Source organism: Leucopleurus acutus (genome assembly GCF_964270905.1).
Source record: "Leucopleurus acutus genome assembly, chromosome: 3".
NCBI lineage: Eukaryota > Metazoa > Chordata > Mammalia > Artiodactyla > Delphinidae > Leucopleurus > Leucopleurus acutus.
This window is the reverse complement of record NC_139145.1, coordinates 119,929,246-120,073,424: the sequence shown is the minus strand read 5'-3', so window position 1 is coordinate 120,073,424 and position 144,179 is coordinate 119,929,246. Positions and strand designations below refer to the sequence as shown.

General features: G+C 43.9%; 1 protein-coding gene across 1 annotated transcript; it reads left to right on the top strand.

Moving 5' to 3' along the window:
• Nucleotides 1–54,102: 54,102 nt before the first annotated feature.
• On the top strand, nt 54,103–143,845 carry MAP1B (microtubule associated protein 1B; the record flags this gene model as incomplete). The annotated part of the gene is made up of 7 exons (XM_082835908.1): nt 54,103–54,286; nt 62,915–63,016; nt 123,327–123,409; nt 125,869–126,009; nt 132,965–139,490; nt 142,330–142,568; nt 143,690–143,845. The coding sequence occupies 7 exons, from the start codon at nt 54,103–54,105 to the stop codon at nt 143,843–143,845; spliced, it is 7,431 nt and encodes a 2,476-aa protein (XP_082692034.1).
• Between the last annotated feature and the right edge of the window lie 334 nt (nt 143,846–144,179).

The window sequence follows — 144,179 nt, the reverse complement described above, 5'->3', positions numbered from 1 at the left end:
ATAGGACCCCTAATGAGCCATGACTACCAAAACAGTTACGGTGTGTTCTGAGAACCACTCAATTTGGACTGAATTATGGCATGGTCACCTCAGACTGAGGCAGAAAACCCTGGACATGGATTTGGCATTCAAAAGTAAATTTTAAAGGACTTATTCACACAGGGCTCTGTGGAGGGGTTCAGGTCATTATATGGGTCATATCATTAAAAAGTTACTGGGTGAGACCTTTTAAGAGACACATAGGTTAGACACATCTTTGTGCAGGTGCTACATTTGGCTTGACTAACAGATGCTCAGAATCCAGACTGGAGATTTTCTGGGAGGAAAAGCTTTTGCTCTACCCTCTTAGGTTCTGAAATTAGACGCCTGTGAATTAAACTAACAGGAGACAGGTTAATGACAACAAAAAAGGCATACAATTTTTATTAATATTTTACATGCATGGGAGTTCACAGAAAAGAAGGGAAACTCAAAGAAGTGGCTAGACTTGGGGGCTTATATATCATTTTAACAAAGGTAAGGGAATTTGGGATTTAAGGGAGAATAGATTATGGGGAAGTGACTAGGAAATATTTGGGAGAATTAATGGAAGATAGGGGTTATTTTAGTAAGGTCTGTTTGCACAAACTTGTTTTGGTGTTGAGCTTTTGTCTCCAGTGATATGAGGGCTTTCCTCTTCCTGGGAAGTGGGGGACACCTTCACAAGGGGAAATTTATGCCCTGCTTTTAGGCAAAAAAAGAGGAAGGCAAAGAACTCTTCTTGCATCTGTTGATTCCTCATCACTTTCAGCTGAAAATAATCCTTACACCAAAATGGCATATTTTGGGATGGCATATCCTGCTCTCCTTCACAGCATCCTCTGGGTTGTAATACAGGAAGGTTAAAGTCCTCTAGTAAACTATCTTTTGAAAATGAGTAAAGGGATAAATCTCTCTTGCCACAAAGGGGGAGCAGGATCAGATGGAAAAATTAGGCTTTGTTCCCTCCGTTGGCAGTACTTATGAAAGTCTCTACCCCTAGAAATGTTGGAAAGGAGAAACTGACTGTTACTAACCAGCCTCATTCCTTGAATGAACTAATTAAAGAAAAAAGGGCCTTGGGACACCACAATTTTTTGATGGGAGGGACTGGGCTCTAGAGAGTTGCTGGAAAACTCACCTTCCAGAACATACCTGCTGACTACTGGAAACGGAAATCTAAAGGGGACAAGGATGACCTGGGAGAAAATGTCCTGGGATCAGACCAGGCTTGGGGCTTGTACATGGACTTTTAATTCCTTAAGTTTTGCAGCTCTGTCTACAAATGTGTCCAAACTTTTCCTTTAATATGTAGGTGGTAAACCTGAAAAATTGTCCTTGAGGTTGTAGGCTGTATTGGTTGTTAGGGTTAGAGAACTTTAAGGAATCCTTCCCTAAGAAAAAAGGTCAGTAATTATACGCATCTTGAGGAATTTTAATAGTTTTTGGGTTTGTGTACGTGTTCATGCCAAGGCATGAAATTAAAAATCCATCCCTCTAGCTATTGGAGTCCAATTTCCTAAAATGCCAAGGTTATGAAGTTTACCAATTGGATATCATAAACTAAGTGTTCATTAGAATAAGTGGAAATCTTACCTTTCTTTGTAGGAAATACAGGTATGACTATGTACTATATTGTGAGATCTGAATAAAAAGGGTAACATTTTTACACGATTTTAATAGAAGCATTGCTCTGTTTTAAACTAATTCCAAGTTTAAATGGGTGAGTTTTTTCCTTTCTAAAGTGGAATTAAATCTTCTGCTCCCAATAATCAGTGCTGGGATAATTCAAGTTACTTACTTAGTTAAAAGGCAAACTGTTAGAGAAGATGTGGTTGGTTTTACCTAATGCCTGACCCTATCTGGAATCTAATTTTTGCACCTAAAAATCACCAAGAACCAGGCCCTTATTTATGTCACCATGTCCTGAAAGCATCCATTATACCATGCCTCACAAAACCGGGATGGGGGTTGTTTGGGGATCTTAGGATAGAATGAAAGGAAATTGATTAGAACATTCTGATAGTTGGAATGCAGTCGGAAATAAGATATTTTAAATAGATATGTTGGTGGAATCTACAAAGCCTTCTGGAGAATGAGCAAGCAGTTTGGTACTGGATGCCATTACAAAAGAGTGGGCAAGGGCAGACATAAAGAAAGATGTGGAGAAGCAAACAGGTGCAAATAGTGGCACTCAGATGGAAGAACCTGAATATTTAGAACAATTTTTAGCCAACTGAAAAGTAGAGATAGGATGAGATTTTACATAAATCCTTAAAATTCAAAATTATTGTACATGAATGTTCATAGGAGCATTTATTCACAATAGGCTAAAAGTGGAAACAGCCCAAGTGTCCCTCAACTGATGAATGGATAAACAAATACGGTATATCCATACAGTGGGATATTATTTGGCAATTAAAAGGAATGAAGTGATGACATATGCTACAATGTGGATGAACCTCAAAAAGTGTATGCTCAGTGAAAGCAGTCAGATCAAAGAACACATATTGCATGATTCCGTTTGTATGAAATGTCCAAATAGGCAAACTCACAGACATAGGAGGTAGATTAGAGGTAGCCTAGGACTGAGGGTGGAAATGAGGAGTAACTATGAAGACATAGGAGATTTCTTTGGGGGATGATGGAAATAATATAAAATTAGGCTGTGCAGATGGTTGCACAGTTCTGTAACCTTACTGAGAATCATAGAATTGTAGATTTAAAATGGGTGACTTTATGGTATGAAAATTATTTTTTTCAGATAGTATTTTTTTTATTGAAGTGTAGCTGATTTACAATGTTGTGTTAGTTTCAGGTGTACAGCAAACTGATTCAGTTATACATACATATATTCTTTTTCATATTCTTTTCCCTTGTAGGTTATTACAAAACATTGAGCACAGTTCCCTGTGCTGTACAGTACAGGGAACTATGCTAGTTCCTGTAACTATGTTAGTTATCTATTTTATATGTAACAGTGTGTATATGTTAATCCCAAACTCCTAATTTATCCCTCTCCCCCCTTTCCCCTTTGGTAACCATAAATTTGTTTTCTATGTCTGTGGGTATATTTCTATTTTATAAATAGATTCATTTGTATCTTTTTTTTTAGAATCCACATATAAGAAGTATCAGATGATATTTGTCTTTCTCTGGCTGACTTACTTCACTTAGTATGATAATCTCTAGGTCCACCCGTTTTGCTGCAAATGACATTATTTCATTCTTTTTTATGACTGAGTGATATTCCATTGTGTGTATATATACCACATCTTCTTTTATCCATTAATCTGTCGATGGACATTTAGGTAGCATCCATGTCTTGGCTACTGTAAATAGTGCTGCTGTGAACATTGGGGTGCATGTATCTCTTTGAATTATAGTTTTCTCTGGATATATGCCTAGGAATGGGATTGCTGGATCATATGGTAACTCTATTTTTAGTTTTTTAAGGAACCTCCATACCATTCTCCATAGTGGCTGTACCAGTTTACACTCCCACCAACAGTGTAGGAGGACTCCTTTTTCTCCACAATATGGTATTAAAATTATACCTCAGTAAGGCTGTTAATTTAAAAAATTGCTAGAAAAGAAAAAGAAAAAAGAAAAAAACATGCTATCTGACTACAGCCTCCTTTATTGTTATTGTTTTATCATTATTATTAAGTGTTCAAGGACTCTATGTATGAGGCTATGTTTTCTTTGGCTTTAAATAAATTTCTTGGCTTTCCCTTGAGGTGTGGTTTCACCTGGTTTATTTTTTTAGGCAGCGAGAGTTGTGCTCAGGTATTGCTAAGAGAGAAGAACAAGTGGCCTCCTGGTAATCTCAGGACACTTGGGCCAGAGGTCAGGAAGAGGGATCGCATCCCCCATCACTACCTCATCCTCATAAAAGTGCTGCCTCTTCTCTCATTGTGAGCCGATTACCATTCCTCTAAGCCCAGAGGGGCACTGGTGGGCTGATAGATGTCGGGGGTTTCAGTGTTTCAAGGATAAAGGATGCCAAGGAAAGAGTACCTTCTAGTAGGAGAGAAGATGTGCAGCAGTGTAGCGATAACCTCAATAATCATACAGGCCTGATGTTAATCGCAAGGAGGGATAATAACTCAGACTGGGGAAAACTTTCATATCCCCTCTACTGACATTATTTCTTCAAGGCAGGTGGTTTTGAATTGCCATGAATAACCTCATATTTACATAATGGTTTTCCTAGGTTTTTTTTTTTTTTTTTTTTCTATTACCCCCAACAAATTGCTTTAGAATAACAATATTTCCAGAAAACCCATTCCCCTAGGAACTGGTCCAACCATATATAGTATTTGGGTTTTTTGCTTCTTCAAAGCATAACACTGAGGCTCATGCTGATGTTGTATATCTTTGGTTGTCAGCGTTCTGAGATAGGGCCCCAGACAAGCTAGGATTAGAGATGTCTCCTGTCCCTTCTGTTACAGGTCACAGTGAGGAAGGGGGTGGGATTGTGAGCAGAGTTCAATTGGTAGCTTACAAGATGTTGGTGAAATCTTCATGGTCTGATTTGGGCTAGAACAAGGGTATGCCTGGTGTCCATGTCACTTGAATCTGCAAGCCAACAATGTCAACACTCCCTTATGTTAGCCCAGGATTCCTAAGATCCACACTGCCAAAGGACGTAGACATAAAAAATAATGTCTGTACTTCTCTTACTCATTGATCCTATTTCCATCCTCTGGGGACAGCACAAGTCAAAGCCTTCTTCAACATGACAGCCCTTCACAGAGTTGAACACATCTATCAAACGCTTTTCTTCTAAGGCTTCTTTAGTCCAGACTGAGCATTCTCGGTACATCAGCCATTCCTCTAAAGATGTGAATTTTCAGTCTCGGCTGGAAGAATTGTCTCTCTTACAGTGTGCTGCCCACTTTAAGTTAAGATCTGACTAGAGATGAACATGGTGTGACTATCACCCTCCTCATTTGTGACAATGACAATTATTCATAAGAAATATAAGCTGTGATGAGAGAGAATTCTGTCTGGGCAGGGAGAGAGAGCTATTATCTGTGGGTGTTTGCCATGGGCAGACTCTTTTATAAGCATTAGCCCTTTATGCCCATTAAGCGGGTAGAGGAGGAGGGGTGCTTCTGCTCCCCTACTGGGGCTCACTTTGGGGATGAGAATTTTGACTAAAATCACCAGTTGGGTCCATCCATTCCAGACATCACCCTGAAGGGTCTCTTTCACTTGAAAGTTTACAAAGGCGAAAAGATGACTGATTGTAAATTACCATAAGAAAGGAAGTGAATGTCATTTTGCTCAAAAGGTTACTAAGCATGATTATGTCTAATAGTAAGGAACTAGTCGTTCAGCTCTGATGATAACATCTAATCCTTCTTCACTGGGGAGTTGCCAAAAGCCTTCCCCAGGGGTGAGCTAGGAGGCAGCCTGTGTCCTAGTCCTTTCATCATCCTAGGTCTGCATCACCCAATCATTCCCTCCTGGGCCATGCAGTTCTGGGTGTGGAGCGCTAGTCTAAGGTGTCATGACGGCTTTAAACCAACTGCTGAGAACTCTCAGGCATTATATCTGTGATTGCTTCACGTTTACTCCCCAAGTGCAACCTTCAGGGATTGTGTTTCTGAGCATGTTTGGTCTCCTTTAATGAGCATCCCGCTACGGCTACACTCTGTGATCAGCATATTTACCCAAGGCTTTGAGCTGTAGCCATGGCGATGACTAAGTGGGAAGAGAGGGGCTTGCGGGGTCAGCCTTTTCCAATTCAGGAGCCTGCAGATGTTCACAGGTGGATCCTTGGAGGAAAGATCAATGCCAGCAGCAGGTGTTCTTCTAAAATGTATTTCGTATTGAACACAGATGAAAAATACTAGGTGTATTTATATAGTTGTTCCTATTGTAATGTGGTAGCAAGCCTTTTGGGAGTGACCTGTCATACCCAAGAATGTGGAGAAGTCACCAATGCAAGAGCATGTGCCTTTTCATCTCAACAGCACTGACCAAGCCATCACTGCATTGACCTGTGTCACTGGGGTACTTTGTCTCATATATTTAACATGTATTTGTGATGTATAATAGTTTAAAAGGTTTTCCTTTTTTTTTTGCAGTACGCGGGCCTCTCGCTGTTGGGGCCTCTCCCGTTGCGGAGCACAGGCTCCGGACGCGCAGGCTCAGCGGCCATGGCTCACGGGCCCAGCCGCTCCGCGGCATGTGGGATCTTCCCGGACCGGGGCACGAACCCGTGTCCCCTGCATCGGCAGGTGGACTCTCAACCACTGCGCCACCCGGGAAGCCCTACAAAGGTTTTTAATACCAAGAAATAGGAAACTTGGTGAACAGTGGCTTATACAATTAAAACTTTGGTATTCTCACCTTCTGAGTAGTTGGGAGGTAGGCAGTGGCAGGCTTGTTTCAGCTGCTCGGTAACCAGACAAAAGATCCAGGCCTTTCTAGTTTTCTGCTCAGGCATCTTCAGCATGTTACCTCATGGTCACAAAGGAGGTTGCCTTTCCAGGCAACATGTTCACATAGGAAGCAAGTTGAGTAAGCTTTTCCTCTTGTGTCTGTCCTTTTATCTGAAAATAAAATCTTTCCTAAAACATCCCCTAGCAGACTTCACTCGTATATCTCATTGGCAAAAATTGGATCCCAAGACTACGGCTGGCTGCAAGGAAGGTTGGGAAAGTGGGTGTCCGACAAAAGGGAACAGGATGACTAAAACTGGTTTAAAGAAATCGAGATCCATAGAGGCGAGCTAAGCATATTGTCTCTCCCAGGCAAAAAGATGCAGGGATGGAGACCCCTAGGTGAACAACGGTGATGGAGTGCAATGACCTGCTGTATATTGAATGTGTGGACCTCAAAAACTCACTTCCCATGGATCAGGTTCTAAGAAAAAAAAAAATCTTAAATGAAAAGTCAGCTTTTAAACTGTTTCTGATTCAGATCAACACAAAACTAGAATTCTAAAACGGAAAAGGAAACAACTGTGGATTCAGATGTCTAAAAAAATTGAGACTGAAGTATACAATATAAAGAAATTAATGATTTTTAAGAGAAAATTATATTGAATATCACTAAACACAGAGGTGCCACTTGTCATTACTTTTCTGTAATAAATCTTTGAAAAAAGAATTTCTCCTATTATGCTAAAAACAACAAACAAAAAGGATAGACTTGATGCTTCACCTGATGGGAATATATGACAATATTTTTCCTATAATATACAAATATCCAGTTGAAACATATTTCTCATTTTGAAAAGGTTGATGTTGTTCATGTTATTATTTATAAGAAGAAAAATTTTACTTGCAAGAGGCAATATTGTTTAATGAGTAAGCTCTGGAGCAAGGCAGACCTGGATTCATATTCTGACTTAGCACTTTCTAGCCTTGGTCAACACAGCGTCCTCCCTGCAAACTGGGGATAATAACAACATTGGCTTCAGAGACTGCTGAGAGTCTTAAAGGGGCCAGTGCATATTAAACACAGCATATTACCAGGCACATAGTAAACCCTCAATTTACCTAGCTCAATATTTTTGTTGGTTTTGTCCTGCATAAAATAAAATAATTTTGGATCTAATATTAATTGTTAATTATAACAAATAATTTATTTGTGAGCTCCTTTTTGTTATTGTTTACTTTAATCCAGGCATGCATTATACCTTTGACCTCTTCCTGCTGGTGTTCTGCAAAGAAAGTACAATTTAAAAAATATTCTGTGGTGTGTTTTGATAACAACCCTCTAATTGGACCGGGACTTAAAAAGTCTACAGTAGGGCCTCCCTACTGTGGCGCAGTGGTTGAGAGTCCGCCTGCCGATGCAGGGGACGCGGGTTCGTGGCCCGGTCCGGGAGGATCCCACATGCCGCGGAGCGGCTGGGCCCGTGAGCCATGGCCGCTGAGCCTGCGTGTCCGGAGCCTGTGCTCCGCAGCGGGAGAGGCCACAGCAGTGAGAGGCCCGCGTACCGCACAAAAAAAAAAAGAAGTCTACAGTAGTGGATCAGACCACACCTAATGGAGTCGCTGGTATTTCCTAGGTGACACTAGCCATCCCCCTGGACCACAGCGTCCCTGATCTGCTGTTAACCCTCCATGTCCTGTGCTGTAGGCTCCAGATGCAGCAGCTTTGGGCATCATGGAGAAGTGCTGAGTCATGCTGGCTTTTCTTTCCCACACTCTCCAGGTCTCTTCCAAGAAGTCTTCTCTTGTCCCACATGTCCTCAACTTTGTGCTTGAGCAACTAAATTTTTGGACCCAAGTATAAAATGGGACTGTTCTATCAGCCGGCTCACATTATTCCATTTTGCCTTCAAGATTATCAAGAGACACTTTGTCAAATACTTTGTTAAATCCATGCATAGCATGTTTGTCTAGACTAGTGGTCTGGCAAAGGCACTGAGGTAAGCTTGGAATGCTTGTTTGTGCTATTTTCTCTCAGCCTTATTGGACAGTAAGAGCCGATATGATAGAAAGCGTGTCTGTTTTTGTCACAATACTAGAGACAAAATAAATAATTTTCAGTTAACTCACAGACAGACTGATAAACTGAACCCACCTGACTCTGAATGATGACTAGTTGTTTTCTTTACATGCTCCCATGTCTGTCCTTTAATAATTATTTTCTAGAAAATCACCCATGATCAGTGTGAAAGGCACCATCACTGTGTGGAGCCCATCTCAGATTTCTCCAGCCTGACTCCTCCTTTCTAGTATCACGCTTAGAAGATCCAGACATATGTAACCTGTCTAACCACAACCAGGGCTAATGCAGAACAACATTCTTTCAATAAGGCAGTCTAAGCAAGGCTAATACCAGGTATGAATAAAGTTACCTTGGAACGAACTGGGGCTGAGCAGGCCATTTGTATAAGCCCCTCTTAGAACAATGGGTTGCTTTAGCTTTTTAAATTCCAGGCTCCAGCATCTCTGATGTGGTCCAGGTGGTATCAGATAAAGGCTGTATTCATTCTTCTGGAGAAAGTGTTTTTAAAATAAATTCTTTACCAAACATGAGGCAAGGGAAGGGTGGATAATGGGAACTTATGCCACTAGACTGAATGTGGTTCTTTGGCTTAGGCAGTCACCAGATATCTTCTTCACCCACAGACTTTGTTGCAGAACTGACTTTAAATTAGTGACTGGAAGGGATCAGGGTAGCCATTCATTGCAGTTGGCATTTCCATCCCACTCAGAGTATCAGGAAATGTGGTTAGAAACAAAGAATAAAAATGTTCTTGATGCTTAATCTGAGTATGAAGAAGGGAGGGGAATTTGTGCTTCTTGGCATCAAATGTGACCCAGGGCTGCTGCTGAAATGTCCAGTGGAGACTGCTTCCCAGAAACAACTTATAGCCCAGGACAGAGCTTGAAGCAATGGAAATGGAAGCTTGGAGCAGGCAGGAGACTTCCTCAAGGTCAACAGAGTGACATACTGTAGTGGCCATGGAAATGTACCACTCAGATCTCCTGCTATGGGAGATTGATATTCCCAGCTGCTGCCCTTCTGGACCTACCATGACACTCATGTTAAGGCCATGCTTACCCCCAGCTGCTCCTAGCCACCACAGCAAGGGCATTAAGGTGGGCTCCTTCTGTGAGATGCAGAACTCCTTCAAGGATAACTTTGTCTTAAGGACTCTCCATAGGCTTGAATCTTTCTTGAAACTTTGCTTTAGTCTGAGACCCTTCTTACCCAATCTTCCTTCCTTCTCCCTCTCCCTCTACAGGTGTTAGACCTCTACTGTGGTCTGAAGGTGCTCCTTGCCTTTCAGGCTCTTTCCTCCAGGAAATCTCTTGCACATCTAATCCCATCTTGGCATCTGTTCCTTGGCAGATCCAAACTAATGTATGTAGCATTTCTTTGGCCATTCAACTGAGCATTGTTATTGCTCCAAAAACAAAACAAATCATATGTAGAGATTAGCTCTCTTGATCGGGTTGAGAAGAAAGACCAGATATATTTCTAATTCCTTAGACAAGCCAGGAGTGAGAGTGTCTTCTTCCCCCTGTCCCCCATCTTGCCCTCTTTGGCCAACCATAAAATACTTGTGTCTCCTATAACTTGTTTATAAGATAAAGACATAATACCATATTATAAGTTAATATACTTATGAGCCATTTGGCATGTTGAAAGGGAAAAAAAAAAAGACCATCACCAAATCTGATGCTGGAACCTTCCTACTCTGGAATGTAACACATTCTCTCAACTCTCCAAAGATGCCATAGATACATAGGGGCTGGGAGCTGTCCATAGATAGAGGCAAAGGAGTGCGTTTTACTAGACTTAAAGGTTTCCCCACTTGCTCTGTCTCAACTATGTTCACTTATTCATCTGTCCGATGTAAGCTCCATGAGCTTAGGGCCTGTATTTATATTTCTCTTCTCTGCTTCCATATCCCAATTTCTTTTCAAGTTGCTGGCTCAATAAATATTTGCCAAATAAACAAACCCTTGCGTCCCACAGCCCTTTCTTTTGTACTGGGTGATATTTCCTGCTAGCCTATGGAAGTTGGGTGGGTAAGGCTAGGGAGCAGAGGGCATGAAGTATTTTTACCTTTCAGTTTCCCATAACTGAGAAGTAAATAACCAATAGCTGCTTGTCATTGAGTCTCTCTATGACAGTTTGTGTGGTTCTTCTTCTTCTTCTTTTTTTTTAATAAATCCCGAATTGTCTTTGAGTAGCAGAAGATAACATTGAAGTCTCTACATGAAGGTTGTGAAGGAGTTGTCAAGATAAGTAAAAATAATCTCAAAAAAATTGCTGAATTTTGTAATATATTTACATCATAATGATCACAATGTGAAAAATAAATCCAAAATCAGTGTGTAAAAACAACTGCAACAGCTCATTTCTCTTTTTAAAAATGAAACTGAGCACCTTATTTGGGGCTGTTTTTTATTTGCCTTAGATATTGCAGGTAAACATTCTGAATGATGGAAGAAAAGTTGCAATAATATTATAATTCATTTTCAGTTTTTGTGTATTAATTCATTAGTCATACCTTCAGTGAAACACAGTTTACAAGGTTGTATCCATTTGTTTGTGAGCACATTATGAATAACAGAGTTGCTTTAGTAATTTGATAATTACAAGCTGTTATTTGGCTGGAGAGAACCAATTAAGTAAGAAGAATTTAACTCTCTCTCTCTCTCTCTTTTTCTCAGAGAGAAAGACAGAAGCTGACCAAGCTTGGGGGAGCATAAAATAATTAAAATAACCATACTGTATTAGAACTGGTAGAAGACTTTGAGATGATCTGGTCCAGGACTCTTAACCTAGAAGCCATGAATACCTAGGGAATCAGTGAGTTGGCTTCATGGGAGGTAGGTGTATCTACCCTTTAAGTTACATGCAAAATGATATGGGAAGGTACATAAGCATATTTTTCTGGAGTGAGAATCCATAATCTCAAAAGGCCAAGAAATCAATGTGCTGTAGAAGTGATGGATGAAAACAATTATGCCGGGGCCTTGACAACACTGTTAGATGGTCCTGGAGATGCAGAACAGTTCAGTTGCCCTACCTGAGGATGACATGGACGCAGTGGCTCCCAGAACCCTCAAAGGCAGGATTACAAGGTGTAATCAGACCAGAGAAAGGAGCAATGGATTGTTCCTGATAAACTCAGTTGTCTGTGAGTATTCCCATGTCCTCCTGGGCTTTATTATCCCAGAACATGATGGTCCTATCATCCTGAAGGGTCAGCGCTACTGGGAGCACATGTTAGGCAAAGAAGAACAAGAGGTTGAAGACAAGGAGAATTGTGGTTACCTGGACAGAAGCAGAAAAATGATCAAATGTTGGTTTGGAAGGGTAGTCAAGGGTTTGACTTTCAACATATGACATTCGAGGAGTGGACAGAGCATCCAGGTTCAGGTGTCCCAAAAGCAGCTGGAAAGAGAGAAATAAAGCTGAAACCTCCCTGTTACTATAGCAAAATCCCTTCCGCAGGAGTTTTTCCTTCCTTTGGGGTTCTCCTGAAGCAACCCCAAGGCCACCATTGCACTCAGCCCCAAGACTATGCTGCATCCTCCTTCCTTCCTTTACCTGCAATAGTGTGCTGAGCTGGCTTGTACCAGATGATGAGAGTTGACTGTTAGCCTTTCCCAACTTGGCCTTCAGTAACTTCATATTGATAGCTTGAAGCTGACCATGGTGGAGTATTACATCATAGTATTACATGAGCAAATGTTACAAATCAGGGACACCCCCCTACACACCATGGGTTGTTAAACATTTACCAGCATTTACTAATTACTGCCTAAGAGTGAAATAGTGATAGAGAGTGTGTGAGGCTTTAAATAGGAGGTCAGGGAAGACTTCCATGTTAAGGTGGCATTTGGGAAAAGACTAGAAAGGCGTGTAAAAATATATCATGTAGATATCTGAGGCATGGGCATTCTTGTCACAGGAAACAGCAAATACAAAGCACCTGATGCAGGAGTGTGCTTGGAGTTCAAGGGGCAGCAAAAAAGGGTAGTGTGGCTGGAGCAGAGTGAGTGAAGCAGAGAGTCATAGGGGATGAGATCAGAGATGGATGAGGGCGTGAGAGGCAAATCATGAAAGACCTTTTAGATGATTATAAAGAACTTCACTTTTGCTTTGAGAAAAATGGTGAGCCATTGGAGGATATAAAGCAGTAAAGTGACATAAGTATAACTTAGATTTTTACAGGTTTACTCCTTTTAAAAGGGATGCTTTGTAGAGATAGACTGCCAAGGGCCAATATGGGTCAAGGCATCTATGGAAAGACCAATTAAGAGGCTATTGCAACAATCCAGATGAAACATGACGGTGACTAGGACTAGAGGGCTGGTGGTGGAGGGGTAAGAAGTAGTTGATATTCTGGAAATGAATGTGATAGAATTGTTATTAGCAGTCAGCTTTCAGCTTAATACAGATGGACCTTCCTAATAGAGATTGTATAATCTCCTGTGAAGTACCAAGCTTTCTGGGCCTGGAGATAATCAGGAAGAAACGTGATAGCTACCCATCAGAGATACTGTAGAAGAGTTTCCTATGCTGGGAGGAGCTTATACCCACTGACCTCTAATATTCTACAATGGCATAGGGGCTTAGTTACACAATAAAATGTTTCTGTTCTAATGTGGCAACTGACTTAAGGCTAAGGGAACAAATAGAGTTGGATATATCTATTAAATGGCTTCATTTCTGTTGATAGTTTTTCTTAGATTAATGTAACATAATATGACATATGATACATATAAAATATACATTAGGGCTTCCCTGGTGGTGCAGTGGTTGAGAGTCCGCCTGCCGATGCGGGGGACACGGGTTCGTGCCCCAGTCTGGGAGGATCCCACATGCCACAGAGCGGCTGGGCCCGTGAGCCATGGCCGCTGAGCCTGCGCGTCTGGAGCCTGTGCTCCGCAACGAGAGAGGCCACAGCAGTGAGAGGCCCGCGTACCGCAAAAAAAAAAAAAAAAAATATATATATATATAAAATTATATTATATATTTATATTGGATATAATATATTATATGTAATGTATAATATTATATATAACATAATATATTAGTACTTCTGAAGGGGGCTTAATATAATTGTGTGTATGTATATATATAAACCTATACATACATACATAAATATATACATATACATATGTGTGTATATATATATATATACACACACACATACATGCACATACACACATATACACACATACATACTTGACATAGGCATTTCACCTCAAAGGGTTTGAAGGTAATGGGTGGGGTTAGTTTACAGCATGTTGCTCTCCGTGGTGCTGAAACACCGAGGTTGAGGGATAGTGTTCTCTCAACTGGATGTCTCATCCTCCATGGAGGTGAGGCTACTGGGCTTGTGCAATCACATGAGGTACAGATGGGGTGGTTTGGGGAGGTTTGAGAACACATAAAAAGAAGGTGTCTTAGAATTCAGGATATAACAGCAGGAAAGAATTTTAGGAAGTATCTAGTCCAACACCTTAATTTGGCAACTGAGGAAACACAAATAGAGAGCAAGCCCATTGGTCCTAAGCAGCAGAGATCCAGGACCCACTGTGATCTGGGATGGGATACAACAAGAGAGGGCTAGTCCTGTGGATTGTTCTTAACAATTCTGATGGAGATTTCTACCAGTTGAATTCTCTCTTATCATGTGACCCCATTCACCATCCCAGTGAAAAAGCATCCTCAGAAATGTGAATTTGTGAATGAATTTTCCTGTGCAATGAGTTTATATCTGGCACCTCCAATCTGGACTTTATATCTGTAAGTGTAAAGGAGCTGCTGGTTGGTGTCACCCCAACTTCCTGGGCTTTTGCAAATGACCACTACTTTTTATTAATTTTCCAAGCTTCTGATTGGTCTGAATTGATTTCTGAAAGATTCAAAGAGCTTGGTATGCATTTTCATGTTATTTTTGTCCTGTGTGGCTGATTTTATGTTCATTGAGGTTATAGATCTGCCATTTGAGTAAATTAATGAGGTTGAAGGATAGGGGAAAGAACAGAGAGGTAAAGCACCCAGTGACCAGTCATGCAGACTTGCAGTAAGAGCTCCTGCCATAATCTATTAATTTTTACAAAAGAAGCGAAAGGACTAGAGTCTGCTGAGATGGGTAATCACACTGATTAAGCTGGTGGGAGTTTCCTTGCCTAAATTATCTAGGTAAACACAGACATGCCTGAAAGATTTATATATCTGAGGAAGCTACATTTAATCTTCACTTTAAAACTTTGTTCAGTTCTAATTAAGTGTGTGTTTTTTAACTGGGCTGACATTAATAACTACTGAACTAGTGAATTGCAAAATGCCATTGACTCCTGATCTGTAAATAGAACAAAGCCATCTGTGGCAGTGGAGAGCATAGAAGTTCCTGCTTCACCCTCCCAGAGGCTCATTGTAACCTTGGGTTGCAGATGGAGGTGGCTCAGCTGCCCTGAGCACCAACTTCATCTGGCCTCAGGGCCCCAGAGCCAAGAGCAGGTGTGGGCCACTTGCCTAGTCTCCCCAGGGGCTAGGAGGAGTGGCTCGGAGAACCACACTGCAAACAAAAGCCAGGAAGAGGGCTTTCCTAGCCGTTTCTGCCTGAGCCAGAAAGCAGGGCTCAGAGGGGAGGGGAAAATCAGCCTTATCCCAGCACCCCCTACCTGCCTGTGTCCAAGAGCACTTCAGATTCAGAAGGTGCTTTTACCAAAGTGTCTGTCTCCAAGCCTGAGTCCCGAGGTTCTCACCAATATGCTATTTAAAGTCTGCACAGCCGTCAGCTGAGACAAGAGAGGGTGTGTCTAAAGAACTGTCTGGATGGCTTGCCTTTCCCTACATCCCTCACTCCCAAAACCGACTCACTCACCTTGTGTGAAAAGGGTCTTCCTCTAAAGAAACACGTTTACCTTTGCTACTTGCCTTTCTTCCATAGTAGAAAATCTTTTATTTTTCTTTTCTCAATTTCCTTTTCTACTTGAGTGAATATATTATTTCCTTCTTGTTTGTAAGAAAATTAGCAAATGAAGAAAATGTCCTGTCAAGGACAGGGGGCTCCATCTTTCATTATGCAATCTGAAAAGGATCTTGTGAGCTGTGGTTTGCCCTTGAGAACTGTCTGGATGCAGAGGGTTAGAATGCAGCTAATGGTGGACCCCTGTCCAGATCTTCAGATTTCCATGGCTCAGGGTGTTTCTGACAGCAGGGAGGTTTGCATGGGGTTGGGGGAGGGGCCCGGGGACTTAATAAATTGTTGTAGATGGTCGAGGCTTGGGAAGGGCTGAGCCATATTCCTATAAGAGCCTCAGGAGGCCAGGGTTCCGGACCTGATCCTGCACTGCAGGCTGAAGCTGGCTTATTGCTGGTAATTATGGCAGGATCTACAGTTTCTGGGCATGCCTGGTGGGGGAGGGGCTGGATGTCTGGCCTTGGATGAGCTGCAGGAAAGCGAGTGTCTGCTCCACTGCACTTGCCGCTCCACCCCTCCCAGCAGGGCCTGTTGCTGAGCAGTTTTCAGCTCATGGAGTCTTTGCAAACCTGCTCTTCAAGGATGGAGGACTGTCTTTTCAAAGAAAACCAAGGCAGAATAGAAATAGTCTTTATCGAGAGTTTACTATAGGTTAGATATTGTGCTAAGCACATTTAATTCTGAAAACATCTCAATGAGGGAATTTTAAATTGATGATGATGGTAAAAGATCAAATAATTTATTCCAGGCCTACAGTTAGCACAGAATGCAAATTCAGTTCATTGGATCCTGAGTTTGTGCTTTCAGGGCCTATGCTATTTTGTAGAGGCTGCAAGCTGGTAGCCTATGAAGCTGGATCTGCTCTTCGACGGGTCTGGTCCCGACATTACTTTACAATATGGAAATGTCTAATAAAATTGAGGATTTCTGATTTTCTTGCAAAAAATAATAAGATCTGCCAACAATGGCCCAATTTTTTGCCTGGCAATAATGAAGTGGGGCTGAGTGAATGCTGCCCCTTTTAGAGAGGGAATCTCCAATTTCCCTGGAGATATTATTTTCGTTTACACCGCTCCCTCTTACCTAACTCCTAGCCCATTTCAATCATTTATGGAACTTGCCTGACCCTTGTTAGCATTTTGCGATTGTGACACTGTCTCCTATAATGCAGGCTAGAATAAAACATCAGATAAGAGGAAGAGCTGGAAGAGAGGAAGGAGGTGGTGAGGCCCTAGTACCTGAGCAAGCATCCTTGCACTCAGCCACACACGCAGAGAGCAAAAGCTCATCACTGAGGCCAGTTGGTCCCTAGTCTCATTTTCACGCTCACAGATAAGCAGAGAAAAGCCGGTTCAGGGTGGGGGAGAGATGCACAGAAATCTCAAGAAGCACTGTAGTCTGAGACAAGCAACTTTCCTTGTGTGCTTTTAGCAGATTGCTTTTCATAAAGCTTTGCCGTAGCTCTGCTTTATCATCCCTGTGTGAGCTTCCAGCTGGACAGAAGCCGAAAGCTAAAAGCCTGCAAACTTGCAGAGAAGGAGGGCATTTGGCTGCCATTACAGCTGGATGGCCACACCAGCCTGCCTGCTTCTGGGTAATCAGGTGGGAAATTTCATCTGAGTCTAGAATTTCCTGCTGTATCAGTCTTCCCCGGGCTCCTGCAGAGTTCAGACTCATGTATCCACACCAGCAATCCCACCCTTTAAGAGGCTGAGGTGTCTTTTGGAGAGGAGAGTATAATTAAAATTAAACGATTTATTGGTTTTCTTTAACCAGGAGAATCAGCCACACTGGTCAAGGCAAGAAGCATCATGAGGTGGTTCAATGTTGTGGTCTAGCTTTTGAAGTCCTTGGAGTGAGCCGAGAATGACCTCACATCTAATACCTCTAGAAAAACACTGTGATCTCCAAGCTGAGGCCATTAAGACCCCAGAGGGCTTTGTCTTAGAATGTGTCTTCTCTGCCTGAGTGACAACTAAGCTTAGGTGACTAACAATGAGGGTGACTAGGCTTCTCCCTAAGGACTTGTAGGGCAGCTGGTATTTTCCCACTTTCACAGGCCAAGAGATTCTGGCCCTATACGCATGTGCTCTAGTCTCTTTCTCCCAGACTAGCTCTTCCAAGATCCTTTACTAAGACATGTCAGTGAAGCCCGTTCTTTCCCAGACCTAAACCTCAGAGGTTCCCCACATTAGGGGTGAATTAGGATGACTTCAGTCCTGAGCAGAGGCAATGTAGCAGACCCATAAGAGCAGAGTGTAGACTTATACATCCCTGGGTTTGTGTCCCAGCTCTGCCGCTTGCTAGCTGGGTTAGCTTACTAGTCACCTAACCTTTCTGAGCTATGGTTTCCTCATTCAAGGAATACATAATGACCTTATCTCCCAGTTTTGGAATGAAAACTCTTTGAAAGAATGCAGCATATGAAAGAGCTTACTACTATAGGAAGTGTTTAATAAATGGTCTTGCCTGCTCTGTCCCCTGCCCATCTCTCTAATCATGTCTCCTCCCATCTCCCTCTCTTACTCTCAGTGATGCTTCTTCTGATAGGAACATTCTTTCCATCCTTCACGCCACACTTGCCGATCTCCCTTTTCCTCTGCCCTCAGATCACTGCCTTCCCTGGCCTTCCAGGCTGGATCAGGTCCCCTGGCTGAACTCTTTTCAGTGACCTTGTACTTTCCCTTCAGAGCCCTTACTGCTACTATCTGTCTCTCCCACTACATTTAGGACTGAGTAAGAGCAAGGTTCAACTGTTTTGCCCACTCTTGTATCCTAAGTACCTGGTACATAGTAGGCCCTCAATTAATACTTGTTGAATGATTGATCAATGATAAAGCTCAGCTTGAACTTTCATTCAATTATACAATAAATGGACAGTTAACAGTCATGTTAAGAGAACATTATAACCATATACAAAAATTAACTCAAAATGTATCAGAGATCTAAACGTAAGAGTTAAAACTAGGAAACTCCTAGGAGAAAACGTAAGTGTAAATCTTCATGACCTTGAATTTGGCAACGGAGTCTTACAATGTGACATCAAAAGTATACATGACAAAAGAAAAAATAGATTAATTGGGTGTCATCAAAATTTAAAATGTTTGTATTTCAAAGGACACTATCAAGAAAGTGAAAAGACAACCCACATAATGGGGAAAACACAAATCATATGTCTGACAAGGGATTTGTATATAGAATGTAAAAAGAACACTTACAACTCAATAATGAAAAGATATATAACCCAATTAAAAAATGGGCAAAGGATTTGAACAGACATTTCTCCAAAGAAAATACACAAATGGCCATCAAGCACACGAAAAGATGCTCAACGTCATTAGCCATCAGGAAAACGTAAAAACCACAGTGAGGTACTTCTTACACTCACTAGGATGATAGATTCGAAAAGTCAGATAATAGCAATTGTTGACAAGGATATGGAGAAATCAGAACTCTTATACACAGCTAGTGGGAGTGTAAGATGGGGTAGCCACTTTGAAAATAGTCTAACAGTTCCTCAAAAGGTTAAACATAGAGCTACTATTTGACAAGCAATTCCACTCCTGGCTGTATACTCAAGAGAAGTGAAAATATGTGCCTACACAAAGAGTTGCATGGAAATGTTCACAGCAGCATTATCCATAACAGCCAAAAAGTGAAAATTGCAAATGTGGCTCTGTCTCACAAGGAGTTATCAGACCAGTAGGGAAGACAAGCATATATGAAACAATAAGCAATGCCAGGTGGGCCAGAATCAGATGCTACTTTGAGAGTTAAGAGCTGCAGTCCTGAGAAGGCACATAGCCTGGGAAGGTGGGAACTCTTGCAGAGGAGATACTTTAAACTCCAAGTACAGAAATCACATCCTGTGACACTTGTGATGGCACTACTTATTTTCTAGTGCCATTGTCTGATTTTTCAGATGGTTTAGTCAGGTCTGCCCAGCCAGATTGACTGTTTCATCTTTGTTTCCCTCCCAACTGCAAACACAGAGCCTGAACCTCAGCTGGGGGTGATTGGATTTGGGGATGAGGATGGAGCCAGACTCAGGATTTAGAGCTTCCCATCTGAACTGACCTGTCTCTTCTAATCATGCCTGTGTCACTAAGGGCTTCCTTTTTGCTTTTGTTAGCCTACCCTGTAGCCAGGGAGGGCAGAAGAGCATGCTAATGTTACTGTCTGGGGAAGTAACTGGAGAACAGGAAGAGCAGGGAAGCTGGTCTTACTTCAAGGTCACCCAGAGGGCAAGCACCTGGCTGATCAGGGATTAGCATAGATGCTGCTGTCCTGCTAAGCCCACAGAGCTAGTTTGTTTATCTATTTCTAAGATATGTTTATAGTCATTTAAGGGAGAAAAAATCAGTCTGAACCTATCTTTACTAAAATAAGTGTGTGTTGGGGGGTGAAGAGAGGAGGGTACAAATTACATCTTTAAGAAGAAAAAAAAAAACACATGCAAATAATAAAGTTACCAGAAAAGTGTTGTTGATCCTGAATATTCCTGAGCCCCTCTAACGTCTGCATTCTGAGATGCGGAAGATTAGCTTAAGGCGGCCTCAGTGTTCCTTTGGCAAGTTTGTTCTATTTAATATATTGTTTAATGTATTTGTTCATTTAGGCCATGACTCATTGCTTCTCTAAATTCTATTTTTAGCTATTGCTTCTCAGTTGGATTTTTCCACATATCAGATGTTCAGCTATGTGTCTAAGGGGACAGTACCTGCCTTGGGGCTGAAAAACTGACCATAGAGTTTTATTATTTGTAAACTGTGGAAGGTTCTGGTAAAAATGTTTTTCATCTTCCCTAAAACTTGTTAAGATTGAAGCCTCACCCTATAGGGAGTATGTGATGAAATGCAAAGTGTTTTAAGTATGTTATAAGGTATAATTCTGAGACACCCAGAGGAGAATCGTGGCTACCTACCTGCACATTACTGTCTAGTACTTGAACGTCTGACTCCTGACCCACTCCTTAGAAAGGAATCTGGTAGCAACATGAACAGGGAAGGTCCATCAAATGTGCTGATATGGCAGAGGAGTGAGGTTGAGAGAAGCAGTGGCTTTGAAGGATGGAGAGTGGCCGGGAGAAGGGACCTGGAGGAGGGCAATCAGGCCCTGAGAAGGCAGTGTAGGAACTTGAACCAAGACAGAAGGAATCTCAGGATAAACAGATTATGATGGAGACTAACCAAGATGGTGGACCATGTGGCTGCTAAGAAATGACCCTTTGTTAACCTTCATTTTTTTTCTGGGTTTATTACTGATGTATGAATATATTTATAGGTAAAAGCATAGAAAAGTTTTGGAATGATACACACCCAACTGATAACAAATTCTGGAGAGGAAAAAATGAAATGGGGGTTGGGAGACGTGGAATGATTGCCTTTTACTCTAAATACCTCTAAGTTGTTAGATTTCTTTTTAGTAGCAAAAATGTATTCATATATTCCTTCTGTAACTAAAGAAAAAAATAAAAGACAACGGGGAGAGAGTGTAAGACAATATACGTCCACTGTTAAAAAATAAAATTAGACTCATGGAACAAAGAGAAAAGAAAAACCATTCGTAATTCTTCCACTCAGACATAACCTCCCTAGGGGAGCAATTCTCGCCCAAGCCCAGAACGGTGCATTTGCAGTCCAGGCAGAAAGTCTCCACTAGTAGAGAAAAGGGATGTTGCACCAATAGGATTGGGGACAAGTGGCCAGAATCAAGCTAAGGTCTGAGCAGACAAAACCATTGTTGGCCAAGTCAGGAGGAAGGTCACAGATCAGGGATTAGAGGGAACTGCACCAGCAAGAGGGACTTGGAGGCCTTGCTACTAGAGTCAGACATTCATCCTCAGTCCTGTTTTCATTATGTGCCTGTAAATGATGTCATCAGCAAGAGGTCAGGCGTTACAGTTGGGTCTTGCCCAAACTGGAAGCTGGGATTACACACAGAGTTAACGCTACCACACAGATAGCTTATCCTAGGTCTCTGGTAGACGTTGGGTGTGGAGGGAGCTTCTAAAAAGAGGGGTCAGTGGTCTTACAGTTTTGTCACAGATAAGGGAAGAGAGGCTTACAGTTGACACCAGAGTGCCTTAGAGTCTAGAAGAGCCTAGAAGCAATAATGAGGATTCTATGGGCTTTGGAACACCCCTTCATTGTATGGACTGTCCGTGCATTACAGGGAGTTGGGGCACCCCGGCCTTCTTTCACTAAAGGTGCCGTGGTCAGGAGATGACTGAAAACACCACTGCACATGCAAACGGCTCTGTGGCCTCAGTACACACCCTTGTTTAGGAAGCACCGGATCCAATGACTGACTAAAGGCACAGCAGGAGGTTGTAACACCCCCATTCTCCTGCTGCAGGGAAGTTGAACTGTGGCTTCAAAATGACTGTGTCCAGGCCACAGAGAATGGGGTAGACTGGAGGGTTTCTAAGTAACAAGAGAAGTAGGAGAAAGGCATGAAAGCAAGAGGCACAGTTGGTAGAGGGGAAACACCCTCCACTCTATCCTCTGAGGGAGAGAGCTAAATGCCTCCTACTCTGAGCAGAGGCGGGAGCCACAGGAAAGACCCTGCTTCGTGCCACCAGTTATGAAACAAGACATCCATGTGGGTCCTTTGGCCTTCAGGACTTTAGCTTTGGATTTCACGCATTTTTGGAGGAGGATGAAGACAGCCAGTTGTTGGATCTGCTGTGAACATTTAAAGAAATGTGCTCTTAATCTATCACAGCATCAAGCACCTCTTGAGATAGAGCCTGTCACATCAATAAGACACGAAACTCCTCTCTCTCAGCATATCTCCATATTTAACCATTTGGAGGGAAAGAAAACTTTCATGTTTATGTAGGATATAGATAGTAATCATCCAATAAGCCTCGGTTCTATTTTTAGACACTCGTCTCTAGCCTTCTGGATACTGGACAACAATGCAGTGTTTGCAATGTTAAATCAAGAAATCAGTTTCTCATTTTAAGTGGAAAAATGCACTGTGTTTCAGGGTTTGCTCATATCCACTTTCACAAGTTAATTGCTTGGGAATACATATGCATGCCTTTTTCCCCCTTAATGATGTCCTACACAAAACTGCTCAAAGAGCAAATCCTCAACTAAAAACACTGTTCAAAAAATTTTGTGAGACATAAAACAATAAAGCTGAACATGGCAGATTGCAAATGCAGGGCCTTGAAAAAACCAATAGACACTCCAGCCCTTGGAGGCTTCCAGTCTAATTGGAAGGAATCCCCACATTCTTCTGCTCCTGTGCAGAGAAACGGAGGCAAGTCAGCAAGACCGTCTGAGGAGATCGTATTTTCTCCATCCTTTGGGATCCCCATCAGCTCTGCATGTAGCCCTACAGCATCAGCTCAGAGAGCAAAGATAGTAGCAGCAGTAGCAGCACACATTTTATGAACGGTAGCCCTGTGCTGGGCAGTACGCTACATGCTTCATAGGCATTAGCTACTCTAATCATCACCACACTCGGTGAGGCGGGTACTATCCATTTTACAGGTGAGGAAATGGAGACACCAGTAGAGAAGTGGTAGAACAACATATAGAGGTCTCCAGAATGCCCACCTTCCATCACTTTCTGGCTGCAAGAGAACTTTCTGTAGGATTCCAGGGCAAGAGGAGGGGCCAGAGATAAATGCAGGGCCTGGGTCATGTTCTGATGCTGTGGGCCCCCAATGTGACCTCCAAGGCAGGATCAGTACTCTACCGAAGGCAGGTTGCATTGCAATTTTTGTTGTTGCTGCGATTGAGGGTCACATAAGCTGTCCCAAGTGGGGGCAGGAAAGGACTGGTCCCCTCCGCCTGTCCCCTCTTTCCTTTGCTTATTCAGCATCTTCTCCCTCATGTTGGGAGCAGCTGGGGTTAGTGAGGTGGAACCCAAGCAGATCAATACCACGTGCGCTTAAGGATGTTCTTAGCAGAGTACTAATGCTTGTCACGGATACATCACGATGTAGAGGTTAAGTAGACTTTGTCTAATGTCAGGAGGTTCATCCCACTGGAACATGGAACATTTTTCTGCCTCGCTCACCCATAACTTTAAAGAAGGTAAACTATGTGCTGTTTAAATACTTGTAATAATGCTTGGTATGTGGTGTTTGCATAAATAATAAAAATCCCATCTGTCAATACATACATAAAACATACATGTATAACACACACACATTCACTCTTAAAAATTGCATGCAGTTTTCACTGTGCTGTAAGGTACTCAGATGCCAGATTTTTTTGCAAAGTGAAAAATACAGTGGTAATGTACTCACATGTTTTGCAACACTTGTTTTCGTGTTTTTGTTTTTTTGGTCATCTTTTTTTTTAAATGAAGACATGGCACCATTGCAATGAATAATAACTTCCACACACTTGAATTCCTTTCCTGATGTGGCTGCCACCTCCCCATGCAGGAGGACCCTTCCTGGTGGCGAGCAGAGGTGCAGGTTCCACAAATGCCAGCTTCCCTCCAAACGGTGCATCCGTTCTCTAGGTTGTGTTGGGAGCCATGGTTCTCTGCTCAAGCCTCACATGTTCTGCAGCCCTTTAAGAGCTGTGAAGAAAACAGGAGACAAGCTCAGTAAAATGGAGGAAGGAAGTGCTACATTCTTCCTTCTTGCTAGAATATTTCCAGGAATGACTCTCCTCAAAATTAGGGATGTTTCACCGAATTTGGCTCACTGAGGCCATTCATACAAAAATGATAGCTATATATAATAGGCCATGGATTCTGTCTGTCCTAAAGGACATTGCATTTTCAAGAAAATTCCTGCATAAATGCAAATGCACAGAGAGATATTTTGTCAGATGTCCGGCCACACAGACAAAACTGCCCCATGTGTCATTTTTCTTACTAACACCCCTAATAGGGAAAGAGGAATCTTAAGTTCCTGTTGCCAGAGGCATTCCCTGGGCCCTGAAACACAATGCCAGAAGAAAGAAAAGAAAAGAAAATCCTTTTAAGCCAACAAATAATGATGTATCCCCAACCATTTGGAAAGATGGAACTAACTACCTGGCTCCCCCAGTACTAGAGACCTTTTATCCAAAGTCCCCAGTAAGCTGGAAAGCTGCAGTCAGGGGGATTGTACAGATATTAGCCCTTAAAAGGAGCCCACAGATCTGAACTCCTTGCTGAGCTATTCAACAAAAAGTGCTGTATAAAGCCACAGTGCTGAAGCAGCCCTGTGCGAGGCAGGAACAAGTGGGTAGAACTCACTCCAGTGTGAAATATTTATTTATGCAGCTGTTATCTTTCTGGAGCATAGCTGACCAGAGGTGGACTAGGGCCTGTTTATTTTGTTATATTGGCCTTCTGCTGTATTAATTTAGAGCAGCTTGTAAAATAAACTACAGGACTCTTTAGGCCCCTTTAAACCGGCTCTGCATATAAATGTTTAGGGGCAATAACAATGCAGACAGTGCAGTAATAGTTTTCTAACTACATGTGAAAGTGCTTGGTACACAATGAAAGACTAATAATAACATGTAAGATATAATATATATACTAATATAAGATATAATAAAATAAATAATGTACAATGTATATACCTTAAAAGATGTAATAAGAAAGAATAAGAAGAAGATATTATTCTCCACATTGCCGCTGTTTACAAATGAAAGGGACTGTGACATAACGGGAGATTATTAGGCTCAATCTTGTGAGAGAGATTGGGGTTGGAAGGAATTCTGAAGTAGATACACTCGTCCTAGGCAAGAGAAAGGTAAAGAAAGCCCTCCACCTGGATGACTCTGACTTAATCTGGAGTGTTTGAGGTAATTCAGACAGTCTAGGGAACTCACAAAGCACGTTAACCCTGTTGGAGCTGAACAGCTTGTCTTTATAGTCCAGGCAGCTCAGATCCCTGTAATATTTACCCCACGCTGTGTTTCTGTGTTCTGCACTGTCTGCAGGACATCACCCACATCAGCTCCAGGAGAGGCGGAGCGCTCAAAACATGAAGTAGTTGTGGAAGAGCTGCTGAACTTAAAATTACTACCAAGTTGTCTTAAGGACCTTTAAAAGTCCAGACATATCCTTCTCCTTTCTGGTCTAGTGCCTGTGGGCACAAGGACAAGAAGCCCATCCTCTGCCGTGTCATTGCGTTCCATCTTCACTTTTCTCAGGGGAAGAAACTTGCAGCCTAGACAACTGAGAGCAGCAATCTCCTGCCTTGAAGTGCCCTTTAAGAAATTATTTAACTGAAATCCACCTGTGTTCTCATTATACATGTTATGGGTCCCTAAATATTTTCCAGGAACAGCTCTCTCCGCTGTTGTTATGGAAGGGCAACAAAAGAGGATCCCTGCCTCAGACAAGTGAAGGCCACTGTGCCTCGAGGAAGGGAAGCAAGTCATCAGATCACACGGAAAGGTGATGTGTTGTTTGAGTTTATGTGTTTTCTTATAACCGTGTTTTTGTAAACCAAGATGATTTATTCATATTGTTTTCATTGAATGTAATAGATTTTTTAGCCCATCTTCACCTCCACGTGACCTTGGGTTTTACGGTGTGATAACTGTGTTGATTACCATTGCGTTGGATACAAATCAAGTCTAGAATAACCTGGATGACAGCATGGCAGGGAGCTGCTGATAAACAGGGAAGCTCTGGTTATTAGATGGGGGATGACGGGGAGTCGCACAGGAGTTATGGCCTGCATGTGGGGACAGTCTTCCCAAGAACCGGTGGGACGGGATGAGAGAAGCACAGCCATACTCTTGCCGACTTTTCCACGTGGTTTCCAGGCCTGCACTAGGGAAAACAAAACGTGATCCCGTCCCTGATCTAACTGGGCTGCTCCCAAGGCAAGGCTACTTGAAACTTTGCACTTGCTTCTTCCCCAACCTCCCCATGTTAATAATAGCTCCCAATTTTTGAGCATTTTCTCCGTGCCATGCAGTATCTATGTGTTTTATAGGCATTGATTATCTCATACTCACAACTACCCTGTGATGTGGGTTATTTTTATCTCCCTTTTACAAATGAGGAGTCTGAGGTGTCGAGATTAGATAATTTGCTCAAGAAGTGGCTGGGATACAAATGGAGGTTTGAAGCAGAATATTGGAGCTTTTCTTTCTTTTTCTTCTTTAACATTCTTTTCCTCCCCCAGGGCCCTTGCTTTGCTCTTCAACCCTCTCAGCTTCAACTTTTTAGCACTGGTGCTTAAACTCTTACTGAAAGAAATGACAAACGACTAATTGCCTTGAACTTCAGTTTCTAGGTTTGTGTCAACATCTGGGGGTCAGATGTCTTCTTAGCAGCTGATGCTGGGGTATTGGGAAGAGGGAGCAGGACTTTTTGTTTATTGCCCAACAAAGGCATCGTGTTTGAACTCCTGAGCCATGCTGAGATGCACAGAAAGAAAGGGGCATTTAGAAGAGCCCGAGGTCTGAGGGGGCCTCTTGAAAGAACAACTACCTCTGAGGAGTTTTCAGACATCAGCCAGAGAACCCATTTTCTCCCATAAGCATAGAACTTTGAGTACACATTTTAGCTGTGGCTTCTAAGTGCCTATTTTTATCACTGTCCAGTTTTTGGTGAACAGAAATGTCTTTTATTTTCCATCGACACTGTCATCTTTTGCTACGTATTTTAGGTAGATAAGATTCTGTGAGAACAAAACGTCACCACCACATCCACTCAACAGAATAGGAGCAATTAGAAAGCTCTTCGATTTATTCTCAAGGAGACCATTTTCTTAACTAATACAGATGGATGCAGTCCTGTTTCGATTTTTTTGGTGGGACTTTTCAATATTAAATATCTCAGATTTTTCAAAAAGAGTTTGTGGTTTGCATCTGCAGTGTAGAGGTTTACATCTTGGAACTATTCTGCTTAGCATCAGGGCTATGTGAGCTGCTGCAATTGTGTGTCCTCCTGTCCTGTCTCCTCCAGAGGACAAAGATTTCTGCCCAGAAGGGTTGACCAGCCACATTCACAGGTTCAGGTCCTATTAACTCCTCAGCCCCTACTGGAGGAAGTCATAGAGCAACTTCCTGAGGGCTGCTCTTCTCCCTGCCGTCCCTGGGGCAGTGGGGGCACTGCCAATCATGACAGCAGTTCACAAAGATGATTTGAGATCTGGCTGGACTTCTCTTGCCAGTACCTTATAGTAGCTGCCCAAGAAGCCTGCAGTCACCCTCTTCCCCTCTCCAGGGAAAACTGAATGAATGATCCAGAAAACAAAGGTCCTCTCTTCAAGGATCAAGACACCACACGCCCTAATTTCTCTTCCTGATAATTTTGCTATCAGAGAGAAACCTCTCAAAGATCGTATTTGTAAGGGGAAATCAAGATGGAACACTGCCCCATGGTCTGTTTGTCTAAGGGAAGGCACAGAAAACGTGGAGAAGCATCTGACTTTGAAGCCCAGAGACCAGATATGAATTATAGCATAAGAAATGTAGGTGTTCTGTAGGTGATGATTAATTAATTCAACTTTCAAATAGGTAATATAGTCACATGGGTCAAAACTCAAAAATGTATACAGCAAAAATTCCCCACTCCTCTGTGGCTTAGCCATTGGGTTTTCTCCTCTCTTGTGTATCTTTCCAGAGGTATTCTCTGCATAGACAGACATCCCTCGGTATCCATGGGGGACTGGTTCCAGGACCCCCAAGAATACCAAAATCCATGGATGCTCAAGGACCTTATAAGAAATGGCATAGTATTTGCACATAACCTACGCACATCCTCCTGTATACTTTAAATCACCTTTAGATTGCTTATAACACCTAATACAATGTAAACGCTTTGTAAATAGTTGCCCATGCATGGCAAATTCAAATTTTGCTTTTCGAAAATTTCTGGAATTTTTTTCAAGTGTTTTCCATCTGATGTTAGTTGAATCTACGTATGTGGAACCCACGGATACAGAGGGCCAACTGTACGAGCAAGACATGTATATATCTAGCTACTTTTCCCCCCAAATAATAATAACCTGTTATATTCAGCACCTTGGTTTATTTTTTTTTCATTTTACAATGTATTTTAAAGATCTTTCAATATCAGTACATAAAGAGCCTTCTCTTTTTCATGGCCACACAGTATTCCACGAAGTTAATGTACTATTTTTTTTTTTGTACTGTCCCCTAATGTTGACCAATAATTTCCTGTGTTTTGGCCATTAAAATCTGGACTAGTCACTGAGAGCATTGAAAATCTGCCTACTTAGAGGTATTTAAAAATAAGTTCGAGACTTCCCTGGTGGTCCAGTGGTTAAGAGTCCTCCTTCCAATGCAGGGGATGCAGGTTCAAGCCCTGGTCAGGGAACGAAGATCCCACATGCCACGGGGCAACGAAGCCTGCGTGCCACGACTACTGAGCCCGCGCACTCTGGAGCCCATACACCACAACTAGAGACCCTGCACACTGCAACTACTGAGCCTGGGCGCTCTGGAGACCATGCACCACAATTAGAGAGATGCCTGCGCACTGCAACGAAGAGCCCGTGCGCTGCAGTGAAAGATCCCTCATGCTGAAGCAAAGATCCCACGTGCCGCAACTAAGACCCAACCGAGCCAAATAAATAATAAATAAATAAATTTTTTAAAAATGAGGTAAGTTCTTATCACACAGCAATTTGAATAATGCCCATGAGACAGTTCCTTTTGAATAGTGTCAGCTGAGGATTCCTGAGAACTTGGACTCCCGAATCTTCCACAGCACGCCATAAGGCACTGGGTGGTTGCTAAGAAGGATTCACCCACTTTTACAGCATTTTAAAAAATGAAAGTGAAACATTAATAAATAATTTTGATAAAAACTTACATAAACGTCCATGTGTACTTAAATGAGGGTTATTCTAACATTTTCTTTTAAACCGCTATAATTAAAATATTAAAATAGAAAATATTTGACATCTGCTCTGTTCTGCCATTGCACTTAACTGGGGTAACACTCCCTTTGCCTTATGGTGTGCATTGCAAATACAGCAGAAAAGGATTAACTGCCTTCTAATTTGGAGCTTTAAAGATTCAAACTGAAGCTATAGTGATTAACTTTAAACAACATTTGAACTATATTTAATTATAGCCTTCAAATCCATTTTCCCCACTTTTAGAGCTACATTATTTATGTCACTGACATAATAACATCTATTTTTTAAAAATTTATTTATGTTATTTATTTGTTTTTGGCTGTGTTGGGTCTTCGTTGCTGCGCGCGGGCTTTCTCTAATTGCGGCGAGCGGGGGCTACTCTTCATTGAGATGCGTGAGCTTCTCATTGCTGTGGCTTCTCTTGTTGCGGAGCACAGGCTCTAGGTGCACAGGCTTCAGTAGTTGTGGCACGCGGGCTTAGTTGCTCCACGGCATGTGGGATCTTCCCAGACCAGGGCTCGAACCTGTGTCCTCTGCGTTGGCAGGCAGATTCTTAACCACTGCGCCACCAGAGAAGCCCCGTAACATCTATTTTTGATAGATCTCAGGACCAAGCTTCATCAGCCATACTGGGAGAACAAAGGCCCTCGGAACAGGTGCTGGAGGGGAAAAAAGACAATGTGACTGCAGGAACTGACAGCAGATGGGAGAACCTATCTTCCTGAAATCCAGTTTGGAGATCTCGACTTGAAATAAATTACCAGGATGAACTGTTGAGTTATAACTGAGAACAGGGTGAGTGGTGCTCCTTCCAGGACTCACTCTTAGGAGCCTGTGAATTAACTGAATTGTGCACGGGCCGTTCGGAGACTCAGCTAAGAGGCCTTGTTGCCCTGATTCCTTTATGGATGAGAGCTGAGGCCAGGCACCCAACTTCCTCTCATTGTAGTTCCCGTGCCAGGCACACACTTGGTGCTCAATATGTGCTTACTGAACTGAGCTGTTCCCAGTGGCCTCACTCTGGGCATGAGACAGTGAAGGAGTTTATATGTTTACCACGTATTGTCAAGTGGGGAACAAAACCAAACAAACCAAACAACCGACCAAACAGGGCATGAAGAGGGGGATTTACTGAAAAGCTAATGGAGCTTAAACTTCAGGACCCCTGATGTGCACAGCCCCTTCCAAGGCCCTGTACATATATTTGTATTCATCATTTTGATATGTTTTCTTAGAGAAGACCCCAAATTTCATAAGCTTCAGATCCACGAAGTCTATATCCTCTCTGGCACAAAATAGCATATAAACACGATTCCATTTTCAAAATGAAAAATTCTAATTTTCATTCTTAATGGAAAATTCTGTTCAAAAACAGAATAACAAATCTATATGCAACATACGCACAAACATACCCACAGGAAGGGCATATATCAAAAATGTTCAAACCGGTTTTCTCTGAAAGTGACTATTTATTTATTAATTTGCTATTTGCTATTTTACTGGAATAATCAAGTGAATTAGTGCCATGTTAAAACTTACATTTTTTTCCCATGTAAAGAAGTATTCCTTTGAACTCACTAACCTTTTCCCAAACTTTTACTTCCAGTCAATCAATACCATATTCCTCTTCATCCAGCACTAGGAATGAAGTTGTATTTTTAGGTTCCTCATAATCATAACTCCAACTTGGGGAAGTGAAATGAAAATATATGAGCTAAACTGTCTCCCTCTGGGTTAAAATCTTCATATTCACGGAAGGATGCACGGCGCTATTTGGCAGGTTTTTGCAGGAAGTTGATAAAAGAGTCAAGAGCTTCTATTTCCCACCCGCCTTGGTTCTGTCTCTAAGCCCCTCACCCACACGGGCATACTTTGCTTCAACACCAAGCGTCTTCAGCCCTGCTAACTCACGTCCCTCACCATCACCTGGTAATGAACTTGAAATCGGAAACTCTGGGGTTATAGAAGGGACAGCTGGCCTTCAGGTCTATGTTCACAAAACCCAGGACAGCAGAGGCTGCGTCCCCTGAGTTCAAGTCTCTGTTAAGATGTCTGAGAATTGCCTTCATCAACAAGAACTGGTGACAAGTCGTGTCAAGCACTGTTCTTTGTCTGTCTCCCATACCCTCACTCTCAGAGCCCAACCTGTCGAGTTTTTCACCTGTCCCTACATCCTGGGCCAGCAAACAGGAGTGGGCAGGAGGCAGTAACATTAACATTGTCCTGAGGTTACTACTCCTGTCCTGCTGCATTCTCTGTGACCCTTAAAGAAGACCACAGGGGAAAAGACCACACTGTGAGTACGTGGCTGTGGTCTTGGTGGGTTTGACTAGGAGAGAAAGAGGCAGAGCTGAGGGTTAGGAGTTGACTTGGGGACCATAGCGTATGTCTGTAGAATTTCACTAATTTATTAATTTGCTCACTCATCCAGGTTTTCAAGCATTCAACAAACATATATTATGTTCTTACTATGTGCCAGGAACTGTTTTATATGCTGTGGATACAGACAAATGGGGATGAAACAGATAATAACATTGCATTTAGGGATTCACAATAAGGTGAGGTCATTTCCTGGTCATTTTTAGTATAGTTGTAACTTTTATAAAAATAGGCAGACACAGAAACATACACCCAAAAATACAGACTAACAATCTTCTACCTTTCTAATGAAATTCAATTATAATGAAGTCTATGCCTCAAAAACATTAGCATGGCTGGAAACCCCAGTCTCAATTTAGTATTCCATAGTGGTACCAGCCCCCAATGGAAGATGAGAGAAGACATAGCACTAGTCCAAGAAATGAGGGTTCTTCTGGAAAAGAAAACACTTAGAACAGTGATAGGCACATAGCAAGCACCATGTAAGCGTCAGCTATCATCATCATCATCATCATTATTTTAGACAAAAGAGACAGCAAATGCACAGGTTTGGAGGGAAGAGAGACAGCATGGCAGGTCAAGGAGTTTAAAGGAACTTGTGATCAGCATAGGTGTGGTGAGATATTGGGCTGGAGAGACAGGTAGGGGACAAGCCATGGCCCTAGGGAGCCACTGATGGGTTTTTAGTGTCCTTCACGTCCCCCTTCCCTATGTCAGGCTCTTCTTACCATTTCCCTAGACTTCTGCTCAAGTGAAATATGACTTGGCATCTCTGCGTCCCGTTTATCTATTTTACCGTATCCTGGTCACAGCTGTCATAGTTTCCCATCATTCCTAAAACAAGGCTCCCCTTGGCTCACTCTCCAACTTAAAAACCTTCAGTGGCTGCCCGTTGTCCGTGGAGTTCAGCCAGCTGTCTCAGTGTGGCATGCAAGCGTTGCTGGGCTAGGGCTGCAGCTAACCGGTCCAGGGTTCTCTTTTCCCATCCCCTGTGTGACCTCTGTATTCAGCCACATGCGGCCTCTTGCTTCCAAATGCCCCCTTGCCATCAATATCCTCCCTTCTCAATCTTTTTTCTTTAAATTAATTTATTTATTTGTTCTTATTTTTGGCTGCTTTGGGTCTTCGTTGTTGCACACGGGCTTTCTCTAGTTGCAGCGAGCGGGGGCTACTCTTTGTTGTGGTGCGCGGGCTTCTCATTGTCGTGACTTCTCTTATTGCGGAGCACGGGCTCTAGGCACGTGGGCTTCAGTAGTTGTGGCACGTGGACTCAGTAGTTATGGCTTGTGGGCTCTAGAGCGCAGGCTCAGTAGTTGTGGTCCACGGGCTTACTTGCTCTGCGGCATGTGGGATCTTCCCAGACTAGGGCTCCAACCCGTGTCCCCTGCGTTGGCAGGTGGATTCTTAACAACTGCGCCACCAGGGAAGCCCCCCTTCTCAATCTTTTGAAATCTCTGCCCCTTTCAAAGCTCTTCCGAAGTCTGCCTCGTTTGTGAAGTCTTTTCTCAGCCTCCCAGTGGGTTGTGTCTCCTTCCATCTCTGAAGCCCCACTTTGTGTCTCCTCTGAGGTCCTTTTATGATGCTCTGCGCCAGTCTGTTTCCCAGCACAAGGTCGTAAGCTCTCTGAAGTCCTTCCTTGTCTGGAGAATCTTTTGGGATGAGCGTTCTGTAGAATACACTTTAGCAAACACAATGGGAAGGTCCGGAACCTGATCCCAGGGTGGGCTGTTCTGCATCCCCACTGCTCAGGTCTGCTTTGCTTTCTGATGGAGGGAGACTAGGGGTCCCCTAGAGAGTGAGGCAGAAAATTCGTGGCCAGAGCAGGATGGAGGCTACAGCCACGCTGCAGCCCATCAGGCTGATGACTGAGCCCAAGGAAATGGCCAGTCCGGGATGTCTTTCAATGTAAGAAAAGCTAATCCAGTCATTAAGGCCGTAGGTTGGAGATAAGATAGGTGAAAAGAGATTTACTGAAAGCACATCAAATTTTCCCCCCTCATTTCCTCCCTCCCTCCCTCCCTGCCTCCTTTCCTTCCTTCCTTCCTTCTTTCTGCTAACAAGTATCTCTGCCATGTGGTTAAAAGCCCTTGTCCCAAGGCCTCGCAGCTCACCCAGATGCTCCGGTTTGTCTTGTTTCCCCACTTAATTACTGTTATCAACTTTCCAGATTTTTGTAAACTCAACACACTGAATAATGAGGTTAATAAAACTGGTGAACTCCTTTGCCATGTACACAGACTATTTCTAAAAAATGTCAAAGGTATTATTAGCTCAGATTTAATCATCTTTTCTTGTATTTTATAAATTTATCCTAATGACCTATCGGCTTTCCAGTGGGGCCTTTACTTATTCGGTGTTAGATTTTTAATTTCTCTGGACTTGATTAGCCTCTGTATATTTATAGCTTCTAACACTTCTGCACCGAATAATTTCCCCAGTGAACACGCATCTGGAATTCAACGAATCCGACAGGCATGAAGCCCTCAGCAGAAACATTGACTATGTCTGGCCATCATGGACCTTCGGACAGCCAGTTCTTCTAAAAAAGCTTCCTATTGACTCTCGGTTCACAGGGTCGTCGGAAGATTGAATAATGCAAAATATTCAAGTAGACGGGCTTCCCTGGTGGCGCAGTGGTTGAGAGTCCGCCTGCCGATGCAGGGGACACGGGTTCGTGCCCCGGTCTGGGAAGATCCCACATGCCGCGGAGCGGCTGGGCCCGTGAGCCATGGCTGCTGAGCCTGCGCGTCCGGAGCCTGTGCTCCGCAGTGGGAGAGGCCACAACACAACAGTGAGAGGGCCGCGAACCGCAAAAAAAAAAAAAAAAAATTCTTTTTAATAGAAGAAGCAGTCTTTAAAGTTGCCTCACATTCATTCAACAAACACTTGAGAGCTTCCTATGGGTTATACTATACACCAAGCCCAATGGATACAAATTGAATCAGCCAGGTACTGTTCCCAGATGCCCCAGCCTCCTGAAGCTTATACACTCGCCGGGCAGACAGGCTTTTAAATGGCTTTTTTTTTTTTTTTTTTATAAATTAAGGCAAGTGTCTATTACAACTTTGCATATGATGAATTCAGGAAGGTTTGTGTTGGGCATAGGAGCAGTGGATTCAGGTTTTTTTTTTTTGGTCCTGATTTTTTTTGTTTGTTTGTTTAATTTATTTTTGGCTGCGTTGGGTCTTCGTTGTGGTGCGCGGGCTTCTCATTGCGGTGGCTTCTCTTGTTGCAGAGCACAGGCTCTAGGCGCCTGGGCTTCAGGAGTTGTGCCTCGCAGGCTCTGGAGCACAGGCTCAGTAGTTGTGGCACACAGGCATAGCTGCTCTGAGGCATGTGGGACCTTCCCGGACCAGGGCTCGAACCCGTGTCCCCTGCATTGGCAGGCGGATTCTTAACCACTGAGCCACCAGGAAAGCCCTTAAATGGCTTTTTAGGTTATTTTCAGGAGCATAGAAAAATTAGCCATAGGTAAGGGAATAAATAGGCTCAAGCCAAAAACATGTTCTAAAAAAATCGAGTTCTATTTAAAATGCAAATAAACCCTTGAGACAAAAGATACTTTCTGCTTTCCTTTGGGGTGCAAACTGTCCCTGAAAAATAGCAAATCCTTTGGACTGAATTCATGTACTATTTAGTAGCATGCGAAGAAAGTAAAAACAAACACTAAAGGTCAAAAATGGGGATATAGAAAAATGTGGCACAGTTAAGTAAGGGTTATTTCAGGGAGAAAGTCAGCAATGACCATGTGTGCTGGGTTTAACGAAGGATCCAAACATAGAACCCATGAACAACCTAAGATGGCTTGAAATTTATCAAACAGGTCAGGCTCTGTGACCAACAGAGAAGCCTGGAAATGTATACTTTGCTTACTCCTTCTTCAGCTGGCTGGGATACACCGTCTAGAAATAAATTCCAACTTTGGGCTAAGTGATGGAGAAACTCTAAAGCTACACTCATACTTCCATGATGACTCCATCATCAAGCTGTAGTGGGGACTCAGTCACATCAGGCACTGTACCCAGTCCAGTGAAAAAGAGGTGAGAGGAATAAGCCCTACTGCCTAAGGCTTGCAGGCGGTGCTGAGGTGAGAAGAGAAGAGATGCTCTCAGCAGTTCCCGTAACTATAGCTGACGCCTATTGAGTACCTAATATGTGCTTGATACTGTGCTAAGCACTTGGTTGTTTTTTAATGTCATTCAGTGCTCATTTGAAATAAGTACTGTCATCACCCCATTTTAGAGATAAGAAAATTAAGGCACAGAGAGGTTAAGCAACTTGCCCATGGCCATTTCTGCTGTTGGGTACAAGAACCAGAATGAACTCAGAGCCTCTGTTTGTAACCTCTGACCTGCTCCCTTTCAAAGACTACATTTTCCACCAGCATAAAAGAGACACTTCTTGCAACATTTACCCTGCTGTTCAATCTACCAGTGTGAACTTTTCTGTGATTAGGTCGTCAGTGTATTTGAAAGACAATGTAAAATAAAGTGAATCATTTCTCTCAGTCAAAATGGAGCTAGAGCTGGGAGCTGGGTAAGCGTAGGGTCAGGGTAAGTTTTATCAGAAGCCAAAAGAAATAAGGATAAAAACGTGGGCAGAGGCAGAATCCCTCAGAAAAGGGGTGATCAGGAATTGACAATGCAGCCATGTTTGATTGGCTTGGCCAGTTGGCTTAATTCCCAGTGTATTGGGGCCCAAGGGAGATTCAGAGGGGAGGGTGACACGGGCTCACTTCAGAATCACAGATTCACAGGGAACTGTTGAGAAAAGAGGTCATTTCAGAAAGGGCTCAAAGTTGGGAAGAAAGAGGTACAAAAGAACGTCAGGGACTCCTCCTGGATACAAAGGTGAAAGGAGTGGCATGACCAGTGCCCGAGAGAAATACGTCAGCCGGGACGGAGGCAGGCAGCCAGCCTTCCTGGGGCAGCTGCACCTGACAGCCTTTCTACGGACTGGCACGTCTGCCGACCCCACCGCCTGATTCAGGGAGAGTGGGGACCCTGCAGATAACTCGTGTCACCAGGAGGAGCTGGGATTTGAGTAAAAGGGCAGAAAATTCTCTCTTCTAGTCAAGACTCCGAATTGCTGGCAGTAGCCAGATCGCCCCCGAAGCACAAGCTTGGAGTCACGGAGTGTTTCACGGTGGGTAGAGGGAGGCGAGGCAGAAGGAGATGAAACCCCCATTCTGAGAAAAAAGATTTTAGTTTACTCAGTGTCTATAGCAAAACCTTTTCCTTGGAAAGCTCTGAGAGTGCAGGGAGGGGCCCAGACGGAGACAGGGACACAAAAGGTGGTTCCTCCAGCTTCCTTTGACTCATTCTCCTTAGCATATACGTATCAATACATCCCCAGGGCAACCCCACTTGCGGAGGCCAGATAGGGTAGGGGGGCTGCCGGGTGTCCTGCTTGTACCTGATGTTAATACCATGTGCACGAGTCATTGAATGAAGATTGGAGGGCTCCTGGCCTAGGACTGGAGACAACCAGATTCACAGTGGTCTTTCCTCCCACTTGGGGTTCCAGGTGCTGAGAAGGCCAGACTACCAATGAAGGACCCTGTTCAAGGTGAGAGACTGGACACCCAGGCCACCCCTCAGTCCTCCCCTGGGTAAGCCTGTATGGAAACCACAAACCTGGGTGTATTTCTGTTCTAACGTCCCCACGGGGCAACTGGACTGGCACGTAATGTTTGCTTACACACCTATTCTGTAGCCTGTAACTGTTTACTAGCTGTGTGCTGCCAGGATGGGGTGAGCACGTGTGGACAGTTATAAACATGAGCCTCAGAGCCAGTGGAATCCCAACACTGTCGACCTTGACGGTACCTCTCTGAGCCTTGTTTTCTTCATCTGGAAGATGGGCTAATGAGAGCATGCACTCCGTGCTGCCTCTTGCCCTGCGTTCATCACTCACGCTATGCTGCCTTCTTCTGTTTCTCACACACCCTGAACTCAATCCCATCTCAGACCTTCCGGAAGGCTCTCCCCACCGTTCTTCCCACGGCTGGTTCCTTTTCACCCTGCAGGCTTCACTCAACTATCACCCTTCGCCATACAATCATACCTTCCTTGGCCAGACAATCTCAAGTAGCTTCTCCCGCAAACTCAAGTTCGTTTTTTTATTCTGATCTACGGTCTTCACAAAATTTGCTACTCTTTGAAATTATCTTGTTTACTTGTTTACACACTGATTTCGCACTCACTCAGTAAGAACTCACCTTACTCCTTATGTAAAATTATACCCTATGTCTCCCCGATTTCCCTTCCCTGCTTTATTTTTCTTCTTGGCACTTACAGCATACCATTTAATTTACTTCCTCCTTTAGTTTACTGTCTGTCTTTTCTCCACTAGAATATAGCTCTGTGAAGGCAGACATTTTTGTTTGTTTGGGTCACTGCTGTATCCTGAGTGCTTAGCAGAACACTTGGCACACAGTAGGTCATCAGTAATGTTTACTGGTTGGAAGGATCCATTTGTTCATAGTCCGTCCCTCTCCACTGGAAAGTAAGCACTACTCGAGCAGGCACTTTATCACCCTGTTCACTGTTGCACATAACAACTCCGTAAGGGCACCCAAGAAATATATGTTCAATTCACGAGTGGCACCCATTTTCTAGGGATATCTGAAGGTTCAAAGGAGATAATCCCCATAAACTTGGCATGAGTGCCATGCACATTGTAAGAGTTCAGTAAAAATTAAGATGCAATTACTATTAAAAATTGAGCTTTTGGTACTGAACCTGTAGAAACTCTTGTGCTTTCTTTTTTTTGTTTGTTTTTTTTGTGGTACGTGGCCACTCACTGCTGTGGCCTCTCCCATTGCGGAGCACAGGCTCCGGGCGCGCAGGCTCAGCGGCCATGGCTCACGGGCCCAGCCGCTCCACGGCATGTAGGATCCTCCCGGACCGGGGCACGAACCCGTGTCCCCTGCATCGGCAGGCGGACTCTCAACCACTGCGCCACCAGGGGAGCCCTCTTGTGCTTTCTTGATTTGGGTTTCAGAACCCAGGACACCTCATATTTGTACGCTGAGACTTTGCATCTGCCTCTGGTTCACAGGGGGCCAGGCAGGATGGGGCCCCTAGAACTCGATCCTGGTCTAGGAAATACTCTCTTTATTACCCTTTCACGGTAAAACAAATCTTTTTGTTGAGTCGACTTGGAATATTGAAGCTCAACTGTTAACAAGTGCTATGTTAAATTACATTGAAGTCAAGGTTTGAGCATTTCACACCAGCTAATAGTCCCCCACCTCTTGGAAACCTGATTGGCTTTTAGGTCAAGGTGAGTCTAGAAGGAATCTATCCATGGTAGACACATCCTGGCTCTTCCAAAGTTTGCCATGTGTTTTCACTCCCGTGCTGTTTGATTTTTAGTGAACGGCTGTGTTTTCCTGTGCCCAGTGGAACTGCATTGAAGCAGAGGGGCTGTCTGGCAGAGAGGCCAGCAGTTTAGAGTAGTGTATCATTTTCTCAAAACAGAGAAGCCCAGACCCAGGCCTGCTATACACTGGGTTTCCACCATGAAGAGTATTTTTTTTTAGGAATGGAAGGCCATGTTTGAGCTTTCAGTCCCACATTTAGGGGACTCTTCTGATACAATAGACACATCCTCCCCCAAAAGGCATTTAACAGTTTGATGACCTGGTAAATCCCACTATTTGAGGCTTGAAAGTGGGCATGGAAGCCTTTGAGAACCCAGCTTTCAGCTGATTTTAAGTATTTGCTCTGACTTTAAGAGCACTGGGAACTTGGTGCGTATGGTACCTGAGGTTCACTGATTGTCTTTAGACAAATCGTAATCTCACAGGTGTAGCCTTGGAAGGAGAGAACTTGGGTGAGTTCCTGATCAGGCTAATGGTTTGCAATTGGCTGCCTAAAAACAAGACCTGCTACATCTCCAGACCTTTGGAAGTATGGTGGCAACCAAGATTTTTGTTTTTAATGCCATGTTCCTACAATAGCAGATGTCTGGAGAAGAACGGAATCTACCAGTATGTATCTAGAAGCCGTACCCGTGGACCCCCAAATTGACTGATGCTGCACCATCCCACTCTACCAGCTCCTCCACCCCTAGGTTGACCCAGGTTCACTGCAGATCTCAAGGCAAAGAGCTGGACCTTCACAACTCTCTTCACCCTCCCAGAGACCTCAAAGCTCAAGAAAAACGGAAATCAGCGAGCCCTCACCAGTGATGGGGGATCCCTCCCCTGGGAAAAGCAAAGGCTAGAGCCCAGCTGCCTTTTATTCTTTGTTAGACGAGCTAATTACAGCCTTAACTCAGAACTTTTCTCCTCATTCAAACCTGAAATCTGGACAATTCCCTTTTCTTGCATAATATCTTGGAGTTACCACTGCAAAGGAAGGTGTGTGACAGGTAAGTTGCTTTCTTTGTTTCTAGACTAACTAAGATAGATGTGAGAAGTGATGTAATCACTGACCATGAAAATGTTGTTAAATTATTTTATCTAAAAAAATGTCTGTTGCAGTTTGCTATCTGTACATTTAGAAGTCACAGTCAGTATTCTGTGAGCACATTTTTTAGGCCTGATACATTTCATATAACAACCTCCTCTTTGAAAATAGTTTTTAAAATGGAATTAGCACAAAGCATTGATATCACTTTTAAAAGTGGTATTTTAAAATGAGTTTAAAGTGCCATTAAGTTGTAACCACCTTACAAAACAATATGACTAAATATAAAGCAATACAGTACAAGCTGAGTTCACAAGTTTGAAATGAAATTTTTAGGGGGCTTCCCTGGTGGCACAGTGGTTGAGAGTCCGCCTGCCGATGCAGGGGACACGGGTTCGTGCCCCGGTCCAGGAAGATCCCACATGCCCCGGAGTGGCTGGGCCCGTGAGCCATGGCCGCTGAGCCTGCACGTCTGGAGCCTGTGCTCCGCCATGGGAGAGGCCACAACAGTGAGAGGCCCGCGTACCGAAAAAAAAAAAAAAAAAATGAAATTTTTAAAGATGAAGCAAGCAGTGAAGTTCACATTCTGTTTAAGCAGATCTTCTGGTACTCCCATTGTAGCTCCTTTTCCCCTATTCCAATAATTTGAATTTTTTTAAATTATGGCATTTGAAGAGTTCTCAAAATAACACCTACCTTCATCTCAGTAACAACAGACATATGGTTTTATTTACCTTGAATTATAAGTTGGTGTATTTTTTTCAATCACACATACAGCAAAACTTTATCTATACAAAACTCAGCTATCCTGAAATCTCAGGGAGACAGGGGTTGGCTCAGGACCACAAAAAAATTAAAATAAATAAGTAAAAGAGGCCTCTGGTTAACCAAATACATTTTGGAAAATCTATGCACTAAAGCTCATGCACTTGATTCAAGTGGCAGCTCAGAATCTGTTTTGGCCTAGTTGATTTACCATTGTAAACTTACAGATTAAACACTACATAGGGGCTTCCCTGGTGGCGCAGTGGTTGAGAGTCTGCCTGCCGATGCAGGGGACGCGGGTTCGTGCCCCGGACAGGGAGGATCCTACATGCCGCGGAGCGGCTGGGCCCGTGAGCCGGGGCCGCTGAGCCTGCGCGTCCGGAGCCTGTGCTCCGCGGTGGGAGGGGCCACAGCAGTGAGAGGCCCGCGTACGGCAAAAAAACCCAAAAACCAAAAACCAAAAAAACACTGCATAAAAAAGAGGGAGTTAGAGATATTTCTTCAAGGTTATAACATTATCATCATCAGTGATAGCTGAAAGCTCATCAGCAATGAAGGAGGTAAACAAACCAAGAACCAAGAACCAGCCAGTGAAATTACCTCTATGAAGTAGATATTTGACAATTTATTACAGGGAAAAAATCCCAAGAGCTGTCACTGTGTTTCAGCTAATGTTCACAGTGATAAACCTGAGTCATCAACGAAAGATAAGTTAGGTTCAGAACATTCTGTGTACAAATGGAGATAGATGTTTAGCCAAACAGAAAATTAAGCTGAGTTATTCATTCATTCAGCAAATCTTTATTGAATATATTTATTTATGTGCCAGGTACTGTGCTAGGCAGGTCTTGGGGACACACAGATACTGAGACAGCAGTTCCTGCTCTCAAGAAATTCACATTCTGGGACTTCCTTGGTGGTTAAGAATCTGCCTGCCAATGCAGGGGACACGGGGTCGAGCCCTTGTCTGGGAAGATCCCACATGCCACGGAGCAACTAAGTCCGTGTGCCACAACTACTGAGCCTGCACTCTAGAGCCCGCGAGCCACAACTACTGAGCCCGCGAGCCACAACTACTGAAGCCTGCGCACCTAGATCCTGTGCTCTGCAACAAGAGAAGCCACTGCAATGAGAAGCCCGCACACCGCAACGAAGAGTAGCCCCCTGTCGCTGCAACTAGAGAAAGCCCGCACGCAGCAACGAAGACTGAATGCAGCCAAAAATGAATAAATAAAAATAAATAAATTTATAAAAAAAGAAAACAACTCACATTTTAAGCCAGAGCTTTCAAAATATGGTCAGGGAACCCATAGGGGTCCACAAGATCCTTCCAGGCTATGTTCAAGATGAAAAGCTATTTTTATTAATAATACATACTAAGATGGCATTTGCTTTTTTCCCACTGCTTTGGCATTTTCACTTACAGTGCAAAAGTAATGGTGAGTAAAACTGCTGGTTCCTTAGCATGAATCAAGACAGTGGCACCACACATACTAGTAATCATTGTACCATTCACCCCCCCATGCACAGAAAAAAACAAAAACAAACAAAACACTCCTGCCACTTTCACTGCAGAATGTCCTTGACGTAGCAGGAAAACTGATTAATTTTATTAAATTTCAACCTGAAATATATATCTTTTTAATATTCTATGTAATGAAATGGGAGTTATGCATGAATCACTTTTGCTGCATGTTGAAGTATGATAGTTGTCTAGAGGAAAAACGCTTGTGTGATTGCTTGAATTACAAGCTGAACTAGCCACTTTTTTAATGGAACACAGTTTTCACTTGAAAGGATGATTGACATATAAACTGTGTTCAAACTCGGGTATTTGGCAGAAGTTTTGTCAAAAGTGAGCCAATCACTTCAAGAAAACAACCTGTATTATTGGTTGCCAATAATATAACTTGAGCTTTCAGATGACACTTTGAGTTTTGGAAAACTAGAGCTTGCAGCTTCCCAATAATGAAAGATGTGTTTGATGAGATTGATACTAAGAATTTTTTATTATATAATGAAATCATCAAATTAGAATGATGTGTATAATGCAGTGAACCAATCTTTTCCAGATTGCCAAAATGTATGTTACAAAATCACGCATGGATAAAAGATTTCACTCGAAGTGAAGAATAGACAAAATGGATTTTAATGTAACAAAATACAAAAAGTGCATTGATTCGCTTCCACATTACACATCGAACGTAAACTTTAAGAATCTACCACTTGTTGAGTTTTAGCGTAGTATCAAAGAAGCATATCCACAGTTACCTTAAAAGGTTATAAAAGTATCTTTCCCTTTTCCAGCTATCTGTGTGAAACTGGATTCTCCTCATATACTTCAACCCAAAAGAATTTATTGCAACACATTGAATGCAAAGGCAGACAGCAGAGTCCATGTACAAATGTATAACAATGCCATTTAAAAATGTATAACAATGCCATTTTCTCTCTGAAATTGTTGTTTTGAAAAATATAATTTTCATAAAAACATGTCCTTAGATGTTAACATGTAATAAGTTTATTACCATTATTTTTAAATGAATTGATAAAAATATTTTAAGAATTTCCCGATTTTAATTTCTAATACAATAAATATCGATAGTGACACCCACATTTACAAAAGCTCTTCAGGGTCCTTAATAATTTTTAAGAGTACCAAATATCCTGAGTCCAAAAACTTTAAGAACCACTGGTCTAGAAAGAAGACACAGACCTATAAGTCACTAATTCTAACCTATTTCTATATGGACTTTGATAAGAAGCAGCACAAGATAACATGGGAGACTAGGGGATCCAGCCCAGTCTTGGAGAGTCAGAGAAGGCTCCCTGGAGGAAGTTATCTCTATGCTAGGACTTGATGGATGAGAAGCTAGCATAGTAAGAGGGGTAAGATGTTTAGGATAGAAGGAGGAGCTGATGCAAAGGTCCAGAGGAAAAAGAGAGTACGGCTCATTTATGAAAATAAAAGTTACTTGGCAGAGCTAGAGACTAGTTCGTGATAACCTAGATTGTTCTGCTTATATGGTCATTTCAATAAAACGAGCATATATGTGCAGTGAAGCGTTAAAAATGGACTCTCTCTCAAGTATACATAATACTAATAAAGGGGGGAAGGTGGAAATAGTCTCTGGCATGCTGTAAATATTTATGGAAAGTTTAAAAGAACCACCTTAATAAGTTGGCACAAATATTTAATTAGAAGTTGTAGTCTACATTCCATAATATCTCTAAACTTAAGCCAAAATTCAGACTATCTTTAAAAGATTTTTTCATGTTTAAAAGAATTCTAATGAGATATTTAAAGTCTGATTTGAATTTGAAATATTACATGTTAAAGTTTAAAGCCTTATATTCTTTATAAATACTCTTTTCACCCCGATCAGTGATAGTTATCTCATGAATTCAGGTTATATCCAACAGTGATTTCCTCTAAGAGTGTCATAGATTGTAATGTCAACTTCTCCACATCTTGGTGGCTTCTTTGTCATGTTTGCCATATGGTCATGGTTTCCTGTTTTCTCATTTCCATTCTCTTTAATAGAGTCTTCACATCACACTAAAGAAAACCTTTCAATCAAATGCCCTGGAAAACTCCACCAGGAGTGAGATGTTGGCAGAGGCCAAGGTAGGCATGTGTCCTGAAGACCAGGTAACCAGCAACTCTAAGAGGCATGTTCATACTCAACGCCCCTGGTCTATCCCATGGGTATTCATGAGCTGGAACAGAGCTTCTGAGAGTGATTTTTTCTCTTTTTGGTGGGAGTTCAGAAGCAGCAGAAACAAATATTTCTGGCTCAGAGGTTGGGCTCTGTTTAATTGGTATCTTGGAACAGAAAGCCACCCGCAATCACGTGACTGCAATCTTTGGATGGCAGGCTGCTGTTACATATTATAGAATTAGGATTCACTATGAGGAAAATGCAGTGGCCAAGGCTGTATTGCTACACTTCACAAACCATCTGAAGGGCTCTATTTATTCATAAACACTTATAGGGCACCCCAGAGATTATTTAATCAGCTTCTGTTTGTAAGTCTGCCTGCATGTTGCTTTATCAGCATATCTTCTGCATTATATGTTGCATGTTGTTTTGCTTGTCTATATCTTTTGTGGTTCCTGAGACTCTGAAAGGACAAAATAATACAACCATGGGTGGATTATAGTGTGACATTTTTTATAGTCTATTGTACTTTAAGGTATTATCAAAAACAAACCAAAAAAGCAGCAAAAATATGTCAAACCAGTAAAACTAAGTAGTTTAAAAATAAGGTCAACTCTGGAACTGTGGACACCACCTGTGTCTCCTAAAAGATTTAAAAGGACATTAGACAGTTAACATACTGTATCCCCAGCAACTAGCACTGTGTCTGACACCCAGTGTGTGTGTAGTAAACGCTGAATGAGTAAATGACTGAATTCTATGATATAGAAATGATAGTTATGCACAGTTTTCAAATGAGGAGATTGAGACACAATGAGGTGAGGTAGCTTGTCTAATACACACGGCTAATAAAAGGTGGGACTGGGCTTGGAAGTCAGGCAACCTGACTATAAACTCACTTGATAAACCTCTATGCCACGCTTGAACGTAATGTTAGTGAAGTTTTCAGAGATCATTTATATTTAGGTAATGTGACATTTTTCCATCAAATATGATGATTGAATATTTAGTCATTATTAATATTTAATAATTATTTTTTAGGGTGAAAGGTCTAACTTCCTCGCTGTCAGTAATCACTTATTGGGGTCATCTCATTGGTGACAGTGAGGGGGGTGGTGGATGAAAATCTCAGGGGACGGCACGTGTGGCTCAAAGACTAGCATAGTGGCCTTCGTATTCACATGACCTAAGTAGCCCCCTCTTGCATGCTTCCCTGCTGTGTGCCCCTCCTTCATGCTGCTGTCATGATTAAGGTAAAATGCTTTTCCAGATCAAATCAGAACCTTCTTTTACAATTACCATTTGGTTTGTTTTGTTTGTAATCCTGATGATTAATACATTTTGGAGTTTCAAATACTTAAAAGGCAGTCGATTTTTATATTTGCCACAGGAGGGCATATGGTTTAAAAGGCTGAGAAACGACAATATAGTCATGTTGCCTCCAGGTTATAATAATACCTGTTAGTGATGGTCCTAATGACCTCCCTGTGCCGGTGTTGTGTCCTGGAAAATGGAAGCATGGGAATTGAGAGAGACAATGTTTCTGAAGCCTGCTACAAGCTGTGAAGGCAGTACAAATGCCCAGTTACATGGGGGCTGGTCTGAGTCTGGTCATCATCCCATGCCCCTTTAGTTCTGGCAGATTCTCCACACTTCTCACTGCCAGTTGGCTCTTTCTTCTGTCATGTCCACTAGCGGCCAGCTTCTCACTCCCTGGTGTGGATGGAGAAACGGTGTTTCAAGGGCATTCAAGATGCCATCTCATTCCACACTGAATCTGTGCCACTTCACAGTTCTTTCAGAGACATTTTGGCCAGTGAACCTTCCTTTATTGTCATCTGAAGAATGTTTAAGATGCCATTTCTCCCCTTTCCCTGGTTTTCTCTATCTGTACTTCTTCCCTTCTGGAAAGTAAGCTCTATGAGTGTAGGGACCCAGCTTGTTTTTCTCATCATTGCATCTTGAGGAACTACAATAGTATCTGGTACGTGGTAGGTGGTTATTAAAGACATGCTGACTGAACAAATGTATGAGTGACTTAATAAAGGACTATCCCTTTGTGCACTGATATCACATCTTGGAAAACTTTCTTTTATTCTGCTTGTCTGTATATGATTTCCCTTTTTTTTCCTATCACTTTTAAAAACTTCTCACACGTACACACAGAAGGAATCCATCTCTGAAGTAACTAATCCATAAGCAACTATGGAATTCTAAACAGAACCAAACTCTTTTCAGAAATGGCAAAACTTGAATACCATCTAATGGGAAATCGGATACTTGCTGACTATGGGATTCGAGATAGATGGCCCACAGTTTTCTAAAGGGCAACTTTGATTGTATCGCTATTTTAAATCCCAGTGGTTTTCAGATGTTTTTGCTCAGCTCCAACCTATTTAGAGGGTGAATACCTTGTACTCTGAATGTGCTCTATGAGAAGCACAAAGATGAGAGACGCTGCATCGGGCAGCTTCACAAACAGTCCCAATCCTTCATTCTCAGACCCATTCTCCCCATGACCCAGCCCACAATGGGTGGGACTGGGACATAGCCGTCCAGGATGCCAGGCTACATGAGAGCTTCCCAGAAGGCATGACACAAAGAATTAGGTTCCCAAAGTGTTACCTGGGTTAACAAATTACCACAAGTTTAGTGGCTTAAAACAACACAGATGGATTCGTTTACAGTTTTAGGGGTCGGAAGCCCTAAAATCAAGGTGTCAAGCAGAGGTTCGTTCCTTCTGGAACTTCAAGGGGGGAATCCATTTGCCTGTCTTTTCCAGCTTCTAGAGGCCACCCACGTTCCTTGGCTCATGGCCTTCTTCCTCCATCTTCAAAACCAGCGGAGTACCTTCAAATCTCAATCCCTCTGTCTCTGTCTTTCTCAGCTCATCACATCTCTCTTCCATCATCTCATCTCCTTCTCTAACTCAGAAACTCCTGTCTCCCTCTTATAAAGACCTTTGTGATTATACTGGGCCCACCCAAATAATTCAGGGTAATCTCCCCATCTCAAAATCCTGAGCTTAATTACATCTGCAAAGTCTTTTTTGCCAGGTAAAGTAACATATTCACCCATTCCAGGGATTAAGACATGAATGTTTTGTGGGGGGCATTATTCTGCCTATAACCCCACCCCCCTGCTTTCTTCCTAATAGCCTCACAAAGTGGCCTCAGGTCCTCCCCTCTCCCGAGGCTGAGCACACTCACAGGCTGCTGGAGGCCTCCTGCCATTTCCTCCTTCTGCGTTTTGCTGGTCCTCCCATCCGGATGCCACCTACTTCTTTCTCCACGTTCCTTGGAGCAAGCCGGACCCTCTCGGGGCATTCCTTTCTGCTGCCTTCCACCACATGTGTGTGTGCATGTGTTACTTTTCTGACTCACCTGAGCCCAGAGCCAACTCTCTGTGCCCTCCTGGGGCCTAGAGCACTGCGGCGGATTACAGGTGCTCAGCTGTAGCTGCCAGTGCTCAGCAGAGGACACGTGAGCCACTTCTCCCTGGGCCTGGGGCCATCCGGAGGTTTCCCCAAGAGTCCCCAGACAGCATCCCTCACCCCAACCCCGGAGCACCTCTGCCCGCGAGGGATGGCTTCCCTGACTGTAAGCTGGTTGGATCTTGCTGTTTAGACTACAGTTGTGCCTGGGGCAGGGGCCGTTTGCCTGTGGCCCGGGAAGGGAGTTTGCACTTACGTCTGCAGCTTCCCACCAAGCCGGCTTGTTATTGCTCTGCTGTTTGCTGTGGCCCCGGCAGTTTGTCTGCAGTGCCAGCTGAGGAGCTCCGTCTCCAAGCAGCCTTGGCTATTTCCACTATAATTCTCTTTCCCTCAGGATGCCATCCTCTACATGTGTTTGTATGACTCACTGGGCACTTGTACTTGGTAAGCGCCTGAGCTTAATGAGAAGGCTGGCCGAGAACTTCCCAGACCCGTTTCAGCCAATTCCTGGGCAGGTCTTACCTCAGCACAGGCAGAATCTTACCTCTAGCCATCAAGAAATGCAGAAGTAAGAACTGCTTAATTGCCAGACACTAGGTGAAGCTTGGGGCTGGAGTTGAAGTGGATGAAAGGGCAGGGCAGGTGAGGGAATAAAAACATGAAATCAAAGTTTCTGCTCTTACACATTCAAAATCGGCTGGGGAGAAAGATAGGTTACCAAGTCATTGCAAAATCTTCTCTCAGCAAAGTGCTGTGGAGCTGAGGCAAAATGAGTGGATTCATGTCTCCCAATCTTCATCTGGATAAATCCAAATCATTAAGAATAAAGTCTTAAAAGTACTAGAAAACCCCTGGGTGAATTTTTCTTACATAATCTCAGAATGGCAAAGGCCTTTCTAAATATAACATAGGACTCATAAACCGTAAATGAAAAAATAGTTAAATTTAACTACATAAAAAATATTCCCCATCGCAAAATCTACAATACATAGAGTCAAAAAAAAAAAAAAGCCAAAATGAGAAAAAATATTTGTAAATCTTACTACAGAAAAAAAGCAAAGTTCCCTAATGTATAAAAAATAGACACGGATCAATAAGAAAAACACTAACCATCCAATAAAAAAGTGGGCAAAGGATATAAGCAGACAGCTCACAGAAGATGAAATGCAGATCACCCTTAAAAGTATGAAAAGATGGTCCAGCTCACTTATAATAAGATAAAAAATTTTAAATCCATTCATAAAAACTGAGAACAAAATGTAACAAAGGAACCTATTTATGTATTGAGTTAGTGGCATAATATATAGAAAGGAGTTAAGTGACTTTAAAACTGCATCCCTGTGGGATATATCTAATAACAAAGAAAATTGCAAAAAACAAAAAATCCTAAATTGCTTTCAGTAATCCTATTGATATCAGTAGCATTTTTATTGCTATTCTGTTATTCTAAGAGGGTTGTATACGAATTGTAAAATAAAACAAAAAGAAAAATGACCATTTTGGTGTTTTTGGCAACTGGTTATTTTGGTTCTCTAGTGTGACACATTCTAAGATAAAAAGTAATTGCAAAAATTTTAAACTGCTTTTAGTAATTGTTGGCAAAAATATTTTGACCTGAGACTCCTGTGAGTACAATTTTTTTTGTGTGTGTGTGTGGTACGTGGGCCTCTCCCTGCTGTGGCCTCTCCCGTTGCGGAGCACAGGCTCTGGACGCGCAAGTTCAGCGGCCATGGCTCACGGGCCCAGCCACTCTGCGGCATGTGGGATCTTCCCAGACTGGGGCACGAACCCATGTCCCCTGCATCAGCAGGCGGACTCTCAACCACTGCGCCACCAGGGAAGCCCCGGTGAGTATAATTTGTATATATTTTCAGGTAAAGAAAATGAGAAATTATCTGCTCTTCTAATTCTTTCACCCTTGGTGACTTTGAGAACTGGAATTCTTGGCATAAGACAAAGGAAATACGTTGTAAAATTGAGGGGTAAGCAAAATCTCTGCAGTCCTGATCCTGAATTGGCAATTTCAGAATGAACTCATATTATCTTGAAAAAAAATTCACTTTCTATTTCTGTCCACTGAAAATATCTACAAACAATGACTAAGATAGTAGCAACAAGTCACTCCTAGTATTCAGACTATGGTCTCTAAATACAATTTCCCTCTTAAGGAACTAGGGTTCCTTAGAGAAATGGCTAATTCCATGTTCTGAGGCCAGGTATATTCAAGGTGAGCTGGGAATATGTTAGCATATCACTGCCCAAAGATTGAAAAATTAAAATATCAATATGAATAATGACTTAAGTTATATTCTTAATGATACAAACAATTATTAATCACCTTTGGAGGGATGTTATGGAATTCATTATTTTCAAAATTAGTAAATAAAGAGAATCATTTGTTTATCTTTCCCTTCCTGCATAAGTGTACCTCAGGCTAACCAAGTGACAGGGTGATATTTCTCTGAACAGAAGTCTCCCAGCTGTCAAATGAAGAAAGAATAATAAAATTAGAATATTATTATATTCCGACCTTTAATGAAATAAAGGATCTAGGTAATGATCATCAGTGGCTGCCAGGGCCTCAGGACAAGGTCAGCCAGTCTTTATGTGCTTCCTGATGGAAGAACACAGTATCACCCAAGAAGTATAATTGCAAAAACTATCAAACCTGAATGTGATCAAGCCTTTAGATTTAACTATCAGTATACAGATAATTCAGGAGTTGGACGAACATGTTAAATAACACAACAGAGATGCAATCAGCAAAACTCAGACTGTGAAATTCTGCAGAACAAATGTGCCTACTATTCAACAAGAAGTTTCAAAGGAAAAACAAAAGGGTAGGAACACATAAAGAGACTTAAAACATATCAATCAATCGAAATATATGGATCTCATTTGGATCTTGATTTAAATAAGCAAACTGTAAAAATCATTTGATTGGGGATAATGGGTACATGGAGGTTTCTTATACTATTCTCTCTCCTTTTATATACGTTTGAAATTTTCCATAGTAAAATGTTTAACAATAGCAGGAACAACTAACCCTTACTGAATGCTTATTATATATACGGCACTATTTTAAGCACTTTACGTATTTAAACTGTCCCCCTGTCTGTGAGGTGGGCACTCATCTCTACCATGCAAATGAGGAAACCAAGGCATAGAGTGGTTAAGCATCTTGCCCAAGGTCACACAGCTAATAAACCATGGTGCTGGGACTTGAAAGCAGGCGGTCTGACTCCAGAACCCAATTTCTAACCTGTACACTACTACCTCTCACGATGATGGTAGCTTGGACCAGGATGGGGACAGTGGAAAGAAGTAGAAGGATTGAAAAGATACTTAGGAGGTAACATTGACCAGACTCCATGCTAAATTGTACATGGGGCTGAGAGGAAGGAGTCCAAGATGTCTGTGAGGTTTTTGCTTGATCACAGGATAGGTGGTGATACCGTTCACTGAAATAGGAAAAGTGAGAGAGGATCAGGTTTGGAGGCCAAAGACAATTTGGGTTTGGAGCATGTTGAGCCTGAGGGGCCTTTGGGACACCCAGGGAATGTCAAGTGGCAGCAGGTAACACAGGTACTCTTATATGTTCGTTTTCCCCTTCTTCCTTAGGACTGTATCTTTTTTTCCTGAGATGGGGATGGGAGCAACTACTTTTCTAGTTTGTAGTGTCACTTAATATTCAATTCTTGTTTCAGAGGTGTTGGTAGTTGTGCCCAGCTTGATTTCACCTACACATTTTGTAAGGGTGCTTTTACTTCATTATCTGAAAAACTTGGTCAAAACAGGTCTATTCATCAGTCATGTCTTGAGTGCTTACTATGTTCCAATCACTGTATTAGGCATTTACATTTATATCATTTACTCTTCTCTTATGTTGTTACTCACGCAGTTGTAAATATACTCTGCCCAGTATATAGATGAAGAGACTGAAGATAAGAATAAGTCACTTTCCCAAAGTTACAAAGTTTTACAGTGGCAGTCAGCATCTCTGGTCTGTGTTCTTCCATTTTGTCTCTTTCTCAAAGTGTGGGTAATGACTTAGGTGGTTCATGGTCATGGCATTTAATTGCACGAACTCATACAGTAAAAAGGCTCTTCTGTTGTTTATGTTCATCCAACCTTCTGTTATGACAACGGAGAGTGACTCTGGTGCTAGTATGTCTTCAATACCTCTCTAACACTTGTTATCTCTGTGTTTAACTTAGGGTACACCTCAGGGTCAGAGTCTTCAGCAAATAACAACAGTGTATAGCAGGAATTTTATAATTTACTTATTTTCATTATGTTTATTCTTAAGGATACCTCCTAATTATAGTAATATTAGTGTTTCCATCTCTACAGCAATAAAGAATTTCATTTAAAATAAATTTAAGTAAAAGAAATAGAGCTAATGAAAACTATTACATAAATAGAAGTAATGGTGGTTCAGAGAAATGGAAGACAATCACTAGCTGACGCTAATTCCAAAGCCTGAAATTGGAAAACAGTGCCCTCGCCATTTCTCCTCCCCCCATCATGGGCTTTGGTGCTGGCCTCATCTGTCTAACAGCAATTGAATGCCTTCTCTTGACCAAAATGTGATCTGTTACCATCTCACTTGGAAACTCTTTGTCACTGCTCACTGGTGAGGGCAGCTCACCAGTAAGATTGTCACAGACCCCAAGTGCTGTGGGCCAGATGGTATCTTTAGTCCCCATTGACCAGACTGGCATTTAGGATGGGGCTAGGACCATGTCAGGGTTTCAGGAAGGAGCTAAGAGCAAAGAGTACATTACCAATAAGTCAGGGTGGTTAACAGCTAAGACCATGGGCTATTTTGGAAGTCTTAGTATATCCAGGTGATTTTTTTTAATATGCATTCTAGTATTAAAACTATATTGACTACTCTAGTTTCCATCCATTCCTCTTTCCTAAGCCTCTTATCCCCCAGTCTTTTATGACAGTACTGTGTTTGCACGTTTTGTTCCTTCTTCACCACCACCACCCCCTTCCTGGGACAGAAGCTATATTCAGTGTTTGTGAGAAATGGTTGTAGATGGGCTGCCTTTAAACAACATTTTTATGAGTTATTCTAAACATAGACAAAGACAATAAAAATTCCCAATGCTACATGTATTTTAAAAGACATCATTGTCACATGAAATAATTTTTCTTGTGTGTTCCCCAAGGAACTGAAAAGTATATTATAGTCACTATAATCCTGCTGGGTAGAGACAGTATCTTCTCTTTATTCTTTGTTATGCCTGATATCTGTTCAGCATATTATTAAGAAAAATCTGTATCTGGAATAATGCATCTGCATTCTTTTCATTTCCCACGAGCACCACAAAGCCAGTACTTTTTCATCAGTGGCTCCTGCAGAGTAAGGTCCAAAGCCTGAACAATGGTAAGCTTAGGTTTTGCATTTTTGATGTATTCTTTGCAGTGAAGGTGGTGAATACTGGTAAATATGTCTTCCTGAATTCACATCAAAGAAGAGACAGGTTCCATCTTCTCGGGCGGGGTACCCTCAGCCCCAGGTCCGCTGTGCTAACACAGCTCCTGAGAACCTGGCTTCAACGCAGACAGGACACAAGGCAGAGACCTGACTTGTGCATCTCGGACAAGGTAAAATATCCCGACTCTGAAAACGGAAACACATCCCATTCTCCTGCACCAGCGGGGTGAGGGTTTGCAGCAGGCGGTGGGTGTGGTGTGGGGTGTAGGTTGGGAGTGTTTTCCCCCCTTAGAGTCCTCCTGCCACTTGACTCGCGGCCCTGCCCTGACCATTGTCCGCACATCTCGTCCCTCCAGCTTCCGGGCCGCGGGCGAGATGATTTGCTGCAGATGACATCAGCTCTGGGCCAACGGCTGGAAGAGCGGAGGCAGCCACCCCGTGAGGATGTGCCGGGTGGTCCTTGCCTCCTCCTCTTCCTCCTCCTCCCCGGTTCCCTGCCTAGTCTCCATATAAGAGGCGCCGCCTCCCCGCCCTCTCTCACTCCCCACTCCTCTCCGCCGCGCGCTCTAGGAGAGGGCGGAGGGGGAGGTGGCGCGCAGCGCCAGGAGGAGGGGAGACGCAGGGGGCGGAGCGGAGACTGCACCTTCGGAGATAATCCTTTCTCCTGCCGCAGAGGAGAGGAGCGGCCGGAGCGCGGCACTTCGCCGAGGCATAGCAAGCCGGCAGGATGGCGACCGTGGTGGTGGAAGCCACCGAGCCTGAGCCGTCCGGCAGCATCGTCAGCCCGGCGGCGACCACCTCGCCCAGCCTGTCGCATCGCTTCCTCGACAGCAAGTTCTACCTGCTGGTGGTCGTCGGCGAGATTGTGACCGAGGAGCACCTGCGACGCGCCATCGGCAACATCGAACTCGGTAAGAGGCCCCTGCGCCCCAAGGGGACGCGTTTGGGGAGACGCGCAAACGCGACCCCACCCAGGGCGCGACGGCCACCTTTCTCCTCCGGCACACCCCGCGCCCATGTCTTTCCCCGCTACTTCCCGCACTCGGTCCAGACTCTTTTTTTCTGGGCTCATTTCGGAGAATAATTCGAATTATCAGATTTGAGACGCAGTGGGAGAGCCTCTCCTAATCTTGACGGATCCGTTACCAGGCTGGGTCGGCAGATCCCAGCTGGCTACCGCCTCTCCCGCTAAATGAGATGCAGGTGTCAAAGGGGCAGAGGCCACAATAAAGCCGCAACCGCAGGAAACCAAAGGTGGGGGGGACGCTGATGCGGCCACTCCTTTCAGCCCCCCTCTCACCCCCGCAAAATGCTGGGATTGCCCCTCGCCGGCAGACCCCAGGCTGAAGTACCATGTGCCAGGGCTCTCGTGGGAATCATTCCCACCACAAACACCTCAGCCCCCGAGAAGTGCCTTTGCTGGCTTAAAACCTCCCCATCTTTTCTTTCCTTGGAATGACTAGGCTAGTCCTAGGGCCACGCCCGCTCCCCCCCCACCCCCCGGGATGCGGAGATGGAGAACCGCCTGCGCCTCCTTCCCAGGAGGCGCCTGCCTCGCTACCGCCCCTGGGGCCTTGGTTGCAGCTTTTAGCAAGGACAATGGGACCCCCAAGTTGTGGGGTGGGGCTTCTTTTAAAAGTCTCGGCTTCGGGAGTGATGGCTTAGGGAGGGGGACGGCGGGAGGCCCGCGGGTAGGGCCGGCGCCTCGCCCGGTGCGCGCACTTACTGGCGCGCCCTGCAGAGGCCGAATAGCGGTTTGCCTGGAACCCTGGGCGGGGCCGTGAGGGTCCGGCGGGCGCAGCCTCGGACGAGCGGACCGACCCGCCCCGCAGCCCCACCCGGGCTGCCGCAGTGCCCCCGCCCGCCGCACCTGCCCCCCGCACTGCGGCGCCCCCAGTGGGCGCGGCTGGCCGGGAGTGCGCTCCGCCAGGGCTTGGGGGTGCTACCTGCCCCCACCTCTCCCCAGCCCGGCTTTGTTGCGCTCGAAGTCCCTGGGTAGGCAGTCTGTCCTCTGCCTTTCCCTTTACCCCCGGCGTCCCAGACCTCCCCTCGCCCTGAGAGAGGTCGCTACTCCCTCCCCAGGCCCAGCCAGCGCTCTATTCTCTCGGGGTGGTGCTGCAGCGGTTCTGCCCGGAGACACCGGCTGGTGGGCGTGGTGCAGTCCGCACTGCGGTCTCTACGGCAGCCCGAGGCGGACAAAGGGCGTTCACGCAGCCCTCGTTCCCCGCGCCCGCTCCCACCCCATAAATTTAAGAAGAGAGAAAAACCTTGTTTTAGATGAAAAAAAAAATAAACGCTAGTAGTCTGCCTCTGCATTTGGAAACGGTCGCCTGTCCCCAGAACAAAAGGCTGCAGGGTGGGGGCTGGAGTTGCAGACCTGGTTCTTTTGTTTAACTTTAAAAGCACTGATGTTCCCTTTCAGATTAAAAAAAAGAAAGAAAGAAAGAAAAAAGAAAAAGTGAGCAACAAGCAGTCTTGTTATTTTCTTCGGAAAACAATATTTAAGAATAGGATATGTCAATAGTGAAATGCCTCATTTGAGCATCTCAATAACGCTTCATTTTCAAACTACAGCCCTTTAATCTGATCTGTACTAATTTAGTTGATTTGCACATTTTCTCCTTGGAAGATTTCACACGTACTGATTTTGGGTGTGGCTACTGTATGAATCAATGACTTTGTATTTTTTTAAAAATATTATTTGTCAGCACCTTTGCTGGGAAGCAATAATACATCAGGAAGTGTTTTTCTATCTATAAAAGGTTCATAACCACCCGATGCAGTGCGAGGAGAGGGACCACCATCCCCATTTTGGAGATGGGGGGCCCAGAGAGGCAGGAAGGATAAAGGGACCAGCTCAAGGTGACACCACTCATAAGTGACAGAGGTGCCAGCACTGCAGCATCACTGGTTTTCTGGCCCTGTCATGATGTTAGTGCAGGACAAGCTAACATCAGGGAGATCAAACAGCAATTTTCAGAGCTTGCTTTTATACAAAGGCAATAGTCATCCACTTGTGGGCAGCGCCCCATGCAGGGAGGTGGTTCAGCAGTCACCTTCCATGTAATTATATTCCTGCTTTGTTACTCTGCTGATATCCTTTTAGTGCCCCGTTTCTCAGGGGGTTTATTCAAGCTGCTTCTGTTTGAGGATAAACTAGAGGCATTCAAGTATCGCTGTGAAGTGCTCTCTACTGTGTTTTACACTGCTAGCACGTAGTGATAATATTCAGATTTGTCTTCCTGTCTTTTAAAAAAAAATTTTTTATTGATGTATTATATAGAGAGGAAAAGTCACAAATCATAAATGAGGAGCTTGGTGAATTTTCACAAAACGACATACCTGTATGATCCTGATCAAGAAGCAGACATTACTGGAATCCCAGAAGCCCCCTCAGGTTTCCTTTTCAGTCAGCATGCCTTCCTGATTTTTTTTTTTTTCCTTTTTTGCGGTACACGGGCCTCTCACTGTTGTGGCCTCTCCCGTTGCGGAGCACAGGCTCCGGACGCGCAGGCTCAGCACCCATGGCTCACAGGCCCAGCCACTCCGCGGCATGTGGGATCTTCCCGGACCGGGGCACGAACCCGTGTCTCCTGCATCAGCAGGTGGACTCTCAACCACTGCGCCACCAGGGAAGCCCGTCTTCCTGATTTTGAATTTCCTGATTCAGTCAGGTTTTTGCAGGTACCTCTGAAATGGCAGTATTGATCCCATTAAGAATCAACCAAGTGAGTGAGCAGAGCCATTTCCTAACGCACAGTAACAGATGCTGCTTTTCCTCTGGAGATGACTCTCTTGGGTCCTGGGGTCTCGGATGCAGATCAAGCTGCAGGGCCTTCCAGTGCTAAGTGAAAATACTGCTCCCGTAGCTTTTCCGACAGTCTGAGATGACTTAGCAACAGGGCAGGCTGGCTGTTTCCCTGTGCCGGATATTCGCTGCCGCCTCAGCTTTCAGGTCCCAGCTGGACCTCCTCCAGAGGTCACTCTGATACCACGGCTGTAGTTGCTGGTGCCCATGGACCCCGTTGTGTGAAGCAAGATGGAGATGCTCCAGGGGGTTCGGCTCTGTTTGTGTGCTGCAGGCTGGGAAAGCCGTTCATCATCTGTTCCTCTTGCTTCCCATTTCCCCTCTTGCCTTAACAAAGGCTCTGTGGGTTTGGAGACCCTGGTGACTTGGATTTTTGCCATTTGATGACTTGGGCCTCTTTGGGAAGTCCAGCAAATAGGTCTATAGGAAGATGGTGGTAATGCAGTAAATCAAGAGGCCTGAAACACCCCAGCATGGATGCTTAGTAAATGCTTCATGAAACCAGGTGTTACTGAACCAAACTCAGGTCTGCTCACCCTCGCACAGTAAAGCCAATCTACTGACACCAGGTTGTGGTGAAGGAAAGTGCAGCTTTATTGTAAGGTGCCAATACAAGGAGAATGGGTAGTTTGTGCTCAAAACCCTGAACTCCCGGAAGGGTTTCAGCGAAGCCTTTTTAAAGGCAAGGTGAGGGAGGGCGTCCCAGGGTGTGTGATTAGCTCGTGCACAATTCTCTGGTTGACTGCTGATGAGGTAACAAGGCGGTAATGGGCACTGTGTGCTCATGGTCATCAAGTAGTTAATTCCTTCCATTTGGTGGTGGTTTTAGCATCTGAAAAACAAGTCAGGAAGTAATGCATCAGAAACTAATATCTAGGTACTTCAGAGAGGAGCTAAAGCAGAGGATGTAGGGGAGGGGTCTGTCCCAGGAAGGCCCCATAGGGTCCTGCTTGGTTACACAAGGAAGAGAGACCATCATTCATTTCTTCAGCTGTATTCAAAATGCATAATGGAGGGTCTGGTCATTTCTTCTCAAATTTGAAACAATAGACTTTCCTCAGACTGGTCTAGCTTTAGTTAGTTAGTTATGCAGGACTCAGTGCCAAACCATTGTTGCTCCACCAACTGCTCTTTGGCACCTCTGTTGCCCCCTTCCTAATTAGTCCCCAAGAAGGACTTAACAGTCATCCCTATTTTTAGCAGAGCCTCCACTCCTCCTGTTTATTTTAGGACATGGACTACATATATCCATGCCTTGCAAAACTAATTCTATAGCCTTGTGAAAAGTTTTCTTTGCTTTATTTTTTTAAAAGAAACTAAAACATATAAAGAATACTAAGTGTCCGTTTAATGTTTTCAATTACTGTTAAAGAGTTTAACTTTCCTCTAGTTAACATTGGGAATCAGCGGGATTTGTTCATAATAAGATAGATGTGTGTAACATCTAATGTCCTGGATTTTTCGATGTAAGTTTCGCTAACTACAGTGTTTCTGATGTCATTTATTGAATGTTTTTAGTCTAAGATGGTTAAGAGAATTAACCCAGGAAAGATTTGGGGTTTCATTTCCATTTTGTTTCAACAGGAAAACAACAACATGGTGGGAATTAAAAGAAATGTTGGGGACTGTTAAATTGATTATATTCATCTTCATACGTTTCAAAGTCAAAAGGCAGATGCCTTCTGCTTGCACTGCTTAATTGGTATTACCTACTAAGGGTTCTTTGATCCGTGCTGAAATATAAGCCAGACACTAAACTAAGGTCATTAAGTTGATGAGTCATTATTAACCTTCTCTAAAGGCTTACTTTTTAAATAAGTTCTCACTTTTAGGCCAATAAATAAATTATTATAAATCACTTCTTTTGCTTGCTTCTAATGTGAAGTGCTAGCCAAGACCTAACTTATTTATCATCAATGCTTTGAAACGATGAACTCTGTAAGATACTGTCTGCATTACACATAACATATAAATTATGAACGTCAAATTGTTGGCTTAAAACAAAAGGAAAAAAGCAAATTGAAGGTTAGGTCAAGGGAAAAAATAGGAAAACTTTTCTCTAGGAAAGAAAACCTTATGGAATTTAGCATTTCCTTTGTTTTAATTGTTTCTTTATGATTCAAATCTGACTTCAGATCACGTTTTAGCATAGTTTTGAAAATAGAATCTTATGGTTATAGTTTAGTAATAATTTAGGAACTTGGGCAAAAAATATTCAAAGTCTGTTTCTGAGAGGGAGCAACTGAAGCTCATGGAAGAAAACCAGCTTGCTCAAATAGCAGTCAGGTAGAATCCGCGTACCATTTCCGCACACAATGCATGGTCATTTCTTTCTGCTTTCTTCAATCTATTGTTTATTTCAGGAGATAGATTTTCGCCTTTAAATGAGAGGCGTTTTTAAAAAATTGTTGGTTTTATTAAATAATCCTGCAAAATGCTTGCATGATCAGTAAACCTGGCAAGATCTAACCTATGTAAAATAAAGCGACCTGGTTCTTCCTTATTGTTCACCCTGACTTGCCCTGTGATACCCACCCCCCAACAATACACACACACACACACACACACACACCCTTTTCTCCTTTTTTCATCTGTCAACTTTATGTGCACTTTAGCCTCCCCTTGTGCACTGCCACCCCTGGAATCAGAGAACCGAGATGGAAATCCATGATCCTTTGTTCCCGCCTGGTCATCAGGCTATACATAGACAGTGATGGTACTTGCTTCCAGGGCTGGAAGACAGTGCCAGGTTGGGTAGGGGTGTTCTCAGGATGCCTAGCCATAGGCCAGCTGCCCACGGGTGACAGATGTTCTCTGGGCCCAGTTTAAAAAGTGGAGGTTGATCTCCTCCAACTGGTGGGGTTGTTTTGTCCCCACCTGGGTAAGCCTGTAAGGGCACAGTCATGATAGAGTTTGCTGGAGAAGCAGAGGCCCAGGGAAGAGCTTGACCTGGCGTGGACTGGGGGATAGTCAGAGAAAGGGCCAGGAAATTCCATGGCTTTTCTACTGCCCACTGGAAACCAGGATGACCTGCTTCTGAAAGCCTCTTCAGACCTTCTTTACCAGCACCCCACTATCCCCTCCAGCCATGAACTCAGGGAGGGGACTATGTGAGAAGAGCCAAAGAAGACATTTTTTTGTCCCGTGAGCTTTAGAGAGGCCACTGCTGGCTTCCTCTTAGGCACAAAGGAGCGATATATAAACTAAGTGCAATATGGATCTTCATTGAGAAGTAGTATTTCCCTTTACTAACATTATCCAGTAGAAGGTACAAGGTAATTACACAGTATTTTCTTTCTAAAATTGGTATAGAAAGTGGCTTGGTTCCAAAATTTTCCTTTCCAACTAAAATTACTAGTAAATCCATTGTAACCTTTATTTTATAAGTGGTAGTAGTGATGATGCATCGTTAAGATGTAATTTGGCTGGAAATTGCTCCCTTGAAAAGAGAATCCTGAATTTTTAATTTCACTGGGAGTATAAGTTACATTATCAGCTGTTTGCTAATGTAACTTAAAAATTACTAAATGGTTTTTCTACTGTTTCATACTTTTTCCATTGCTGAATTACAAATCATACAACCAGGAGTTTATGAAATAAAAAGCAAATGTTTAACTGCATGTGTCATGACATTGAAGTTAATTGAAGCCAAGGGGAAAATGGCAAACAACAATCTAAGAACAAGTCTATGTATAACTCTAGATGAAGCCATTCAAATAATGTAGCAATTTAGACATTTCTTAGAACAAAGGCAGAAAAATTATGCAAATTTAATTTTAATACATATGTTCATTATTAACTTTATTGACCCTACTTGACAAGCCTGAAGGCAAAGTGGAGCTCAGACCTGGAGCACAGATAATCCAGTCACCAATTTCCGATTAAGCAGCTCAGACAGGAGCTCGATGATTTTCCATGCTAGCTGAATACATAGTATATATACGTGGAAGTAAAATACTCTGATGAATTCAGGCCTCTCGACCTGTCACGCTTTCTGTGAAACAAACAAAAACCCATTTATCATTTCTGCACGGAAAAGATCTGCAAAATCACAACATGCCTTTCTTGTTAAAATTTAAATACTCCATTAGCACAAATGCAAACTGAGGCTGTTAATGTTTCCAGGGAGACCCATAAAATTCTCCCTTGTAATTTAGCCTCTCTTTAGGAATGTTAACTCTTGCACACCTGAATTCTTCCCAAAGATTGTATGAGAAATTTCTGCCTCTATGTAGTAGATGTACATCTATTTGAAAATATTTCTCATATTCGTAAAGGTGTTTGGTGTGTCATCTGAAGATATTTTAGATGTGTAGTCAACTCAGTTTCCAGAATCTTTGTTGTGTGTGTGTGTGTATCTACCTTCATTCTTTGCAAGACAGGAAAACTGAACAAGATTTAAATGGGGGTAAATGCACGTATGCCTTAAGGATTTGAGAGGTGTGTTTAAATAACACACTGCCATTTATACTTCCAAGTCTGTATGCATGACTAATGACCAGCAAAAATGATTAAATGACCAAGTGTTTATTTAGAGATAGTTCACCTGTGTGGTACCCCTAGACGTTCAAGTCCCTGCCTTTAGTAGATAGGCAATAATGATAGTTGTTCCAGAGGTTTGTTTCCGGCAATGGAGGATGCTCCATGCAGGGGTGCAATCTAGGATGCTACCTACATAATGGCTCTACCATGAGCCGTCTATTTGGGAAGATATAAAAATACATGAAAAACAAACACACGCTCCCAGTTCTGTGGTTCCCCAATTTTGCCTGGCCTGCTTCCCAGGACTCCCACCTCTGCTGTACCCTTTAGCCATCTCTCTTGCAAGGTCAGGAGAGAGGAAGGAGGAAGAGATGAGGGAGGTAGGGTGTCAGCACTCCTTACCCTCGTATTCCCCTCACCCCAGCTTCCAGTCTTGTGAACAGAAGCCTGAACTTCTGTGGGAATAGACAGTTCATGGCCCTCAACTCTGTAGAAGTTTTATACAGTATAAAAAGTTGCCACATTTCTTTGCCTCTGGATAAGAAAATTCAGGACAACTAACAATTGTGAATGAAAGAGCTGTCTGCCAAGCCAGTCAGGTAAATGCCTGGGAGGACAGAGAGGCCACGTCTTTTAAGATTGAGATCCAGCTTTCTTAGCAAAGATCACACAAATTTTGATTGATATCTAGGGGTTGAGAAATCAAGGTCAAAAATGGGAGGGGTAAAGAAAAGTTACCAGATACACAAAAATGCATATGCACACTGCAAAAACCTTTAAAAACAGAGCCCTGGACTTGAATGCCAGCCTCCATATCTCTGCTTCCCCACCCTCATTCTACATTTTCTAGCCACGTACAAGTGGACCATGGGAAAGCTAGCAGTTGTCTGGTAGCCCCCTAACTGCTACAGGCTCACCATCTTCCTGTCCTTTCTACTCCCACCCTGGAGTAAAGCCTGTCATTTTCCTAATAACTGTTTTCCTTTACTCTTCCAGAAGAGCTGCATTTACATTTTATGAGGGGCAGGAGTTCAGTCCACACTGCTAGTTATCCTTCCCCTGTGGCCTGGTGGAGAGACTTCCCCGGCCCTCCCGTTTTGTGGGCATCCACTGCTGGTCACCACGCTCTTCAGGAAAGGAGTTTCCACATCCTTCCTTAAAGCTTGAGAAATGCTACCATGATGTTTTCCAAACCACTTCGAAATGAGTAACTGGAGATCTGTCATCTGTCTTTCCTTTCCTTCCTTAGGAATCCGATCATGGGACACAAACCTGATCGAATGCAACCTGGATCAAGAACTGAAACTTTTTGTATCCCGACACTCTGCAAGATTCTCTCCTGAAGTTCCAGGTGAGGCTTAGTTAAGTATTAGTCAAGGAAGAATTTGAAAGGACGAGATACAGGCCATTGGCTGGAAAGCTTTGCCTGGGGCATGGAAAAGATTTCCTCTTATTGCTAAAGGATTCTTTGTGTTTGTTATTATCAACTGGGTTAGCAAGAAGCCATATTTTAGGAAGGTCAGCTAACTCTTAAGTTGTCACTCTGTGGGTTTCCATTTTGTGGAGTCTTAAAAGCTTTTAAGTTCTAGGGTAAATTTAAAAAATTTTTTTCGTATTTATCTCACTGTACTCTGAGCTTAAGGGTTTGTAAACTATTTAAATGTTAATTTTACTCACATGAAGTTATGAATACAAATTGGATGCTCCCAGAATTTCATAACTGCCCTTCCCTCTCAAGAAAATGAAATATTTGCTTTACTGCATTTTCTATCTGAATGAAATACACATTATCATTTTCGTCATTGCATTATCACCTACTTTTCCTAGTGTGGGTAAAAGAGTCTGAAATTCCAAACTACTGTTAAAATAGCCTTTCTTTCAGAGATGAAAAGAATACTACAGAATAATTAAAGGTAAGGACACAAACATTTGTCATTTACGAAGATGCTGCCGCTAACTAGCCGCTTCACTGGGGATGTAGTCTACCTGTGCCTCTAGGCCTGGGGATGTAGGCAGACTCACCCACCTTGTCTTCCTCATGTGGGCTGTGACCCATACTTCTCCCACTTAGTCACATTTGAGGATTATGAACAGAGTTACTTGCTCATAAAGACTCTAAACCTGGGGTGTGTTTTTCAGTAGCTCTGCCATTGATCTATCACGTACTGTTTTGCATTTTATTTCTTAAATACCACCTAAATTTTATGTAAAAGAGAGAACACCCTTTTCTGTTTACATGATTTTGTTGTATGATTGCAAATTTTGTTGGCGTTGATAAAAAACCAGCAAGGAGGTTCAGCCTTTTTTTTTTTTAATCTTTTTTTTTTTTTTGCGGTACGCGGGCCTCTCACTGTTGTGGCCTCTCCCGTCGTGGAGCACAGTCTCCGGACGTGCAGGCTCAGCGGCCATGGCTCACGGGCCCGGCCGCTCCGCGGCATGTGGGATCTTCCCGGACCGGGGCACGAACCCGTGTCCCCTACATCGCAGGCGGACTCTCAACCACTGCGCCAGCAGGGAAGCCCGGTTCAGCCTTTTTGACTGATTACATCGTTGTACATACTTGTACGTAGCCTTGTACATACTGAGATTGGAAATCACTTACAGACCGTCAGTGCCTTTGTGCATCACACTTGGCTACAGCAGTATGCCCATGAGACTGGGATAGTTCTTCTCTTTGAGTTTGCTATTAGAATAAAATCCCTTACTTTTCAGTTATCAAATGAATTGTAGCTTTCAAGCATGGAGTTGAGTAAATGTGTTCAGAAAAACTTAGCAAGAACTTGTTCATTAAAAGTTAAACTTGCTGTAAAGCCATGTGAAAATCAGCTCTGTAACTTTGCGTTGAGCAAAAAGAATGATCCAGAGACTATCAGACAGCGCATGATTTGCTGAAGTAAAGGTACAGTATATGGTTGTTTCTCTCGTTGTTATGTTGCATTTGTATGTCTTGCACATTTCTGTGACTTTTGAATTCATCTCACGAAAAGAAAAATAAGGGAAGTACCCTTTTCGAACAAGTATGTTTCAAAATGTAAAATTCAAGCTTTTATCCTTTCTCTGTAGGTTGTTCTGGCTTTCTTGCTATGACTTTTTTTTTTTTTTTTTTGGTAAATGAATCCTGTGATTTGCATTGTGTTCCTTCATACTTGTATTTGACTTTATAGAATGACAGTATATTGTGAAATGAAAGGCTGCAAGAATTGCTAAAGAATTAACCATTTTTGAACCAGGGACCTAGTATGACTCTTGTGGACTAAGGAAGGTCAGGTCCCCCCACAAACCACTACCGTGGGCTCATGTGGCCCATTCTCCCTTCTTTTCCTGCTGTCACCCACAGTAAAGGTTGGTTACCGACCTAGCTGTAGCAGTGCTGTGCTAGGCTCTGTGTCTAGAGATTGGCGCCTGGACACACAGCACCCTCCCATTCTTGCCAGGTCCAGGAAGAGGTTATGAGCTTCCTTCCCCAGCCTAAGAGTGCAGCTGTGCAGGGCTGGGCCTGCGCTCTGAGAACCGAGCAACCAGAATGCCGCCATGGGGGTGAGGCCCTGTGTGGGAAGCGTTCAGAGCGGGGTGAAGGTTTCTAACCAAGACTACAGCAGAGGTTAAAAGCACACGTCAGATTCAGTTCAGGTAAGTAAGGGTGTTTTAGAGAGAAGAGATGTTACGTTAGAGGATGAGGGTGCCAGATTGGGGTAAGTGGAGATCGTAGGGTGATCGCTGGATTGGACCCAAAGAAGTCTTTAGCTTTTCCTGGACGAACTGAAGGGTTTTATGGGAAAATTTGAGATCTGTTTTTTAAGTGGCTCCAAATCTAGTGTGTCTTCCCCACTCCCTGATAGTCTGTAGAAGCTAATGCCTGCACCTCAGGCCCCTAAAATGGAGTCAGCTGAACCTCTGCATTTAGAGTTTCCAGAGTCTGAGTTAACTTAGAGGCAAGGAACGAGAGGAAGGTTGAATCCTCTAAAAAAATAAAGCTGTCCCTTCAGCCAATTAAAGAATACCTAAATAGCACCTACAGTGTGCCAGGCCGTGTGGGGTGGGGAACGTGAACACAGTGATGAACAAAAAAAACACTTTGCTTACTCTTGTCTTGCCACTTTGCCACTGCTTTGCTTACTCTTGTCTTCTTGTGAGAAGAGTAGGCGTTTAACAGTCATATACAGACTAGCATCAACTCTAGCACCTGCATCAAATCCAGACAGTTTTTTTGTTTTGCTTAGGCTGGCAGAGTTTTAATAAAATATTCATTGCCCTCCCTGATGACACAAGTATAGGGGCACTCAGAATCTGTAGAGATTTGGTCCAGGACTCCTGTGGGTACCAAATCCGATGAATTCTCAAGTCCCTTATATGAAATGGCATGATGTTTATGTATAACCTACGCACATCCTCTCATATACTTTAAATCATCTCTAGATTACTTATAATACAATGTATAATACCTAAAAGCCATGTAGATAGTTGCCAGCCTGTGGCAAATTCAAGTTTTGCTTCTTGGAACTTTCTGGAATTAAAAGTATTTTCAACCCTTGGTTGGTTGAACCTGCAGATGTGGGACCCGCAGATATGGAGGGCCAGCTGTAGGTGAGGAGCTAGGGTTGCCCATATATCTGTTTTGCATTCATGCCACTATACCCCTGTTGCTATTTTTAAGAATTGGAGAGTCCTTATAAAAGACTGGTGATAGCCTCAAACGCAGCTAATAGCTCATGCGAACAGCACAACCAGATTTGTCAGATTAGTTCCCTTGTACTAGTTTACGTCTTGTACTAGTTTTTAAACATGGTTTTGAGATTCAGTTGGCCTATTTCTTCAGGATTGCAGGTCTGATTGAATGGCTTAGTCATCTTGAACAAATATCCTTTGAGCAGGAAGCTGGAATATGTTGCCTTCTCTGCAGAGGTGGAGGTCATCTACTATGAATAATGAGGTGATGGGTCCCCCAGTTCCCCAGAATGTGAGCTCTGGGATCACCAAGTGCCGTCCAAGTCTGGCATGCTCGAATTCTTGGAATAGTCAGTCATCTAGGGTCATCTTACTCGCTCAAACCTGTTGCAGCATTGACTTCCTCAATATCCTTCAGCAGATGTCTCTGTTCCCAGGGCAGGTCTCTGCTGATTAGCCCTGGTGTAACACCACTCCTGGCCACATCTAAGCAGGGTTCAAGTGAGACCAGTTATCTTGAGAGAAAAGGTTATGTATTCTTTCATGAACACCCCCCAGTCTTTTCACTCAAGTCAAAGTTCAACAGTTGAGTCTTTTCAAAATAGAGGAATAGTCATATATTTCCTTATATGTACAAATTCAAATACTATTGTAAATTTTTGTTTATATATTACAGTATGTTTTTTGTACCTTAATTGTGTTGGATGAGAATCATTTTGATAAATCTTACCATGAGAGTAGAGCTAGGTTTACCATGCTGAATGGAATTTATTTCACTCTCCATTCCTGTTTGCTTCTTTCCCTAACTTAACTTTAGATCTGTCTGCCCCTAACAATAGAGAGGACTATATCCTAGGGTTCTAGAAAGTGTCCCATGGTTGCCTGTGTTAGACAAACATCATTTCAAAACAACAAACAAATACAGAGCATTCCTAGGACAAGGGACACCAGAATGAAAATGAATTTCAGTCCTTTTTTCATCATTTTGCTACTTCTGCCTAGAAAAATAATTCAACATTTTTGTTAACCCAGATCCTCACCAGCAACAGAGCACGATGCAGATTCTGGATCCTAGCTCTAAAAGTTATTTGCTGTGGGATCTCTTGACAGGTTACCTAAGCATTCTAAGCCTCAGTTTTGTTGTTTGTAAAGCAGAGATGATCACTTCTACCTCGTAGAGTTTTCATGAGGATCAAGTGAATTAATTTGTATAGAGATCTTGAAACAGTGCTTATCACATGGGAAAACAATAAACATAAGCTAGTATTAAAATTGTGGCCCTTGTTGAAAATCTATCAGATTTGTATATTTGGTGATTATTATTATCTAGGGGAAAGAGTGGCTTTAGATATTGGCTGGCTTCCTTTTTGTCATTAAAAAATTTGTATGAAAGGTGTTACTCGGAGAAGCAGTTGCCATCGACATTATCAGAAGGCACATAGTTGCTGGGTGTGTGCAGGAGACAGCAACATGCTTTGGCTGGGTTTAGGAAGGTCCTTTGGGTGTGAGAGCGAAATGGAGGTGATGCATTAAGGTGCTGCCACAGCAGGACCGTAGGGCAGGGTTGAAGACCATGTGCAAAGTGGTCCTGTTGCTGCCCCTCTGAGGATGCTGAGGTGGGTGAGATTGCTAGTCTGCTCTCTCGCTGTGATGATCTGTCCACGGGCGACGTCTTCTGATCCCTCCTACCCCTCGGTTCTCTCTTCTTTTCTCTCCAACCAACAAGTGACTATAGACTTTTCCAGTTTTAAGAAACTGAGATTTCTTATGGCTTATTTTCTTAGTCAACTGAATAAATAGTAGTAAGACTTTGGTACATTTACATTTTGTCACTCGTTTTGTAACTCCTAGATCGCATTCACAAAAAAGCTTCACGTGGTGTGATTGCCTTTGTAATGTGTATATGGGTGCTTCTGTTTTAGAATCCATGCCTTTTCTCTGGAAGGTAAATAAAACACAGATTTGTGCTGAGTGACTGCTCAAAATATCTTGCCTCAAGATTGGTTTTTGACGGAGAATTAAAATCAAGCCCTTTGCATTTAAGTCAGAGAATCCCTTTCACGTTGAAGAGTCAAGGATTTACAACATTTGCTGGTAGAATGATAAGAAAATACTAAAATGCTCTTAGAAAAGGTCTAAGAATGTTTGTACTCATCTTCTTTCTCTGTCTAGACTTGTATGTTTAGTCTGTCGTTGCACAGAATTATAGCCTAATTGTATGTGCCTAGAATACATCAACCCCTCTATAACAGCCAGTAATGAATGTGTTTTCAGCCCTGCTCCCAACCTTTAAAAGATAAAGCACACAAATACACGTTCACTTGCATTCGAGAGGCTGACTCGACCCTCAGGGATCCTGTGATTTCCGAGGGAAAGCAGATGCATTATCCCCTGTTCTCTCTCTCACGTGCACACGCACAGGTACAGGCACTTGCTCACATGCCCAGCGGGCTCATCTTTTCTCACTGCATCATCGTGTGAGGTTATAGCAGGAATCCTGGTCTTAGAAGAAAATGGCAAATAAAGAGCCTTAGTTTTGTTGAAGTAACCAGACCTCTGCTTAACATCCATTGAGGTCAATGCCGCCCGCCTGGGAAGGGGACTCCCATTTTAATGCAAATCACTCGCCTTTCTCCACTCGCCCCCTGCCCTCAGCCTTCCCGGCCCCTCCAGCTTCATGCTCCACCCAAGTGCTCCCATTCACACGCTGCCCCAAACTGCCTGCTTGCCCCTCGACCCCCCGCCCCGTCCGCATTCCTTTGAAACAGTGAGAGGGCCAGACTTTCCAAGGAGAAGATCCAGAATTTGGTAGTGTATGCAATACAGGCGTTAATTCCTGTGAGGTTTGCAGTTTGCTCAGCTTTGAAATTTGGCGATCCTTTATATCCATAGATCCTTACAGCGCATGTGATTTTTTTTTTTCTTTTTCTGGTGCAAGTGTGGCCAGAGGAATAAAACGGTGTTTCATTGGACTGTGCAGATGCCTTCATTCCCCAGGGTTGTTAATGATGGCTCATTCGGACCACCCTAGAAATACCTATTCATCTCACTTTTTTTTCAGAGTCGGAAGGATGCTTTACTCTGCCGGCTGTAATGGCTCTCAAGCAGTTCCTAATGGGCACTGCGGGACCACTCAACATGGGCAAGCATAGGCAGGAAGGTAGCAGAAAATTGGCTGCCTGGGCCCAGTAGCCATTTTGGGGACTGTCAGTAACCCCGCCATTAAATCTCACTCGGTGCATCCCAGAACAGCTGCTACCGTCGCCCACCAAGGACGGCATCTTACGCTGAATGTCAGTGCTTTTGTCTTCATTTCCAGAGACCAAAGAGAGCCCATGGTTTTTGCTAGATTTGTTGCTGGGGTGGGTGTGTATTTGTTTGTTTTTAAAGCACACCACACAGCAACCAGCAAGTACAGTCCCTTTACTTTTTACTGCCTGCTTTTTTTTTTTTTTTTGTAGGACGTTTTGTTCAGCATCTATGAAAACATGCTGGAAATGATGGTGGAAGATGAGGAATAAAGCATAAGCTAGTAGATTTCTTTTAAAAAAGTCAAGTAATATTTCTGAGTGTTTAGGAATAAGCAAGGAATTTGTAAAGGGATCTATGGAAGAATTAGGTATCCCCACTGCTTATAAGTTAGTTGGGAAAATATGTCATTCACAGCTTTAAAAGACACTAACAAAGAGTGTTTCCTTAATTTAAAAACCATGTGTGTGAGAGAGACAGACACGAGGAGGGGTGTGAGGTGGATTTAGTCGAATTCCTAAAGAAGACAAGGGGTGAGAAATGGACATCATAACAAGCATTGCATTTTGATTGTTCAACCACAGATTGAGTCACAGTGACAGAGGTTACCCAGGTACCAGCACCCCACCCCAGCCGCAACCCAAGCCTAATTAAACGCTACCCAGGCAACCATCAAGTATCTGCAAACATCATACTCCAGGGCTTACGCCTTTTGTTTTCTCCGCCACGGTCTAAGGGTAATTTCTATTGCATGTGAAGTCAGATTTCTTTGGTCCTAGAGAAATGTGAGAAAGTAAGAAGTGCCCCTGGGGACGTGCACTTAAAATTGGGCCACAGGGACTGGAGAAATTAACATAAACACAAGACGAAAATAATGTTGTTTTAATAAACTTTTCTAACCCATGTCGAAGACTTGCCTACAGTCAGGACTAGAGAGGTGACTGCTTGCAGAAAATGCAATATGAGAGTCTACATATGATTTAAAAATAAAATTATCTAATTAAAAATGAGCATTAAAAGCCTGGGGAAGGTGGCGTTCTATAAGACGTGGCTCCTTTCCGCAGTTACAGCGTCGCTCATTTTAAAGACGCAAACTGAATTGCCTCTAAAAATTGCCTTATGGAGTTAATTACCTGAGGGTTTGAGATAAAATATGAACATCCCTAGGATTGCCTTGATTTGGAAAGCCCTCCAAACCTGCCCTTTGCTGGCCCTTTCTTTCCTGATCAAACTGATTTTCATTGGAGGCTGTGAGTAAGTGAGGCACAGTGGAGCATTTTGGATGAAATTCATAGATTCCCTGTTTGCATCTCCCATGGAGAGTCTGGGGAAGGGACGGCTGCTCCCCTGAGGGAGCACCGCATCTTGGTGCACCTTGTCCCTAGGATACTGCTCCGTATAGACGTTGCTTTTTGGTTCCGGAAATGTCAGTCGGTGGAAATGTCACATTTGGGCAAGCTAACTTGATAGCCATAAAACTAAAGACGGAATAAATTCTGCATCTCAGGCTGACGGCACTCTCTTGGTACAGAGCTCCTCAGCCATTTGGGGCAGTTGTTTTCTGCATTCTAAATTCCCATCTGGAAGTGTAGACCTGTGTAAAGAAAAAGACCAGTGAAATAGGCATGAAGACTGATTGATGGAACTCTTCCCCTTTAATGTTTGTGTGCATCCACGACTGAGAGAGAGAGAGAGAGAGAGAGAGAGAGAGAGAGAGATGGAGGGAGGGATACCTTATCATATTTGGAAAGGAGATAATCTTTTCATATTATGTCTTTTGAGAAGGTGTCGTAGTATCAGCCAGTCATCAAATATTTACGTGGCAGTTCCTGGGAGTTGTTTACAATTGAGCCTGGAAATAAGATAACTGACAGAACAAGTCAGGGTATAATAATGTGTCAAATGAGAATTTGGCAGGAGAGAATCCTTCTGTAAATTTTTTTGTTCAAGCTATTTAAAAAAATACACAGGCATAAAAATACGCACTAAAATCTTATTATCTATACAAATTGAGGCATAAATACAACAGATCTAATGTACTGGATTCCCTCTGTGATCGAGAAATTTGGATTCACACTGAATTAATTATTCCCTAGTTTGGAGCTACATTGTAAGCCCTTAAATTTAATTATGAAAAGATTGAAAGTTTTAGGATTCCTTCCCCCCTGTCTCCTCCCATTCCCAAAAAAAAGAGCATGTGAGAACAGAACTGCCGAACTGAATGTAGAGACTTGATTTCAAAATTGTCTTCATCTTTGAGTGCTGGAAAATTATCCATTGGCAGACTCTGAAGACACTTGGGAGAGATTGTGGCAGTGAAAGGTTTGATGGAAATAAATCTAAAGTAATCGGTTCACTGCCCCGAGGCTAGAAGGGACACTTTGGTGAGAGCAGGGAGGGGACGTCTGTTGTGAGCTGCTTCCCAGGACCGCCCCCTTCCAGAGAGTCCTCGAAGCCTGACCTCTGGGCCACACCTGAAATTACTGTTGCCCACGTAGCCCCCTGAAAAGTTGCTATGAGGCCTTTCCCCTTCTTGCAAAACAAAGGGGCTGGACTAGATTGGGGTATCCGAAGCTTTGTTCTGCCAACTGTTAGTTCTCTAAAATATTAATAGATAGTCAGTGGGGAGGAATGCCATGGTGAAATAAATCTGGGAACTATGGCATACTAGATCTTATGTTTTGAGGAGCCATAAGGTATGTAACTGCGTGTAAATAAACTTGTTTAGTTTTGTATAACCGTAAATGTCCTTAACCTGTTTGACCTGTCACTTCCACCGCTGCTGTCTCCCAGGGATCTAAATTTCTCTAGAACACAATTTGGGAAAGGATGGACTAAATGATCTCTGAGTCCCTTCCAGTTTTTGTATTCCATGATTCATGGATTTTTACTGAATTGTCTCATCTGTGAAATGTAGAAGGGAATTTGTCCCGTTCTGTGTTTAGCTTACAATGGCTTTTAATCCAAGTTTTAAAATGTCAGTGAACAAATTTAGTTTAGAAAATCTGCCTGTCGCATCTGCTAGGATTATTAATTTTAGGGGAAGATGCACGGCTTTTTGACACTCAGACTGATTTCCCAGTTTGGTAATTCTTGGCCCTTGGCTTTTCCCATCTGTCTTTACCTTGCAGACAGACCAAACAAGACAAAACTTAATCGTGTTTGTACGATGCCAAACACCTGCATGGAAAGTATTTCAGATGTCAAGTTCTTGAGTGTTTGGTCTACATAATGCCAAATAGGAAATAGCTCCATTTTTTCCCATTAAAATTAGAATTTCCACGTTGATGTTTGGTGCTGCATTGGGCTTCAGATGAGTTACTTATTCACAGATCTTTGGAAGGAGGCTGAAGACTCAACCTCCTGAGTTCTGGGGATCATCTGTAGGTTGAGTGTATTAAAAGTGCCAGGGACCTCGTTTGTTCTGGATAATTGAGAATGGCCTGCGTTTTAATAAGCATGATCAGCTATGCATATCTTGTCCTGTGAACCATCAATTAGCACAACACAATTTAACAAGTCAGTACATGCAGATATGAACACCTTTGGGAAGCAGTGCTCAAATCAAATTATTACTGACAGTGTACAGCTTGCATGCAGGTAATCATTATCAGAAAGCCATGATTGTCCAGAAGGGAAAGTGATTTTTATGGTAATGTGTCATGTGATCGACTCTTGGTATCTAATAACCTTTGAGGTAACGATTTCAATCTGTCCTCTCCCTAATTTGATCATGTTTGCAAAAAATGTTTAATTCACTCCCTAAGACCTATGTGTAATATTTTTACAGCAAACCTTACAGAGTGTTCTAAAACCCAAATGAAATAATCTTTGTACCAAAGACATTACTGATAATATCTCTATGGATGAGAAGACTGGTGGGCTGGTTAATCAAATATTCTACGTAATAGAGAGTTGCCAGTAATTCCTTGTGGGATTATTATTCTTTGAAAGTTTTAGAATCTAGTTATACAGCCCTTTCTTTTATATATACCCTCAAATTTATCTAGAATTAGAATTCCTAAACCAAATTTATTTCTTTAGCTCAGGATATATTTAAACAACGTATAGAAAACATGCCCTTAGAAATCTGTTGTTCCTTTTTCCTTCCGATTATGGTGATATTTTCAAAGGGAGTTTTTAATAAATAACTATTGTACCTTTGGGGCAAATATTGGCATTTTATTGAAGCATGGGCCAAGAGAGATGCACTCACACAGGAGAACACACTTTGTTTGCCACCTACTTGGAACCCAAGCTCAGAACAATCTAAGTGAGTCTTCCTTAGATAATTCAGGAGGAAATTCCCCTGTGCTTTGGGTCCTCATTACAAACGCTAGCGGTAACTACACCGTCTATACAGGGGTGTGCCGATTAGAAGCAAGTTCTTGTTATTGAAATATTGGTGAGCAAACCATTTATGTTGAGCTAGCCAAATGGCCACCTCAATACTAATATGATTGTGTTTCTATATAAGACATCGGATATCCCCGGTAGTTATACTGCTTTCGAAGAAGAGTTATTGGATCTAAATATTGCAGTGGAACTCAGAACTGCTGTAGGGAAAGAAGGGGAGAGCGGAGAAAGAGACGACGGCAGTCTTCTAGGTAGCTTTACAAAATGTGACTTTGCAAAATATGTGTTAGCCCACTGCATTTACATTGTCCTGTTATATATACAACTACTACACCCCACTCCTAAGTCCTAGCCATTTTTCCTTTCTGCTTCCTATGTCTCTTGCACATGAAAACATGATTTTTTAAATAGAGAACCGTCTTCTCCATCACACCATCTCCCTCCTCATGAGCTAATAAACAGAAAAACCCAACCAAGTGGTAAAGGAAATGAGAAGTGAGATTATTTTTAAAGGTTTATGGCCTGTGCTTTTAGATGGTCTAGAATAGCTTTGGATCTGGGAATAGACAGGTTGTGTGGCTAAAATTGTGTAAACATTTCCATGCACATATGTAATTATACGTGTGTGTGCGTGAATGACTTTGCTTTTACATTATTTCAAAAACATCTTTCCTCTTTAAAGAAGCATTCCAACAGCCAAGTAGATATCCGTTGATGAAAAAGTGACATTTCACGTGGGTTTACCTCCTTTACTTCCATTGTTTTGTCATCTGTATCAATCACTCAAGCCTTTTTTTTCTAATCTAATGTCATCTATTTCCCCCGTTTCTCTTTTCTTTTTCTTACCCTTTTTCCTAATATGCCCCTCTCCACTCTCCAATCACAGTTTTCTTTTCTAGAAATAATGCCGGTTTGGGTTATTTTAAAACATCTGACAAGATCGTTGTCTGCTGTCTAAAGAAGCATTATATTATGTATTCGTTATACATATTATTATACTGTGTCTTATTTTCGTTGTATTGTTTTATACGTAGAACAGAGACTATGCGGAGCCTTTGGAATAACATTCCAGCATATAAATATAAATGAAATCATTTGGCAAATTGACTCACCCTGGGGTCATCTAGAAATATGATTCCATCATCAGATAGAAATTTCTGTTGTTGGGATCCTTTAGCCAGCAAATGGATTTTCTATGCTTGGTTAGCAGACTCATCAAAAATATGAAACTAGTTGTTAAAAAACAAAACAAAACAAAAAAACCCAGGCTCTAACTTACAACTTAAAAAGAAGGAAAAGAAAAAAACCAACTAACCAAACAAAAACCTATTTCGAATGAAAAAAATGGAGACCAAAGACCTTGAGTCAAGTAATTGTAGGGCTAGATTTTTAATCTTTCAGGATTCTAACTTTTCAGAAATGGCTTTTTCCCAGTCGCAACTGAATGATAAGAGAAAAGGAATGCAATTAGGTCATAACCACAGAACTAAGGAGGCCTTAGGCTAATGTCCCTTAATAAAGAACCGTAGAACAGTGCCTGGCACGTAATACTGGCTTAGTATGTGTATGACAATGAAGAAGAGGTGTCATGGGTTTGAGAAACTATAATTAGCTCTCAGGCTTGACAAATAAGCTGCGTAAGAAATCTGAAAATTTGTAGTGATTACTTATATAGCAAACAATTATTGCAGATTTCCTTTAAACATTGAAGTGTGGCAAAATGTTTATTTACAAACTATTGATTACTTTCAGAGACTTGGTAACCTAGAAGCTCTGGTTAAGAGCCAGTGTCTTGAGAAGCAATGGATAGAACCTTTGGAGGGTGGAGGTGAGGGATAGAAAATGTGTTCCAATTCCAGTTTTACTGCTAAGTAGATTGTGCTATTGTGGGCATATTACTTAGCATTTATTAACTTCAGTTTCATTACCTCTGAGATTCCTTTTATGTTCAGTACTCTGATATAATGCCCACCCATAGTGAAAAAAGCCATTTACGTGTTAGAAAAAAATGGTTTGCCTGGAAAGTTGATAGGCATAGCCAACGTGTCGAAGCAAGTTGTGTTGTTAGTATAAAGTGCTTTGGGATTCTTAGGATACAATAACTTGCTTGGCTAAACAGTGCATAAAGACATACACACTCAGTCTATTCCTTTCACATATATATTGCTTGTCTGATGGGGCTGGTCCTGTGTCAAATATTGAGGTTAACGATAATAAGCAAAAGAAATAAATCCGTATCTCCCACATGGTCTCCCATGGAGCTCTCAGTCAAGGTAAGGAGGCAGATATTAATCAAATAGCCATGTAAATATGGATCACAATCTGTGCTAAGTACTAGGGAAGAGAAGATGGTGCTGTATAAGGATATAAGAGAGGAAACTGACCTATAAGGGGAAAGTGAGAGAGCTGTAGAGCTGAGATGTGTGATGAATGCTTTTTATTTTATATTAAAACATTGGGCACTGTATTTATCTTTCCCTTTGAATGCAACATTAGCAGTTTAACCTAGTTTTACAGGTTCTAGAGTATACAGATATTTCTTGACTTTCACAGGGATCAATGTGAGGTTACAACAGCACATTTCTCAGGATATAGGAACAATTAAATAGACATGATTTTAAAATATTTCTGTGAAGATACTAACATTCTTGTAAGGATTCCACTACTTTGCTCTGTGTTAAGAATGGAAGTAAAAGAGAGCTATCTGAATATTCATTGGCCTCTTAAAAGCGTGGGCTTAATTACAAATTTGCTGGGCTGCAAAAATCCCAACGAGAGGGAAGTGAAGCAACCAAAATTTCTGAATCAGAATTTGAAGGTTTGTGTTGCAAAATAATTATGGTCCCTGAGTCCCTCTGGAACATCCCTCATATACATGGTTCTTAGAGGTTCGTTCAGTACCTTCTTCCCAGCATCTTCCCTGTGCCTCCTTCAGGGATACTCACCTGGTCATTGTAGGGCTCTGTTAGGCCAGACATCCCTTACTGATGTTTTCTTTTTTTTTTCAGGCCAATTATAAGCAGCTTCCTTGCATCACCTCTCTGATCATTTGTCATTTACCTTCTGGTTTAAATGTCCATTTCTCCTCTTGCATGGCAATTAATATCTCTTGGCCCTACTTGATGAAGTATAAAAATATTTTTGCTTTAACCTGGAGGATATGACCATAGCAAACAATCTGTGTATTATTGGAAACCAGTGTCCCTCATTGGGAAAAAGAAAACCCGACTTTCCCATTAAGTCTCGTATAGAACAGGCTTTCTTGTTCTACATAGGATTTTATGTGAAGGTGTTAAAAATTCAGTTGCGTTCAGATTAACTTTCCCAGTCATTTGTTCGCTCCCAGATCTTGGCTACTCTTCTGACGCTATCTGTAATTAAAATATGTTGTAAAGAAATATTGAGATAGAAGTATTTTTCATTATTTTTTTCTGAAATACTCTTGAACCCTTTCAGACTGCAGACTTGGGTCTTTTTTCAGGTGCAAAGTTCCTTTCCATATATCCTTGTCATTGTCTCTGTTCCCGTTCTGATTTTAGCCTTAAGAATATGTATATAATTCTTATAATAGTATAAGTCGTCTTTATACTCATCCTCTGTCTCATCATTTTTCTTTGATCTTTTGCCACATGTTCTAGAACACCTCACATTTGCCTTGTACGTCACGGTCAGTATTCTACAGGGTTTGTCCTGCCCTTCATTGCCAATTTAATTTCTGCTACTGCATTTCGTCTTTCCCAGAATTATTTTGTTAATTCCAACTGTCTTCTTTTTCAATCTCTACCTATAATTCAGCCCATTCTATTTTTACTGTTCTCTGTCATTTCACAGAGATGATGTCTGCCATCTTTTGTATCGAGTGTCATTTTCTAACATTTTATTTTTTTCCCTGTGGAAAGTCGTGTTTAGAGATAGGGTTTTCCACCAAGCCTCAAAACAGTGCTCATTTTTTCTTGTGCTGCAGACTCTTTTCAAAGGTCCCATTTTTTTCTATTTATTTTCTGCTTCTTATAACACAGAGAAAGGTCTGTCCAGGCACAGCACTGGCTAACAGTGGGTTGTGGAGACTACTTACTGATCCCCACTGCCCACTTGGGTGCTGACAGTTTCACCCTTTCATAAGTAGAGCCTGGAAGTCAGGTTCAGGTGCCTATCCCCACCCCGTGTCCATGGTCCAGCATGTGGCTTGGGATGCAGGCCTGAGAAGCGATGGTGTGTCTTTGCTGTCAGAGCTTCTGCCTCTGATAGAGAACTAGATGGAAGCTGCAGTTCTGCTTTGTACAAATAAGATGTCAGGAAGACCGTGTACAGTATGGGCTGCTCTCTGAGTTCTTCCTCTCTCTGCTTCCACTTGCAAGTGCTTTTCCTGAGAAACCATTCAGCTCAGGTTGTAATGCAGGATGGCAATATTTTTCTACCCCCAGTGTCTGCTGGGTTCTGAAGGTGAGTAGCTGGAGGGGAGGGGGGCAGGGAGCAGTGGGAACAGAGTTATCAGTTACCCTGAAGTAAGGGACCAAGACCTCTTTTTCTGGTCTCTGCATCCTAGACTTAGGGGCAGATATTGAAAGGGTGAGTCAAAACCTTTTTAACCTTCTTGAATCCAGCAAAATGGTGAAGGGCAGGGACTCAAGGGCTGGAGTGCCCATGTTCAAATACAAGCTTCACCTCATGCTTAAGTTCTTTGTGTCATGGTTTTCTCATCTATAAACCCCACCTTTAGGGGATTTATGTTCTTCATCTATAAATCTACCTTACAGAGGATTTATGAAAATTTGGTGGCATTAGGACATGTAAAGCATTGAAGTGGTGGATGGAATATACTAAGTGCTCTACAAACGTTAGCTATTGTTAATATAGGTACTGTTTTTCTGGGGTGGAGAGTGTGTTCAAGTGTGTCCAAAAATGTGTATTTATTTCAGTTCCCTTTGGTGCAATTCTTCCGCCCCCTGCTGAACCCCTCTACCCACCACCTTTCAGCATATGGCCATCTATTTTTTTTTTTTTTTTTTTGGCTGCGTTGGGTCTTCGTTGCTGCACACGAGCTTTCTTTAGTTGCATCGAGCGGGGGCTACTCCTTGTTGCGGTGCGCGGGCTTCTCATTGCGGTGGCTTCTCTTGTGAAGCACGGGCTCTAGGTGTGTGGGCTTCAGTAGTTGTGGCACTCGGGCTCAGTAGTTGTGGCTCACGGGCTCTAGAGCGCAGGCTCAGTAGTTGTGGCGCACAGGCTTAGTTGCTACGCGGCATGTGGGATCTTCCTGGACCGGGGCACGAACCCGTGTCCCCTGCATCGGCAGGCAGACTCTCAACCACTGCGCCACCAGGGAAGCCCCAAAATCATATTTTTAAGAGAGAATTACACGTGTCATTTGTACAAAACAAATCCTCTGGTAAACTTGATTCGTTTCATGGTAAACAGCATACCATTCTTATTCTAAATAATGTGTAGAATTCTGTACTATAAACCAATAGTTTTCTTTACCAAATATGTTATATTTTCTAAAGGGATTTTTAGATAAAAGTGCTCTAAAAGAAAACTTTGTGAATGATTAATGCTTTTAACCTGCTGTTCAAGGAAATGAATTAGAAATGTTAGCAGGAAAAGCTGATTCATCTTGATGTAATGTTCAAATGACCTGTAACATTTGCTACTCATAAAATCTACAGTATTATTCAAGCATAATTTGTTTGGGCTTATGGTTTCTTTATAACATTATCAGTTCTCTTTACTTGAAGTTCCCTAGAGCTAAATATCTTTATTTCTCTGTATCTAATCAAGGCTTTACACATTTCAAAAGTTTATGTAAATCCCTCTCTTCTTTACAGTTTAGAAAATTCCTTCCTGCAACTTCTGGTTTCTGCCAAATGAAGTGCTACATTCATTCTTATGTCACTATATGAAAACCTTGTGAATTACAGCTTTCTTTTTTACCTTCAGTTTTTGCATGTTTGTGAGTGTTTTATGTGTGTACATGTTGTCTTTTGTGACGCTACAGTTCTCCTTGGTTGAATGAGAAAAATGCAGTTTTATTTAAGTGGTATCTTGGGGACGTAAAGTTTGCATCAGAAAAATCAAGCCTGAACCCATGGCTCAGGTAGTGCTTTGATTTCTGCTTCTTTTGGTATTGTCCCAGCAAGACTCCACCACTGCATTCGTGGGTCCCATTGTATTCACAGAGAGGGCCCAGTGGGAAGGGCTTGCCTGCCCCTCCCAGCGCCTCCATCACTCTGCATTATTAAGCCTGTAATTACAGCGGACATTACATTTGTCCCCAGCTTCTGTGGGATGATGTCATCACCCGTCAAACAGGGGATTAGCATGAAGAGCGAAATCCTACTGACATGTTCATTTTCATTAAGAAGAATTTGGTTTTACTTCATTTTGTTAACAGGAACTGTTGTCTTGCTTCATAGGATAAATTTTTAAAAAGGAAAAAAAAAAAAAACAAGAAAAACTTGAGAACGTAGAAACAGACATGCGCTGACTGCATGAATGGGAACGTGCTCGGTAGCGCTACTCTATCAATTAGTGAAAGAGTCTGGGACACAAAGCATGCCTGGGAAATCTGCTCCCTTTCTTACAAAAGCAGAATATCATTCTTCTCAAAGCCCACAATGGCCTGGGCCTGGCTGCAGAAAATGTTCCTGAAAAGAAGGAAAGCAAAGACTGTGGCTACAGCTGAAAGGGTTTGCAGGCGGCTGGTCCCACCCACCTCTGAAATGTTTCCCTTTCTCATGATGGCGTTGATCGAGGATGTCTTAAAGTCTCATTCCTTACATCTTAGGGGAAAGCTTAGTTCCCTTCCCATGTGGAAAAAATAAATCAGGGAGAGAGGCCTGATGGCCAAAGGATGCTTTGGTCCCAGAGCTGAGTCCATAGGAGAACATAATTTATATCAATCATTTTCAGTGCCTCCAACAAAAATAAGCATAGGAAGAAAGTCATGGTCAGGCTTGGGAAAGGGAGTCCTGTCCTCCTTTGGAGCAAACTACCAATAATTCTGCATCAGGAAAGCTGGACTCAAACACCAGCTCTGGCTTCTACTTAGCTCTGTGACCTCGGCCAGCTGAATCGCTCTGAGCCTTAGTTTGTTCATCTGTACAGTCGAGTTAACTAGCAGGAGTGCCTGCACCTCACAGGGCTGTGCCTGGTACCTTTCGGCTGGTTTTCATCTCCCAAAATGATGTCCTTTCAGAATATAGTTCTGAAGTGGCCTTATTACTCGAACGAGTAAAGGAGGCAACCTCCTCTTGTCCTTTGTCTCACCATTTCCCTCAGCGTCTTGCAGGCACAGACCTAGATTCTCGTCAGTCTAGATTCTCTCCCTGGAGCGTGGGCTGGGAGCCGTGAGATTGAGGAGATCAAGGGTCCCTGGATTAGACAGGCTCTGGAATTTCAGTCTTTTTGAATTTTGTCACAGCACTGGAAAAATTTTTAGAAGTTCTCACAGATTTTTCTTGGGAGATTTTCAAACCCTTCTAATGTTTCTCAGTTCTCTATATTTGGACACCAGAATTTTCTTAGCATCCAGTTTCTTTGGAACAGAGTCGTCCTGTGAAGAAGGCTGAATCCAGTCCAAATCAGGCCCTCCTGCCGAGTGATAATTTTCCATCCACACTGCCCTGGGACCTTTCCATTTTCATTTTTGTCTTGCTTTGAAAGGTAGCTGGTAAGCTGTTTCTTTTTTCTCATCTGACTTCTCAGGTTCAATTACCTAGCTGATTGTTGCTTGTTAGAATGACATTTTAGAAGTAAGATCCTGAACCACACGTGGTTTTGAGGTGTAGCACAGCTGGGTTTGACCAAAGGTCAATGTGTTTGATTGTTGTGTTGGAAGGGAACCTAGATGTGCCAAGCTCTGCGTGAGTGTTCTAGAAAGAACTAGACCCTCCGAATCACCTCTCCCATTGCCCTCGTGTGGAATGAGGAGAAGGGAGAAGGCACTGACTCGTGCTGAGCACTTAACTGCGACGCGAAGGACCAGTTACTGCCCTGCACGTACCTGAGTACATGTGCTCTCTCTGAGTTTCCCCTGAGTTTCTCTACTGAATTTATGGAACTTTGCCATTGTTTCCTTCACCCCCACCTCCAGTACTCCTTAGATTATCTGAAATACAGGGCAGGTCTCTTACCACAAGTTACCCGCGTGTAGATGGAATTCCCAGGAGACATATTACAAATAGGAAATTGTCAGTTGTTTTTGGAAGTTGAAATTGCTCTCTGTAGGTGGCAAGATGCTCTTTCCTGGGCGGCTGGTGGGGCAGTTAGGTCATCTTCCCAGTGCCTCATTGTGTCCTCTCCAAGCTCTCAGCATGGTGCTAGGATAATTAAATATCTGTTTTCCACCCCCTTGCCCCCCATCTCCCCAGACCTGATAGCTGAGATGGTAGGAAAAGGGAAACATTCTCAGATGCCCCAGATCATACCTGGTCTAATGCTTTGTTCTCTCTACTTAATTGTTGGCCAGCCACTCCCTTCCCTTCCAATTAGAGGGTATTCTTGAGTTGTTTTGCATTCTCCCCTGATTATAAACTGCAGACTTACAAATTTTGTCTACTGAGTCCAAGTCAGCCTATAAGAAAAATCTTGTCTAGAGTTTGCCAAGATGAGTGAATAATATGTGAATTTTTTTTTTTTTGCAAACACAATATAAAAATTTATTAAAAATGTATTGAATTCAGTTTTGAGTATTTTACATTCGGTCATTACAAGTTGTAGAGAGATTCAGATTTCTGCATCTTCTTCCACGCAGAGAACCGAGTGCTTTTACTGTTACTGAAGGCTGTGCTTGTGGCACAGCCAATCAGTGGGGTTCTTAGAGTGATTGGCAGTTTTGTTTACAGCAGCAGTCTCAAGGGTTGAATGATAGATAATTCACAGTTCCACAAAGTCAGTTCAGTTCGTTCATTAGGATGCTTTTTTACAAAGCAGCTTTTCCATTTATCTTCCTAGGGATGACAGACCATTTGCTGATAGAGCCTGTAGCTTGGCTCTTGACCTCCATGGATAGGAGTAAAATCAGTGACTTGTTGGCCCTGTTGCTTTAGTGGTTGATCATCTTGACAGCCTGTTTCTGTAGAACCTTGGAGTGGATTGTATTTCCCAGATCAGTTTCCTCGAGACGTACAGGCAACAGAGGTGTTCCATAATTGTGGTTTCGTGAAAACCACACATTAAACCATATTTTTCATTTGAATTACATGAAAACCTTCTGATCTTTAACTGGTAAGACCCGTCTTCATCCAAAATGAAGTGGCAGCATCTTCCCTTAATTGGCCTGGCCAAATCAAGCCTGTATTAATTTTAAATGATCTGTAACTAGTGCATATCATGGTGTAGGAGAAGCTCTGGTCTGAAGATACCTCTTTCTAAAAATGCCTTTTGAAAACAAATAATAAGGCTACCTCTCTCCATTCATCTGATATTTAAACTTGGGTTTTCAATTATCACGATTCCTTAAATCAAGGCACGCATACCTGTGTCTAAAATTGGTTCCAGAGATGGCTTCAGCACTAAACTTTGCTTTCTCTTAATGATATCTAACATGAATCAAAGCTTGTCTGTTTAAGTGAAGTAACCTTAAAAATATTTAGTGAACAGATATTTTTAGTCATAAGATCCATGTGCGTGAAATGTCATAAATCGCTCCAGTCCACCATTTGTCTTTTGTTTCCAACACTTTAATATAATCGGCGTGGAAAAAGTATTAACTCTGCATCCTATCTTAACTCTGCATCCTGTCTTGGAAACATGGAGAATTGTCGTCTGTTTTGGTTTTTTTTTTACCAGCAGGTGGCATGAGTTATTGCTATGCTGGTAACAATGTAAAAACCAATGCATCTTGTTACTTTAAATTGTTTTAGAGTTAAAAGTGATTCCCAAAGTATTTGCTCAAAATATAACAGTCAAAATTTAATATCCATATTATATAAAGAGATTTTATAAATTAAAAGTAAATCCTTAACATTTCAGTAGAGAAATGGGTAGATAGGAACATTCAGTTTACACATATGTACACAGACACACACAGCAGGGAGTTGGTGGGGGGGGTCAGGAAAAAGTGAGGGATAAAAAATGGCCAATAACATAAAATAATAGCATAAAAAACACTCAACCTCTCTATCAATTAAGAAATACAAATGAACACAATGAGGTACAATTTTTTACCTATAAATTGTAAGGCGTTAAAAAACTATACTAATGATTGGCAAAGAGGACAAGATAGGCAGCTTCATATTTTGTTCTCTGAATATAAATAACCTTTCTGGAATGGAATTTTTTAATATATATCTGGAGTCTTAACAGTACTCACACCCTTTACTCAGTAATTCCCTACAGAGAATTTGTTCTATGGAAAATAAGCAGAGATATGCACACACACACACACACACACACACACACACACACAAACCTATGTAAAAAGATGCTTACTGCCACATTATTTATATATGTGAAAAACCGGGAAAAAAACCCCCCCGAAGTTGTCAGTAATAGTGAATGGTGTAATGGATAATGATTCATCAGCAGGATGCCACATTTGGCCCGTTTTATGAAGCATATATTTAAAGAATCTTTACTGATTCATGTATTTAATGAATCTTTACAATCATTACTGATGTGTAATGTTGAATGAAAAGGGCAGGATATATGAAAGTATTTTTCAGTTTGATCGCAGTTTTGTACCGAAAGAATTTTTGTATATTCATAGACAAAATACACCCACATTTTTAATATGGGTTATCACTGACTAATATGTCAACAAGTTATTTTAATTGTCTTCCTTATCTTTTTCTGTAGTTTTTACATTTCACACAGCGGGCACGTGCTATGTTACAGTGAGGGAAAAGTATAAGACTTTTCAAAAATGGGAAGCCTAGCATTGGAGACATGAGTCACGAGTGCTTTTGTGATTCTCATGGAAATGAGATTCAGTAGTAAGTTATATGTCTGGGGAAAATAGAGCTCATTTGAGTCGGAGGTTGGGAAGCTCTTACGAACACTAACCTCAGAAACCTCAAACCAATATAAAGTGGAATAATGACATGGCACTAAAAGCCACAGATGTCAGTTTGAGTTAAGGAGGTTAGGGTAAATACATAATACAGCCAACAGAGGAGAAAACTCACTAGTGTCTTTTCTCCAGCTCTGGTAACCTCTAGGGTCAGTCTGTGCCGCCATATTTAATCTGTATCAAGGTGCATTGCACTGGGGCTGGGTACTGGAGGCCTGTGTTCTCCTTCTGGCTGCTGTGCTGATACATTTTGTACTTAACCTTGGGCAAGTCACCAAGCTTTCTGAACTCTGAGTTTTCTTCCAGGGCTGGATGTTTATTCTTTTTTGCAGTTTGGCGTTCTGATACAGTTTTGAGCCCTATAAGGTGAGTCTCTTGTGGTGTCTGGCCAATGCTGAGGCAGATTGAGGCCCCTTTGGGGTCACACCCTTGAATCAGATGCGTCTGATGTAATCCTGGTCCTGTCATTTTTGAATAATAAGTTACTCTGACATAAATCCTTGAGAAGGACTGCAGTCGAGAGTAAAAAAGGCAGTTTCATTCTCTCTTGGAGCTCACAAAATGAAAGCAGAGATATGTCACAGAACGTGAACAGACCTGGTATACTTCAACAATATATGTTTTTCTTATATAAAAATTCAAGTTTGCAGACTCACAGACATAAAGAACAGGCTTGTGACTGCCGAGGGGGAGGGAGGGAGCAGGGGGAGGGATAGATTGGGAGTTTGGGACTAACAGATGCGAACTGTTACATACAGAATGGATAAACAACAAGATCCTATCGTAGTGTATAGCACAGGGAACTATATTCAGTATCCTGTAATAAACCATAAGGGAAAAGAAAAAATTTCAAGTTTGCAATTATCAAGTTAATTTTCATCCCATCAATGGTAGAGGTGGTTTTAGAATTGAGACTTTAGGGACCGTGGATCTTCATCCAGTAAGTACACTGGCACATAAGGAGGGCCCAGTGCAGGAGATTTTATCGTTTAACCCAGACGAACTTATATTCAGAGATGTATGGGAATGTTTTATAGACTTGTTTTACCATAACTGCAGTATAAAAAATATGTGGTGACTCATGAATACGTATAAAATAGAAATAAAATTCTCACAAGACAGTACCTGTCCTTCCTATTTTCAGTGCGTTAGGATTGTTTTCTATTTTATTCTGTTCTATTAAATACTGGTTGTGACTCACTAATATGATTTCCTGCCACACCACCATATTGCAAACTTCATTTTGAAGAATGCTGGTATAGAGCTTTTTAAAGAGGTGCACAGAATGGAGAGAAAAACTATTAACTAACCTTGAGAGCTATTAAATATCACTTACACATTTCTTTGCAGAGAAATAGGAAAGGAAAATAGATCCTTTCTGTATTAAGTTCTTTGTGAGGAAACAAGAACGCAAATAACATAGGGAGCACATGTCAAAGAGGAGGTTTGCACGTATCCAATAATTTTCAGGTGAGAAGAATGCATCTGAAAAGAGGTAAAATTGTGCTTGTGGAAGCAATCACTTTAAACCTCTGCAGGTGGAGGAAATGGCCACGGACTTTAGACACCTCAGGCAAAGAAAAGGGCCAAGATCTAAGTGGGCCTGTTTCTAGTGTCCACCTAGTTCTTTTTGCTTTTTGTCTCAATACCAACCTCAGTGTACGGGTCCTTGTGATTGAAAGGATTACCACACGATAAATCAGCTCTAGGCAGCAACTCCTGAGGGTGGGGGGGTGGTACACTGTCCAATTTCCACCTGCCTCTGGACCACTCGATTACTGGGGATGCCCACGACATCATGTGCTTTTTCTGGTGTCTGGGTCTCCTGCAGCATCACCTTGGCCAGCGTAGGGAGGAGTACCCTGCACCCCAGGACTCCACTCCCACCATGTAACTCCCTGCACTCCGTTTCTGCACATTGCCCTCCTCCTGCCCGTGAGCTTTTCTCCTCCTTTCCTCCCATCCTTTCCTCTCTTCCCCTCTTTTCTGCCTTTGCTTTACTAATGGCACCGGTGACCATATGGCTGGTAAGGCTGAACACTTGTCACCCAGTGTGCCAGGATTTAAGTGGTTGGAGGTCCTTGAATAAGACTTGGTAGCCACAAGTCTTTAATTTCTTCAGCAGGTTTTTAATGGCCTCGGATGCCCAGTTAGAAATAGATGAAAAGACCTTTGTGCCGGGCACTTTATCAGCAGGCCAGCCCTGTCTGTGGGCCGAATGGATCTCTTGAAATCATTAATGCGTCGAGCGGGGACCAGTAGCCAGACTGACCTTTCCCACTCGTGGCCAGCCTGGAGCTTGGAAAGGTTGAGCTCTTTCCTGTGTGAGCTACCCACTCCGTCCCCAGTACTGCATGACTCAGAAAGCTTGAAAGTGCCCTAGGATGACTTTCTCTGTTGAGCCCAAGAAACATTGTGTAAAATCAGTCTGTCTGAAACTCCTTATATGGAGAGGTTCTGAGACTCTATTTTATGTTTGGTTTGTAAGAGGATCACAGCTTTAAAAAAGAAGGAAAAGAAAGGAAAGCCTAAGGCAAGGGAATGATATCATATTACTAAGAGGCTTGGTTAGAGAAAGAAAAATACCCTTTCCAATCCGTTCCACCCTAATTCTGGATTACTGTCGGGGCGACAGCAAATCCATCATTTGCACTGGTTCTGGCCGACCTTCCTCTGCATCTTGAACCCTTTGGACCAAGGAAGCCTTCCCTGATGAGACGCTGTCTGCCCGTGTCTCCCAGCGCGGGCTGCAGAGAGGCTGCGAGGCCGGGAAGTCCTGCCACGTGTTTCTGTAAATGGGAGGTTTTTATTATTTCTGGAACGCAGCCCCCAGCCCTAAATCTTAAAATGCTGACAGGGCAAAAGCGAAGGAGATGTGTGGGGCCTTAACCAGCTACAATTCGCTGACCCTCTCCAACCTGGCTCTGTGCCTGGAGGAGTGAGTGACAGCAGTGGGGGACTGGCTTAGGGGCTGGGACACCCTCCCTGTGCCCACCGTGGATCCCCAGCCCTCCTAGCTACCCTGAGTTGACTGGGGGCGCAGGCTAATCAGTAAAGAGGAGTAATTGATTAAGGTACCTCTGTGGGATGGGGGTCTGGGCGCTGCTTATGATGCAGATGAGAGTGTGTTGCCAGAAACTTGCCTGCCTGTGGGCGGGGCCTGCCTTCCTGTGGGCGGGGCCTGCCTTTTCACATCCACCTCCTTTCATCCGGGAGGAGCAGGGCCAGGCTTTCTGTGAAACCTCTCAATGTCCTTTAACACAGTGTTGACCTGGAACCTCTGATGGGTGAGCAAGAGCCGAGAACTGTACCTAGGCGTTTCTAAGCCAGGATATTGGAGCTAATTGAGAAATAATGACGTGGAAACAAATTCAATATCCAATCTTAAATGGATTATTTAAAAGGTAGTTAAATAAAGCTGTGCACTTCTAATTTTCAAAGATGATTTGAGAAGACAAGACTTTTCAAGTCAAAGAGACTTGAAATAAAGAAAAAGAGATTTCTCAGGGAAAAAAATTGCTCTCCAAGTGGAACAAGTGAAATTTTCCAGCATAAGTTTCAATGAAAACAAACAAGCAAACAACACCCCGGCAAACTGACTTCAGCACATGGTGTTTGAGCAAAGAATCAAAGACTAAATCAGAACTGTTGTGGGTCATTTTTGTATGGCCTGTAATCTATAAACATTTTAAACTTCCAGTTTTGATTTTCTATTTCTTAATAGGTTGGGGGTGGGTGGGTGGATTGAGGCATAGAGTTTTTAAGTGATTTGAAGGAAAGATATAATCATTCTAGGTCCAACTGCATAGTTGACCCTTCAGAAATAAGATTTTCTGGTTCTTGTGTGAAATCCATAGTGAAAAGTTTGGTTGTCTAGGGGCCAACATGTTGGTGTTCTAATAAAGGATTCTTCTGTTGTGTTCTTAAGGGGGGTGTGTGTGTGTGTGTGGTTTCTACAGGAACACACAAACTATTGACTCAGTGTGGAAAATCTTTATATTTACTTTAGATAAGCTGTATAGTTTGACCAGGATTCCCAGACAAGAAAATGTGAAATACTGGTCCTGGGAATTTAGTAACAGAAGAATACACTGCCTTGTTGTGATGCTATATAAAAGAGAATGTTCAGTGCAGTCCAAGGGGCAAATATGTTTCCTTTCAAAGACCCTGGGGGGAGGCAGTGCAGTGAGGCCTTGCTTGAACATCCTGAACAAAATCCAGCCTTTTAAAAACCAATTCAAGGTGATCATTATGAATGTCCACAATTAGATTATGTCATTGTGCGTTCAGTGTCCTAGCAGAGTGGACCTGTTGGTTTTTCCATCACACTAAATGGTCTCATCTATGTTTTTTTATTTTTTATTTTTAAAAAATTTTTATTGGAGTATAGTTGACTTACAGTGTTGTGTTAGTTTCAGGTATACAGTAAAGTGAATCAGTTATACATATACATATATGCACTCTTTTTTAGATTCTTTTCCCATATAGCTTCAGCTATGATTTTTTAATTCATAGTCTTTTAGAAAACGTATCCATCTTGATCTCCTCCATGGGTATCATGCTGTAGGTTGTTTCTTTCTAAATTACCTTCAGTTGTTTCTAAGTACTCTTCCATGTTAGTTTTCTATGGCTGTCCTAAGGAAGAATCACAAACTGGGTGGCTTATAACAACAGAAACTTATTCTTTCACACTTCTGGAGGCCGGAAGTCTGAAATCAAGATGTCAGCTAGGCTGGTTTCTTCTGGAGGCTCTGAGGAAGAATATGTTTCATGCCTCCCTCCTGGCTTCTTATGGTTGCTGGCAATCCTTGACATTCCTGGGCTCGTAGATGGATCTGCCTTTGTCATCACATGGTGTTTTCTCTCTGTATCTCTGTCTCTGTTTTCTCTTCTTATAAGGACATCAGTCATTGGATTAGGGCCCACCCACCGTAATGTGATATCACCGCCTCATAACTAACTATATCTGCAAAGAGCCTATTTCCAAATAAGGTCACATCCTGAGGTTCCATGTGGACGTGAATTTGGGGGGAACATTTTTCTTCCTTCTATTTTGTTCTTTTGAATCTGCAGTGGATTAAAAATCCAGCCACAAAGCCTATTAGACCTCGTATCTAAAGGAGAACAAAAGAGGAGAGACTTGACCCCGTGTGTTAAACCTTGAGGGATTTCCCTGGAATGAGGTCCTTGAGCTTTAGTGCTTTGACTTAGTTGTATCTGTTTTGGAGCTCTTTTCTTTTCTTCCTGGACTCTAGCCTGAATGTCCTGTAGTGGAGAGTGCTGAGTAAAGAACCTCTGAATACATGATGTGTTATGGTTGGACCCTTCAGACAGCGCTTTGTAGGGTACTGGGGGAAAATGAGCCAAGTAATGCTTCTCGGAGGTAGTCTAGGCCATTACCAGAAATGGGCAAGAAGAGGCTGTGTGGGAGAGGTCCTAGAATGCATTCCTTCTTACAGCTGAAACACAGATCCCTCTTTTTTCTTGCCCATCTGAGTTGCTGGAAACTGTTGGTGCTTGTGTGTGATTTTAGAAGAGGGCCCATCCCTGCCTATCTCTAGTGCTGCTTGTGAATTACTCTCTGTGTCGGTGCAGATCATGTTCTGTACAGCTGTGGGGGACAGTGTCTGGGACAAACTCCCTCCTCAGTTCCACTTATTAATATTTTTTAAGAACTACCCTTGTGCAGATTTGCCCACTAGACTGTGGACGGGGAGGGCACTGGCCTCTAGAGAAAATGAGAACAACCCTAGTGGAAAATGGTCATCCACACAGTATGAAGTTATGGAAAGATCTTCCTGGGAATTTGGGAGCCCTTGCCACCAACCTTTTTATTTCTCTGCCGAAAGAAAATACTAAACCTCAGAGGAACACAAAGAGAATGATATGAAATGCAGAATGATTTTAATCTTTGGCAGCAGCCCACATACTTAAAAAAAAAAATCCTGTTTCCATTGTCGTGCACCTGTCATGACACTGAATGAGTTCTTTTTCTCTCTTGAAGGATGGTGGTCTTAAAAGCTTGGTGTTTTTCATTAACAAAGTGAAATGGGGTGCCAGTGCGAATGCTCTGTCATTCTGATGGAGTATAATGCGTGAATCGGTGTAATTATTCAGTGTTTGCATAATCAGCAAGATTTTGAAGGGGAATGTTGCACAACTCACAAGTGGCCTCATTTCACCTACAATATTCCATTCAGACTCCAAGCATCCCCTTCAAGAAGAAGTGAAGTGTTGGTGGATTTCTGTAAGGCACAAGGCAATGATGATGGGAAATTGAGTTGTCCTAAATCACTGGCTAATTGTGATAATGCCCCGTGGGCACCTAGAGGGTCTTGCTCTAGATCTCAGATATATTCATCGCTATTGTTTTAGAAATGTCCTTTATTTATTATGCATGAAGTATGATACATTGTCCCACATGGGTCCAGTAAGGAACGACCAGCCAAATCCATTAAATTCCATTCAGGAGTCAAGTGAGACCCAGAAATATGGGCAGTTTGTCGGGAATCCTGACAGAAAGGCAGAAGCTGAATAAAGAGGTAGGTCAAATCAGAGACTCATTGGGAGTGATTTGGAAAAAGCTACGTAAGTTAAATGTATACTTTCCTTTCTGAAGGAGAGGGTCTCATTTATCTATACAAGGAAGGGGCTTGCTCAGTTGAGCTGTTTCCGAAACCCTTGCAATACCAGTTGCAAAGAGGGAGACTGAATTTTTCATTAACTCATTTAAATCAATTTATTTCAGCCCTGCGTGACACCAGAACCAAAAATCTGAACGGTGCCCCAGGGCTGGATCTCACAGTCATCCAGCTTCATCAGACTTGGACTAGATTGCTTTTTTCATTAAATCTAAAAATAATTTCAGGCAGGCCACCTTTCTAGGGATTTCTGTGGTGAATCATATTCTAGGGAAGAATGCTCGCGTTTCTCAGACAGAGCTAGTGGCTTTTGAGTCTGCGTTTGTTCCCCTTTTCTCCATGAAGCCAGCATGTCTTGATCCTCATTTTTTTTTTTTTTTAGTTGAAGTATAGTTGATTTACAGTACGGTGTTAGTTTCAGGTGTATAGCAAAGTGATTCATTTATATAGATGTATGTATATACGTGCATATATATACATACATAGACATACATATATAATCAAAAAGAATATGTATATTCCTTTTTTCTATTCTTTTCCTTTATAGGTTATTACAAGGTATTGAATATAGTTCCCTGTGCTATACAGTAAATCCTTGTTGTTTATCTATTTTATATATGGTAGTGTGTATCTGTTAATCCCATGCTCCTAATATATCCCTCCCTGCTTCTCATTCTTGATGAGAGTTAATAATAATAATAATAGCTAACATTTGCTGAATGATCACCTTGTGCCAGGCACTGTTCTAAGCACTTTACATGTGTTAACTAATGTAATCCTCACAACCTCCCAAGAGGGAGGTACTATTATCATCCCCATTTAACTAGGAAGAAACTGAGGCACAGATTAGTTACGTAGCCTGCCCAAGGTCACATAGCCAGTGAGTAGTGTAGAGAGATGGGGCTCAGACTTCAGCAGTCTGGCACCAGGGCTCACTTCTCAATTCTCCAAACCTCTGAATACAAGTGGAGAGTGTTCTCTAGGTAAAGAACTCCTGCATTCCAAGGCAGACCCTCTGAGCACCTTATAGGTCTGGGGCAAATGGATTCCAAGCACAGGTAGTACATGCATTTGAGATGCAGCATCGACCCCTTTCTGGGACACCTAAAACCTTTTTTGAAAGCGGAGCCTGGGGCTTCCCTGGTGGCGCAGTGGTTGAGAGTCCGCCTGCCGATGCAGGGGACACGGGTTCGTGCCCCGGTCTGGGAAGATCCCATATGACGCGGAGCGGCTGCGCGCGTGAGCCATGGCCGCTGAGCATGCGCATCCGGAGCCTGTGCTCCGCAACGGGAGAGGCCAGAGCGGTGAGAGGCCCGTGTACCGAAAAAAAAATAAATAAATAAGCGGACCCTGATTGGCAATGAGATATGCTAAAGGATACTCTCATACACACCTGATGGGAGAATATATTTTATCAAAATCCTCTTTTTTAAAAAAAAAAAAGGAGCAAAGCCTAGAATCAACACTGCTGGCCACTTTCTCAGTAAGGCTGTACCAGAAAGGCCTGTCTTTTGTCACTGGGCCAACATCCTGAAGGACACCTGTGCCGTACCACTTGCTCTGTAGTTATTTATAGTCCACTTTAGAGGAATTACTGGAAGGATCCCTTTTAGTGATTAAAAAAGAGACGGGGGAGATGTCTGGGAGGGAAAGGCAGGCTCAGTCCCTGGAAACCCAGAGCCTGGGGTGAGGCCCACAGAGGACACCCCGCTGAGTGATGAACTGGTCAGTGTTCACGTGTCCTCCTAGGACTCTGCCCATCCTCTCCTCCCACTGCAGTCGGACGGCCCGCTGGGAGGGGAGAACTTGGGAGAGATGTCAAGGGAGAAAACTGGTGACTATTGGATGGACTAGGGTTGGTGGCTATTGTCTGGGAGACCCTGCTGACTACAGAGTGGACCAGAGGAGGAGCCAGTTTGCTGTCTTCATTGACAGATTTATAGACTGAAAAACAAGGCTTTCTTACCGGACCCCAGTGAGAAGTTAACGTGAGAATGAAAAGGAGTCTCTGCAAAGTGGTGTTCAGGACAGTGGTTTCCAAAACATCTCTTGGGTACAGAGGAGAGAAAATCACCCCAGTTAGGGAAATGGTAAGTTTCCCTAAATAGAAGAACAATTTCTTACAAAGATGGTACCTAGTTTATATAGTAAATGATCCATATTAATTATAAATAATTTTTTTGGTAGTTAGGAGGGGTATGAAGACTTTAAAAATAGGAATTATTTTGTAAAATACTTATTTCCTGAAACACTTCTTTTGCAATGCTCCTTGGAACCAAAGAACGTATCCAGCTTAGTGAAGCCACTTCTGAAGCTCTCTTCTGTGGAAGTTTTCATTTCACCCTGAGGCAGCACAGGGCTTCTTAAAGTCCTCTTTCCTCCTAGTCCCCTGGGGATTCAGAGGACACCCCCTCAGCCCCTCTGTTCTTGGAGACCAGTGGAGGCGTGCAAAAGAAGAGCACTCATGCAGGGAGGTCTTTGCTAGCACCGTCTAAGGAATTGGCCACCCGTCCTCGATGTTACCCTGCTAGGGTTTTCAATATTCTCCTCTTCAGATTCATTGCAGAAAGTCCAGCTTAGCTAAAGCTTTCATCAGACTCCCTTGGCGGGGGCATGCATGTGACAAATCTACAGATTCCTGAGTCTCATCCCAAAGCTGCTGAACTGGAGCCTCCGAGAGTGGGATCCAGGAATCTACATTTTGAACAAGCTCACCACCAGTGCTCATCAGAGCAGTTTTCTGCTCTTTCTAGAGTTTAGAAAGCGACATGCTCTTAAGCATTTTAAGATCTGTTGAGGTCTTAAGCATCACTGTTCCTTCAAACTAACAAGGAAGAGATTTCCTATTTCTAACCAAATGATTTATCCCCTCTTGGGGCAGTGTACTAGTCAAGCATGTTAGGGGAGGTGGCGAGCAAAATCTAATTTCCCTTTTTTTCAAAATAGACGTTTATTTCACTGTATACTCTCAACATACATCTGATGAACATTATATTTGTCAAGGAGTGTTTGGTAATTTGTTGCCTTTGTTGAAAAGATTGTTAGCTCATTAGTAAGACTCTGGTCCAGCTTCCTAAGATTGGAGAACTTGATTTTCTAAACAGATTGTTGTAAGTCTCCCAGGACGCCCTCTGGATAGAGTTTGTTTGCTCAGTGGGGATGCCTCTGTCTTCTGTCACTCCTCTGAACTTTTATTTAGAACCACGGAGGCAAGTGGGTTGGAACAGAAGATGGGGGAGGTAGGGGCAGGAGGTGCGGACCAAAAGGAAGGTTTTCTCTTACATATACCCTATAGCCAGAAGGGAGAAAGTGGGATAAATGAAATTCAAAAATAAGAATTGAAATTTATTCCTCAAAGCCAACTTCTCTGTGTGTGTTCGGGTTTTTGTTTTTTGTTTTTTCCTGAATATTGATGTAGCCACTTGAGTGTACCATGGGGAGAGAAATCTTGGCAGGATTAAGTTTGTTTTGGGATTTGGCTGTGTGTGTGTGTGTGTGTGTGTGTGTGTGTGTGTCTGAGTGGGTATATCACATGGGATCCCATTTTCTCCACTAGGAGCTAGGCGTAGGCCATTTCTGCATCTTTACATACGTAGGTTTTCACTCATTTCTTAATATCGGGTTGATATTTATTCCCATTTAGGTTTTTACAAAAATGAGTGTGTTGACGTAGTGTGCAACACAAGCAGACTGGCTCATTTAAAACACCACCATGGTTTTCTAGGTCTTGATGTCTGCTATTTTTATTTTATTCACGAATTTCTGATTCAGAATCCATTTAAGATTTTATACCTGTGTAACTCAGGGTACTTGCATTCTCTTTTCTTATGGGCTGAAATTTTCTCTGGTGGTCCCTGGCATTTTATTCTAAGCATCATTTACTGACCACAAAGCCAAAATGGACCCAAACATTCTGGAACTATCTGTTGTGCCTAATTTACCAGTGAGGAGTAACTTAACCCCAGAGAGAACTGGATACAGGACCGTTCTTTTCCTTAAGCCATCCCTGTGGTGTATTAACTGAGTGGACACAACTTGGATGCAGCCTGATGCAGTGGGTGTCCGGTTAGGGTGAACTGCAGAGCTGTTGCCCAGTGGAGTTTGTGGGCAGCCATTAAACCTGTGTTTGCAAAGCTTTGGGTTCACGTCGGGAAGTCAATTACGAAAGAACAGTAAGTGAAGAAAGCAGGACCGCAGAACGGTGTTTCCAACATGCCTTCAACTATGTAAAAAATGTGTGTGTAGAAATGAAAGGAAATACAATGAAAGATGAACAATAATGATTGTTTCTGGGGAAGGTGAGTATAGGTGAATGTTAGCTGCTGCTTCATTTATGGCATCCAAACTGTCCACAGTGGGACATTACATTTACTTTCAAGATTTGTTACAGGTGTTAGAAACTCCATCTCTGTGAGACTGAAAAGGGCGTGGTCTTGCTGTTGGTGTAGGTGGCCTCCCAAGGCGGCAGCGCCGAGCTGGCCTGACCCCAGGGTCCTGGTTCTATCCCTCCATGGTTGTCACAGCTCCCTCCCTTGTTTTTTGGGTAGGTAAATAACCCCTGTGTGTGGACTGAGCATATTTTTAATCCCTTTTGACATTTCTTTTATTTTTGAATAATTTTAGGTTTACAGAAAAATTTTAGATATACAGACGTTTGAATAATTCTGGATTTATGCAAAAGTAGTACAGAGAGTTCCTCTAGATCCTTGACCCAGCTTCTCCTAATATTAATGAGTTCTATAACCATGGTACCTTTATCAAAACTAAGGAATTAACGTTGGTAGAGTGCTAGTAAAGAAATTACAGATTTTCTTAGAATTTCCCCAGTTTTTCCCATTAATGTCCTTTTATTGTTCAAGGATCCAAGGAAGAATTCCACAGTGCATTTAGAGGTGGTTCTTCTTAAAGGTACAAATCAGAACAGCATTCTAGCAGGTGTGTATGTAGATTATTCTATCTGTTGTAGATTATCGTATCTGTTTTATGTACATAAAAACCAGATTTGTTTTCCTCTAGGGGTGGAGTGACACAGTTAAGCAATCAGCCTCTAACTTCTCAAAATGAGAATTTATTTTTTCTCCAAAACCCAGGTTTTGTCCTATTCTATCCCCTTCCCACCCTGAGCATTATGTTGAACTACCGCAGGGGAAAAATAGCAGAACAAAAGAGAGCATCTGGAAAATCCCATATTATTTTTGATGGCATTTCTTATAAATAAATCAGGTTCTGTAAAAAAAAAAAAAAAAGAAAAATACAGCTTTCGTTGAGAAATGCCATTTCAAGGGAGGACAGTGTACAGCTAGGCCTCTGAAAGCAGTGTGGCTGCAGCGTGGCCCCCCGGGCTGCTGGCCGGCCTGGCTGTAACGGGAAGCAGCAACGTGGTTCCCCCAGCAGAGCCGCAGGGAAACCCAGGCCGTCTGAAGTCTGAGAAGAAAGCCTGTCCAGGGTCCCAGGAGTGAGCATAAGAAAACAAAAGTCAGTCGGGAAATCGCACTGTGGCTGTGTCTGGCGTCCGGCTCTATAGAGTCTGACCAGACGATAGACAGGTGTTCGCTCAGTTACCTTGTATCTGCGGAACCTTTTCGCATAGGTTTGTCTTTCTTTGCGTGCCACCAGCACACGCGAGGCCACAGGTCACCCTTGTTGCATGGCAACCGGCTGCGTTCTCAGTGCCCGAGTTCTCATGGGAGGGTGCTGAGCCCGCACATCATTCCCCCGGAAGCTGTTTCACAAATAGGCAGGGGCCGCAGTTGACTTGAAGAGAAGCACTCACTTGATCTTGTGAAGGTATGAGGTCTTTTAATTGGCTCAAGTCGGGAAATATTTGGTAGAGGCAATAGTATTCTGCCATTTTTTCTGCGGGTACCAATCTTCCATTATAGTCGCACTCAAAAATGAAGTGAAGACAGGCTGAACTGAGGCCTTAAAGCTGGTGTGGTGGTGATTTATAAGGGTGGGCTGGAATTGAATCCGGGTGGGACCACACATAGCGGGTGCTGTGTGGCTTTGGGCGGTGGGGGATGAATAAGATAGGCAGTTAGGAATATAACCCCCTGAAGATGTCGGAATTGGTTTACTTTCCCCTTTCCATTCCCTGGGTTCCCTCCTGTGGGTCATGAAACAAGGAGAGAGAGGGCATCCCTTACCCTGGGTTTAGAGACCACAGGTTGACTCTGAATAGCAAATGAGAATGGGAATGCCCGGAACCTCTCCAGCTCTCAGCTGTGGGACCCTGTGGGCAGCGTGCTGCACGGACTCGCTCCCAAAGCCTGTGCTGGTGCTTCTACGTTGTGTTTTTTTTTTTTTTTTTAATCTCTTTTCCTTAGATGACGTTCAAAACACAAATTCTGACTAAACCCTGCAGGTTGGAGCTATAGTTAGGGACCAATTCCTGATTAAAACACCCTGGAAATTTCTCATATATTGAACAAAAGCAAAACCAAAACACATATAGTGGTATAGAATTATTATTTTGCTTATATTTCCACTGGGGGATTGATTGTCTTTATTACTTGTCTCTTCTTCCTCGCTCACCCTGTGGTGTCTGTCGCGGTGGGCGTGAGGCCGTCAGGTTCTCTAGGAACGTTATGTACATGGAGTGTTTTCATGAGCAGAGGGGACAGGATTTTGGGCCAAGGAACAGGGATGGCCCTGTTTAGGGCCCACGTGTAATGCCACACAGACTGAGTGACTTTCTTCCAAGTGTATGTTAGGCTGACATATTTTTGGATCAGTTGAATGTTTTTGGTCCCGTTCCAGTTGCTGTTAACAACTTTATCTATTTGTAAACAGACATAGAGGTGGTGTCTCTACAACATGAAGGGAGGTTTGACAACTTACAGTTAATTTGGCCGATCCAGATGGCCACGGGCAGGCGAGAGTCAGAGGGACCTGGGGGAGCAGTGAGCCTTGTGGTTTCAGCTGTGCCCAGCATCCTGTCCGGTGGAGCTCGTGAGCTCTGCCAGCCAGGGTTTCCTGAATAAATAAGCACAGGGCCCCTAGCAGACAGAAGGGTGAATGTAGCACAGGCCTCCAGCCGAGCGATTGTACCACTCTCTGAGCCCAGGCTTGGGGGACTGAGGAGCTGCTGCTTGTCCATGGGGGCCTCTGTCCTCCAGGTGCACTGGATCCCAGCAGGACTGGGCTTTCTCATTGCTTCCCTTCGTGCATGCCTCCTTGCACTGTAAACAGGCATCCTAACAGCTGCTGTCTATCTCTGCTCATCTTGAGAGTGTCTTCTAAACAGGCGAAATCTTTTATCTGGGGAAATTTTGCCCTGACAAATCCAGGCGCACTGCAAAGTTTTGAATGTCATCAGCGAGCTCCGAAGCCTAGGTTATACTACACTCCAGGTTGGACAACAGATTAGGTGTTTTTCCAGAAATAGAGGGCTGAGCAGTGTGGTGAATTAGAGATGAATCCATGTCCTTACCCACTGTGTCCCTTCCCTGGCCGGGCACTTGAATATATACTAGCATATATTTTCTAAATATTTTCTATACAAAAATCTGGCCTCACTGACTAGAATGTTAAACTCCTCAAGAGTGATAATTCCATGTTTTGTATATCTTGTTCCCCTCAGAGTACAGCAAAAAGCCAGCCTGGGAAAGGGCTTAAATTCTGGGCTGAGGAGCTTGGATCTAATCCTGAGGGCACTGGGAGCCGTTGGTGGTTCTTGAGCTGTGGACTAACTCAACAAAAGCAGTGATTGAGAATGTGATTTAGTGAGAGTGTGATGGCTCGAAAACAGAGGTTGTGGTTTTGTGTATTCCTGTCCTTGAAAGTTTCTGGTAGTTGTGCTAACAACAACAAAAATATGTTATGGATTCCATGAAAATAGTGTTTAAGTCTGTGAAGGGTAATGTCCCTCATCAAGGAATGGCACAACCATCCCATTATTTCCAGGCTCACACAGCCACATTCAGGGTCTCCATTCTGTGTTCCCAACATCAGCAGACTTGGAAGACCAGTAATGTTCTCTGGTCTATGGTGGCCTTTTCTTTAAAAGCATATATATATATATATATATATATATATATATATATACACATACACACATACATACATACACACATATATGTATATATATTTACTTATTGAAGTATAGTTGATTTACAGTGTTTCAGGTGTACAGCAAAGTGATTCAGTTATGCACATATATATATATGTACACACATATATATATATATATATTCTTTTTCTTTTTCAGATTCTTTTCCATTATAGGTTATTACAAGATATTGAGTATAGTTCCCTGTGCTGTACAGTAGGTCCTTGTTGTTTATCTATTTTACATGTAGTAGTGTGTATCTATTAATCCCAAATTCCTAGTTTATCCCTCCCCACCCCTTTCCCCTTTGGTAACTATAAGTTTGTTTTTCCATGATGGCCGCTTTTGAAACATTTCCTAAATCACTTTGTTTCTTGACAGTTTCCCCCTCACGTTCGAGTAGCCTTTTGGTAGAACATCCAATAAGAATGGTGCAGAGGTAGTTGAAGGATTTTCATGTTGAACACACATCTAGCCCCTCAGGCTCACCCCTCTACCCCTGCCCCCCGATTTTCACTTCCTCTGCTTCTGAAACACCCAATTTTCTTTATGGCATTCACGTGCCATCATGCTTGCTACTCCAGGCTGCGTGAAAACAGCAGGGGAGGTGGGGACCTTGCCCATGAAACCCACCCCTTTCTGCTCCTCAGCCTAACTTTCTTCTGTCTGGGGTTTCTTAAGCCCCCTCTGGGGATGAGCACTCAATTTAGGACACAAAACAGAAAGCTGTCTGGCTAAGCAAACATTTACTTTATGGACCAAGGAGACAGTAGATGAGGGCAGGAAATTTTTAAAAATCTCATCTTACAAACAGAAGGCCACCTGATCGTGGAGTATAGCATGGCCACATGGTAAGAGCCACTGTGTGCTAATGGAATGGTGTAAGCGTAAAATATGACAGAGATGCTTAAGCACAGTAGAAAGATAAGCTATCGATTCCTGATCCTGAAGATTGTTACATTTCAGGGATGTGAGTGATAACTCGTATTTGTACAGTGCCTTCCAACGCAGTTCTCATGTTACCTCTTTTAAATTTTGGAACAACCCTGTAGATAAGAATTGTCATTGTTCCCATATTGTTTACCAGGAAACTAGGACCTAGTAAGATTTAGGGACTTTATGGTTCTTCTGGTTTCAGCTCCTGTTGCCGTGCTTTTCCACGCACAATGTGGGGAACTGTTTTTTCTGACATACACAGGAACACAGAGCAAGACCAAAGTACCTGAGTTCCTCTGGAGTGTCAGAGCAGAAAGAGACTCTCTAGGGAAGCCAGTACAAACTCCCTCCCCACCTGTTCCCACTTTACAAATGAGGAAACTGAGGCCAGGGAGACCTTGTGAGTCAGAGTGGAGAAGCAGCGGCCTCTCACAGAGCAGACCTTCCGCCTTCCTGGCTCCTAATCACTTTGCTGTAGACTTATTTGTACCGGGCAACGGATGGTAAGCTCCCACATCCACCCTAACTGGCTGGGGGCCCGTGACCAGCGCTTGGTCAGTGCTTAGTAAATGTGCGTTGAACAGATGTATGAATGATTGACTGCCTTCAGTTGTAACTGTATGCAAATGGTAAATTTCTTTTGTATCTGATTTTTCACTCTGGATTGAGAGGGTGATGTTTATAAAAATCCTGAGACAGTCAGCTGAGAGGCCACGTATGTGTATCAAGGACCATCAGTGGTAATAATGAGTCTCTTTTCTGTGGTACTGTGGGTTAATCAAAGACCTTTGTTATCGTTGTTTTAAACACAAATCTCCAATTTGTTATTTAATTTCTTGCTTTTTCTTAACGTATTTGAAATGCAGATAGTAGCAAAACACAGGTCAACAGCTGCAGCTGTGGGCTGAAGACAGTGGGAGGCAAGGGACTAGCTGGATGTGGGATCCTATGCCCTCCCCGGGGACTGACTAGGGAGGACAGCTTCGATTACGGGGAAGCGGGGAGGGTCTAGGAGCAAGGGGGCAGCAAAACCTAAAAGGAATCATTGATCTCATTCCCTCAAAGTGGAAAAAATGACTAGAGAGCCCATACCTGCCTGATAAGATTCATGGCCATCCCCTAATGGATCATGGCTGGAGAAGCAAAGTCCAAGCCTTCCAGTAATTGCTCTGGACTATGGGAAATGACACTGGTAAAGGAAATAATGCATGCAGAGCACTTTCAACAATGCCTTGCCCAGGGCATCCCTGGTGGCGCAGTGGTTAAGAATCCGCCTGCCAATGCAGGGGACACAGGTTCTAGCCCGGGTCCGGGAAGATCCCACATGCCGCGGAGCAACTAAGTGCGTGCGCCACGAGTACTGACCCTGCGCTCTAGAGCCCGCGAGCCACAGCTACCGAGCCCGTGAGCCACAACTACCGAGCCCGTGAGCCACAACTACTGAAGCCTGTGAGCCACAACTACTGAAGCCCATGCACCTAGAGCCTGGGCTCTGCAACAAGAGAAGCCACCGCAGTGAGAAGCCCACGCACCGCAACGAAGAGTAGCCCCCGCTCGCTGCAACTAGAGAAAGCCGGCCCGCAGCAACGAAGACCTAACGCAGCCAGAAATAAATAAATAATTAATTAATTTAAAAAATGTCTTGCACATAGAAAGCACCTACTAAATGCTAGCTATTATTACTTTTTCATCTGAGTTGTATAATATTATAGTCCTCATAATCAGATGTATTAGTAAGAGAGTGGGAAACTCTAAAATGATGCAAAATGAAATGAACTTTAAATCTTGTCCTAATTTCGCACAACTATTGAGGTGACTAAAGCAATTGGAGAGAAGAAAGAGAGGTGTTTGGGAAGCGTGACCGGGTTCCCTTCCCTCTAGCAGCGATGGATACACAAGGGAAATGTCACGTGGCTGAATGGGGGAACTTCTCAGTGTTGTTTTATAGGTGTGTGATTTTTAGGATGACTAATTCGGAGAGCATCACCGATGTATCGATTGGTAAAGCAATGACAGCTTGGAATTTTGGTGAGATCTAAAACTCATGCTCAGTGGCAATGATAAAGGAAGTGGCAGGTAAGATTGAGGTGCACAAAGCACTGTGCTGTCCCTGTTCTAGGACTCTTAACGGCAGAGCAGTTCAGGAGTGAGAGCTGATGAGTGGAGGACGTCGAATGGAGACAGTCGGGGCATCCTGGAGAGGAGCACAGGGATGGTCCGGGGGGGGTTATATATAAATGTCTCTATTTTTGTATTGAAAGGGTTCATTTATGCAGGAAGTTAGATATTTGGGCAATATATCCGACTCTAATTATAGCTACGCCCATTTAGTGAGTACCCGCATGCCAGGCTCCTAAGGAACAAGACCTCATTGAACCCTCACTGCAGCCCTATGAGGTGTGGGTCCTGTTATTCCCATGTAATGATGGGAACGAGGAACCTGAGGATCAGAGGGTTTCAGTAATCTGCCCAACGTCGTAGCTAGCCAGTTGCGGCGCTGGGATTTGAACTCAGGTCTGCTTTCTCCACAGCTTCTCTCACTGCCTCTATTGAGAGAAGGAGCTTTATACAATCAAGACGGGGGATAAAAATCTGTCTTTGATAAAAGGCTGTAGAGAGGTGATCCATCGTTGAAGAAGGATGTTTAGGAATTAGTCAAAATGATAGATTACTACTCCATTATGCCTACATTTGCACTTATTTCTTAAGAATCCTTAAAAGTAGCAACAACTCTCTGAGTCTTTTGAAGGGGCAAAAATATCCAATGTCTGGAAGCTCCTGAACAGGCAGATAGGCTGTTAACACAGTGAAGAATATTGCTAGGTGCTTACTTCCTAAGGGCTGGTAAGTAATTAACAATAGGCCATCTTCTAGCTTGGCTGTGTACATGAAATTATGTGGTTTAAGTTGACATATTGTGTTGTTGATAAACATCATTATACCAGTGATTTAGTTTAGGCCCTGGAGGAGGAAGTGCCTTCTAGACTCTCTTAATGTTCATTAAGAGTTGGCATCGGTGGATTTTTGAGGGTGCCCTCTAGCCATTGAACGACGGAAATGAAGAAAGGAACACTTATAAAGGTTCAACAGGGATTTCGGGGGCCCTACAGGAACTAGAGTTTCGTACCAAATTCGCATCTGAGTCTGAGTCCAGTTTTCAGGGGAACAATGTTTCACGAATAGCGTGAGATCCAGGCCTTCCTCATGGTTGTTTAACTTGAGAAATGGCGCACACACCGCCTCTGTCCACAGGAAATCATGCTTTTCACCTGGTAGAGGACGGGGCTCCATCGGAGTCACGCCCAACTTGCTTCTTTTCTGCTTCCTTATCTTTCTGTGGTTTCTTCTCGAGCCAAAATGTGAGGTCTATTTCAGTTTTTGTGGAGAAGGGCAAAAATATGTTTTTGAACTGAGCAAGGGAAGGTTTCCACCCATTCTTTTCTCTTCCTCGTATTTCCGTTTTCACTTTGAGCACAGAGGAGGTTGGGGGGGGCAGGGGAAAGGAAGATGATGTTAGTGTGCATCAGGGACAGAGGAGAAGGGGGCTGAGTTGGAAGTAAAGCCCACCCTAAGCGAAAAGACCTCCTGCAGCCACTTGAAAAGACTCTGGATGGAGAATAACATCTTTAATCAGGATCAGTAGTGTTAGGTCTTTTACTACAAGTTATACTTTTCTTCGAGCCTGTATTTATTTTGCCTGGCTAGAAATAGCTGACGTTATTTCAGCAGCCATGACTGTTGTCTAGGAATTGGATGTGGGCTGGGAATAGACTGGCTGATTACCACACTGTTTAGAAATAAACTCCTTTTTTGGCAATCTCTTCTGGTGAGAAGCGTTCATAAATGTCCCTGTGGCTGGTTGTTCCATGGTGCCTTTTTTTTTTTTTTAAATCAATTCAGTAGCCTTATAATGCGATCATCTTCTTCTGGAATATATTATTTTAAGCAGAGTGCACAGGGCTAGTCTTGTTCCTGGAGACAGGTACTATAGGCAATATCAGGAAGCCTTATAAGAAATCTCTTAATTAGTGCTAGCACTGGTGCTACAGTGAAGGGATCAATGAACTGAAATGCGTCCCTCTCTGAGATTCTTTTCAACTGAAAGGGCCTCTTGCCCCATAACAGCCCGTAGTCCGGCAGATGGATGGACTGGGAAAGTTGCAGTGGCCGCAGTTGGTGATGTTCCTGGCTTCCTCTGCCCTTCTTACCTACTTCTGGGGTTTTCTGCACCCTCAAGTCACACTTGGCTCTGTTGATGGTGTGGTGAAAAGGTAGGTGTTACCAGAACCAGAATTGACAGCAGTTCAGAGACCTTATGGGCCTTCAGGTCTGAGACAGCACTGTAGGCAGCATTACTCCATCCAAGGTGAAAGGCAATGGACTTTCTGTGGTGCTTAAGACCTAACGTTCTGTGATCAGGGATGTGGCCTGTTGTGATAAAACTGGTATGATGGACAAGATGAGTGTCTGAGCTGGAAAGAAAGGGAAGAACCGAGAATAGAGGCAGAAGTTTTTTTTCTCCTATGAAAGTCATTGTCGATATGACCATTTGAAAGACCTTTTCATTTCCTCTGAGATCTTTTCAAAGTGATTACCTTGAAAAATCTTTGATGTGAGGGTCAGGACATGATGGGGAAAGCATCTTCTTTTTCTCCACTTTTATCTTACTCCTTGGAGGAGAGATGAAAATAAAATGACTCTAAGGAAAAGGAAAACATTCTTTTAAAAAGAAAGTTCATAAAAAACAAAAGGTGATAGCTCTTTCCTTACCCACTGTTGTTACCTATGTTACCTTATGGTCGTGATAATGAAATATTTCTAAAGAAATATAAGGATGATCGCATGATTTTCCCTCCTTAGGTGTTGTCGCTTCGGTGGAGCCCAGAGATTTTGTTTATGTGCATCGTGAGGGACCCAACACAGTGGGGACTTCGTAAATATAAAATCATTATCATTAAAAAACACTTCCTACTTCATTCTGAGATCTTTCCGTTTTATGAATGCACATGGGGAGAAATACTAATTACAGCACAGTGAGCGTTGCTCAGAGGTGATTACGCCACCCAGCTTGAAGCCTTCCTGTGCCAGGGTATGAGGATTTTTATTTCGTCCATCCTCCAGAGTTTGCCACGAGGGGTCTCCGAAGACAGGAAAAAAGGAGCCTGAGGAGAGGAGACTTACTGGACATTCTGTGATAGAGTTCCCTGCCTCCACACTATATCGTTTTGTAAATAAGATAGTTATGTTTTCCAGTTTATTTTTCTAAAAGAAGAGAGGATGTGTGACCAACAGTTTTAGCCTAAGTGGATGAGGTTCGATGTTTTGGCCATCACTGCTCCAAATAGGTAACCTAAGAACAGAGCTTCAGTTGCTTCTCTCTCAGTCCACTTTGGCTTCCACTAAGGAATCTGAGCAATATCTAGACTGAGAATCAGATACCTTTCATGTCACTTAATAGGATGCTTCCGTTTGCTGTGGGATAGAGTGCAGGTGTAGGAGGGCGGCATCTGGATCCCAGAGCCGTGGGGTCACGAAGCTCTGTGGGAGCATCCTCAGCCTCTGCAGTGGTCCTTCCAGGAGAGGGAAAAGCTTGGGTGTCGGGATGCCCACGCTTGACTCCTGGCTCTCACATTCTCTTGCTGTGTGACCCTGGACAAGTCACTTAGCCTTTCTGAACCTTAATGTCTATATCTGTAAGACAGGGGTTTGGAATAGATCCATCCAAATTCACATTTCTCCAAACCTGGATTACTGGCTGTAGGCCGTCTAGTTGGACTGGATCTCCTCACCCCTGACGGCTTAGTTCTAGGGCTTGGGGCTCCCTGCTGTACACCTTCTTGCTTCATTTCCCCACCATCTTCTAACTCCCATCTAGATGCCATCTTAGTACAGAAGCCTTCCTAAGCCCTCCAGTTACTCCCATGAGCACTTCTCTCTCCTGGGTCAGAGTGGGGCCATCCTGCTCTTTTTGCTGACCACTACCCCACAGTTCTAGGGTCATGCCAGGGTCAGCACTCTGTCAGGATTTGGTGAATCGAATTATACCCGATCATGAAGTAAAACACGGCCTCTGCCCAGTCATTCGTTCTTGTTCTCACATTGGCTTCTAGCTCCTTCCAGACTTCTTTGACTCTTCGCTCTCCTGGCTTCGTCCTGGCCGGAGGTCTTTTTCTTTCATTCGAGCGTGCCACCTCTTTCTTTTCCTGTTTTCTTAACTTGTGAAAGCGCCTTAGATTATCTCCTGTTTCGAATCCTAGAGATGACTATCTTGATACATTGATAAGAGGAGAACTTTCCCAGAGGAGTTGCTTTTTACAGTGTCACATGTGGTTATAAATCACTGGAACTTAGGATTTAAAGGGGCCCCTAGAGGAGCTTCCGGAGAGGTCAGCCCTCCCCCCAGCACTAGAACAGTCTGTAGAACGGAGCTTCCCAAATCTGCTTGGTAAGCAGAATCATCACCCAGTGCTTTTAAATCACAGCTTTCAACCCTGGCTCTAAGGTTCTGACTTAGTAGGTCTAGACGGGGGGCAGCCATGTGTAATTTTCACAAGCACCTCCCGTGCTCCCGGTGGCCAGCCAGGACCAGGAGCCCCCAGGCTAGAACTGCTGACAGCTGGACCCTCAGCTCCCGGTTTCACACCGCCTCTACAGTGCGGGCAGCCAGCCTCTGGGAACGTGCTTTCAGCCCCCTTTCAGCCAGCCTCTGGGAACGTGCCTTGACTCTACAGTGCTTGAAATTATTAGCTGGATCTAAAACCCATATTTGTAGGTAAAGTCATTTATTTAATGACTAGATTAAATCAGGTACCTGTTTAACAACTTCTTCTCGGGTATTTATGAACAGGTAGAATCAGCTTATGGGGGATACCTTTATGCAGCTATTTAAACATATCTGAGGATAGCTCATAGTCTGAATCTATATCTTTCCCTGTCTGCCTCATTTGCAAAGTCTCTTTTTAATGATTCTGCATCCATTATTCAATTAATAGTACTACACTCTTTTCAAAACCTTGAACTACGATTTCCATTAAGGAGGCCTTTTCTTCACACTGTCATCCCACTGATGAATAATAAACAAATGCTCAGCACCCCCCTGTAAGAAAGCACCGGATTCCATCTTGAAACCTGATTTCTGACCACGTGGGAAAGCTGAGAGTGATGTTTACGATCGTGGGAGTGAGCCCCAGCTGCTCTGGGGCTGGGCCCTTCAGGGAAGACTCCCCAGAGGTGGTGGTGTGTCTCCAAGACCTGAAGGAACATAGGGAGCAGCCAGGAGGGGACCAGTCTTCTAGACAAAGGGAGCAACATATGGAAAACCCAGAAGGACCGGGTAGAACAGGTTGAAACATCCTAGCTGCGGTTTGTGGGACTGTGGTGTCAAAACTGCCTAATTTATGAGGTGTGTCCCAGCACTTTGAGCCTCAGAACGTCTTCCCAACGTTTCCTCCCAGAGCCCTGTGGCTTCTGTGGCTCACACAGAGCCTCGCCTCTGAGCAGTGCTGCTGTCTCGTGATCCACATGAGAGTCCAGGGGGCAAGGGCAGCTCGGGCACCCATTTCCCGTGTCTGAGAGGAGAGAACTGACCGCTGGAATTGTGGTGGAGAGTATTCCAGGGTCCTGCTATATGATGGACACCTGTGTGTAAAAAGCATGTGGTTTTGGCCCAAAGAGCGTTCAGCGTGGTCTGGTTCTTTGCTCTCATCTGCTGGAATAGGGCCCGGTGATAACAGAGCAGTATTCACTCCCTAGAAATCGCTTCCAGGCACCCAGAGGTGTCTCCCTCATCTTCCCCTCGGCTCTCTGGGGTGGGTGACTACCCTTAGCTCCTTTATTGTCTGCAGCCAGCAAGCCCTTGTGATAACGCGAGACCTTGGAAGTCCAACAGTGCCACAGTTTGTCCCTGGGACTCTCCTCTGATAACGTGCAAAGAGAAATAGAAGCCCCAGGCACCAGCAGCTGGCCGGCTTCCAGAGCCGACTGAATTAGAAACTCAGTAAATACTTCGAGCCAGTTAGGCTGGCTGGGCTGTGCAGCGGCTGGGAAAGCTGGGAGCGGAGGAGGGGACGGGGCGGGCGCCTCTGGTCGGCAAATGGCAGGCTGCGCGCCGGGCAGGAAACAAGACAAAACAGGGCCGCCTTGCCTGTCGCCCAGACGTGTTTGTGAGTGTGCTGGTTTAGCACAGTCACATAATGTATGCTAATTGCTATATTTCCTTTATTCTTTCCACTGGAAACGCTCCGTTGGAAAGCTTTGAAACCAAAGAGGCGGCGCAGAAATGCCCAAATGTAGACGCTACAAAAAAGGGAGGAGGAACAAAGGGAAACGGGGGATGTGGGTTTACAGAATGGCTTAGCATTCGGCTCCGTGAGCACCTCCCTCTCCCACGCAACCTTATGGAGAATAAGTAAGCAGAAGGGTCTGGTTTCCTAGTCCGAACTTTGTTAGTTGGATTTTTTTAAACAATGGAGTGAACATAGAGGTAGCAAGATGAAACTCCAGAGTAGTTCTCACAGCTTCCAGCAAATGTTAATAAGAAAGCACGGGCTGGTTCTCTCTCTGCGGCTCTTACGGCCAAGCCAGAAATGCAGAACTGAGGAGGGCATGCAACTGAGCCCACTTAAATAATTATCCATTAATAGGAAAGACTCTCTCAGTACCTTGTTTTTAACATGTCAAACCATGTGACTCTAGTGTCCCATTAGATACCCTTGAATGACTGTCATTCTTTAAATCAAGTAAAAACAGACCAACATATTAAAATAATGGTTTTTCTAATGAAGCTTATCAGAGTGCACAGACATTTTATATTGAAAAAAATGGGCTAGGGAAGAGAAAAATATATTTTCTTCATCAGTGACATCAAAATCCCAAGGGTTGTAGTATTGATAAGTGAACGTCTTGTCTTTACCCCAATAACCCTTAATTTTTTTTATCATTAAAAAATGTAATTTATTTTTTTAAAGCAGTTTTGGAGACATGAGACATTTAGGAAATTTCATAATGAATTTGATTGGTCTGATAGCAAGACAATGTAGATATTTTCTGGAACAGTATAGAAAACACATCAAAGCATCAGATTATATCCTTTAAGAGTTGTAAGGAAAAAGTGGCATAAATTTAAGCATCTTTTTCAGATGTTTTAAACTTCCTGTAAGGCTTTTTGTCCCAGGATTAAACCTTTAGCCACACTGCACAAAAGATACTGGATACATGGTCAAGTGCCTGTGTGGGGAGGCCTCTATTTTATACACAGAAATCCTCTTCTGGCCCGTTTCCCTCCCTCTTCTGGCCTGTCTGAGGGCAGATTCCTTTTGTGAAGCCTAAAGTTGTGAGAGAAAGAGCATCCTCTTTGTCTGGGGCTGGTATTCTGGCCCAATTTCAGTTAGGAAGTTGCCTCCAGAACCACATCCAGACCCTGATCCAGAAGCGTTTCTCTGAAAGAGGGAAGACATCCAGCAGGTCCTGGAACCTCTTCATGGAAAAAAGTTAAGGCTTTAAAGGGAGGATGGTATTGGATTTGCCTGGAGGCAGGATGAACAGTGGTCCCTTTTCTTCAGTGTGATTTGCAGAATAACTGTCCGGGCTGCAGTAAAGCCCCTGGTATTTGGTTCTCTGTATAGGAGAACCTCGTACTGAAGATTCCAAAACCCGGATTGGGAAGAGCCAGGAACCTTCTAGTGCACTTGTGCAGCCCCTGGTCGTGACCAGCACACTCCAGGCTCTTACCTGTACTCCAACCCCACAAAATCACAAAATCGAGTCAGTGGTACCTGCTACAACCTTCGTGTACCCAGCTGACCTTTCTAGCTTCTCCAGTGACAGTCTCTACTCCAAAATAAATGGGCAGGTGTTCAGAGTGTTGTTTTCTGGAACAGAATTTTATGTTCTTTCTTTCAGTTATACCCCAGGGCTCCAGCAGAGGACGCTCTGGGGAACCTGATTCTGTCTGTTCTCCAGAGCCAGCTTACCTGTCGACATTTTCTACTTGGGACAAAACATACTCTCAACTCACACTCTTTTATCTGTGAAAGGACAAAGAGTAATGCATTCTAAGAACTTTGCTTAGCATACACATGGAAAGTGCATATATTCCATGTGTATAAATACATAAAAATTAACCAATAAAGAATAATACAAGAGGGCTTCGCTGGTGGCGCAGTGGTTGAGAGTCTGCGAATCATACAAGATAGGAATGTAGAAAGTGATTTTATGCATGCTAATTTTCTTTCTTTTTTTTTTTTTTAACATCTTTATTGGGGTATAATTGCTTTACAATGGTGTGTTAGTTTCTGCTTTATAACAAAGTGAATCAGTCATACATAAACATATGTTCCCATATGTCTTCCCTGTTGCGTCTCCCTCCCTCCCACCCTCCCTATCCCACCCCATGCTAATTTTCTTATGAGAACCTGTTGCTTCTCACCGAAATTAAAACCTGGAGATTCTCTTAAAAGCAAGTTTTCCCAAAGTCCCCAATTTACCTACCTTCCTCTTTGAACTTATTCTAAACTGGAATTTCAGTCTTTCTTAAAAGATGATTGAAGAGGGTAGAATTTGCTTGACTGACTATCTGTTAGAATCACTTTGCATCACAGGGTTTGGACTTTTTTTCAGGAGAGCTACCTCTGTTGGTTCAGAGTACACTTAACACTGCCTTGAAAATGCCCCTTAGCCAGATTTGATTGAATCATGTCAAAAACCAATCTCTGCTAAGTAAATGTTAATTAACTATATGGCCCTGAATTTAGTCCTTGTTTCCTACATTAAATTTTCCTAAGTCTGCAGATGTAGTCATTCAGCTACAGTCTCCTGCAGAAGGTCAAGTGTGGTTTGGCGACATACAGTGGTACCCCACTGCTTGTGACCTTGTGAAGACCTTGTAGACGAATAGAAAATCAAGATGGAATCTTCCTAATGATGCCCTATGTTAATTCTTTAAGGAATCATAAGAGGGTGGCTGAACGACCAGAGGCAAAATTCAGTGCACTGGTGAAAAATATGAACACAAATAACTCCTGACATCCTTCTCCTGCTGCTGCCTGTTGGAACAACACACACAGAGTAGAGAGGATAATATGGGAGCAGCTGGGGTGGTGGTGGGGGACACTTACCTCTCCTTCACTTAGAATAAGAAAAGGAGGGGACTTCCCTGGTGACGCAGTGGTTAAGACTACACACTCGCAATGCAGGGGGCCTGGGTTTGATCCCTGGTCGGGGAACTAGATCCCACATGCATGCTGCAACTAAGAGTTCACAAGCCACAACTAAGGAGCCTGCCTGCCGCAACTAAGACCCAGTGCAACCAAATAAATAAATATTAAAAAAAAAAGAATAACAAAAGGAGCAAACTAAGGAGGAAAACATGTGAGCAAAGATGTCAGTCTGCTGGGGCCATTTGTCAGAGCACGGCAAGGGATCGAGGTGAGCAGAAATCATGAAAGACTGGCTAGGAGCCACGGGTTTTCTAAAGAAAAGTCCTTTACAAATGGAAAGAGTGTGCTCCGGAATCAATGAGATGTGAGCAGAGCGTCTGAGTCAGAGAAGCTGAGGACCAGGCTGTTAAGTGAAACTTCACATCCTGGGTCAGCAGACAGGGCACATAACTGAGGGCAAAGACAGGAAAGCAAAGAGGAATCACGGCTCTGCCCCCGGTGTGCTGAGCATCACCCTTCAGCCCTAGGAGAGGGAAGACCCAGGTCCATCAGAATTGGCTGTACTTTTCCGGGCAGCCCAGGCACCAACCCAGGACGGGACAACACAGGCACATGTAAAGGAGAAATATACAGATGCTGGGTGGGGCAGCCATTTCCGCACCCCCCTTTCTGAATGAGGCAGTGTATAAATAAACAGAACTAACACAAACAACAAAATGACAGCTCCCTTGGGTTGGGCTAAGGCTTTATGCCAGGTACTTTAAGAGATATGACCAGGTTTACTCATAGCAGCTGGAACACAAGACTGTGTATCCACCTTCTCATTACTTACTACAGATGGTGGCAGTGGAGGCATCACTTCAGCTAAGGCCAGATCTCAGGTCCCTTGAGCCTCATACTTCCAGGTCAGGATCTTGACCTCAAGAAGTCCCTTCCTGGCAGATCACCAAGCTGTTTGCTGTGCCCCAGCCCGACGCTACTACTGCGGGTTGCATTGCCCCCTCGGGACGTTACCAGGAAAAATTCAACTCCTGCTGTTTCTCCCTGGTGTATGGCTAAGAGCTACCAGGGGATTAGTAATTATTAGTTAGTGCGTGTGATATATGTTATGTCAGCTATTTTTCTTTTTGTTTCCTTTTCAATAGCCAATCCCAAAAGGACTGATTTGATTTTTTTTTAAGGCAGCTGGCTTTGAGGTTGAATCGTGTGATGATTTGGTTCTGAACAGTAACAGATGAGGGTGAAAGGTCAACCTTCTCCCTGGATTTGATCAATGGCAGAAGTTTGATGGCAAATTAAATGCCAGCTAAAACTGTCAGATGATTCTGAGAATCGATACGGACTGGGGAAAGTCGTTTGAGCCTTTAATGAGCACACTGGCTCCCAAGGGAAATAATGCTAGAGTCTGTTCAGACTTTAGGGTAGTAATGCGTGAAATCAACGTGAGGATGATTTAAAATAAGATCACTTATTATGCTGTTATTGAGCAGTAGCATATTCAGCATCTACACTGTCTTGTTTCTCAAAGAAGGGACCACAGAACCATCAGAATTGAGACTGCGGAAATGCAGAGTCCCAGGCCCCATCCAAGCCTCCTGAATCAGACTGCCTGAGGGTGGGCCATGCAAATCTGCATTTTATTAAGTCTCTCAGGTGACTGTGGAGAATATTACACCCTGAGAACTGCCAACCTACAGTCTTTTCCCTCCACCAGGCAGATGTCTCCCAGACAAAAAATAAAGCCATGTCCACGGGCTAAGCATAGTATCACGGCAGTGGATATGTAGGTCAAAGTGCGTATGCTTTGGGTTGAATTTGTAAAGCAGGTATCAGTTATTACTGGATGATTTAATGTATTTGCAATATTCTGCCTCGACTCTCCTCTGTGTGGAGGTGGTTTGAGTTTGCAAATCAGGACAGCACTGCAGTTATAGGTCACGTCAGGGGCTGGGGCTGAAGGTGAGCAGAGAAGTCGGTGGCACCATCACTTCTCTCGTGTTTTTCTCCATCACCGTCACCAGCTCTTTCCGCTTTTGCCCACCCTTTAAGTAGTGGCATTCCCCAACACTGTTCTCAGCAAAAGGCTCTTTCTCCAAGAGCATCACTTAAAATATGCTGATGCCTCCCTGATCTGTGCTTATGGCCCAACCTATGGCCTCAGCATCAGATCCACGTTTCTGCCTGCCTGTTGGACAGAGCCACCTGGCTCTCCCACGGGAGAGACCTCAAACTCCGCGTGCCCCAAATCGACCTCACTGTCTTCTGTCTTCCCTCCTCCTGTTTAAAATGACTTTTGTGGCTAAGAGCCTGGGCTCTGGACACTAACCACCCAGGTTTCCATCCTTCATTAATATTCCCTTGGGCTACTGCTTAACTACCCTGTGCCTCATTTTTCTCATCTGTAAAATGGGATTAATGACTTCCTCATAGGGTTAATGTGCAGATTAAATGCGATAACCGCGCATAAATAACTTAGGTCAGTGCCTGACCCGGGGCAGGTTTCAGTATATCTTAGCCATTTTTATTATTCATTCCTTTATCAGATATTGATTGAGCTCTCTGCTGTGTGTCAGACACTACTTCTGACTTACGTTTCCCAAATTAGACACTTTCAAAATTCCAAGTCTCCCCATGAAACTCTCTTCCCTTCAGGGTAGGTATAGCATCCCATTCGTGCTTTAATCTCAATGCTAGTTTATGAAGGTAGCACTAATTTGCCCAAAGTAAACTTTAGAAAGGTGTGTTCTCTAACTAATTCACATTGTCTTAATAAACAGGGGATATAACTTCTCTTACAAAGGCAAGGAAAGACCAGTGGGATTAAAAAACATTCTCCGAAACCTACTCTGATCTCAAGAAAGTGAGGTCTAATTGTTGAACCATAGGAAAGTGTCATTTTTGAGTTAAAAAGTAGCTAATATTGGCAATCTTATGGTTTAACCTCATAATTGGTAGGGCACCTGGAACATGGCAGGTATCCCTCAATACAAAAAGAATTTCCAAACCTGGGTCCCCAATTCTGGGAGTATTCTATAATATACTAAGAGAAATGTATCTCAGATAAACCTTATTTTTAAAAAATAAGGTTTCAGACCTTGTAAACTCCTAAAACAATCTGAGAAGCATTGGGAGGCAGTGACAAGAATGGGGATCAGGATTCAGACGGGCTAGATTTAAAACCTAGTTCAACAGCTTATTTTATCCCTGTGTTGCTGGATAAGACAGCTAACTCTTATTAGACAACCTGCTTCATCAGCTTCAATTTCGCCATCCGTAAAAAAGGAATCATCATAACAGTTGAACTTTGTGATGCTCTGAGATAACATGCAAAGTAGAAAAGATTTTATAAGCCACCAAGTGCATAACAATGAAAGGTAGTGTTAGTATTTTAGCACCTACCCCCAGACAGAACTGTCTACAGTATGCATAGGAATTGCCTTTGGCAGCTGTACGAATACAACAGTCACCTATCATGGGCCCCTGTGCCTCTGAGGCTCGGCTTTCTCTCCTGTAGAGGGAGAAGAGTGGGGTGCAATGTCGCCAGGGCTCCTTCAGGTCCCCCCATTCTATGGGATGAGGAAATTCTAGTTTCTTCTTCCACAGGGCTGGCAAGTCCTTCTCAAGGCTCATGGGTAGGAGGTTCTCTCCTTGGCCTGCTCGACTCCTTGCATCTCAGAGGCAGAAGGGACTCCTGTCTTATGCCTGAGGAGCATGTACGTATTTTTCTTTGTCTGCAGCAGGTTTTGCTGAGAACAGGGCACTCAAACCTCCCACCTCGCTGTAGCCCAGAGGACCGGGTTCATAGACTTGGAACACCTTCATCAAGGTTTAAATGGGTGAGCACAGAGGAAGGCGCTTTGCAAATGGTAAAGTGCTCGATAGATGTTGATCTCTGGAGTTGGCGGCCCTGACAGGTTAATACATCGCCCTTCACTTTTTTTTTTTTAAATCTGTAGCATCTGTACATTTTGAAGAAATAACCTTCAGGTTATCTTATCACCCTCAGCTGGTGCCAACGTTGGGTGCTACTGTTTCCCCGTAGATGCTCTCCAGGGAGCCAGACTTTCATCAACACCGTCTCTGAGATTTATTTCTACTTCTTTCAGCCAGAGCATAAAATAGGGGGAAAGAAAAAGGAAACAAACAGCTTTCTTCCACTCTCTTCCACTTCTAACCCTTGATAGCCTGGATTCTCATCCCTCTGCCTTGAGACCCTTAGAAAAGGGAGTGGGGAAAGGGAAGAAGTTTACCTAGGAGAGCAGGATTGGGTAGGAGAAAACCCCGAAGGGAGGATTTAGAAAAACGGTGCACTGTGAGAACCCTGCAAAAGGAATAGACCTTTTGTCCCTGGCATCCCATTTCCTCACGAGCTGTGCTCCTGGTGTGAGCAGCTGGAACAGGATGGGAAGGAAATGCAAAAGGAGGCTCCGCCCGCCCCCAGGAACAAGGGTGCCTGCACCTTTGTGCGGTGAACGTGCTTGGGACGAGGGAGCCTCGGAAGCCTGGGCAATTTGGGTTGTTTGCTTATCTGGGCATCTAAAGGTCAGGGAAACATAAAGCAGAAGATGGCAGAGAACCCAAGAGAATGATGGGGTGGAAGGACCAGCAGGTACATGAAAAACCAAACCAAACCAAATGGCAATAAAAAAGAAAGATAGTTCGGTCCAGAAAATGTAAAGAAAAATAGGTATAGACTCAAATTCCATTATAACTAAATTCTCTGTAATGCAAAAGATATCTCTAAGTTTTTGAAAAAAAACCTCCCAAGCAATGATCAACTTATTTAAATTTAAAAAATTATTTGTGAGGGGCTTCCCTGGTGGCGCAGTGGTTGAGAGTCCGCCTGCCGATGTGGGGGACACGGGTTCGTGCCCCGGTCCGGGAAGATCCCATATGCCGCGGAGCGGCTGGGCCCGTGAGCCATGGCCGCTGAGCCTGCGGCCTCTCCTGTGCTTTGCAACGGGAGAGGCCGCAACGGTGAGAGGCCCGCGTACCGCAAAAAAAAAAAAAAAAAATATATATATATTATATATTTGTGAAGTCTCCTGAACTTGTTTATAATGGAATTTGAGTTCTTATTCTCTTAAAAAAAAACAAACACGGAAAATTTGGGGAGTGACATGACACTCAGGAACATACATCGGGGTTGAAACAAATGCAGAAACAGAAAAAATGTATTTCCAGTAGAAAAGAAACACCATTTCCAGGAATTTCAGGGGTAAGGTGGGAGAGAACTGGGCTCCGATTGTGCAGCAGAAACAAAGAGGGAATTGGCCTCGGGGTGTGTGGGAGGCCAGTGTGCCCGCTGGAAGGGTGAGTGAGTGAGTGGGCAGGCATTGGCTGACCAGTGGCTGACCCAGGCTGCGTGTTTACTGCTTACAAAGGAGAATCTTGGCATCACAACTTGAAAAGCTTTATTTTGGACGAGGTGGATCAGGAAAAGAGGGAGAAAAGGATAGTGTCACAGCCTTGGCCACGAGTGGCTGCATGGCGTGTGACATGGGCCCTAGTCCTGCTCTCCTGTAGTGTCTGTGAGGCCTTGGGCAAGTCATTAGACCTCAGATATTTGGTCCATGAAGAGGGGAAAAGAATATTTGCTCCCACCACTTCACAGGAATGTTATGAGGATTAAACAGGGCACCACTACCCGCAGGACAAAGTGCTTTGGAAACTCTGAAGCCGTCTACAGGCAGAAGGGTTTACTGCTGTGTTCTTGTGATGGGCTCTCTGGCAAAGAGTTGGATGCTCTTACTTCCACGCATTTGCCTCCTATTTTAGGTGTTTTTTTTTTTTTTTTTTTTGGCAGTACGCGGGCCTCTCACTGTTGTGGCCTCTTCCATTGCGGAGCACAGGCTCCGGACGCCGCAGGCTCAGCGGCCATGGCTCACGGGCCCAGCCGCTCCGCGGCATGTGGGATCTTTCCGGACCAGGGCACGAACCCATGTCCCCTGCATCGGCAGGCGGACTCTCAACCACTGCGCCACCAGGGAAGCCCCTTTATGTGTTTTTTGATCCAGGTGGGATAGCGGGAAGCACACAGAAGGTGCTCCCACACCTGTGTGACCTGAAAACCAGCTCGCAGGGTTGGGTCATGCTTCTGCTGTCTTTCCCCCCTTGTTCCCCCTTGCCTCTGGGACACCCTGCCTGGAAAGGGTCCTCTTCCCAGCCCCAGGCTGCAAGCTGCAAGAACAGACAGATGAGAAAGATAAGGAGTTGATTTTGATGTGTGAGAGCCCCTGGGGAATCAAACTCCCTCCAGCATTAGGAGTTTTACTGCCCTGGGGTGACAGCTGGTGTCCTGTGGTCTGCACCGACACGGTTGGAGGTGAGAGGTTTCCTCTTTGAGAATACACTTTGGTGAAGAGGTAGAGTTGGAGAGCTCTCATTGCTGTCATTTTCTCTTTTCTTTCCTCCCTCCCTCCCTTCCCTCTGAGGAAAACAGACTTTAACCTCAAGCCCTTCTGTGCTTGTGGGCTTTTCTTGATCTACCAAACCTTACCTTTAGTTAAATAATCTCAGCCCTTCTCTACCCCACGCATTTCCCTTTCTAACTCTAGAATCTTCTTTAACCCTCTCTAAGATTTCTGCTTCTGCACATTGGACCTTTTTGTAGTGCTAAATCATTATATCAAATTCCTTTTCCAAAAAGAGTCCACTCTGATTTTCACCAGGGCCAGGGGCTGGAGGACTTGTGGGTGAAGACAGGGCAGCGGCGGGAGCTGGCGGAGGAAAGGGCAGGGCTGGCAGGCAGAGGGCTCTTCTTCTCCCGTCCCAGTTAGCGGTCCGTCCCTATCAGTGGTTCAGGACCCTTCTCCTCACCGCCCCCCGATACTGAATGGATACAGAAGCTATCTTTATTCTTCATATCCATTTCTTCATTATGCTCGCAAGAGTTCATTTTTTAGGAAAAGCAAGTTGTAGGGATAAGGTTCTGGATTGCGATCATTAATGGAAATGGAAATTACATAGTCATCCCCAAGATATGCAGTTATCATTCCTCTTAAAGACAATCTAAAAGGTTTTAGCGTTACTGGTTATTATTTTCATCAAGGATTTTCTCCCATCTCTTAGCGCTCCTGCAGCTTGGGCCCAGCACTCTCTCTTTGCGCTCAGCTCTTTCATTAAGCGGCTGCCTGCCTGGGCTGAGACCGTGGCTGGTGTTGGCCTGGCAGCGGAGACGCCACAGCCTCCTAGGCCACTGTGTCCTGGGGCCGACGTGTGAGATGTGTGTGGGAGACAAGGGGAGCTGTGTGCCGGCGAGAAGGCTCGGAGTTTTATGGGGCTGGGTTACGGCTGTTCCTCAACAGTGCGTGTCTTTTAATTTAGCCACGGTCAGACCCTTCTGAAACCAGGAGAGAGCCTGTGTGTGTGCGTGTCTGTGTGTCTTTAGATGAATATTAACTCTGTGGAGATAAGACCCTATAAGCGTCCTAAAAATCAAATACCTAGAAAATGACGTTTTGCTTTCGGAGATTTCAAAGTCACCTGGATACAGTAAAATGTAAACCACTAAAACAGCCCAACCTTACAAGACACATAGATTGAGTTAATCTGTCAGAATTTCAGTAATTAAAAAAGGGTCCAACAATAGGTGAAAACTACAGGCTTATTTGAGTTTTAAGCATAGCCTTTGGGAGCCCACAGACAAAAGTCTCATTGTGTGTGAGGCCCTGCTGCTTCAGGGGGTCCCCAGGCCTTCCTCTTTTGATTCCGAGGTGCAGCACACCCCTTTTTGTCACATAACAGTCCCCCCCGCCCTCCCTGCCGCCCAGGATTGAGCCTTCACAATGACCCTGAGTTTTGTGGGGAAGCCCTCAAGGACCTTTTTTTCTTATCACAGCAGTAAGTGACACAGTCAGTCCATCCCAAGCCCCCGCTTTTGGTGCCCCCAGACCAGTGCTGAGGAGACCTGACTATTCATCCGGGCTGCCTAATGGTTTCCCTGTGAGCTGTTTCTGGAGAATGCAGGCGATAATGGCAAAGAGAGAGGCTGCAACCGCGTTGTCTTTCTCTTCTGGGAACTTCTTTTCTGAAGCAACTGAATGAGACCTCTGCAGGCGAGGGTGGTGGCCTCTCCTTCAGAATGCCTGGCCTGTTTCCCAGTGTGAAACATTCCCCAAATATGCAACTTCGTGAGCGTCGCAGCAGCCCGAGCCCAGAGCCGCCTGCGGCCAGGAGAGCTGGCACCCCACTGGGATGTGGGAGTGCGGGCATGGCTTGCCCGGGCCCCTCGTGCAGGCCCTGGGTCTGCCAGATGCCAGGAAGGCCCGGCCCCTGCTTACGTTGTCGGTCGTCTGGGGCGAGAATCTGGCCAACAGTCGGCTGTGATGAGAGCTTGAAGCTTCTCTCTCTCTCTCTTTAAATCCCCTTCTTCATTCAAATCCCATCCTGTAAAAAGGCTTTTGTTGAAGGAGCAGCCATGGCATCTTGGTGCATGTCTGTGTCACTGCTGTCCGTATTTCCAAAGATGGGCAGAGAAAACATCCTTGGTTGAATTCCTGAGCCAACAGGTCCAAAAACTGACTTGGAAGGAGTAGAGGTAAACGGCAGCTGTCACATGGCGTTTGTGTTGTTTGCAAGTGATGAAGCCAAAGAGGAAAGGAACTTCTTGAGGATGGTAAGAACCCCCTTCCAGGGGGCTTGGCAGGAGGGTCCTCACTGCGTGTCTCGGGGAGGGGGTGCTGGGCTTTTGTGCTTGGACTTGCATTTGGGAGGGTGCAGCTAGCAGGGTCTGGGCATTGTGTAGATCACTTAGGAAAGAAAGGAGCTCTGGGGAAGGAGCTGCTTCCATGTACCTCGCTGGATCTACTTTTGTGGGTTCCTACAGAGTACAGCCATGACCACAGCCCCACCTTGGCATTATGCTGCCTGAGGCTTTGGGTGCCAGAAGGAGGCACATCCAAAGTACGATCGAGGAAATGAACACTCACTTTTCCTTAGTCTTAAGCTTTCGCGTAATTTCATCTCAACTTAAGCACCTCTGAAGCTCCTGAAGTCTTTGTTTCGAGGAGGCCACTGATGGAAGGACCTAGAAAAGGGACGGTTTTCTATGTTTGCTGATTGTCGTTTTATCATTTGCTTAATTCAGTTTGATGTTCTTTCACTTTAGCCTGAAATGCATATGCTTGTCAAAAGCAAAAACAACTAAGCCAAAAAGCCGTGTCTAATAAGTTACAGGCTTGAGTGTCCACAGTAAACAAATGTTCTTTCCCATGGCTTAGTTGGATTATTTTTCCTGAGGCTTTAGTCCTTCACCTGTTCAAACTGTGTGACATCGTTCTGGAGTTTCTTCATTTCCAGGCATTTGTAGTAAAACGTCATGTCCCTTCCCTTAACTTTCCCCTCTTTTATGTGGGTGTTCTGTCACCTTCGCTTTTTTTTTCTTCTTTTTGCCAATATTCTTCTCCTCATGCTTTCTGAGTTCTTGCTTCTTTAAGCACATCTCTGATTTTATTCCTTTGGATTTTTCCCAAGCTCTCCCTTTGGCATTTGACGTCTGCACCATGTCTGTTTTTCCAAACCCTCATCCACAGAGCAGTGAGGCGGAGGGCTCAGGAGCCTGGGTGCAGGTCCCAGCGTGACCACTTCTTAGTGCTGTGACTTGGGGCTTGTTAGTTCTCCTCTATAGGCTTCACTGTCCTCAGCAGTAAAAGGGGATCATCATGGTACCTCTGTCACAGAGCTCTTCTGCGGACTAAATGAGTTAGTACTTTGAGGTGCTTGGAACAGTGCCTGAAACGATTATTTACTTTGGGCTTTTTCCTTTTCTAATGTGGGGGTTTACTGGTAAATATTAGCTGTTAGCAAAGATAAGACAATGGAGGAAAATGGGCTTGTCAATGTGATGGTGGTAAGTATTTCAAAATATTCTGTTTCTGTAGTACTTCTGCTCCTTGATGATATAAAGGGAAAAAGCCCTAGCTAAAGCCACCTTCTTTTTTTTCTTAACCTCTTTATTGAGATTCAATTCACACACCATATAATTCGCCCCTTTAAAATGTGCTTTTCAACGGCTTTGATACACTGCGTTAATAATTTTTTTTCATTTCTGGTAAAATATATATAAAAAACGAAATTTGCCATTTTAACCATTACTAGATGTACAATTCAGTGGCATTAATTACATTCACAGTGTTAGGCAACATCACTGCTATTCCCAAAACTTTTTCATCACCCCAAAGAGAAACTCGTACCCATTTAGCAGTGACTTCCCCAATCCCTCCCCCTGCAGCCTCTGGTAAATCTCATCTGCTCTCTGACTGTGACTTAGCCTACTCTAGATAGTTCATGTAAATGGAATCATACAATTATTTGTCCTTTAGTGTCTGGCCTGTTTCACTTGGCATGTTTTCAAGGTTCATATTGATGCATGTATCAGAACTTCATTCCTTCTTATGGCTGAATTATGTTCCACTGCATGGATAGACCATAATTTGTTTTCCAGTCATCCATCGGTGGACACTCGGGTTGGCTCCACCTTTTGGCTATTGTGAAAAATGCTGCAGTGAACATGGACCTACAAGTCTCTTTTCAAGTTCCTACTTTCAGTTCACCTAAAGTGGAATTGCTAGGCCATAGAGAAATTCTGTTTTAGCTTTTTGAAGAACTGTTTGCCTGGAAAGCAGTTGCTTTCTGGCCATCCTCTCTTGTATATTCTCCGTTGGTGTCTGTCTCCCTCAGATTCTATTCCATTTCCTCCTGTCACCAGTGCTTCATTGTCCTTCCTTTTCTACCATCCCAAGCACGTGTCTCCCAGCCGTGTGTCTGAGGGACACCCCTCTGCAGCTCTGTCCGTCACCCACTGCCAGAGCATGTATCACCCACTCTGGCCATACATCCGCTTGATCACTTTCATCTCATTGTCTGAGGAGGGAGACGCTTGTAGAAGGTCATCCGTAGACCATGCTGGCCACATGAAGTTCCTAAATCCTTTCGGGTGCGGGGAGCCAAAAGCCCCGAAGAATTTCAGCCCTCCTCAGACAGGCTCCTTCATCCTCACGTCCCCTTGCTTTCATGGTCTCCATCCACTTTGCTTGTCTTTTTTTTTTGGCCACCCTCTCCAGAGGGAGAGTTGTTCTCCCATCTTTATTTGCTCACAGTTTCTGCACTTTTCTATGAGCAAGTGAATTAATGAATGAATCCCCCAACAGACTCCAAGCCTGCCTCAGACAGACATTCTGGTTGTTGGGCTAATTGTTAGCTGGGGTTTCTGGTACGTCATTCATAGTAAGGCTCCTAGTTAATCTCAGCGCCGTTCTCACCAGAAGAAAGGCTGATACGGAGAAACATCCTCAATTACCATGAGAAAGGAAATGTCAAGAGCCCTGTTGAGTTTTACTGGCATCCACCCCTTGTCTCAGATGAAAACCGCCCTTAACGCGCAGAGGCAGCCTGGCGATCAACCCCGACAACTAGAGGGTTGTGAGAGCCCGTGGAGCCCCGGACCATCTTGTTTGGTGACACCAATTGTGTTTCCCAGGACAGTGGGGAATCCTGGAGCCCTGGGCGGCAGCGCCTCTGCTGTCCCAGAAGCAGGCGGGGCGGTTTTAATTCGGAAAAGCTATAGGTCTCCTCTTTTGTCTGTGTTTTTGTGCCTGCAGGACAAAAGATCCTTCATCACAGAAGTGACGTTTTAGAAACAGTGGTCCTGATCAACCCCTCAGATGAAGCAGTCAGCACTGAGGTAAGTATCTGGCTCCGCAGGGCCTCACACAGTGGACGGAGACCCAGCTGATGAGAGGGGCTGGGCAGGTGGCAAGAGAGGGACAAGGGAGAGACAGGTTCTGGGTCCAGGGATGCTTCCGTACTCCTAGTCAGTGGCTGGTTCTCTGCATCAGTACCACCCGAGACTGCCCCTTTCAGTAAGGACGGAGTGGAAGATGCTGGCCAGAACTGTAGTATTTTGTAGAGGTGAAGAGGGTGTGGAATGTGGGGGTATACCTGGAGGGTGTGCTTCTGGGATGGAGTCTGGCTGGGAGGTAGCAGGGGAAGTAGACTGCAAGCCTTCAGGCTGAGACCTTCATGACCCAAATTTGGAGAATAATGGCTTCTCAGATGCAAGCCTCCTTCAGAGCATCCTGCCCACCCCCTTAGCACTGCTGAAAGGCAGGGCAGCACAGCTGCCAGGGGCACGGCCTCTGCTGCTGGACTGCCTGGGTTCTGCCACTTATTAGCTGGTGGCCTTGGGCAAGTCATTGACCATCTCTTTGTCTCATTCCACCTCTATAAAATGGAGATCATAATAGCACTGACATTTAGTTTTGTGTCCAGAAGTGTCAAGTGCTTAGAACAGAGCATGGCATATGACAACCGAAACATATATGTTGGCTTTTCTCAGTATTAATATTTTTACCACCACATGAAAATTGTTGCCAGAGAGAGTGGGTATTTCAGAGCCTACTGTAAGGTAGGAACTAGGCTGACGCCAAGAATCCCTGCTCACCCAGGGTAGAAGAATTGTTTCACCTCTGTTTCCCACTGTCTTTACTGCAGTCTGGTACCTTTGAGATTGAGTTGCTTCTTGGATGTTAGTTAGAATAGCCACAGGCCCAGGGGCCTGCACCATCCACAGCATCTCTTCTCCCACGCTGAGCATCTCTGTGACTGTAGCTTGTTTTTCAAAATTGAGATGTAATTCACACGCCATAAAATCCATCCTTTTAAAGTATGTAGTTCATTGGGGTTTAGTCTATTCACAGTACTGTGCAGCTATCATCAGTATCTAATTCCTGAATGTGTCCATCAGCCCCCTAAACCCCAAGCCCATTAGCAGTCACCCCCATTCCCCCAACCACCGGCAACCACTAATCTACTTTTTGCCTCTATGGATTTTCCTGTTCTGAGCACGTTATTTCAGACAGTGGAATCATATGATATGTGGCGTTTTGTGTCTGGCTTATTTCACTTTACGTAGTGTTTTCCAGAGTCATCTACATCGTAGCCCATATCAGTACCTCATTCCTTTTTATGACAGAATAGTATTCCAGTGTATGGGTATACCACTTTTATTTATTCATTCATCAGTTGATGGACATTTGGTTTGCTTCCACTTTGTGGCTCTCATTATATAGCCTGTTTTGATGCCATTTCATCTGCTCCAGATGAGCAGGACCTCTCTGACAATCCCTGAAGGTACAAGGTGAGGCAAGTGATGGGCTAGCAATCTGTCTTTGGCCATCAGGATCAGGAAGTAGATACAACTTGAAAAAAGCTGGAGGTTGAATATATGTGCAGGCAGATTGCCTGGAACAGCTGTGAGAAATGAAGAAGGAAAAAATGAGGAATTTCTTTAAGGAACCCAGGCTTGCCTGTGGAGCAGATGGGGCCGGAACAGTTACTTCGGTACATGTGCATTTCCCTGGATCCTGGGGTTCGTGGGGACAGTGGGTCACGTCCTGTTTACTTTGCATCCCTCCCTTAGTGCCTAGCATGATGCCTGGCAGTCACTTTGTGCTGAACTGAGTTGGGCTCAGAATGAATAACCTTGGTGCTTGGAGTGGTATTTCTGCTGAAGGACAGGCTGGCTCCCTGCCACTTAAAGAACAGAGAGTTCTTTCGTGCAAACCGTTTACGATTCTATTTAAAAGATTCCCAATCAGGGCAGCCTTTTGTTTATGTTCAAGTTCAACGTTAGGCACCTTGCTGATCCCATTGGAGACTGCTTTGGGAGCTGTGTGTTCGGTGTATGGCTTGGCAGGAAAGGGGTCCTGGGTGGGAGGGGCTGACTTGGGACCCTAGCTGGAAACCTATGTTTCCTGAGGCAGCAGTTGGGAGACCTGGACTGTACTTGGTGAGTCAGCCTGTGAGATACTCATGTCTCACGGACTGCACGCTGCTAGTAGGCACAGCTGTGCAACAAATGATTGCCAGCTGTGGAGACTGCTTTGAAAAAGACAAGGAAACTAAGGGTAGAAAGTTAACTCCTACTACTGTCTTGGTGGTGGCCAGATTTGGAAAATGGCATTCATGGGCAGCTGGTGACCACAGTCATTGGCTCTGTCCAGCACCCCAGGGGCAAAGTGAATACCGGGGAACGCGTAATTCTTGTTGGTAAGAAACTTCAAGAGCTCCAAGGGCCAGCCTGATCCTGAAGGTGGGATTCCAGCGCCCCCCATGGCTCATGCTCCCCGTGCTTTGTTTCAGGTGCGCTTAATGATCACGGACGCCGCCCGACACAAGCTGCTCGTGTTGACGGGGCAGTGCTTTGAAAATACCGGAGAGCTCATTCTCCAGTCCGGCTCTTTCTCCTTCCAGAACTTCATAGAGATTTTCACCGATCAAGAGGTAGGCTCCTGTCTGGGAGTATCCAAGCTTTACAGTTGCTCGGTTATTGTTGTAGCCTTAGGCTGATCTTTGAAAGGCTGATGGGAGATAGGAGGCTGCGGGAAGGGGGTGTTGCACGCCTTTGAAATAAGCAAAACCGCGTGGTGCAGTGCCCTGCAGTCCTGTGGCTCATCTCCCGAGGAATTTAGAGCACTCATCTATAATTAATTGGAACCATTCTGAATGTGCCCGAGATACAGATGGAGGGGGGTTGGTACAGCCAGCATTTTACAGATGGCAGAGGTGATGGAGAAACTTGGAATGACAGAGTCCAAAAGAAAACCCAGGTTTCCTGTTTTCTGAAAGAATACTCCAAAGATCTCTTGGATTTTGGGTAGGATTTAACTGCCCTGATCTCTTTCAGTGCATGTACTTACTTATCCTGGTCAAATAATTTCTGATTTCTCTTACTTTTAATGCCTGGCCCCAGTGTTTGAACTTGGGCTGCTTGAATAGTCCAAGAAAGGGAGGCATGTAGGAAAACGGGGTGTGTCTGTGGGACATGTCCATGCCACAGGAGAAGGATGGTTAAAATAGCTGGACTGAAGCGTGATCATTAATGTTTCTAACGAATATATCTTATTCAAGGATGATACATGTGGCGTTTTGAAAATTATAGGATACTAGTGGTATTTGGTAAAATCAGATCGAACATTTGAATTTGGTTATTTCTGCTTGCGAATTTATCTGGTTGGGAAACTTCTCTTTGCAAAATAACGCGCCTCTGGTCTCCTAGTTAGAGCGACAATTCAGGGCTGTCACCATAGCGGCTTGGGGCTGCCCGTAGCTGATAGCAAGTTTCTACATGGAGAGGTTGAGGGACGTGCTGACAGGAGGAGTTGCCACATCTATTTAAAACCATCTTCCTGAGAACTTCCTGAGATGGCGGCGTCTTAGTCCCGTGGATGTTGGGAAGGGCCATCTGTCTTTCTGCATTTAATCTTCCTTGGCCCCGAGAGTCACAGAGAGGCCTCTGTGTACTTTCCATCATTGCCAAGAGCTGTAAATAAACTGCCCAGCTTCATTAGGTTCACCTGGAGGCTTTGTGTAGAAAGACTGGTCGGATGACATCACTGTTTCTCCACTCACTGGGGAGGAATAAAAAGGAACATTTTTCTCCAGCTTTCAGAAGTTATGATGTCATCTGGGTCCCGAGGCAGAGAGCCCAGGCTCCCCGCACAGTGAGAAAGGGCCCAGGGCTCCCTCACAACCTTGTTTGATTGCATTGAGATTCCCAAGCCAGAGCTCTAATTCTCACTCTCCCTGCTGCCCTGAGATGGGTGTGTGATCACTGTATTGTCAGAATCTTACACAAGATTGTGTCCCCAGGTTCGTGTTCTGCCCAGGGCCAGCTGGGCATCTGTCTGGTAGCTCAGAGGTCACACCCACTATCAGCACCTTGGCCTGGGCAAGGGAGAGGGCTGCAGAGGCCTGGAAACAGCCCCGTGGCCCAGTACCGGGTGGGCGGTTAACTGGCTTGCTCTAGGTTCAGTTCAGCCCTGAACCCTCAGCTCGTTTACGTGAACACAGGTGCCTCTCCTACATTCCTGTGCAGTTCCACAGTTAGTTTCTAGTGGTTGGTTTCTACCCCCATGTCATTGGTTTGTCTTTTTTTTTTTTTACAGTAAAATAGAACAGAGGACACATGTAAACAAAAGGGTTTGTCATTGCCAGAATTTTAAATCTGGAGGTATCACAATCCACCCATCTGGACCCCCAAATAATACCTCTCTCTCTGTCTTTAAGTAAGGCAGTGTCAGTAAGGTAGTGTTGCGAATATTGCTGCTTAAGTCATTTTTACTAGCCCACAGAAGTAGAATTTTAGCACAAGGGACTGTGCATATATCAGAATTTACCACTAATTACAGAAGAAAAAGAAGAAAAAGAAACAGCTTTAACTGGAACATGGGAGTTCCGTGCAAGGGCTGAATTCTAATCACTGAGGCGTGTTCGGAAGGGCACACATTTTCATTATACCAGGCAGGCATTAAAGGCCAGAGGCTCTGTCATATTCTCCTCTGCCAGCCCTGTAACCCCCACCCCGATACTTTGGGGAAGTAATGCTCAACATACGTTAAAAGATCTCTAGAACTTTCCCTTACAGACTAGATCAGTGGTGTCAGGGGTGCTGGGGGAAGACAAGAAAAGGGGGAGACACAGGGTAGAATTCACTCACTTCCCCTTGTCCCAGCCAGAGTACCTGGGCCATACCTCTTTTACATTCTGGACTTTGGAGAAAAGATGCCGTAGCCAGAGTGGGTTGGAAACCACCGGAGCAGGCCAGTGGTTAGCAGGCTTTTAGAGCCGTGACTGCCTACTGTTGCCTTGGGAGAAGGTTTTGAGTACAGAATGACTCAGCAACTAAGGGATCTTAAAGGCCGTTTGGTGTCTACTCTTGCTCCTTTTAGTTAGTCCTCGAAACATACTAGTCACTCCAGAGAAACCAGAAACACAATTTGGCAAAACCAAAAATGACGCTTTTTTTTTTAACAAGAAGAGCTAAAAATAAATGGACTGAAAAATAGAATTATCAGTGCATTTTGAGCTTCAGCTTTTGTGAGTCACTGGAGGTCAACGACAAAACCAGAGCCTACAGATAGAACAGTCATCTGGCTAACCCATCCCTCCCTGAAATCTGAGGATGGTGAAATCACCATCTCCTGGGGACATTTTTCATTCTCTCTGTTAGAAAGTTTTTCCTCATTTGTCTCATCGTATCTTCATGGAAGGAATGTGATCCCTTTTCCACCTGACAGTGTCTTAACACCCTTCACCAGTGCTGCCAATTTTTTTCCCCTCCAGATTAATCATTTTCATCTACTCAGTGTTCTCCATGAAACAAGATATTAAAAGTTCCTTACATTCTCTGGTCACTGTCCATTGGCAGGAAACGGGGGTAGGGTGGGGATGGGGGAAACTCAGGAGCTCATTCTTGGCCATGTTTCAGTGCCTTGGCGTTATCGGACAATTAGATATAGGAGTCCAGAGCTCGGGGAACTAAGAGTGGGCTAGAGACATTAATGTGGAAGCCATCAGTACATTAGAAAATAGATGAAGTAGTCTAGAGGGAGGAATGTGTTAGAAGAGAAGGGGGCCCAGGTCTAGCGTTTAGAGGTTAAGGCCAAGGAGGAGGAGCGAGCAATTTCAGTTTGCTTGTTTTTGGTCCAGTTTCTCTAAAATGCTATGACTCACACTGGACACCATACTCCAGGGGTCACTGACCAGGTTAGGAGTGTGAGGGTCAGTGACTTCTACAGTTTTCAATACAATTTTCTATTCAATAAGTCTAAAACTAACTTTTGACCATCACCATCCACAATTAAATGTCAGTGAAGAAGGGATGCAGGCTCTGAGAAGCTCTGTAATTAACACAGTTTGGGGGGGGGGTTCCCTTTAAGAAAAAGAAAACAAAATTATTAATACACAATTAAGTACAGGACTTTGGGAGGGGACCAGGCCACTGAGGAGCCTTGAAATTTAAACTTCTTTAGCTTTATGATAAATGCACTTGACTGTCAACTAAAATCCCTGAGTCTTTTCCACGGATATTGTTGATAAGCCCCATCTCCCAATCCTGCTTTCCCAGCTGGTTTACTGGACTTTACATTTATCCCTTTAGAATACCTCTGTTAGAGTTGACTTAGTCATCATCATCCCAATGTCAATGGCTTTCCTAAATGTCTTAATTCTGCCACCCCACAATGCCTAGGCCTCCTATTTTCATGCTGTCCGCAGATTTGATAAGCATGCCTTCACCATTTTCATTCACGTCAATACCAACAGGACATAAATGAGCCCATCGCAGACCTCCCTCCAGGTTGACATGGAGCAGCAGAATTTATATGGCTGGCTAGGACCACCCAGTTCTACTGTCACACCGTGCAGAGACCCTGTTAAACATCTTGCTAAAACCCAGATACGCTGTCTGCTGTATTTCCTCATTAGCCAAGCAAGTAATCTAACCACAAAAGGAAATGTAGTTAGTAGGCTATGGTTTAGAAATTGCAATCTTATTTCATTAATATTATCTGCTGTAAAGTCATTTATTTCCTATATCTTCCGTCCTCTTCCAGTATGCCTGCATCTAATTAGAAAAGGTAATTAACAAAAAGGACTATCTTTGCCCCAAACAGTATTCCTTCTGGTCATGTCACCCACCCGTCTTTGTAAGAACAAGGGGAGGGCAGCAGAGTCAGCGTGCTTGAGAAGTATTAGTGGGCTCTGGTCACTTCCCAAGTGTCCACTTCAGGAGGACAGCACGTATTTAACTGGCCAAGTTCAGTGAGGTTCAACAAACATCGACTGAGCCTGATGATGTGCTGGGGAAACAAAGGTAACAGAGATAGAGAAGACGTGTTTCTGCCTATTCAGGAGCTTTTAGTATAACGGGCTCTACTAGCTAGCACTTATCATGGTGATGATTTGCAAACCCTTTTAGAGGAAGCCTCAGGTCCCGAGTCTAGGACCTACTCACAGGTCCCCTTGTCACTGCTCACCTTGTTGGCTCCTCCTCGTTGCTCTCGCCTGTCCCTTGGTTGAGCGGGCACTTGTGAGACCCGGTCTTTGCCCTTGAGGCCCTGTCTCTCCAGTGTACGTGCTGGCACAGGTCTGGAAGCTGGTTCTGGGGGGATATCGGGGCTTTGTTTCTGCTGTGCTGCTCCAAGGCCGCAGTGCCTGTTCTTCCTCCTCCTCCCGGACCCTTTCCATCTGTCTCTTTCATGACGGGTTCTCTCCAGCCTGAGACTGTGTTCTTGTCTCATGCACAGTGCGTTGTTGCTTCTCCAAAGGAACCGGATTTTCCCTCTGTGGAAAAAAAAACCTGTCTGGCAGTGCTGACTTTTGTTTTCTGCTTTCTCTTGTACGTCATAGCTTTCCATTCACCAGCCTCTTTGCTGTTTTTCAAGGCCCTTGACTTCCTCAGAATTCTGCACAGCTTTGTTTCCTTTGGGGGGGTCATTTCCTTCGTTTCATAGAAACTCTCTGGGTAGAGGTGAAAAGATGGAAAGTAAGGAAGTATTCCACAAGTCCTTTACCTTCTCCTTGATGTTGATGATTACCTACGTCACATAAGAAGAGCTAGTGACTGAATACCCCCTGCACACAGCTGGATCATACCTTTACCTGCCACACCCCTCAGGGTAGAATTTCAAAAATTAAAATGAACTAAACTTAATTTTTGCATTTCACTATTAAAGACTCAGCAGTTTGAGTTATCCTGGATTTCTCCTCAAAAATGTGTTATAAAACATGAATAGCTTGCATGTGCTCTGTGTGAAAATTAGGACTGAGACAATTGTAACTGTTCTGTAGTGATGGTGATGTGGGTCTACGCTAATTATTGGACAGGAAACCATAGTTGGTGCTGATGTTTGCTTTGGTCAGCAAATAATTTGAGCAAAGACTCCCCCATGGATGGCTACCATTTGCTGTTTATCAGTTTTCTCAGCTTCCAAAATAGTTGATTCTTATCCCTTTTATAGAAGATCATCAAGTCAGAGGAAAACAGCAAAGTCAAAGAAAGACTCGTCGTTTTGTGACCCTTCACATAAAATGTAGGACAAATAGGCTAACAAAACAAAAATGGCTATTCTACTGCAATCTAACGTTGGAAAATTCAGATTTTATAACCCTTCTAAACATTCATACTAGTAGCCTCAGAACGCTGGTATCCAGGAGGTTGTATGAGACAGAGAAAACCACTCCAATACTAGAAGGGAAGAGTTTAGACCCACTGGCTCAGGGATGCCTGGACCAAATGAAATCTTTGCTTTGCCCTCATCATTTACCATTAAGGACACAGAGCTCTTTTCACTGGAAACGCTGAGCTGATTTACGGGCTTTGCTGTTAACTGAAGGAAGAAGACTGGAGTTTATGGCATGATTCTCCCTCACTACCTCCTAGGCATAGGGCCATAATATGGAGTGAGAAAGAAAACAGCATTTTCATTAAGTCACAGTCTCTGTTTTGGTCCCAGTTAACTCCTCTGCATTTCGCGTCCTGCAGTACTTAAACAATGTGTTGAAAACTTTTCAGCCAGATTTGATTTTAGCCACTCATGCCCAGCTTGCCCTGAAAAGAACAGGAGTTGTAATAGAGTAGAATATCGCACCCTGGATTCAAACAAGAGCAAATGGGGGACAAATTTTGGCTCCTTGCTCACATAATTATCCAACTGCTCTGACCATCTTGGTTTCAGAGTGTCTGTATTTGCAGAGAATCTGCTGGATGAACTACTCATGCTTTATGTGGTGTGAACTGATGCCAGAACCAGTAACTTTTTGTAGTAATATGCAGTCTATAACTTTGTCTCCAAGATGCAAAAAAAACCCCACCAAGCTTTTTTCTTCTCTACCTACCAAATTCTAAAAATTGACGCCATGTGCACTATATCAAAATTCATTTAATGTGTCATCAGTCCTTTTTGCCCAGCCCAGTGGAATAAAAGAAAACATTTCATATCAGTGGTGAAATGACTCACCGAGCCATCCCCTGTGATAGTTTGTTACTTTTTAAAGGGCATTTTTGCATGGCAAGTACCCAGGGGTTGTATCCAGAGTATTTCATAACCACACAGGCACTGATCATCCAGATGGTCACTAGTCTTAGAAGTGGAGCAGAGTTCTGAAGATCCCCTGCTGGGCAGGAACAGATGGTGGCGAGGTCTGAGGGGGAGGTGCTTGGGGCAGGGGGGGAGCGGAGTAGGGAGTTGAGGGAGAAGGGAACGGTAGGAGTGGTCAGGACAGAGGCTGTTCACTTACCAGTATGGAAATATTTACCAACCAACGTCTCTTGACGTTTGCCCTGTGTGCATCCAGTGATCCTGTAATACCTAGTAATAGAGGGAGAGGATGGATCAGTGATGACAGTCACTTGAACTTCTTCTTTCTTTGTTTCTTATGATTTTTTAAATCCCAGATTGGGGAGTTACTGAGTACCACCCATCCTGCCAACAAAGCCAGCTTAACCCTTTTCTGTCCCGAAGAAGGGGACTGGAAAAACTCCAATCTTGACAGACATAATCTCCAAGACTTCATCAATATTAAACTCAACTCCGCTTCTATATTGCCAGAGATGGAAGGACTTTCCGAGTTTACCGAGTATCTCTCAGAATCCGTGGAAGTCCCATCTCCCTTTGATATCCTAGAACCTCCCACGTCAGGTGGATTTCTGAAGCTATCCAAGCCCTGCTGTTACATTTTTCCAGGAGGGAGGGGCGATTCTGCATTGTTTGCAGTGAATGGATTCAACATGCTCATCAATGGAGGATCAGAAAGAAAATCCTGCTTCTGGAAGCTCATCCGACACTTGGACCGAGTGGACTCCATCCTGCTCACCCACATTGGGGACGACAATTTGCCTGGAATAAACAGCGTGCTCCAGCGGAAAATCGCAGAGCTCGAGGAAGAACAGTCCCAGGGCTCCACCACAAATAGTGACTGGATGAAAAACCTCATCTCCCCCGACTTAGGAGTTGTGTTTCTCAATGTACCTGAAAATCTGAAAAACCCAGAGCCAAACATCAAGATGAAGAGAAGCATAGAAGAAGCTTGCTTCACTCTCCAGTACCTAAACAAATTGTCCATGAAGCCAGAACCTCTGTTCAGAAGTGTAGGCAATACCATTGAGCCTGTCATTCTTTTCCAAAAAATGGGAGTTGGTAAACTAGAGATGTATGTGCTTAACCCAGTCAAGAGCAGCAAGGAAATGCAGTATTTTATGCAGCAGTGGACTGGCACCAACAAAGACAAGGCTGAACTAATCCTGCCTAACGGTCAAGAAATAGACATCCCAATTTCCTACTTAACTTCAGTCTCGTCTTTGATCGTGTGGCATCCAGCAAACCCTGCAGAGAAAATCATCCGAGTCTTATTTCCTGGCAACAGCACCCAATACAATATCCTGGAAGGACTGGAAAAGCTCAAACATTTGGACTTCCTGAAACAGCCACTGGCCACCCAGAAGGATCTAACTGGCCAGGTGGCCACCCCTGCTGTGAAACAAGTAAGGCTGAAGCAGAGGGCCGACAGCCGGGAGAGCCTGAAGCCAGCTGCAAAGCCACTCCCCAGCAAATCTGGGCGAAAGGAGTCAAAAGAAGAAACCCCTGAAGTCACAAAAGCTAATCACGTGGAAAAGGCACCCAAAGTTGAAAGCAAAGACAAGGTAACGGTGAAAAAAGACAAACCAGTAAAAACAGAAACCAAACCTCCAGTGACAGAAAAGGAGGCGCCCAGCAAAGAAGAGCTGCCTCCGGCCAAAGCCGAGGGGCCTGAAAAGCAAGGCACAGACGCCAAACCCAAAGTCACCAAGGAGAAGACTGTGAAGAAGGAAACAAAGGCAAAACCCGAAGAAAAGAAAGAGGAGAAGGAAAAGGAGAAGCCAAAGAAAGAAGTGGCTAAAAAGGAGGACAAAACACCTGTCAAGAAGGAGGAAAAACCAAAAAAGGAAGAGGTGAAAAAGGAAGTCAAAAAAGAAATCAAGAAAGAAGAGAAAAAAGAAGTCAAAAAAGAGGCTAAGAAGGAAACCCCACTGAAGGAAGCCAAGAAGGAAGTTAAGAAGGAGGAAAAGAAGGAAATTAAAAAGGAGGAAAAGGAACCCAAAAAAGAAATTAAGAAACTTCCTAAAGACACAAAGAAATCACCTACTCCCGTATCTGAAGCAAAAAAACCGGCTGCATTAAAACCAAAAGTACCCAAGAAGGAAGAGACTGTCAAGAAAGATTCTGTTGCTGCTGGGCAGCTGAAGGAGAAGGGGAAAATTAAAGTCGTCAAGAAGGAAGGCAAGGCCGCAGAGGCTGTGGCCGCAGCTGCTGGCACCATGGCCACTGCGGCGGCTGTGGCGGCAGCGGCTGGAATAGTGACCGCTGGCCCCGCCAAAGAACTCGAAGCCGAGAGGTCCCTTATGTCATCCCCCGAGGATCTGACCAAGGACTTTGAAGAGCTGAAGGCCGAAGAGGTCGAGGTCGACGTAGCAAAAGACATCCAGCCTCAGCTGGAGCTGATCGAAGATGAAGAGAAACTGAAGGAAAGCGAGCCCGTCGAAGCCTATGTCATCCAGAAAGAGACAGAAGTTACCAGAGGTCCTGCCGAGTCCCCCGATGAGGGAATCACCACCACTGAAGGGGAGGGTGAGTGCGAGCAAACCCCCGAGGAGCTGGAGCCCGTCGAGAAGCAGGGGGTGGAGGACACTGAAAAGTTTGAAGACGAAGGAGCGGGTTTTGAGGAGTCCTCCGAGACCGGAGACTATGAAGAGAAGGCGGAAACCGAGGAGGCCGAGGAGCCAGAAGAGGACGCAGAGGAGAGCGTGTGTGTGGGCGCCTCCAAGCACAGCCTGGCGGCGGAGGAGGAGAGCACCAAGGCTGAGGCCGACGGGCACGTCAAGGAGAAGAGGGAGTCGGTGGCCAGTGGTGATGACCGAGCAGAAGAAGACAGGGACGAGGTGCTGGAGAAGGGAGAAGCTGAACAATCCGAGGAGGAGGGCGACGAGGAGGACAGAGCCGAGGATGCCAGAGAGGAAGACTACGAGCCTGAAAAGGCTGAAGCTGAAGATTACGTGATGGCCGTGGTCGACAAGGCTGCGGAGGCTAGCGGCGCCGAGGACCAGTACGGATTCCTTACCACGTCCACCAAGCTAGCGGGAGCCCAGTCTCCTGTCCAAGAACCTGCATCTTCAATTCACGATGAGACTTTACCCGGAGGCTCGGAGAGTGAGGCCACTGCCTCCGACGAGGAGAATCGGGAAGACCAGCCTGAAGAATTCACTGCCACCTCCGGCTACACCCAGTCTACCATTGAGATATCCAGCGAGCCCACCCCCATGGACGAGATGTCTACTCCTCGAGATGTGATGAGCGACGAGACCAACAATGAAGAGACCGAGTCCCCATCTCAAGAATTTGTAAACGTCACCAAATACGAGCCTTCACCGTATCCTCAGGAATACTCCAAACCTGCTGTGACATCACTCAACGGACTGTCTGAAGGGTCAAAAACAGATGCCACTGATGGCAAGGATTACAGTGCTTCAGCCTCCACCATCTCACCACCCTCGTCCATGGAGGAAGACAAATTCAGCAGGTCTGCTCTACGTGATGCCTACTGCTCTGAAGAGAAAGACGTGAGAGCTAGTGCCACGCTGGAGATCAAAGACATCGTCTCAGCAGTTTCAGATGAAAAACTTAGCCCACCCAAGAGCCCGTCCCTGAGTCCATCTCCACCATCACCCATAGAAAAGACCCCGGTGGGTGAACGTAGCGTGAACTTTTCTCTGACGCCCAGTGAGATTAAAGTCTCAGCAGAGGCAGAAGTAGTCCCAGCATCTCTGGAGGTGACCCAAGAAGTAGTGGAAGAACACTGTGCCAGTCCTGAGGATAAGACCCTGGAAGTGGTGTCTCCATCTCAGTCTGTGACTGGCAGTGCTGGCCACACACCGTACTACCAATCTCCCACTGATGAGAAATCTAGTCACCTTCCCACAGAGGTCATTGAAAAACCAGCGGCAGTCCCAGTGAGCTTTGAATTCAGTGATGCCAAAGATGAGAGTGAAAGGGCTTCCATAAGCCCCATGGATGAACCTGTGCCTGACTCGGAGTCTCCTATTGAAAAAGTTTTGTCTCCTTTACGGAGCCCTCCCCTAATTGGTTCTGAGTCTGCATATGAAAGTTTTCCAAGTGCGGATGACAAGGCTCCTGAGAGATGTACCGAAAGCCCCTTTGAAGGAAAGAATGGAAAAGAAGGCTTTCCAGACCAAATAAGTCCAGTTTCTGACATGACTTCCACTGGTCTTTCCCCAGACAAACAGGAAGGGAAAAGCACAGACTTTATACCAATAAAGGAAGACTTTGGTCAAGAAAAGAAAACCGATGATGTTGAAGCCATGAGTTCTCAAGCAGGACTGGCTTTAGATGAAAGGAAGTTAGGAGGAGATGTTTCGCCTACACAAATAGATGTCGGTCAGTTTGGATCTTTTAAGGAAGACACTAAGATGTCCATTTCTGAAGGCACTATCTCAGACAAGTCAGCTACCCCGGTTGATGAGGGTGTGGCAGAAGACACATACTCTCACATGGAGGGTGTGGCCTCGGTCTCCACAGCTTCTGTGGCTACAAGCTCATTTCCAGAGCCGACAACAGATGACGTGTCTCCCTCGCTGCATGCTGAGGTTGGTTCCCCACATTCCACTGAAGTAGACGACTCCCTTTCAGTGTCTGTCGTGCAAACGCCTACCACTTTCCAGGAAACAGAAATGTCTCCGTCTAAAGAAGAATGCCCAAGACCAATGTCAATTTCTCCACCAGACTTCTCCCCTAAAACAGCCAAGTCTAGGACACCAGTTCAAGATCACAGATCTGAACAATCCTCGATGTCTATTGAATTTGGCCAGGAATCCCCTGAGCATTCCCTTGCTATGGACTTCAGTCGTCAGTCTCCAGATCACCCTACAGTGGGTGCAAGTATGCTTCACATCACTGAAAATGGGCCAACTGAGGTGGACTACAGTCCTTCTGACATGCAGGACTCTAGTTTATCACACAAGATCCCACCAACGGAGGAGCCGTCCTACACCCAAGATAATGATCTTTCTGAGCTCATCTCAGTCTCTCAGGTGGAGGCCTCCCCATCCACCTCCTCCGCACATACCCCTTCTCAGATCGCTTCTCCTCTCCAAGAAGATACTCTGTCCGATGTTGTTCCTCCCAGAGATATATCCGTATATGCCTCGCTCACCACTGAAAAAGTGCAAAGTCTGGAAGGCGAGAAGCTCTCACCAAAATCTGATATCTCTCCACTCACCCCGAGAGAGTCCTCTCCTTTGTATTCCCCTAGTTTTTCAGACTCTACCTCTGCAGTCAAAGAGAGCACAGCAGCTTGCCACACTGCCTCTCCCCCACCAATGGGTGCAGCATCTGCAGAGCCATATGGCTTCCGTGCCTCCATGTTATTTGATACGATGCCACACCATCTAGCCTTGAAGAGAGATTTGACCACATCCAGCCTGGAGAAGGACAGTGGAGGGAAGACACCTGGAGACTTCAGCTATGCCTATCAGAAACCTGAGAAGACAACCAGGTCCCCAGATGAAGAAGGTTACGACTATGAGGCTTATGAGAAAACTACCCGGACCCCAGATGTGAGTGGCTATTACTATGAGAAAACAGAGGGCACCACCAAATCCCCATGTGACAGAGGCTACTCCTATGAGACCATTGAGAAAACCACCAAGACTCCCGAAGATGGTGGCTATGTCTATGAAATTACTGAAAAGCCCACACGGAGCCCTGAAGAGTCTGGGTACGCATACGAGATAAGTGAGAAGACAATAAGGACCCCTGAAGTGAGTGCTTACAGCTATGAAAAGACTGAGCGGTCTCAAAGGCTCCTGGATGACATCAGCAATGGCTATGACGACTCTGAAGAGGGTGGCCACACACTTGGGGATTCCAGCTACTCTTATGAGACCACTGAGAAAACTGCCAGTTTCCCCGGGTCTGAAAGTTACTCCTATGAGACATCGACAACAACTACACGAACCCCTGTTACCTCCGCATACTGTTATGAGACCCCCGATAAAAGCGCTAGAACCCCCCAGACGTCTACATATGCCTTTGAGACTTCAGACCAGCGCTACACTGCTGAAAAGAAGTCCCCCTCCGAGGCTCGCCAGGATGTTGACTTATGCCTTGTGTCCTCCTGTGAATACAAGCATCCCAAGACGGAGCTTTCACCCTCCTTCATTAATCCCAATCCTCTCGAGTGGTTTGCCAGTGAAGAGCCAACGGAAGAATCGGAGAAGCCCCTCACCCAATCAGGGGGAGCCCCACCACCTCCTGGAGGAAAGCCCCAGGGCCGACAATGTGATGAAACCCCTCCCACCTCAGTCAGCGAGTCAGCCCCGTCCCAGACTGACTCTGACGTCCCCCCGGAGACAGAAGAGTGCCCCTCCATCACAGCTGATGCGAATATCGACTCGGAAGATGAATCAGAAACCATCCCCACAGACAAAACCGTCACGTACAAACACATGGATCCACCTCCGGCCCCCATGCAGGACCGCAGCCCTTCTCCACGCCACCCTGATGTGTCCATGATGGACCCGGAGGCCTTGGCCATCGAGCAGAACCTGGGCAAAGCTCTGAAGAAGGACCTGAAGGAGAAGACCAAAACCAAAAAGCCAGGTACAAAGACCAAGTCATCCTCACCTGTCAAGAAGGGTGATGGGAAGTCCAAGCCCTCTGCAGCTTCACCCAAGCCAGGGGCCTTGAAGGAATCCTCAGATAAGGTGTCCCGAGTGGCTTCTCCTAAGAAGAAGGAATCTGTGGAAAAAGCAACAAAAACCACCACCACCACTCCTGAGGTCAAAGCCGCACGTGGAGAAGAGAAAGACAAGGAGACCAAGAATGCCGCGAATGCCTCCACATCCAAATCGGTAAAGACGGCGACTGCAGGTAGGTGGAAGGTGCTGGCATCCTGGTACAGGACACGACAGTTCTACTTGTAACTGCAGCCTCTGCATTTCCATTTGACTTTGTACTGGGGAGGTGAGAGAACACAACTTGGTGCTCTCCCTTCCCTTCACTGTTTTCTTCTGCCAAAAGGTATAGATCTCAGCCCAGTGTAGCCTGTAGGCCTGGGGGTAGCTCAGCCTATGGCCCAGGGCAGCTCTGATTTCCCAGATGCGACCCCTGGGTTTGCTCCCTTTTGCACCACAGCAACCGCAACCTTGTTCTGAATCTTCAGAGCCAAGGATGTGTGTTTCACGCTTCTCGGGAAGATTCTGTTGGCATTGGCTTCGGCCACGCCGGCCCCAGAATCAAGCTGAGGTGACACAGGCCAGGAGCTCTCAAAGGCCTAGGGAGAACCAGAGTTCCAAGCCAAGCCTGGAATAAGCAGCATAGGTCCAAGATTTAGGTCCCATTTTTAAAAAATAAAAACATTTAAAATAAAGTTGTAACATTTTAAAATTAAAAGTTATACAGTTTTTAAATAGAAAAAAATTACCAGGCTGGAGATGCATGCCCATTAAAGGCAATGCTTTGTTTGATCAACCAGCGAATTCAGCTGACCACTGGGTACCCAGTACAAATAGACAGAAAAGCATCCAAGGCTCTACTTATCCCATTCTGACCACACGGCCTCACTAACAGAGACTTGGCATTCTATTTCAGATTGAAATTCCACTTGGCAAGAGCAGATACCCCTGACTTCAGATTCTTAGACTTACCAAGGTCTCAGCAATGACCTGGGTTTTTGATGGAACAGGTCTCTGATGGCCCAGCTTCATTTTGTTGCTTCAAACCAATTACAGGGATTTGAATTCATGTAAATCAAACAGTAATTTAAGCAACACTTCCTTGATTTATTATGGAAAATCTGAGAGATGAACCTTTGGGACTCTCAAATTCAGTACATTTTAGGAAGTATTAGTTACAGGTACAAATTTTTACTTTTAAGCAGCATGGAGCATCAATTTCAAGACTCAGGTCTTAGCAGGTTTCCTCTTTTTTTACTTGCATGTAGAAAACAAACTGAATTTGTTCATGCTTAGACTTAATGGAAAACCACCAGATAATTAACTCCTTGATCTAAAGGACTTGACAACTTGACCTGCACTTAGGAGAAAACATGAAATCCATCCAAACAGATAAATTCCAACTGAAATCTGCTACCAAACTTGCTGAACATACACTCTAGCCCTCACAATTGATTTATTTTTTAAACTTTTTTTTTTTTTTTGGTCACTTAAAGAGAGAATTTTGAGGCAAAGTGAGTTAATTTGAACTTACTCTGAAGATGCTTCCCCAGTAGTTTTTTAAAAAGATAAAATTGCACTATTAATTAATTTTAAAACAAACCTGGGTTGACGTCTGGCTTGGGCTGCTGTGAGCAGTGTTCAAGGGTGTTGATGGGAGTGATTTAGTGTGCAAGGGGAAACCGCAGACATTTTTAAATATTAGAAGAAATGTAACTCACAAACTTCTGTTACAAGTCAGAATTCTCGGGGAGACTTACACATGGATATGTTGAGGGCTTTTAGCTTAGGTTCATTATAGAGGCTGGCTAATCTGTTCATAAAATGAGTCGGTTTATCCAAATACCAGTTTGGCTGATTCTCACCACGTCCCTACCCACCCTGAAAATAAAACTAGACCAATTCACTGCTGGTTTCGACTCTGGGATGACAGGCTCTATACATCCCATGGAGAAAGGCAAGAGGATTAAATATATAGGATCCAGCTAGTATTTTAAATGGCTTTACAGCCCTGGTCTCAAACCAGATACACACTAGCATCAGCTGGGGTGCTTTTAAAAAATGGTGGTGCCCAGCCCAGCTGAGCCAGACTCTGGGGCCTGGGGCCTGGTATTAAGCATGCTAAGTGATTCTAATCATGTGGCCAGGGAAAGAATCACTGCCTTAGAATGCTAGTTGTATTAATGTTTCAAAAAGTTTAAACCTTCTAATTAGAACAAATCAGAAAGCCAGCTCACCAGACAAGGTGCCCAGAAACTTTGGGGTTAGTCTGAATCTTTACTTTGCCCGGGCTTTCTGATTTAGACTGGGAATTTTGGCTGCTACGTGCCCCTGACCTCAGTCTGGTATGTCCTGATTGGCTAGAGAAAGCCTAGTCTTTCTGACCCTTCCTCTTGCCAAAGTCTGGTATCCGATCTTGTCTAAGGAGAGACGTCTCACATTTTAGAGTACTGTCCTAAGGAGAGAATACAGTGTGTCATCAGTTTATGAATGAGGTTGAGGTGCTGAGGGTCTTGGAAATCATATGATGTTAATTAAGATCTGACCACTGGCTAGGTCGAATGTGAGGGTATAATATTCAGCTATGGGCAAAACTGCTTTCAAATGAGATCTTAACTGGATTACAAAGATTGCTTAACTGTGTTTTACCAAATGCAGATATTTTCTTTTGTCCTTTAGAAATCTGTTTCTTAGACCACTTTTCAAATTAAAATGCACAGTAGTAGCTCTTTCAGAAGGAGTGTTACTTACCTAGTTCCATCTTTGAGGAAGGCCTGAACGCTTCTTCCTAATGCGTTGTCCACAAAGGGAAACATTCCATTCTTCAGTTCTCCTGTTGAGATGGTAAACAACCAGGTCATATTTTCTCAAACTGCCAGTGTTAAATGCCCTCTATGAGAGAGGGGAATGCCCAGTACCCCCTCCCCACGTCCTAGAGGACCTTCTTGGGAAGGAGTAGGGAAGGTGTACTGGACAGATGGGTCTCTTCGCATTCCTGTGACCCCGGCTTTCTCTTTATTTTTCATTTACTGAAGGGCCAGGAAACACCAAGACATCCAAGCCCTCAGCTGTGCCTCCAGGCCCCCCTGTGTACTTGGACCTGTGCTATATTCCCAACCACAGCAATAGTAAGAACGTCGATGTTGAATTTTTCAAGAGAGTGAGGTCGTCCTACTACGTGGTGAGTGGGAATGACCCCGCTGCTGAGGAGCCCAGCCGGGCTGTCCTGGACGCCTTGTTGGAAGGGAAGGCCCAGTGGGGCAGCAACATGCAGGTAAGAGCTCCGGGACAGTGTCCGCACTGCACATGGAGCTGTGTCCAGAGGCAGAGGGAAGGGATCATGTTTAATGAGGCACCATTATGACTGTGGATCCACCTGAGGTACCCCGGGGGGGTCTGCCACATATAAACTGTCCTGAGGACAAAGTGGACTTAACACACAGAAGGCGGTCTAAAAGTATTCTTGTTACCACCAGCCACCAGGGACTTGGAGGAAAGCCACTTTACCACCCTAAAGCATAATACATTTATCTGCAAAATGGGGCCAAGATTACTTGCCCTTCACCCTAATATACCAAGAATATTAACCAGTGTAACCAAGTGGTCATATTTCCATGTGATGCGGTTGAGGACTTGTCTTTACTCCTTTGTGCTTCACAAGTAGACCAAAGCTTGGAATATGGCCGTTTAGAAAATCGGCTGTCCAGTGAGATGCTGCAGGAGGGGCACTGCTGAAAATGGTCCCCAGCAGGATACTCCCGGCTCCCAAGCATCATAACTAGGCACGAACCACTCTTAATACTATGTCAGCTATGGTTTTTGCTTATCTAAGTTTTCCTTATGGTTTTGTACAGTCATTCAGTAAACTGTGCTTGCATAACATTGAACAGAAATGCTGGTTATTTCATCATATGAAATCTAATGAGAAACACCCAGTGGCCTCTTACTGAATACGAGGTAGAATTTTTACTGTTCAAGCCAGTGCCCGCCTACCCACCCAACTCCTCTGCCCCTAAGCACACACACAAATTAAAGATACAAACGTTTGTTCTTAGGATCAGTTATGTTAAAGGAAATACAAGAAATTCCACCTTAACCGAAGCACTTCTCTTAACACTAAGGAACTGAAAAACCGACGACTCATTGATAAACTAATTAGCTAGTCATGACGTGCTTTTGGTTCCAGTGTTCAGCTCCCCCAGAAAAACTGGTTTTTTGGCAGCTTTGTTCTGGTTCCTAGAAAACGTTAAGTTGAAAAATTCTTTGAATTTCCTAAGGACAATGGAAGATTTTTCTCTTTGCCCTTCTTTTTCTAATGGTCTAATACCTCGCTGTTCTGTTTTTCATCCGATTTCCGGTTCTGCTCTTCAGCAGCTGTTTTTTCTCTCCCTGCAGGTGACCCTGATCCCAACGCATGACTCGGAAGTGATGAGGGAATGGTACCAGGAGACCCATGAGAAACAGCAGGAGCTCAACATCATGGTTTTAGCAAGCAGCAGTACCGTGGTTATGCAAGACGAGTCCTTCCCTGCATGTAAGATTGAACTGTAACAACCAGACCAGCCACACCACAGGGTTTGAACTTTGTTTCCAGAAATTCTTCAGTTTGAAACCACCTTTTCTAACAAAAGTCAATTCACCTAAATAAGTCGCTGAACTGTTACCTGCCAAACGCTATACTGTGTCATGGTGATACAAGTCACTAATATTTCTCAGTTTTTGCTGATTGCTAAGGGAAGTAGCAGTCTTCCCACACTAGGGTTCAAGTTACTGCAAAATTACCTACCCCAGTTCATCTCTGCTGAACATTTGGAAACCATGCACTAGCAAACCCAACTGATTTCTGCTAGGTAGAGGCATCTGTCTTAGAGAGAGAAAGAGAGAG